The sequence below is a fragment of the Populus trichocarpa genome, chromosome 2 (assembly GCF_000002775.5).
Source record: "Populus trichocarpa isolate Nisqually-1 chromosome 2, P.trichocarpa_v4.1, whole genome shotgun sequence".
Taxonomy (NCBI): Eukaryota; Viridiplantae; Streptophyta; class Magnoliopsida; order Malpighiales; family Salicaceae; genus Populus; species Populus trichocarpa.
The window spans coordinates 5,688,399-5,796,478 of record NC_037286.2 but is presented as its reverse complement, the minus strand read 5'-3'; the positions used below and the strand labels follow the sequence as shown (position 1 = coordinate 5,796,478).

At 33.3% G+C, this 108,080-nt stretch overlaps 12 protein-coding genes and 1 long non-coding RNA gene across 21 annotated transcripts in view; 5 read left to right on the top strand and 8 right to left on the bottom strand.

Annotated features, from left to right (window-relative positions):
* The first annotated feature begins 8,304 nt into the window (after nt 1-8,304).
* Nucleotides 8,305-13,833, top strand: LOC7466457 (aldehyde dehydrogenase family 3 member H1). The gene is made up of 10 exons (XM_002302193.4): nt 8,305-8,667; nt 9,821-9,889; nt 9,988-10,084; nt 10,171-10,377; nt 11,693-11,808; nt 11,950-12,054; nt 12,141-12,313; nt 12,406-12,496; nt 12,957-13,106; nt 13,480-13,833. The coding sequence occupies exons 1-10, from the start codon at nt 8,443-8,445 to the stop codon at nt 13,711-13,713; spliced, it is 1,467 nt and encodes a 488-aa protein (XP_002302229.4). The 5' UTR covers nt 8,305-8,442; the 3' UTR covers nt 13,714-13,833.
* A 236-nt stretch (nt 13,834-14,069) lies between these two features.
* Nucleotides 14,070-16,304, bottom strand: LOC7463148 (mitochondrial protein import protein MAS5). Its single transcript, XM_024594377.2, has 3 exons — nt 15,967-16,304; nt 15,311-15,741; nt 14,070-14,957 (listed from the first exon to the last, which is right to left on the bottom strand). The coding sequence occupies exons 1-3, from the start codon at nt 16,171-16,173 to the stop codon at nt 14,513-14,515; spliced, it is 1,083 nt and encodes a 360-aa protein (XP_024450145.2). The 5' UTR covers nt 16,174-16,304; the 3' UTR covers nt 14,070-14,512.
* Nucleotides 16,305-21,607: 5,303 nt separating this feature from the next.
* LOC7466456 (ubiquitin carboxyl-terminal hydrolase 26) lies at nt 21,608-30,049 on the top strand. 5 transcript variants are annotated; one of them, XM_024595366.2, is made up of 15 exons: nt 21,610-22,142; nt 22,291-22,387; nt 22,472-23,068; nt 23,308-23,563; nt 24,238-24,983; nt 25,222-25,330; nt 25,662-25,840; nt 26,496-26,777; nt 26,851-27,055; nt 27,310-27,381; nt 27,622-27,852; nt 28,109-28,475; nt 28,945-29,086; nt 29,204-29,290; nt 29,393-29,487. In XM_024595366.2, exons 1-12 carry the CDS (start codon nt 22,109-22,111, stop codon nt 28,397-28,399), a joined length of 3,099 nt encoding a protein of 1,032 aa, XP_024451134.1. In that variant the 5' UTR covers nt 21,610-22,108; the 3' UTR covers nt 28,400-28,475; nt 28,945-29,086; nt 29,204-29,290; nt 29,393-29,487. The 5 variants fall into 5 exon arrangements, with proteins under 5 accessions (XP_024451136.1, XP_024451134.1, XP_024451133.1 ...); XM_024595365.2 differs by having other exon boundaries at nt 28,109-28,480; XM_024595364.2 differs by lacking the exon at nt 29,204-29,290 and adding an exon at nt 29,684-30,049 and having other exon boundaries at nt 21,618-22,142; nt 28,109-28,372; nt 29,393-29,579.
* A 972-nt stretch (nt 30,050-31,021) lies between these two features.
* LOC7463147 (guanine nucleotide-binding protein subunit gamma 2) lies at nt 31,022-31,892 on the bottom strand. Its single transcript, XM_002300940.4, has 4 exons — nt 31,576-31,892; nt 31,441-31,493; nt 31,301-31,345; nt 31,022-31,189 (listed from the first exon to the last, which is right to left on the bottom strand). Exons 1-4 carry the CDS (start codon nt 31,741-31,743, stop codon nt 31,114-31,116), a joined length of 342 nt encoding a protein of 113 aa, XP_002300976.1. The 5' UTR covers nt 31,744-31,892; the 3' UTR covers nt 31,022-31,113.
* Nucleotides 31,893-35,328: 3,436 nt separating this feature from the next.
* LOC7466455 (aspartic proteinase Asp1) lies at nt 35,329-38,649 on the top strand. 2 transcript variants are annotated; one of them, XM_006386307.3, is made up of 9 exons: nt 35,329-35,915; nt 36,549-36,666; nt 36,760-36,977; nt 37,178-37,411; nt 37,521-37,659; nt 37,764-37,958; nt 38,054-38,126; nt 38,223-38,310; nt 38,401-38,649. In XM_006386307.3, the coding sequence occupies exons 1-9, from the start codon at nt 35,719-35,721 to the stop codon at nt 38,519-38,521; spliced, it is 1,383 nt and encodes a 460-aa protein (XP_006386369.1). In that variant the 5' UTR covers nt 35,329-35,718; the 3' UTR covers nt 38,522-38,649. The 2 variants fall into 2 exon arrangements, with proteins under 2 accessions (XP_006386369.1, XP_052306309.1); XM_052450349.1 differs by having other exon boundaries at nt 35,850-35,977.
* LOC7463146 (kinesin-like protein KIN-7C, mitochondrial) lies at nt 38,521-50,918 on the bottom strand. 4 transcript variants are annotated; one of them, XR_008058481.1, is made up of 26 exons: nt 50,536-50,916; nt 50,329-50,426; nt 50,044-50,133; nt 49,657-49,709; nt 48,987-49,052; nt 48,852-48,905; nt 48,364-48,423; nt 47,656-47,734; nt 47,311-47,378; nt 47,023-47,085; nt 46,827-46,931; nt 46,259-46,363; nt 45,883-45,990; nt 45,642-45,788; nt 45,019-45,201; nt 44,755-44,925; nt 43,468-43,707; nt 42,627-42,767; nt 42,367-42,492; nt 41,862-41,912; nt 41,709-41,756; nt 41,351-41,629; nt 40,435-41,181; nt 39,886-39,975; nt 39,513-39,585; nt 38,521-38,794 (listed from the first exon to the last, which is right to left on the bottom strand). XR_008058481.1 is itself a non-coding variant. In XM_052450348.1 (25 exons), exons 1-25 carry the CDS (start codon nt 50,790-50,792, stop codon nt 39,568-39,570), a joined length of 3,447 nt encoding a protein of 1,148 aa, XP_052306308.1. In that variant the 5' UTR covers nt 50,793-50,916; the 3' UTR covers nt 39,266-39,567. The 4 variants fall into 4 exon arrangements, 1 of the variants encoding a protein (XP_052306308.1); XR_008058482.1 differs by lacking the exon at nt 38,521-38,794 and adding an exon at nt 40,169-40,349 and having other exon boundaries at nt 39,266-39,585; nt 50,536-50,918; XR_008058483.1 differs by lacking the exon at nt 50,536-50,916 and having other exon boundaries at nt 50,358-50,425.
* A 9,685-nt stretch (nt 50,919-60,603) lies between these two features.
* Nucleotides 60,604-64,211, top strand: LOC7466453 (replication factor C subunit 3). The gene is made up of 9 exons (XM_002302190.4): nt 60,604-60,902; nt 61,154-61,370; nt 61,707-61,786; nt 61,869-62,028; nt 62,585-62,666; nt 63,236-63,365; nt 63,463-63,526; nt 63,602-63,670; nt 63,908-64,211. Exons 1-9 carry the CDS (start codon nt 60,713-60,715, stop codon nt 64,005-64,007), a joined length of 1,092 nt encoding a protein of 363 aa, XP_002302226.3. The 5' UTR covers nt 60,604-60,712; the 3' UTR covers nt 64,008-64,211.
* Nucleotides 64,212-65,535: 1,324 nt separating this feature from the next.
* LOC7466452 (uncharacterized) lies at nt 65,536-68,711 on the bottom strand. The gene is made up of 3 exons (XR_002980013.2): nt 68,491-68,711; nt 67,919-68,248; nt 65,536-67,654 (listed from the first exon to the last, which is right to left on the bottom strand). It is a non-coding gene; the product is annotated as an uncharacterized LOC7466452 (long non-coding RNA).
* A 2,180-nt stretch (nt 68,712-70,891) lies between these two features.
* LOC7466451 (NAC domain-containing protein 2) lies at nt 70,892-72,726 on the bottom strand. Its single transcript, XM_002300936.4, has 3 exons — nt 72,455-72,726; nt 72,087-72,361; nt 70,892-71,652 (listed from the first exon to the last, which is right to left on the bottom strand). Exons 1-3 carry the CDS (start codon nt 72,615-72,617, stop codon nt 71,215-71,217), a joined length of 876 nt encoding a protein of 291 aa, XP_002300972.1. The 5' UTR covers nt 72,618-72,726; the 3' UTR covers nt 70,892-71,214.
* Nucleotides 72,727-88,537: 15,811 nt separating this feature from the next.
* On the bottom strand, nt 88,538-89,914 carry LOC7466450 (E3 ubiquitin ligase BIG BROTHER-related). Its single transcript, XM_002300935.4, has one exon. It carries the CDS (start codon nt 89,240-89,242, stop codon nt 88,610-88,612), a length of 633 nt encoding a protein of 210 aa, XP_002300971.3. The 5' UTR covers nt 89,243-89,914; the 3' UTR covers nt 88,538-88,609.
* Nucleotides 89,915-92,860: 2,946 nt separating this feature from the next.
* On the bottom strand, nt 92,861-96,282 carry LOC7460354 (proteasome subunit beta type-3-A). The gene is made up of 7 exons (XM_002300934.4): nt 96,117-96,282; nt 95,826-96,007; nt 95,378-95,485; nt 95,050-95,139; nt 94,333-94,417; nt 93,661-93,755; nt 92,861-93,510 (listed from the first exon to the last, which is right to left on the bottom strand). The coding sequence occupies exons 1-7, from the start codon at nt 96,120-96,122 to the stop codon at nt 93,462-93,464; spliced, it is 615 nt and encodes a 204-aa protein (XP_002300970.4). The 5' UTR covers nt 96,123-96,282; the 3' UTR covers nt 92,861-93,461.
* Nucleotides 96,283-97,858: 1,576 nt separating this feature from the next.
* Nucleotides 97,859-104,570, top strand: LOC7467866 (beta-galactosidase 16). Its single transcript, XM_002302189.4, has 19 exons — nt 97,859-98,489; nt 99,388-99,483; nt 99,692-99,804; nt 99,927-99,993; nt 100,087-100,179; nt 100,300-100,443; nt 100,559-100,653; nt 101,113-101,218; nt 101,338-101,422; nt 101,498-101,616; nt 101,739-101,903; nt 102,012-102,193; nt 102,305-102,396; nt 102,605-102,714; nt 102,854-102,958; nt 103,252-103,356; nt 103,445-103,590; nt 103,741-104,092; nt 104,249-104,570. Exons 1-19 carry the CDS (start codon nt 98,325-98,327, stop codon nt 104,357-104,359), a joined length of 2,451 nt encoding a protein of 816 aa, XP_002302225.3. The 5' UTR covers nt 97,859-98,324; the 3' UTR covers nt 104,360-104,570.
* A 2,889-nt stretch (nt 104,571-107,459) lies between these two features.
* Nucleotides 107,460-108,080, bottom strand: part of LOC18096180 (uncharacterized) — a 2,782-nt gene continuing 2,161 nt past the window's right edge. Inside the window, exons 2-4 of the mRNA XM_052450346.1 lie at nt 107,991-108,080; nt 107,734-107,897; nt 107,460-107,660 (exon numbers count right to left, since the gene is read on the bottom strand). The exon at nt 107,991-108,080 is cut by the window's right edge and continues 115 nt beyond it. Of these exons, the coding sequence (XP_052306306.1) occupies nt 107,491-107,660; nt 107,734-107,897; nt 107,991-108,080 (424 nt within the window). The 3' untranslated portion in view covers nt 107,460-107,490. The remainder of the gene's footprint in view (nt 107,661-107,733; nt 107,898-107,990) is intronic.

Sequence of the window (108,080 nt, the reverse complement as noted above, 5' to 3'; positions counted from 1 at the left end):
ATTCAAAATTTAACCGATTAAACTACTCTTTATAGCTATTTTATTTTCTATTATCCCACGGAATGTATAGTGCTCGTGTCGGAACATAAAAATACGTGAACTGTGGATCATGAGCAACTTTCACATTAATTGCTTGACATGACATGTTATCTTCATAAAATGATGCTCTCGAGCAATAATGCCAGTGTCCTTCAGGGACATTCGATTGAAAGGCAGGGAGGGGGGTCTGATCAACCCCGTCACGTCTCAATTAAGTATCCGAACACGATGCATTAAATTGACATTTTGATTATCCTACTGCCAGTAGATTGTTACGTGCATTCAGCTCCTCGATACCTCCATGAAAAAGTGGTGGTCGTAAGAGTCCAAATACTCTCGAATGAAATAAATCTTCATTGTATGTCGACGATCGACTTGATTTTCTAAAGGGGCTAGAAACTGACACGTTGAAAGGATTCTGAATGGGAAAGGGATTTTTCTCATAAGAAAAAACAAATTCAGAGGAGTTGGAACTTCTGCCGGTTGCATCTAACCAGAAGAAAAAAAATCCATAGGTGGTGGTCCTCATTTCTTTGATCCGTTGCAGTAGGTGGCTAGCTGCTGTCGAATGACGTTGCAAACTAATCTTTTATAGTTTCTGGATAATCTAGAATCATAGAAGGTTGCTGATTATCATTGTTTATATTCATCTGTTTTCAATCTGTAATACTGTGTCATGTTGATTCCAAAGTATAGAAAATTTCTACTTTCAAGATGCAACTAACTTTTTAAAATATTTTTTATTTAAAAATTAATTAAAATAATATTTTTTAAAATTATTTTTGTCATAAAAAAATATTAATATTAATATAAAATAAAAAAATTTATTTTTTAAAACATAAAAATAAACAAGTTGCAGTGCAACGTTGTAACGTTATGATAACTCCCAAAGTCTAGTATGTTTCCTTCAAGGAGAAAGATTGATTTGCTGTGACCCTGCAACTTGCAGAATCATTGATTAGAGACTGTACGACAAAATTCTCCTGTGTTTATTTGCTTGGGTCTGGAAATATATTTTTGAAAGGTTAACCGAAGTATTTTGTCGGATGCTGAGTTAAAAAAATAAAAATAAAATAGAGGGGGCGTAGCTTTTTTTAAGCTGATTGGGAAATGAAATTTCCTCACTGGAAAAGAGACGAGAAAAAAGGAGGTGAAGAAAAAGAAGTCGTGATCAGCCAGGACTCTGCAAGGCGGCCAGAGCCAGACCCCGTAAATAAAGGATTGGTTTCTTATCTGCTTGATTTTTTTTTGGAATATTCTCCATGCTAAAATAACAGGACAAACGATCCACAACCAAATTTACAGGCCATTGCCTTTTTCTCGATTTACGTAATTGGCTAACAGGACAAACGATCCACAACCAAATTTCACCATGGACCGCTAATCTAAGTTTTTTTTTAAAAAAAAAAATATGATAATGTTTCTTAAAAATTAATTTTAAAAAATATATTTATCTTAAAAAAATATTAAATTAATTTTTTAAATAATTTTAATATACTAATATTAAAAATAAAAATATATATTTTTAAATAAAAACACTTTGTATCGCAGTATCAAACATATAATAAGCATCAAACGTTATTGAATATTTGTTCAAGACTGGCCTAAATGCAGAGCCCTTGCAGCGTAATTAAATTGAAAACAAAAACTTAATATATTAGAAAATAAGACAGAATCTAACCTCCGGGCATGTTTATGATTTTTTTTTTCATGAAACCGACGGCATCCGTTCCCTTTGAAAGGAAAGTTTTGAGATTCAAGAGACCCGAGTGATTCCCGATTCTAATCCACCTCTATTTCTTTGGTTTTCCTTCTTTTTTTTTCAATTGGCTTGATTCAATGCATGTTCTGACTTCTGACGTCCTGGCCAGCTGTTTGTTTCAGAGCGAGCATGTTTGTTATTATGTTTGAAATTTTTTTAATAAATTATTTTTAAAATTATTTTTATTATTTTACAAAATTTATATTTAATATCGGATATTAAAATAATTTAAAAATATTAATAAATAAATAACTGAAAGAAAAAAATTATAAAAACACTTTACAAATACAATAACAAACGGTTCCTAATCGAGATTTTTCCCCTCCTTTTTTTCTCGCGTCACTTTTCCTTATCGCTTTTCCTTATCGAGCCTGTTTGAAAGTGCTTTTCAAAAATATTTTCAAAAAAATTTGAATTTTTTTTTTTACTTTGAAGTAATATATTTTTGATGTTTTCAAATTATTTTAATGTGCTGATCTCAAAAATAATTTTTAAAAAATAAAAAAATATTATTGACACACTTTTCTAAATAAAAAATACTTTGAAAACCAGCTACAACCACACTCCAAAGACCTTCTAAATAACACCCTCAACGGCTTGCCTGGCTACAGTACACTGTGGCGTGCTAAGTAACATCCAAGGTTGTTCTACTTGCCAGGCCAACGTCTCAACAGAAATACCTAACTTCAACACTCCGGACAGGCCATGGTCAGTTCTTTGGTGACCTAAATAACTCAAAAGTTAGACCGAACTGTGTCAAGACGTGACATAATATCTTGGTAGCGTTTGTGAACGCATCCAAATACCATTTAAGACCATTTACATCAAAACGTGACATAATATCTTGGTAGTGTTTTTTCTAATATATAATATTAGCAATCTTTTCAGTAATTATTATATATGAATCTAATATGCATTTTAAAAAAATATGTATGGTCATGAATATTCATTCAAAATAAAATTTATATTTTATATTTTTATTATAGAATCTTTATATATTTTTCTTAGATTATTTTTTTCTTATATAATCTTTATATAATTTTTACTAGATTAATTATTTTTATCCATTACATACAAAATATCAAGATATTATTTCCTATGTTTTTCTATCAAAAATTTCTTTTCATGTCATGATAATTTTTGTAAAAAAAAAACATGTTTTTATTAAAAAAATGCATCAATAAAAAATACAATTTAGACTGAAGGGATAACTTTTTAAAAAATTATTTAATTTTTTGTAAAAAAATATTTTAATTGCCTATACTTTTAATTAATAAAAAACATTAATAAATAATGGCACAGCGGTAATTAGATAATTTAAAATAATAAAATCGGTGGCGGGGGATGATGGCTTGGGTGGCATGCGTATGAATCCTCCATGATAAATGGCGACTGGTGAGATAAGAAGAGACGGCAGTTACTCATGATGAGCCCAGTTCTTTCCGTGAACTCTGACAAAACGGAACCTGCACGTTTGGTGATATAGTGCTTGTAACTTGCATAAGTTTTGCTCTACTCTATTTGGTAGCGTAATCTCTCTGATAGGGCAGTGAGAACCACTCTCCATTGCATGCGAGATTGAATTCAATGGTAGGATTCTTTGAAGCCGGGAAGATCTGATTCGCTGCTAATTTCGTTCTCATGGACGGAAGATGGGAATATCATGTGAAGAATTTAAAAATTGATATTGCAAAGTGATGCCCGTGATTTTCGGTCGGGGGGCTTCTTTATTTCTATCATTAGTAGGTAGATAATAGATTATTGGCTTATTTACGAAAAGTCTTTTTTGGCACGTGAAAATTAATAGAAACTGTGAGTTTTTCATACGTATCAGTATCGCTGTAGATATTACTATAATAAAATTATTATTTTATCCTTCAGTTGAAAAATAGAAAGTCTCGGTGTTGAGGGCAATTTTATCTTTTTTTAATGGTCCACGCCTCCACGGGTAATGAAAAGATTGTTAGAGGATTTATTTGTTTTTTTTTAATATTAAACAATAAAGTAATTTATTTACATCCTAGGTCAAAAAAAAATTGATGAGGAGTTTTTTTGTCTTTTTATTTCTTAGAATATAGTAAAATGATGCCTTTGACCTTATAAAAAAAACAAATAAAAAACAAGACACATATTAAAAAGCATTTTTATTCTTTCACGTAAGTTTTTTATTTTTTTTAATTTTTCATACTCATAAAAGGCATTTTGATATTTTTTTACATTGGATAATTAATGTTCTATTCAAAAAAATTGTTGATGAATACTTACTACACGTTATCGAATGGGTGACATCTATACTGCTTAGGCAGCGTGTGTGACACTGCCTAATGGTAGAAGTTGCTCTTCCACCGTGTCATTGGAAGTATCATTGTATCCTCTTCTCACGGTGTGATACGCGACGACAAATAATGAGCAGTTTGTTGTTTGTGGTTATTTTCTCTATACTTTTTTCTCTCTTACCATAAAATGTATATATTTGTTATTTTTGTTTTTTATATTTCAATTTAAGTTATTATTCTTTTAATTTTTTATTTTACGGGATCAAATATCTTGATTTATATATATTTTTTAATTTTTTTATATAGAAAATTATTGATTTATTTAATTAGATGTTTGCATAAACTTTTTTATTTATATTTTGATTTTTTTAATGTAAAAAACACATGCATATACAATTTTTTTTTAAAAAAAATCACCACCCATTACGGAACATTTATCAAATAGCTAGTGAGTTTATAAATCGGTTAGCTTCACACTTTAAATTACTGGGATTGAAGTTTTTTTAGTGTTCCAGTAAGAAATATTTTGGAAAAAAAAGACTAGTCGAGTTGACTTTTAAAATTGAGATTTAAAATATCTACATTATTGCAATTAGTAATTAAATCCCGCCTATTCAAAAGACCGATGAAGGATCTAACCAAAGTTTAAAACTAAATCAATGTTTTTTTATCACCATCTAGACTATAGATTGATATATAGCTTGTCCAGTCCATGTAAGATTGTTTACATTCAATAATGTCCTCGTGTCGATTTCCCCACACAGGCCACCACTTGTTAAGGTAGCGACAAGCGTTGACCTGGTAACGATAAAACTGCATGTAAATAATAAAATCATCAAATAAAATTCAAACTTCAATATATATAAAATCATAAAAATACTTTATAAATCACATAATAAAAATTCAAAAATTATATTAAAAAATAAAACAAAAACTCGGCAAAAAAAAATAGAAATTTGGATCCCATGAAAAAAATGAAAGAAAAAAAAACTCTCATCCGTTTCTACCTTCAACTACGGTCATTTTCAATTCAGTTGGATTTAAATTGAAAAACATAATCAATTTTGAATGACACTAAATATATAACACAAAAAAAGGCTAAAGCTGAGGGTATGTTCACCGTGCACTTGTACAATTTACTATTTATTGTAATAGTAATCATGTTTGTGTCATTCCAAAAAAAAATGGTTTGATGTTTGGGAAATTTTGGTCTTTTTTGCATTACTCGTTGGTTATTAAATGACTAATAAGGGGTATGCATGTCTTTTTTTATTTTTATTTTCTTAAGCATAGCAAAACAACTTAATTATACTGAGTTAAAAATTTCAAAAATGAAAAAGTGGGATATTTTTATTTTCTTATTTTTTAAAATATAGTAAAATAACACATTTAACTTTATAATAAAAAATCACGCGTTCAAGGGCCTTTTAATCTTTTTACTCTGTTTTTATTATTATTATTATTGAGTTCATTAAGGACAATTTGATTTTGTACTAAGAATTAATTATTATTTAAATGAAAAAAGTTGTGAATCCAATGCCAATGCCAATGCGCGTGGGAGACGAGTGCAACACCTTTTAGTGGTAATAAATGCCTTTTCATCTAGTTTTTAAGAGTGTCACCGCATCCTCTTCTTCTTAGTGTTACGCGTGTTGGTGGTGGTAGAGTTGTTTGTCACCAATGTTTTTTTTCATTTTTTTTTCCACTCTTATCTCTTGAAAATTACAACTTGTTCCTCTTTGTTATTTATATTTCAACTTCAGTTTTTTTTTAGTCTTTATTATTATTATTTATTATTATTTTTCAATTCTAATTTGTCATGTATTATTATTTTTAATTCGGTTCTCATTCTTTTAATTTTTTTATCCCTTTGTTAAATTTATTTTTATTTTCAATTTCACCATAAAAAAATACAGTTGTCTTTTAATTTATTTATATTTTTTATCCTTGTTCTTTTAATTTTTTTTTTATGATTTCATCATTCAACGTTTGATTTGCTAGGGATTATGCTTCACGACATTTCCATGTGTTGATGCTTTCGGTCTAATGATCGAGGTCGCGAGTTTGAAAAGTTAATGGGCATTGACATCCTTTATCTTGACTTGTTTTATCTTATGATTCCATTATTCAATGTTATTTTTAAAAAAATTGGCTTTGTTTTTTTTTATCAGATTATCCCAACTGTATGGCATGGGATGCAAATTTGATAGATTAATCCAAGTTGGTTCGCCTATTGTTGCCGAGGTTACATGTCTATTATGCTATCTTAGGTTGACCCATGTCCATTTGTTTTGTCCGTTTTTTTACCTAATTTTATACTTCTATATTCAATTGGCTGAAAATTGAACAATATCATTTTTCTGTTATTGAAAAGGGTTTTTTTTTCCTAAGTTATCGTGATTGATTTTTTTTTAAATTTTTCTTGTTTATTATCGGTTGTCTTTGTACCGACTAAATTTACTGGATCATATTGGAACATCTTTTATATTGTTTAATTTTAAACCCGAGTGAACTAGTAAGTCGGGTTAATAGGTTTTTTTATATTAATTTTATCATTTTTTATCAATTTTTTTTATAAATGTTTTTAACATTTCAGTTGGGTTTTCTTTAAACTTGACAAGTCAATTGAATCACATTAGAATAACTCTTATATAATTTAATTTTAAATTTAAATTAAACAAAGAGATAAATCAACATTTCAAAATTGATCTGTTGAAACATATTTAATATCACTATCAAATAATTATCTATAATCTAAATATCTTTTATTACATTAAATTTTTACATACAACCCGCAACCAGGCGCAAGAACATAAACTGGTCCTAATTAATCAAACACAAATTCGCAGCACTTCCTTTTCCAATTGGTTGTTGCGCTGCAATCAAACCCAAAACAAAACCCCCAAACAGGACGCGCTCTAAAATTACGTGAAAACATGGCTCGTGTCGATATTTAAAACATTGTACCTAGGTCCCGCGTCTCTCATACTCGTGATAGCAGCACCCTCCTCAACTCTCATTTATACCTCATTTTTGCTGAAAAATATATTTTTTTAAAAATGATTTTTTATAAAAGATAGAGTTCTAGATGCTAGATTGGTCATGAAAAATTAATTAAAAAATAATATTTTAGTTTTTAGCTATACTATAAAAAATTAGCTGAATTTTTTTTTCAAGTTTATCTAACATGTATAAAATATTAGATGTAATTATTAGACAACCTACAATAAAAAAAATAAGATATAAAAAATATAATGATGAAATTTTTTTATTACATTATATATAGTTTATTGTATAAAATGTAACTATACATATAATATAAATATTTTAAATATAATACTATAGATATCTAACCTTGTTAAATATTTTTAAGTAAAGTATATTAATATTTTTAGTTGTATAATGAAAAAATAAGCCGGAAATTTTCTGATATTTGGACATATCAAAGAAAATAAGTTGAAAAATAATACATTTTGAGTTATTTTTTTTTAAACAGTGAAATTTTTTATCAAATATTCTTGGTGTTTGGATAACATTGAAAATATTTTTTTTTCTATAACATCCTAATTTACAATACAATTTATATGACTTAAAATATATAATTATTTATAATATAACATGTTTTGTATTTGGAAGTATTTTCTAGCAATATTATTTAAATTAAAGTATCATAGCACTAATATATGAAATTAATTTACTTCTATATTATTAATTAATATATCATAATATAATATTTCCTATATAAATATATTATAAATATATTATTTTCTAATAATATTTTATTTTAAATATTTTATTAATATATTATTGTTTATATATACATTATAAGAATAGTTAAATATTGTATCATTTCATTTTACTTTTTTATAAAAAGATTTTTTCAATTTAAAACGTATGAAATAGTTTAATATTATGATAGTAGTTGTTTTTTAAAATATTTTTTATTTGAAAATATATCGAATTTTTTTTTATTTTAAATTTATTTTTAATATTAGTACACCAAAATAATTTAAAAATATAAAAATATTAATTTAAAATAATTTTTTAAATTTTTTTAAAAATATTTTTAAACCATAAAAATAATCCGTGAACATATTTATCTCTACAAAGAAATAAATTTCGCTTACAAGTTCTATACAATGTAAACAAAGATAAGAAAGTGATGAAAGTCCCAACAAAAACAAGCACATGACTTCCCTGGACAGTCCCATCAAAAACAAAAATATATAAGGTCCCTCCCTTTCTTTGTCTACTTGAACAATACACTCCAACACACCATCGACACACCAAACTTTCCTTTCACTAACCGCTCCTTTCAAGAAAGGACCAGCAAAGCTCTTTTCTTTGTATCGATCGATTGGTGGAATGGCAACGGAGGAGGAGAAACAGATGGTGTTTGACGTGGAGGCAGCGAACATGTTAACCAAAGAGCTGAGAGACGTTTTTGCTTCTGGCAAAACAAGAAGTTATGAATGGAGAATATCTCAGTTGAAGAGTATGATAAAGATGTGCGATGAACACGAGGAAGACATTGTTGATGCTCTTCATCAAGATCTCTCAAAGCCTAAACTCGAATCCATCGTTTACGAGGTCAGAAAAATTTTAGGCATAGCACGTATTTTTTTTTTAAAAAAAATCCTCATACGTCCTTTTTTTTGGTTATATGATATATGACATTCTTGAACGTGAATGTGACATTTTTTTTATGCCTTGGCAATTTAATTGAATGATTGACGACACAGAATCAGTACCTATCTATTTATTATAATTGAATACCTGTTGGAGTTGAGGAACCAGCAATTTATTTATTTATTGCTGTAGTTACAGGATAGTGAAATCACAACAACAACCTCGTTGCTCTGTCCCTGTGCTTTTAGTTTTTTCTGTCTTTTGTTTGAGTAGAACTAGAAGTTTGTTACGGTTTAAATTCCTTACTTTCTGGCTTTAACTGGATGTGAGTACTTAGGTTTTCGATAGTCAAAGTGAAAGTAGGGTAGGAATGGTCCTGTATTCTCGAGAGAAGCTTTAACGACATCACTTTTTTGTTCCCGAGAAGGTGTAGTCTCTGTCTCAAATATGATATGCAGCTGAATGCAAGGAAAGCTACAGGGCTCGGGCAATTATAAATGGACAGATAGTGTCTATTATACTACTTAATTCTAGGAATACTCAGATGAGAAATTTGAGTCAATTTCCTGACCAGATATTTATTGTATGTGACTCTAATGGTGGAAGTTGGTGCTTTAGATTGTTTTACCCGTTGACACCTTGTTCGGATCAATTTTGTTTACCTGGTACAGAGGCAGTCATATTGTAACTGGAATTTGGGATGGGATTTTGGCACAACTAGGTTTGAATGTACTGATGAAGAAAGAAATATCAGGACAGTATTTCCTAGAAAACTATTTTCTTGGATAAAAATCTCACCAAAAGAAACTGAACCATGACTCCAAAGCACTATCAACTGTATTTCTTACGAGTGTATCCATTGTCTCAGGTATTAGTTACGATATCTTATTAATCTGCTACAGATTAATTGCTAATTTTGGACATCATCTTTTAGCCTGTATGATGTGGGGTGTGCGTGCGTGCGTTTGCAAGCACTTGTATCGTTGTGAATATGAAAAGAGAATAATGGAAACTGCCGCATTTCATATAAATTCAAATAATTTATATTGCATAAAGTTCTATGTGAAGTTTCATGTCAGTTTCCTCCAAAGTTGATTGATGGTATGTTATGCAGATAACTATGCTAAAAAACTCTTGTACATTGGCTATTAAGGAACTGAAACAATGGATGATGCCAGAAAAGGTGGTTGCTCCGTATAACCTTTCCATTATTTGTGGTTTGTTTACAAATTGGTTTTTATGGCAATGATTGAGTGCAATCCATATCATTTTTCATTGCAGGCAAAAACTTCTTTGTTAACCTTTCCTTCATCAGCCGAAATAGTGCCAGAACCACTGGGTGTTGTGTTGATTATTTCAGCATGGAATTACCCTTTCTGTATGTTCATAGAACAAAGTTCTCTATATTTACCTGCATCTGTCGCTTGATACTATGATAATCAAATCTGATCTATCTCTTTCTAGTGTTGTCTCTCGATCCACTTGTTGGAGCTATTGCAGCCGGTAATGCGATGGTTTTAAAACCATCAGAATTTTCTCCAGCTACATCCTCGCTACTTGCAAAACTACTTCCAGAGTATTTGGATATCTCTTCGATAAAGGTTGTCGAGGGGGCTGTTTCTGAAACTTCTGCACTACTGGAGCAAAAGTGGGACAAAATATTTTATACAGGTTCGTGTTCATTCCTCTGTTTCTACATGCATGTGGAGTCTGATTGTTAAATTATTCTACACACAGAAATAAAGGGTGGTAAATCAACACAAAATTGATCATATACTTATTTGTTTTACAATTCTTTGAAGTGATGTAAGCAACATCTTGTTAGATGTTGAACAAGTTGTGGAATTCTTTTCCTAGAGGTGTTTGGAAAGGTTCGAAGCCAGCTCCATAGTTTGAAGTCTTAGAGGTCCTTTCTGCTTTTTATATGATTGACATAGTTGGAAAAGTGTAATTTTATTAAATTGAAAAAAAAAGGGAGCAACTCTCAAGCATATTGAGCATGCACAGTAAATATGTCTTGGAAGGGAGAAAGCGAGGCGTAATAGAGCAGAAAAATCAATTCCACTTTATACTAATCCCAAATACAATGATGTGTAAGAGGTGAAATTTTTTTTATCTGTTTGACAGAGATGTCATTGTGCATTCTATAATCTGTGGTGTTCCTAAATGTCTCATGTCAATCCTCACCATACCACTAAAATTGCTCGTTGTAATCAGTGATGATGTGAAAAGTATAGTATGTTCTTATCATGACCTGAGGGCTGTAGCTTTTGTATTCCTCTAAAATAAGTAATTTTGTCTCTCACATCGTTGTACTCAAGCCTTATAAACTGAATGTTGTTGGAAGGGCTATGTAGAATCCAGACTTTATATATACACTGGTTCCTTTACATGAGGCTGTTTTTTAGAATTTGGGAGTACGTGAGACTTAGTGGTCGTTACTTTTCAGAAGAAAGAAAGATTCTCATGGTCTCGAGGTTTAAATGGGGTACGAAGAGGTTAGAATGTTATCTCTTGGACTCCCTATTATAATGGTAGACCGTGCAGTGCATCTTTTGCCTATGGATGGCAATCATGGCATGTTTTCTATTTAGGTTTCAAAGTGATAAATTGCATTGCTTTGGGATGTTGCTGGTGTGGAGTTATGCTGCTATTGTCTTAGGACAATGCTGCTCAGATTATTCTGCTCTGCTCTCCCAATTTGTGGACTATGATATCCAAATCGTGCTCTTTTGAACTACTGCTATATTTAGTGTTTGTTTCATTTGAAGGCCATGATTTTATGTCTCAAATAATTAGTCTAAAATGAGGAAAACATAAGAAACAATTTAACTGCTGCCCAGTTGACAGAACTTTCAGTTACTCTTTTGGAGAAACCTGCAGGTAAAAGAGGAAACTAGATTGATGCTTCAAGCATTCAAGTTAATTGATGTTTCTTACTTCAACCCCACCTTGAACCCTAGAAGATGTCATCCTTGTTTTACAGGCAATGGAATAGTTGGACGCATCGTGATGGCTGCTGCAGCAAAACACCTGACACCAGTTGTCTTGGAGCTTGGAGGAAAATCTCCGGTTGTTGTTGATTCAGCTATCGATTTACAGGTAAAGAACTCCTCTCATCCCTTTGCATGTGCTGGTAACAGGTTTCATTTTCTCCATGCTTATTGCTACATGCCGTTAGTTATGGCACCATAAATTTCACTTACTGTCATGTTCTGACACAATTCTACCTGTTTCTCCAAGATTGCAACTAGGCGGTTAATTGCAGGCAAGTGGGGGTGTAATAATGGACAAGCTTGCGTATCTCCGGATTACATCATAACAACGAAAGATTGTGCTGACAAACTGGTAATGTTGAGTTCTAGCATTCATTTCCCGTTCCTTGTTTTTCCATTTCTTTTTTCATTCATCCAATAACTCCTTCTGTGGTACAGGTGGACTCTCTGAAAAAAGAACTAGAGACATTTTATGGAAAGAACCCATTGGAATCAAAAGACTTATCTCGAATTGTGAATTCCAAACATTTTTCTCGTTTGACAAAGCTACTGGACGAGGATAAGGTTTCTAGAAAGATTGTCTATGGAGGTGAAAGAGACGAAGCCAACCTGTGAGTATCTGCTTGCCATTTTCTTGGTTCATTAATATTTTATAGCTGGGTGCAATTTGCTTCTCATTGGGAAATTTTATCTTCGATGGCAGGAAAATTTCTCCCACCATACTGGTGGACGTTCCTTGTGACTCTCTGATAATGAAAGAAGAGATTTTCGGTCCCTTGCTTCCCATTCTCATTGTAAGCATCAAGAGATACTCAGCTCATGGCTGTATTATTTGTGTGTACAGTATATGAAGTAGGGACATAAAATTGAATCTAAACTGCATCTATAACATTAAAGGAGGAGTTTCTCTTTATATCGGGCAGAAGTGATAAAACTCTTATTACATCTGCAGAATAATTATCATTAGAAATAGCAATAACATCACAGTTTTCTAGATATGCTCTCTACATGTGTCGGTTGATCAAAATCTGCTAGAAGGAGGTTGTCTTCAACTTTAGTTGAGCAATTTTCCGCTGGAATAAAGCTTTCGTAGATGATAAAAAAGAAAGATTAATCATGACTGTTATCTGGATAGTAATTTTTAGTACAGTAGAAATCTTAATGCAACAGGTTGTCACAGAATTCTTGCTATAAAACGTGGGATGTCAATTATGATTTCTTTCTTTGTTTTTTTTTTTTTTTTGTTTCGAACAGGTTAGCAAAATCGAGGACAGCTTTGATATGATAAATTCGGGAACAAAGCCACTTGCAGCGTATTTATTTACCAATAACAAGAAGCTGAAAGAGCAGTTTGTGATGTCTGTTTCTGCAGGGGGTGTGGTCATAAATGACATTGCTATGCATGTAATTATTCTTCTCTGAACCTCTAGAACCTGTTGCACTAACATGCTTGCATATATAGTACCCAAGTAGTCCCAATTTCTATGGTCATCGCTCAGGTACACTTATAGTTGTGAGGGGGTGGATGGCTGAGTGCCTCTGGCGCTCACTGCACTTATGAATGATTCTGGCACCCTCCCCCTTTCTCACATGAAGTGGGAATTACCATGATAACAGACCATGGACCACAGCTATGTGCGAGAGGGGGACTAAGACTCCTGGATTACTGAATACTTGGTCATTTATCTATCTTTACATATACGCGCTCTTGAAATTGGTGGATTTTTATCCGAATAACCATCCAATATCTGTGCCTAATTTGTTCTTGACGGTGTAGCTTGCAATTCATACCCTTCCATTTGGGGGCGTGGGCGAGAGTGGAACGGGTTCATACCATGGCAAATTTTCCTTCGATGCTTTTAGCCACAAGAAGGCAGTTCTATATCGAAGTTTTATGGGCGATGCAGCTTTGAGATATCCACCGTACACACGGGGAAAGCTAAGATTGATGAAGGCTTTCATGACTAGCAATTTTTGGACCATACTCCGCGCTTTGTTTGGACGGTCTTAAGTTTAAGAAGATGTGGCTGTCTTCGATGCAAGCTCAATCACTGTTATGTATTTTGTTCTTCTTAAATAATGTAATTTGGAACATTGATTAATCAAAAGAATGAAGTGGAGTTCAATGTCACTTGCACCTTTTGATGAATGAAATTTGTGCTCGGATTATGTCCTTGAAGTTTTAATGAGCTAACAACTTTTCAGATTCAAAGGATTCTTATCAGTTCCAAAAAAATAAAAATAAAAAATTCAGAGGATGATTCTCTAAATATTTGTGTCTGCCAAAATACGCTGGAATTTGCCTGCTCTAATCCCATCCCTTTAATTTTCTTTCAAGGTTATTCCAAAGCATGGCACTGAAAAAAATAAATACCAACAATGTTCTATCATTCTCAGCTTACATACGAAATCTGATGTTGAATGCTCATTTTTCTCAAGCCACCAATCCAATATTACTAATCACAGGTTTGAAAGTGAGACCAGCAAATAAAATTTTGCTAGTTGTAGCTGTTGGCCATATAGCCAAATGGCATCTGAAAGCATTGCGAGTTCGATCCTTATGCCAGCAGCTGGGAAAAAGAAATTCACTTGTAAGGGGTCCAATAATATATAAACAAGTACCATGAATCTTCTACTAGTGACAGTTTCCATTGAACTTGCAAACTACTATCACTTGGACCAAATATTTGGTCAATTGCCAGAGAAGAGGTATACCATAGAGATTCTAGGTATATTTTAGGATGATCAACTGGGTTGTAACGGCAAAACAGAGAAAATGGTTTTTGACTCCTATGGAAAACTGAATGGCTTCAAGAAGAATCCTGTAGAATACTAAGAATATCTGACCGCTGTTCATCTGTCAGTTCTGTCGGGAATTCTACTAGGAAAACAACTTTCAAACTTCCTCTCTTTCCTTGCTCTTTTGTGTTTGGCATGCCTTGACCTTCTATGATCCTTTCATAGCCAGGGTAAATGATATCATCGATCAACAAACTCGTTTTCTTACCGCCCAACAAAGGGATTGAGATTTGGCAGCCAGTTAGGGCCTTCACTAGTGGAATTTCTACTCCTATTTCCAGATCTTCTCCTTCCCTTCTAAACAAAGAATGTCGTTTCTCAGCAATCACGAAAATTATATCAGCTGGGCAACTGCCAGGTCTCTCATTTCCCATTCCTTCGAATGTGATCTTCGTTCCCTTTTTCCATCCCGGCTTCACTTTTATTGTTAATATTTCTTCTTCTTGAATTATCTGCCTGCCAGAAACCCAGAACAAGAAAGACGACATTAATACTAGTTAGTGATATTTTGATTTTACTCTATTCCAATCGGACTTTCACATGCCTTACAGAATTCCCTAATAAACGTACAATGTACAATCATTCTGAAAAAAAACTTGCAATTTGAGTCTTACATTTTTTGCGGTCATACAACATCAATTTTTTTCCTTGCTTGTTTTATGGCATTTTAAGATATAGCAGATAAGATATGAAGGGTTGCAATCTTGAAACCTTATCTAATTTTGAACCTATTATTAAGGAGAAGAACAGTAGAAATTCCGGAAAAAAGAAGAAGCAATGAACGATGAACTTAGAACATGCGAACAAACCCTGTGTTTGTAATGACATCTCTTGTTATCTTGATCTTTTTCATGCATCCATAACATAACTCATCAAGCGTGCATTCGAGAGGCCTTTCAATAGCCGGAGGTTTCATCTTTCCCGTTGAGTTTGAAAACATGATGTTGCTGGTGCTATTCCGGCTTGCATTTCTCGAGAGAGATGCAGAGGAGCCATGATGAGAATCGGTACTTCTCCTGCTCATGTTTCTCTTTAGAAAAGGAGGTTTCAGAGAAGGGCTCTTTCGGCTTCCAGTTCTTGACAGAGGAGAAGATATATTAGGAAAACAGCCATCCATGCTTTTATGTTTGAAGAATCCTCTTGGACTCGAAGGATTGTCACCTCGCATATTATCAGCATTGTATCTTAAACTGTGGATTCCATTCATCGTCTTTTCGTCTTCTGTATCGTAACCAAGTTCCTGGAAATCCCACCTACGTAAGTATTTGCAATATTCACGATGGGTGTGGATCTTTCTTGTTTTTAAAGATCAACGTCTTGATGAAATTCTAGGATTTCGAATTCTACATGTAACAATTTTTTTATGCCAGTTTTCTCAAGAGATGATTGAAAAAAAAACTTGTGGAAAATATTATTAGTCTTAAAAACTTGACAGTAACTAATTTATGCATGGAAGTATATCTACCTCAGGACCGTGGCTGATGGCTTCAAATTTTGCTTCTAATTCTTCTTCCCCTGGAGATGTTGGAGATGATTTTCTCTTAAAGCGATGCCATCTGGTGACTATTGATAGACAGGCTTTGCAAAATTCTTTAAAATTGAAAGCTTGCTTTTTCTGCACAGAAATGAGGGCACCTGTTGGTATGCCTAGAATGTCAGGATGATCTACCATGAGAAAGAGAGGGAGAGAAATAGGGAAAGATACAGAAGAGTGGCTAAAAGCACGAGAATGCTTGGCTGCCAAAAGATGGAGCGTTTGTTGAGGCCTTTAATTAGCAGGATCTGTTACAAGAGATTGAGGGCTCCCTCGATCACCTTGACCATTTTTTATTGCTCTGTAACCTTTTTTCCCCCCTTGAGAATTATAAAACCAATTAAAATCTTATTTTCAAAACATAAGAAGTCACTCAAGTACATCGTAATAAAAATTATTTTGATATATTAATATAAAAAATATTTTTAAAAAATAAAAATATTATTTTAATATATTTTTAAATAAAACACATTTTAAAAAATAATTATTACTACACTTTCAACCAACATCTTAATATGTCTCGTAATGTGTCTTTATATGCGTAAAGACGGGTTTGGAATTTTTACATGTGCGATGTTGAATTTTTACATGTGCGATGTTGAATTTTTTTTTGTTTTACTAGTATAATCTTCTAATTTTCCATAGTATAGATGTATTTTTTTCAACGTGTGTGACCATACACGCAATTATTCAAATATCACAACCAATATTAGATGATGATGTTCATTGCAAAAAAAACAAAGGTTAAAAACTTTCTTATTCTAGTAATTCTTTGTGGTGGTTATAAAACTTCCATGAGGTTTATAAAGATGGTGTTTTGATAGCTTTGATTAGGAGGTTTGAGGGATCATTAAAGATGCTGTTTTTATTCCCCTTTCTTTATATAAGATGGAATTTTTAAATATTTTTTATTGTAGGACTTATATTTGTAGAAAAAGAAAGGAATATGTTTTATTTTATGATATGCCTAATAGAAAAATAAGACTAATGAATTCGAAATAAATATCTAAAATCTAGTCAGATTCGGCTATTTTAATACTTGTTGGATAATGAAAATAATATGAATCATATTTGTTGGATAATGAAAATAATATAAATAGTAATTTTAAATTTAGATATTGATATGGATATAAATGATTTAAAAAAACCAATCCATAAAAATATCCATTATTTTTTTTTTCTATAATAGTAAAAAAAACCGATTGACAGTGGTTATGATGAAAACAAAAGAAGATATTTAATTATTCATGAACCATGAGCGATAAGACTTGAATTTCATTATATTATACTAAAAACTAAAAATATTAAAGTTATATGAACAACTGTCGTGGTTTATATAATTTTTTTATTTATTAATGTGGGTGTTCGGATCAATTTGCGCGCACCTCAATTAATCCTACAGGTCCTGAAGTTAACAACCATGTAAGTCTTCAATGATCATCATATTAACAACCATGATTCAAACTTGAAGTCACAGAAAAAATAAAATTTTTTATCCCAAATTTTTTATCACTAGATGATTTATAATTTTTAAATTACTTGGTTAACAACTTTGTGCCTCAGTTGAGTTGGTTCGCGCGTGTTAGGTGATGTCAAGGTTGCAGGTTTTAGACTCTGCACTTTGCAGTGCTTAATTCTAGGGCTGAGCATTTTCGGTCCGGTCCGGTTTTGGACCAAAATAAACAACTAAACCGATTTTTTTTTTTTAGTTTTTGAACCGAACCGAACCGAAAACCGGTTCAAACCGATTAATTTCGGTTCGGTTTGGTTCGGTTTTTCTCCCTTCCAAACCGGTTCAAACAGATTGAAACTGAACAAACACAACGCAAGGGATTGAATCCCCATCGAAAAATCTTGAAACCCTTAAACATATCCTCGAAACTCTCCAACTTAAGGCCTTTTGCGTTCCAAGAAGCCAACAAATCAAACTAACCAAAGAAACTTCGCTTACGAAGAACTCCAGTAGTCCTAATGAAGCCAACTTTAATGAACCGGCAAGATGGAAGATTGGAAAATTAAAAGAGAAGAAGACAAAATCATGGGGGTCAATATTCAGGATGGTTAGAAAACCAGTCCATAAGACCAAGATCTGCTCCACCTTTCAAAACTACAAAGTCATTCCATTCACGAAACAAAGACTACTGGAAGGGCTCAAGTTAAAGTTCAGGGCATGTCCCTAAGATGAGTGGTTGACTTCCTTTATGAAAGGCCTTGATTTTCATTTTAATGTGGCCAGGCAGAAAGAAATGAAGATTTGATAGCATGGAAGATTTGTCATTTGAGAGATAAGAGAAAAAAAAAAAAGCGGCGGCTGAGGGGTGAGAATGTTTTTAGGTTTAGGTTTAGGGTTAGAAGCTATTTATACTTGTTTTTATTTTTTAAGTGCTGGCTTGGTTGAACCGGTTCGGTTCGGTTTAATCGTTTCAGACTTTAGAAATCAAAACCGAACCGAACCGGATTTTTTTTGTGGTTTTCTAATCGGTTAATTCGGTTTTTTTTTTCGGTTTTTTTTCTGATTTTTCTGGTTTTCTCGGTTATTCGGTTTTTTCGTTCACCCCTACTTAATTCTCTTCTAAAACAACAAACAACGGGTCATTCATCTATTTTTTTTTTAAAAATAAGGTGAATAATAGGTCATTTGCCCTCTAATAAAAAAAAAATATCCAGAGCTATCTCTAGCCCACGCGTTCCAGCTATTTGAACAGGATCAGTGTAACTTTTGCAAGGATTGGTTTTTTGGTTTATTTTAATTGTCCTTTTGGTTTGTTTTATTTGCCTCTTTTTTCTCTGAATCTTTTGGTTTTTGTTTTTCTAATTCTATTATTTAATATTAAATTTTTAATTTATTTTATTATTTAATATTTGATTAATTATAAATTAATTTTTTTTAATTTTTATCATGTTATAAAATAAAATCAATTAATTTAACCTAGTATAAGTTTATAAATCAGGTTGCAGGTTTCTTTGGCTTTTTTATTTATTTATTTATTTATTTTATCCTTTAATATTGGATTTTTAGCTAATTTTATTATTTAAAATTAAATTGATTGTGAATCTTTTTTATTATTTTTTATCATATTATAAAATATAAAAAAATAATTCAATCCAGTTAAGTTCGTAACTTAGATTGTGGGTTTTGCAAGTTGACTAAAGAGAACATGACATGTTTCTTTTTATTATTATTATTCAGACCTTTCATGGAGTAAGAGTCATGTCATGGTAACTCTTACGCGATTTAATTTAAAAATTAAATTAAATAAGTAGTTGAGATTTTTCGAACTTTAACTATTATATTGAATTTAATGACAGTAATAAAGAGTTTGTGAGCACAAGTTTTGATGTTATAATTATTGACAACCTAAATGGTGATTTTTTTTATTGGTCCTTTGGGTTTCTTTGAACTCTTTTTTTCTTTTAATTTTCATTACTGAATTTTATTGTTTAATATTTAATTGAGGGTAAATTCATCAAGCCCAAAACAAAAGCTGGCCATTCAAATAAATTAAATAGAAAGCTTGGCCCACTCAAAAAGAAGGTTCCCTGGCCCTCCGACTTGTCTTTTTTCGACATAGAGCTGTTTTTTTGTTTTTTTTTTTTTTTCAAAACTATTTTTTAAAAATATTAATTTTTTTTATTTTATATTTATTTTAAATTTTCATATCGTTTTAATTTTTTAATTTTTTTAAAAACAAATATATATTATTTTAACATTTGTTTAAAAAAAACTTTTAAAAAACAATTATAATATCAAACAGGATCATGATAAACCTTTGCGTATTCATAGACGGGTCATGACACAGATTAAAATGCCGGGAGAAAAAAGAGCAATAGCTAGTATCGTAGAAAAAAAGCCATCATTTCATACAAAAATTAAAATTACAACAGTACCCAGTAAAAAGTTTTAAATTTTATTTTTTAATTAACCTATTTGAATGAACTAGAGTTTAAAATGCCGGGAGAAAAAAGACAAGCCACATGCGTGCGGGCTTGCTCACTTAGCCCATTCCGAAGAGGTATGACCCCCGTAGGCCTCTTGTTTTTATACATTAAAAGGCGGAAAATGCATTATCCACTCTTTAATGTTTTTTTAAAAAACAATGCAAACGACGTGTTGTGTTGTTTATTGGTGTAGAACTTAATGGCCAAAAAGTTACTGAAAATTCATTTCCAAGCTTATTTTCACCAAAAATACCCGGAAAACACATCTTACAGACATTGACAAGCTCAATCATGATCTTGAACAACCTAAAAACGGGTAAAAAACCTTCAAAATCAACTTGAATTGAAATTTTTTTTTTATAAAAAACCTCTCATCCCAGGAAAAGATAAAGAACACATGTGTAAAACTCTTCTCATTTAATAAAATTTATTAACACCAAAATTAATATTTTTCATGATTATAATTAGAGTTAGCCAATATTTTCTCTCTCTTCAACTAAAATCTAGTGACTTTTCCTATCATTCATAAAACTAGAAATTGTAAAATAAATAAAACAAAGTTTTGGGTTAGAAATAAAATTTTCAAAACTAAAGGGGTTGAAAATTTAAAATTTAAAAAGTATAAGGACCAAACTAAACTTTTTGTAACAACTTTGAAATTATCATATATTTTCTTGAATTTTTTTCAATGTAGCATTTTTTCTTTAAATTATGTAATTTCTCAGTAAACCAAAAGCAATTAGATCCTTGGCCTATACTATGCTGCAAGTCAGGTTAATTCTTTTTAAAAGAAAAAAAAATAGTTATTGTTGATTTTTTTTAATATAAAAAAAATTAAACCATGTGAGGAATTACTTGACGTGACATGTTCGACTCAAAATACTAGGATAAAAACATTTTGAATTAATTTAGATCAACTCGGATTAACTTGTAAATTTATGTGTCAGATCATGAGACCATAATAATCCCATGTAACTCGAGTTGAGGAGGGTTAGCCAGCTAAATTTGTAACTTGGCTCATGAAACGAGAATAACTTTATAAAAAGTAAATAAAACAAATAACAAAACTATTAAAATGAATAATATTATACAAAGAAGGGTACAATGTGATATTATTTTTACTATACTATTTTTTTTTTATGCACTCTACCCTTTTACCTCATTTACAGTTAAAACATTTTTAAGAATAGTTGTAATTGATTTTTCACTCTAAAAATATAATTTTTCATTGGTTTTGGTTTAAAACTCAAATTATCTTATTTTTTTTTTATCATTTTATATACGTGTTTTTTTTTATCTTTGGTTTATGAACATTATTAATTAATTCATAAATTCTGACACGTATCACGTGATAACATTAAACAGAAGAGTAGAACTTTAACAGAACATACGGTTCAAGGGTAAAAAATACTTGTTATACTCGTATAAATGAAAAAAAACAGAAAAGAGTGTACAACGTGTCATCAACCCATCTATTCTTTACCTTCAAATAAAAAATAAATCGGAGTCGTCGTTGTTGTGTCAAGTAATTGAAAAGTCGGTGTTTGTCTCTCTTTCCATCCGCACCAGCTTCTCTTTTCGGGTTTCAGGTATAGGCTACACTGTTCATTTCACTCTGATTTTTTTTTTCATTTTCTCTAACGACGAGTACTAATTATCGTTCTTGACGTCCTAATTTCTGTTTACCTTTCATAATTATTAATCCTCGTAGCAATCCCACGTTCTTGATTTTTTTTCTTGATGTTTAGTTGATGAGATATTGCTCGTACTAAGATAATTTTTCTAGGGTTTTTTTACCTCTCCCTCGCATTAACTCTCTTCTTTCTTTCTTTCTTTACGTTCTTGCAGTAATTGTTTCTTGAGATTTCTTACTCGTTCTTAACATGTTGTTTCTTTAATGGAAAAATCAATTTTCTTTTATCTCCATCTCTACTCTCGTATCCCATTTTTAGCGAGAGCTGTAGTTCATCTCAAGAAAATATATTATCTTCCAAAAATAGGTTAGAAATAGGACTGATGCATTGTTATTACTGATGCCTTTTGCTTGCTAGTGGGAATTGTGTGTTGAATTTACGAGTCATATATATACAATGCGTTTAACTATGGTTTTGCTGTCAATGCTATATGCTTGCACATGATATTCTTCGAAAAGGACAATTTTTTTGGAGGTGAAAACTGTATTTTCAGTTTCTTTTCTGATATATTGTATGCTCTTATTTATTTTAACTATTATGTTCTTGATATTTGATGAGTTTTATTTTACTTGTGAAACAATTGATTTTGATTTCAATCAGTGATATTGTTGCCCATTTGCAGAGTACGCTGATGATAAAATGTCTCCACCAGCGACGCGTGGTAAAAATAAAAGGAATAGACAGGGCGACAATGTTAATATCACCTCTGAAATATTAAGGTACTAAGTTTTATTGTTTTTTTTTGGAGATAGTCTGTTTTGTGTGTTGTTTTGTTTTTTTATTTTTATTGCTTATTTGCACAGGAAAATTCATGCAAGTGGTCGAGTAACTGATGGTGATGTAAATCAGCTGTACATGATATGGAAGCCAGTTTGTCAAGGCTGTCGTGTGAATACCAAGGACAACCCCAACTGCTTTTGTGGTTTGATTCCACCACCCAGTGGAAGTCGTAAATCTGGCTTATGGCAGAAAATGCCTGATATTCTTCAAGCACTTGGATCAGACCCAGTCAAAGATCTTCGTAATACGGATGAAACTCCTGCTGGTCTAACAAATCTGGGAGCAACATGCTATGCCAACAGTGTACTCCAGTGTCTGTACATGAATGCCTCATTCCGAGAAATTGTTTTCTCTGTTGAACCAGATTTGTTAAATGAACAGCCTGTGCTAAATCAGTTTGCCCGGCTTTTTGCACAGTTGCATGCTAGTAAAATGGCTGTTATTGATCCAGCTCCATTTATAATGACCTTGGAGTTAGATAATGCAGTTCAGCAGGATGGCCATGAGTTCCTGACCTTGCTTCTTTCACTGCTTGAACGCTGTCTGAACAACTCTAAAATTTCTAAGGTGAAAACAGTTGTTCAAGATCTTTTTCGAGGAAGTGTGTCTCAAGTAACAACGTAAGACAAGAACCAATTTTGATTGTGTTTTCATTTGTTATTGGATTTCTTTTTTTGTTCATCTGGTGCTATGATGATTATCCTTCTATGTTCATGTCAGTTGCATATGCTCTTTTTTGATTGACCTTTACGATTGAGTGGTCATTTCTGAGTTATAGCACCTTAAGTGTCCACCATGCCAAATAGTCATTGATGTAGAATGTTACAGTTTCTTTTTTTGCTTTTTGTTCTGTATGCAGGTGCTCAAATTGTGGAAGAGATTCTGATGCATCTTCCAAAACCGAAGACTTCTACGAGCTGGAGTTGAATGTCAAAGGCTTGAAAAGCTTAGATGAGAGTTTGGATCAGTACCTTAGTGTGGAACAGCTTCATGGAGAGAATCAATACAATTGTGAATTGTGTAAAAGCACTGTAGATGCCACTCACCGCATCAGGCTACGAACACTTCCTGATGTTCTTAATTTTCAGCTTAAGCGTTATGAGTTCCTTCCGAAGGTACTCTGTGATGTGCTTTCAAGAGCTAAATTTCTGTTACCGTTACTTGTGAAATTTTATAACAAATAAGCGCATTTATCTCTCTTCCCATCTCCGAATTTCAGTTAATATATGCTTTTATTTTCACCTTGGTGGTGCCATTACTGGGCAGTAGCCTTTCTTAAATGATGCATTGCAATTGACAAATGATAGCTTATTCTCCGTTCTTATGATGAAGTTGAAGTTCATTACTTGCATATGAGATTTGAAGTAGCTTTATTGAAATGATATATGGGTTTCTTGATGGACAAAAGGCTAATGCATGGCTCGTGGTGAATCCAGAGGAAATTGTTACAAATGGATTTTCTGACAATCATGTGAAATAGGAGTTTGATCACAGGCACGTAAATGGTGACTATCCTAAAACTTGCAGTGATATCAAATTTTTAAGTAGCTGAATGGCACCTGTAGCTCCTTTTGTCATAAATGACGCTGTGTTTTGTGTGGTTTCATGGTCTTTGTTTTTGGCATGAGGGTAGCTTCGTGCTTTAAATTTTTGCTCTTGCTGCTAAAGATTCTTGGTTCTTTTCACACTTCATTGTTTGAGGTTTCTGGAACCAATTACAAGAAAAGAATAGCTCCGGGAACAGGCAATCATGTTCTTAAGCACTTTGTGTATTGATTTTTGTCAGTAGACTACTACAAGGAAGAAAATCACATCTGCATTTGGTTTCCCTGGAGAATTGGACATGGGGCTGAGACTGTCTGAACCTTCTCAGCTGGAATGGATATATGACCTGTCAGCTGTGTTGATTCACAAGGGAACTGCTGTAAATAGTGGCCATTACATTGCTCATATCAAGGATGAGAATACAGGGCAGTGGTGGGTTTTTGATGACGAGCATGTCTCAAATCTAGGTCATCGTCCATTTGGAGAAGGCTCTTCAAGTTCTACTGCTAAAGTTGTTCATAATGACACTGTTTTGCCATCTTGTGCTGGAGCAACACCCGCTGATACCAGCAGAAGTAGTGTAGATGCTGTTCTGCCACAGTCTTTAGAATCTAATGTTGGTAGTCATAAAGAGAGTTTTTCATCTATTGATGCATACAGACTGATGTATAATCTTAAGCGCACTAGAAAGAATGATGATAAAAGAAATCATATTGCAAACATTATTCAATTAGAAGGTCACAAGGGTTTACACAATGGCTTTCATCTTCCACCTCATCTCTCTGAGGATATAAAGGATGTGAATGCAGTATATCTTGCTGTTTGTGAAGAGTACAAATTGAAGAAGGAAAGAGAGGTGCATCATGTAGCAGAACGGAGGCAAGAAGTGCGATCAATTCTTTCAGAAGCTCCTGTCCGGTCGCTTGAAGAACCGTTTTATTGGGTTTCTACAGCCTGGCTTCGCCAGTGGGCGGACAACGTCATTCCAGGGTAAGTGTGTATATGTGGTGCTACATTATGCATGCATAATTGCTGCTTCGAGGCTAAAGTAGTGACAAGGCTTCACCAGGGATTGTTATGATTCATATTTACCAATTTGTCATATGCACCTCAGTCTCTGATTATCTTAATTGTGTATATTTTGTTTTGTTTGTTTACTTTTGTGTTGTCGGCATATAAATTTTTACAACTCCATTAAGGCTTTGCAAACCACTGTATTGTACTGCAGTGCTATAGACAACAAACCTATCCAATGCTCACATGGAGAAGTCCCAGTGTCTAAAGTTGGGTCCATGAAGCGGCTGTCTGTCAAGACTTGGGGAATCTTGTTCTCTAAGGTATCTCTCTTATTTTATTGCTTATGTTAAAATTCCTCATCACACGTTAATATTCTTTCCCTTGTTAATTGTGTTTTCAACACTTGTGTGCCATGCATACAACTGTATTTTTAAGTATGAAGGAGAAGTGTCCTGGCACTTCTAGTTCATTAGCTCAGCAACTTATTTTTCCTCTCCGTCTCTATACCCGCACACACACACACACTTGCACAATGTATCCGTGTTCATGTTTGTCTGCTTTAGGCTTCATCTTTCTTTTCCTATGCATTATTTATTACTAGGTTGTGCAATCATTTTTGTTGCTCTTCTGTTAAATGCCTGAAAACTGCAGTATGATGGAGGGCCAGCACTGAGCAACAGCAACTGCTGCATGACTTGCCTTATTGATAGTGCTCAATCTGTGGTCTCTGCTGATAGCTATAGGGATCAGAGAACATTAATGAGAGATCTTGCAAACGATGTAATTACTAAGAAATGTTCAGATGGAACATATTTTGTGTCTAAGACATGGTATGCTTGGAACCTTTTTGTTCTTTTCACATTTTCTATTTGATTTGTTGCTTCTTTTATTAGTGATTATTAGGTGTGACTTACCAAAAGGCTCTTTTAATTTAAAAATTAACTGATGCCGGGAACATGCTAGTTTTAAGGCCAACATGTATCCAACCCCCTTGAACTATTGGTCAAAATGCCATCAATCTCTGAACAAAAAAATTCCGCCCCTGAACAAATTGTTTGATTTGATTTAGTCCATTTGTTAATTCAAATTAGCAGTGACCAATTATTGTGTGACAAGTGTATATGTTGCTCCACTTCCAAAAGATACATACATCAATTCATGACACATGCCACACAATAATTGGTCACTGCTAATTTGAATTAACAAATGGACTAAATCAAATCAAACAATTCATTTAGGGACCAGTGGCACATAATTTTATGTTCAGGGACTAATGTTACTTTGACCAACAGTTTAGGGGTATGGGTATAATCTAGCCTAATTTTAATAATCTCTCTCTCTCCTGTGCAAGAACTAAACAATCTCTTGTGCTTTTATTGCCAACAACTACTGCATTTCTTCATCCCTTTCGAACTTGACTTAGTCTGCTTGGACTGGTGTTGTTCTGGAAGGTGTCCTGTAATTCTGATCATTTCATGTTTTTAGGCTGCAACAGTGGGTGAGAAGAAAAAATATCGATGCTCCTAGCGAAGCCGATGCAGGACCAACTGCTTCAATTAGGTGTCGACATGGGCAACTGAGGCCTAAGCAAACTGGTGCCAAGCGATTGCTGGTTCCTGAGAAACTTTGGCTCTTTTTGTATAAGGATGCGGTTGCTGTAAAACCTGATGATCCACTGGGATGCACAACTTTTCCTTCAGATTCTGAACTCTGTCCTGAATGCAGCGATGAACTTTCTGAAGTTGCCTGCTTCGAGGATTCTATAAGGTTTCACATATTTTATCAATAACATAGATCTATGCAATCTCCCTCTCTCTTCTTGAATTGTGCCATTCTGCAGGGAGATGAAGCTCAAACATCGCCAAAATCATGAAAGGTTGGCTACTGGAAAGAGTATTCCCCTGTCTTTGAACTGCACGTATTACCTGATGCCTTCTTCATGGCTCACAAAATGGAGAAACTACACGAGTGCAAGTGGCAAGAATACTTCATCAGTGGAACCTGAAGTTCTTGATCCTGTTATTGATGCACTGAAATGTGAACAGGTAAGTTTCCAGTAGCCAAATCATGAAAAGTTGGCTACTGGAAAGAGTATCACTTTTTAAACACAATTTTTTTGGTCAGGGTCAGTATGGTTAAAGTTACTTTATAACTTGTGGAGTGAACAAAGGGTAATTATACCTTTGGAATTAGGATCAGTATGTACATCAGCCTACTCTTTTTCTAGCCTGTTTTTTAACTTAACTTGCAAGGAGACTTATTTGCTGTTCCACTCATGTCCCCCCTCCTTTATTTTCAGCATTCCCGACTCCTAGAAAGGCCTCCTTACCTGATGAACAAACGTGGCATGCTTATACAGAAGAGTTCTTCTGTAAGTATTACAAGTACACAACTCATATTGATCGCGTATGTAGGCCAGTATTTGCAAGAAACTTTTGTGTGCAAATCTTATTGTAGTGATTAAAATGGTGCTGAAAATGAGCCACTTTCTACTTCATTTCAATCTCACTTAAAAACCTAGAAGAAGACAAAATAGAATGACATCACTAGTTTGAGTGCACTAATTTCAGATATTTTCCTCCAACCTCCTTCCCTTGTTTTTTGGTTCTAGACAGATGCTTTAACAATCATTACAGAGAATGACTGGAACAGTTTCTGTGAAGAGTGGGGCGGCAACAAGGAGAAAGGCATAATGGCAATAATTGAGTCCAGCGATGTCACAGAAAGTAATTTGAGTGGGTGCAGAGAAGACGTGTCACTATGTAAAGACCATCCAAGTTCTCAAGATGAAGCAAGTAATGGCCCTGAGATCAGACAGCCTGTAATTAGGACCTCTCCAGAGGTGATAAAAATTCTACCTAATTTTTGTTTTGAACTGTGTTAACCACTGTTCTCTGCTAGCTAGTAAAAGACCTTCAATTTTTCGTCCTTAATTCTTTTTTATTTTTTGGAGGCTTCTGCCTAGTCATAAACTCTTTTCCCTATAATCTGGTTCTAATTTCAGACCCAAGACCTCCCTCTTATCAGGAGGGGAAATGGCCACTGGGATTTGACTTCCCTTGTCTCTAATGCTGATATGGCATTGATGATTCTGCTAGATTTGTGAGGATTGCATTGGTGAACGAAAAAGTCATGAGTTGGCAAAGAAGCTGAATTACTTCAATGAGGACATAAGTGTATCTCTTGTGCGTGGTAAGGAAGCTCCAAGATCGATTTTAGAAGCTTCTTCAGCCACTTCTGAGACAGATCGGCGGGCCTCCAAGCGACCTCGAAAGACCAGCTATGGGACTTCAGTAAATCTAAAAGTTTCTGGTTCCACATCATTATACCGGTTAAAAATGATGATATGGGAATCGCTTGGGGTATGCTACAGTGAGCAGATAACTTGATAAATATTTAGAACTTGATCATCAAAGATATATTGGATGCCATGTTCAGTCGTACATGCATCAAAGATTTTAAGCAGTAAGGTTTGGAATGTTTTCGTAATTTGAACTAATGTTGCTTCCATGGAATTCATAAATGTATTTTAGGAAAGTTTTATTCTTTCAAAAACTGACAAATGAAGTTTTCTTACTCAAAAGAGAAGCTTTGGCATTGGATAAATTTTGAAATATTAGAAGTCAGATATTGGTTGAAATTAGTCTATAGGTTGCATGAAATGACACACATGCCATCCAAAAAATCTGGATAATTGTGATACCTAAATAATTTTGCACGTCTTCATATTGTGATGTCTAGATGAAATGGATATCTTGTATTTGGTTTCTGATCTGCTACCAGTGGTTGTCTTAGACAAATATGTTGTATCCTTTGGCTCTCCAACATTAATCTTTTTATCTTCACTTGATTAACCTCTTTAATGTCATAGCTGTAGAAACGTAGATATAGTGTCTGTGCTTATGTGTATCAGTTAACCTAGGAAATACTGCAGGTGGTTAAGGAGAACCAGATACTTCACAAAGGTTCGGTGATTATTGATCAGGAAAGTGCTACGCTTGCAGACTTGAGTATATTTCCTGGTGACAAGCTATGGGTGCAAGATTCTGAAATCCACGAGCATAGAGATATTGCTGGTAATTTGAGTCGCTATACTATAACTACCTTAAAATCAATGGTTATTTTATTTGAATGATAGTCTCCTCTTATTTAAGGAAAGCTTATTTCCTAACACAACTTGTATGCTTAAGCAGTAATGTCACATATCATATAACAATGGACATGACAATAACAGCCTGAAGTTCAAAATGGTTGACTGATTATGTGGTCTTTATTAACAGGTTTTGTGCTTCAGATTATCAATATGATTATGATATAACATGATTGTCCAGTGTTTTAGATGGGATAGTGTTACGTTTAAATATTTGTTGATATGTTCACAGATGAGATTGCTGACCAGAAAGCAAATGCACAAGATCCCGAGAAAGGGTTTTGGGGAACACTTTTGACTACAACTACTGCATCCCCAGTTGTTTAAGATGCATGCTTTGATAGTTGTCTCCACACATTAAATTCTTTAGGATCAATATTCTGGAAGGAAGACCTGAATGTTTGACTTGCATAGTGGAGGTAAGGCATCGTTTCTAACGTGTGCATGTGCCTCTACTGAATATTATTCCTGTAACCCTGGCTTCTGAATGCTGGCATCTTTATATTTTACCTTTTTTGGTCAGAACTGGTGGCTGGCCTTGGTTGATTTTGGCTCCCAGCATTTTGACGTTGAAGGACTGGTTCAATACATAATTTTAGACTCTCCAAGCACTTTGTAACATTTATACCAAGAGATGAACTGGCCCTTTTTGGCACCGTTGGCTGATGTCTGTGAAGGAAATGAACATAGCGACCTTTTTTATCATTTCCCTCTTGCAGACTGGCTGAACTTGGTGGATTTTGGCAATTGTAGATCCAACGAAACATGCTGTATCTTTTTGTAGTTAGAGATGAATTAAACAACACAGCACCGTTGGCCGACACTTGGAAAGTTGATGTAACTTTTGTTGTAGATCTGCTGTGCAAAATGTCTTGAAAGCTTTGTCCCATGAATGCTGGATTTCAGTCATGTTACGGATGATCTTTCCCAGCCATTGTTCTTTGGTCTAAATGGGAAAACAACATCCCTTTACTGCATCAGATTGCAAACAGTCTGTCAAAACTTGTGAAAAGGCTGGTGTTCATGCTGTCATGCTTGCTCATCGAATGTGGGAGCATTAGGCCATACATTTGATGGACTGAATGCTATATGGCATGTGAACCTACGACAACCCAACTGTGCACGCAGCATCATTGAGCACCTGGACCTCTAGGTAACATGTACCAATTTTCTGCAATCTTGGGTTTGTCTTGGTGAGATGTGCTACGAATTGCAATCCGGTGGCTGTTTTCAGACGGTTAAAGGACGGTAGGTTGAGGAACCAACAAATTCTTCAATGTCTAGGATCGTGTCAGCCTATTTTACTTGTTTATTGTTTTCTGTTGATTGTTCTTCTTTGCCGCCTGATCCTGGAGCCAGATTGTGATAGTGTTTACTTTTTGGGTTTTGACTTTTGAGATGCTTGATGAACCAGAAACCGTTCAAACTCGATTTGGCTTGAGATGGCTTGTTTGGAGCACAGTGATTATTGAAGTGAAAATCTTCTACAAAACATGTCTTGACGTTACTATTTCATAGCTACAGCTAGTATAAATAAGCACAAAAAAAATTTCAAGAGACCATAGAATAAGCCCCAACGACAGACCACAAAAAAATGGGATAAATGAGTGAACTAGACCAGTCCCAAAAGATTTATAATCTAAAAATTGGGGATGATGATGAATGGGTCACTAATTTGCCCTGCTCGGATATACTAAATGCATTTTGCAGGGAGGGAGGTTGACCTGCTATATTCTTTATTTATTGATTTGAAGATCAATAAATGTGGCTGCCGTCTCAACTGCATTGCACAGCCACAGCTTTCATCTTTTTGGGTAAAATTGCTATCCATTTTCTTCAAAATAAAATAGAAAGTTTCACGTTGTTAAACTTTTATGCATTAAACATCATTATTTAGTACACATTAGAAATGATGGGCGTGGTAATTAACACTCATGATGGATAGAAAACTATTTAGATCCACCGTCTTCGCGAGTTCTGGTTTCCTTTGAACCACCGATCCCAGCTAGCGTTTACCGGACCCTGAGTCCTGTAATAAATAAGTAAATAATCAACTATCATCACACCAGCAAATGAACATTGATGATGATAATACACGGAGGCAGCGACAATACTAGTGACAAAATATATATGTTCTTACGACGGAAGTAGCGGGTCAGGAATTGATTCAACACCTGATACGAGTCTGCAGAGCAAGTAATAAAAAATGAATTGAAAAAATTCAAGAATGAGCAAGGGCTTGAGATGGGACATATTTATTTTTCTCTAGCTGTTGCTTACTCTTTGCAAACAATCGATGATTCACCGAATGTATCAAGTTGGTCCAGCTCCTCCTGCAAATTTAGTTATTGCATAATACTCGGAGTATAATTTGTTGCTGTTTGTACTCGAACTGCAGAATACATGAAAGCTAACCTGTATGGAACTGATTTGACTCTGAAGTTGGGTGATTGCAGCTGCCATTCTATGCTTACTGAGGAAACTGTTGGGCCCTGTTCTTGGAAGAAAACTTGGTGTTTCTGCTGCCACTGACTCGTCCCTTTTTGGTTCTTCAAGCGATGACACTGGTTGTCGCTCGTCCATTTCTATTGAATCTGATTCCACGGTTACCAAGACAGCCAGGTGTTTCTGGAAAACAGGGAACGAGAGGAGAAACCAAGAGAGGAGAGAAGTGGAGCAAGTAGTAGGCAGACATGATTAAAGGAGAGTGGACCAAGTATATAGAAAAAACTACACAAGGATAGAAAGTACACTGGCGTTTAATCAAACAATTAAGGGAACTTCTTGCAAATTTTTTATTTCCTTTTTTTTTAATTATTTTTCATATATATATATATATATATATATATATATAAAACATTATTTTAATATATTAAAAAAAACACTTTTAAAATCAGGAAATAGTTGAGTCAAAAAGTTGAATGGAAATCGTGTGACGTAGATACTGAACACTGTTCGCAAACAGATACACAGATCAAATGAAGGCACCGCAGCGACCAGCTCGTGTCATTACTTGTTACTTATTAATGTTAATCATCATTAATTAACTAGTCTCAGTGATATCAGAAAAAAAATTTAATAATCTCTTTACCGATGGTGACGGTCCTCAATTCATCATTTTATTCAACTTTACCAAAACAAATTAGCAGGTGGGAATGAGAACCACTCTTATTTTTTCCATGATACCTCAATAATTTATATGGAATGGAGTGTTTAGAAATATAGTTATGGTATGTTTTTAAAATATTTTTTATTTGAAATATATTAAAATAATATTTTTTATTTTTTAAAAATTATTTTTAATATCAACATAATAATACGAAAATAAAAAAAATATTAATTAAAAAAATTAATTTTTTTCGCTTTTAAAACAAACAGTGCGAAGGATAGAAAAAATCCCGTCTATTCAATTTTGACTGGAGAACAGCTGTTTTTTTTAATTTTTTTCTTTTTAAGGAGAATAACTTGTTTCTGATACATTATATGCAAGAAAATGGCTACGGCCCTTTTCAAATGGGCCTGTACTGGCGTCAGTGTAGCCTTCCGCTTTTTAGGATTCTAGTCTTTTTAAAACCAGTAATGCAGGCTACAGAGAGGAATCGCATTGAATTTTTGAAAAGACGGTGGTGGTGGGCAAAATTAATCGCATTAAAATGTCGGCAAAATTAATCGCATCAAAATATAAGGACTTGGATTGAACTTGTTCGTCATAAATGATATATCTGTCACTCTAGTCCAACACAGGGGCGGAAGGAAGGGGGCAAGCAGGGGCCGGGCCCCCCTAAAATATTCCGCCCTGTAATATTATATATATATATATATATAAAAAGTAATTAAGTGTAGAGGAGGTTTTTTATTCTACAAAGGTGAGTTTTCTTATTGTAATTAAGTGTAATTTTTTAATTTGATTTTTTTAAAATTAATTTACGTAGCACTGATATAAATCCTGTAAATATAAAATCATTACTTTGTGCAATAAATTCTGCAGCCGGTCAAAAACAAAAATATAAATATGAATCATAAGTAAAAATTTTCAACGAAAAGATTAAAGCAGAGCTATCAATTAATTTATTTTCCTTCAAACAAAATAAGGTAACTTAAATTTAAAATCTATTTTTATTTTGTTAACTTTTGAGATGTTTGTTAATAATTTGATGAGGTTTTTTTTTTATAATTCTACCATTTTTGCTTCATTTTTTTCTTATATCTGCTAATTTTACCAATTGTTTTTTAAATTCTTGTTATAGTGTTTTTTTTTTAATTAATTAGATATATTTTATTGGTTTGTTTTGATTATACTTTGATTTTTTTTATGTTCTGTTTTTAGCAGAATCACCAAAATTATCAATTTTTTCTCACGATATATGTTTTGATTTTTGGTTGAACCATGAACAAAATAAGAAGAATTTTATTTTTTTTAAAAAAAATATTGATAACTCGCAACCTAGTGAACCATCTCCAATGTGTAATGTTAAAGTTATGATTGAGCAACTCCAATGTGCCTCAGTTTACAAAGAACCTGCGTTGATTAGTGAGAATAATTCTTTATTATTTTATGCTTTATTTCAAAGTTTATTGAACATAAATAATGCTTCGTTTTAGCTAATATTTCTTATATACTTTGTATGTTTATATTTGAAAGATATAAAGACCAATAATATTAAAGTGATAAATATATTATGAAAATAAAATTAACTTCGTTATTTTGACTCAATTTGGTATTTCTTCAAACATTTTACCTTATACAAACATCATTATATATTTATAGTAAGTTATTTGAATAAAATTAAATTATACAGGTTTTTTTATAATTCATGTACAATAAAGTAAAATAAATATTATATTTTATTATATTAATTATAGCCTTCTCTAACCAATAATTCTAGCTCCGCCCTCCAACACACACATTATTGAATTGAATATTCCAAATTCCAGCAAAAACCATCCAAGGTTAATAATGTCAATACGGGTTTTGATTTTTTACATGGTAAACGAGGTTAGGAGCTATCCCAGCTAGTTCCTGGTGCATAATTAAAAAATAAATAAATAAGTAAAATAAAGCCATGGTCCCTCAAGTTTTGGAAATTGATCATATCAGCCCCTTTCTTCAATTTTGATCACTCTAGATCTTATATTTCAAGTACCTGTTTAGAAATGTGATACATTTCAAAGTTGTTTTTATTTGAAAATATATTAAAATAATTTTTTATTTTTAAAATTTATTTTTAATATCAACACATTAAAACGATTTAAAAATATGAATTCTTTTTTAATTTTAAACAAAAAAATTAAACTTTAAGCAAACACTATTTTGACCATACCAACAAATATCCCAAGTATGGTCACACAAAAAATCAACCATTTGGATTGTTTTACGGGTAATCAAGTGAATCTGAAAACTGAATAAAAGATTAGAAAGAAGAACCACGATTAAAATTAAATTTGTAAAAAAAAAACTAACCTAGAAAACCTTATTCCAAAAACATAAAAATATTCAAACTTTTAGCGCTATTAAACCTATTATAAAAAAAAGGAGAAAAAAAATCAACCAGAAGCGTGTGTGGCACAAAATCAAAGTAGCATGGAATAAATCCATGGGATAACATTAAAAAATGAACGGCTAGGCACTTGATTTTCCCCATTACAACCAAAACAAAGATGTCAAATATAATATCAGAAGAACACCCTTATCCACAAGCAAAGCAAGAAACCCAACTATTTGCGCGTGAAGAAGAACATGTTATCTATTAAATTAAAAATTTGTTTTAAAAATACATTTTTTTATATTTTTCTCCGCTTCAATTATTTTTTTAGTAATTTTACGTTTTGATAGGTTAATATTAAAAAAATTTAAAAAATAAAAAAATTCTTTTAATAAAAAATAGTTGCAGAGACAGCTGAATTTGGACAGACCGAGGGTATCTAAATTAATTTCTTAATGACCCTCTCATTTATTATATTGTCTCCCACACGCTTTTTATCCTCGGAAGAGAGACACTCTTGACTCCATCAACCGACCCACAGTCCTGAGACAATTATGCCCTTTGAAAACAACATTTGAATGAAATCCTCATGGGCAGTCTCGACCTTTCCTGCTTCAAATAACCACGCGTTCTAGACGCTGCTTTGTTCTCTCTCCGTGAAATTTCCTCGTATGAAAAATCCTATACCACCTACGTGTCCCTTTCCCTCTCTCTACTTGTAAAAAATCAAAAGAAAGGAGAAGGAGATTCCAGCTGAAGTTGCTCAGATTCAATATTGTTTATTTCCAGCCCGTATTCCCTGAACCCTATAATATTAGGAAAAAAACCAGAGAGAAAACGCTGCACCCAGTTTTGATTTTTATTTCCTTTTCAACTCTCCCTGTAATACACGTGGAGAGACGCCACATCTATTAAAGCCAAGGCTCATGTCTCCGTTCAGACAAAAAGCCAAGTAGATTTCACATCTTGAGTCTCCAACTTCTTTCTTTCTTTCTTTCTTTTTCCCTTTTCAAGTTAAAAGCCGTAACAACCCCCTTTTTGCTCACAACATAATCGACTGTAAAGACTCGAAAAGATGGAAAAGAAAAGGAAAAGAATCGTATCATTGGTGACGATGACGCTCTTGTTCTTTATAGTAATGGCTGCTAATTTTCGAGGTTGCTTCTCTGCTGCCAGTCAAACACCCATCAAAGGAAAGTCAACCACGCCTGCTAATGATCGAGTTGGCTCCTCTGTTTTCTTTCGTGTCACCGGAAATGTCTATCCTACTGGGTGCGTGTTTTCTTGATTCTTTGCAAAAATGAAATGAAAATATTGGATTCGTGTGTCTCCTGGTACTATCTTTTAATGGTCTGTTTTATTAGAATATTGGATTCATGTACTATCTTTTTTGTTGGTTTGGAGGAGAATTGCTTGGCCATTCATCAACTCTGAATTCCATTGCCTCTTGGATAATTCCATGGTCATTTGTTTTCGTTTTCGTTTATTTATTCCGGGCACCACTGTCTCTGTAACTCTATTTTTATTTGCTTAATTGACTTCTACAACCGGGTCTGGTTCTTTCTCGTCTTTGCGGGGTGTGTTGCTGTTTTTGAACGATTCTTTTGACTTTTCAAATCACATTCTCCCGACTCAATTCCACCGCCTGGATTCTTCTAGGAACAACTGGAACGACCCGTTTGTAGTCCCGCGTAGTTTCTTTAGCATTTCTTGAGATTATCTCTCCTTCTCCAGGGAATGTTGACTTGACCCCTTTCTCATAAATTAATTCTATATCAGGTGTCTTTATTTTTTTGGAAAATAAGTCTATATTAAATTGCTTATAATTGAGATTTCAAGTTTGTAACTTGACTTTTAAAGATTTCTTTGAAGTGCAATAATAACGAATCTTCTTGCAATTTGCAGGCACTACTCTGTGATTCTGAACATAGGCAACCCACCAAAGGCTTTTGACTTGGATATTGATACTGGTAGTGATCTCACCTGGGTCCAATGTGATGCTCCTTGCAAAGGTTGCACTAAGGTAAGCATGTCCTTGTATAGAAGACAAAACCAGTAATGTAACAGAGTCTTGTAATGACCTGGCATTGTGTTTAATATGCATTCTAATGTGCAGCCTCTTGATAAACTTTACAAGCCAAAGAACAATCGTGTGCCTTGTGCAAGTTCCTTGTGCCAGGCCATACAAAACAACAATTGCGACATCCCAACTGAGCAGTGTGACTATGAAGTCGAGTATGCTGATCTTGGTTCATCTCTTGGCGTGCTGCTGTCGGACTACTTTCCGCTACGATTAAACAATGGATCTCTTCTCCAACCTAGAATCGCCTTTGGGTGGGTTTCATGCATTCCATCTCAGTTGACGCACCCTTTAACATTTTTTTCTGTGCATGATGAGCCCACAACTAAGCTTAAAAGAAACTGTACTTTTATTCTGTTAGCTACTGTAAAATCTGGTGGCACATACCAATTTATATGATTTTGGAAAAGCTCGAGCATGGATCACCATCTTGAAATACGTTGCAATCATGCAGGTGTGGATATGATCAAAAATATCTTGGCCCACACTCACCGCCTGACACAGCTGGGATTCTTGGCCTTGGCAGAGGGAAAGCAAGCATTCTTTCGCAGCTACGAACCCTGGGTATCACGCAAAATGTGGTTGGCCACTGTTTCAGTAGGGTAACAGGTGGCTTTTTATTCTTTGGAGATCACCTTTTGCCGCCTTCAGGAATCACTTGGACTCCAATGCTACGCAGTTCCTCAGAGTAGAGTGCTCTAGCTCTGTTTTTTTCCTTCTTTAGACCATTGCTCTCAGCTTTTATTTCGCTCGGTTACTTCAATTAAAATGCACTAATTCTTTTTATTTTCATCCAGCACGCTATACTCGTCAGGACCAGCAGAACTACTTTTTGGTGGAAAGCCCACTGGCATTAAGGGACTACAGCTGATTTTTGACAGCGGGAGCTCCTATACCTACTTCAATGCTCAAGTTTACCAGAGTATACTTAATCTGGTGAGATACGCTTGATTTTTTATATCAGGAAGATAACATTGAATCAGATAAAGAAAAACACAGTAAAATATTTTGTTACACGAATCATTAACTTTCTGTCTCAGGTGAGGAAGGATCTTAGTGGAATGCCATTAAAAGATGCACCGGAGGAGAAGGCACTTGCAGTGTGCTGGAAAACTGCTAAACCGATCAAATCTATTCTTGACATCAAGAGTTTTTTCAAGCCCTTAACCATAAACTTTATAAAAGCAAAGAATGTGCAGCTGCAGTTGGCACCTGAGGACTACCTCATTATCACTGTAAGCACCTCAAAAAACATTTCACAAGTTCCCTGCACTTAGCAACCATACATTTAGACGTCAGCAGGCATATTAATAACCTCTCCTCATTTCAGAAAGATGGGAATGTGTGCTTAGGGATTCTGAACGGCGGTGAGCAAGGCCTGGGAAACCTCAATGTGATAGGAGGTGAGAGATTATTAACAGAACCACGGACCCTATCTAATAAAACCTTTTATATATCCTAATCGTATAAATCTGATTCCTCTGTTCCGTGCCGTCCAGACATTTTTATGCAAGACAGAGTGGTGGTTTATGACAATGAGAGACAGCAGATTGGATGGTTCCCAACAAATTGCAATAGACTTCCCAAGTCCTGATCCATTCTCTAGTAATATCTTCATTTTATATACTTAATCTTGGAACTCTCACCATGATTATCTTCCTCCTGTTTATTTAACAGCGTGGATCGTGAATATAATGAAGGTTTTTCCCAGCCTTATGCGGCCTACTTTGGTATCCTAGAGGAGCATTGTCCTGCAACCTATGCTTCTGAGAAGACCAAACTTTTCACCAAAAAATAGAAGGAAAAAATAACTTGATGTCATTAGACATTATTGATACAGACAACAGAGCTTTTGATATTCAGTGACATTTAGCATAGATGATGTAAATGGGTCTGTCCCACATAAATATAAGAGTTCTTTTTCCATTTCTGCTGCAAGTTAGCTACTGATTAAATACAAAAAAATGTCATCTGCCATCCCCATGACTGTAGCTTCTACAAGGAGTTAACTGTGAGAAGTTGACAAATTGATTTAGTTACTGTTTCGATGACTGTACAAATAAGATTACACCTGCAAAAAACCAACACGAATATGCATGAGTTGAAATTTGAAGGAGCAGAAAATGTGTTTTGGGGTTCATATGGCCACATCAAGAAATGCACATAGACCCGCTGTCTGTATCCCACTTCACCTATTCCGTTTTTATTTACCCCCCAAATTTTCGGGTAGAGGGAAGGGTATAGGTGTGTTAATTGTGCTGCGTGGTGAGGCTGTATCTTTGGGTTTATCTGTAACCTAAATGAGATACGGGATTAGATTATTAGTACATTGGCGTGACCATTATGGCGTGGATGAAGAGTTGCGTTTATATCCCTCTGAAAGCATATAATCTATCAAAGGTTTAATCAATTTTACATGTTCTTGGTTATCACAGGAACTTTATTGATGGTGAATTAAGGAGAAGTCTGATTCAAATAAATGTAAATATCCTGACAGGTGTGGCCGAAAATAACGATGCAACAAGATGCCAATCGCAAAACATCAACACAAATTGTAAATAGAGATCGATAGCCCGAGATTATGGATTTTACAAAATGTTATGTTGCCAAGGGCAGATTATCAAAACCCTAAGCTTGAATCTTCATAAATTTAGGCTGTGCATAAAAAATACCAAAGTATTGTAAATATAGAAATGATTTGATTTTAAATTTACACTGGAACAAGTGGTTAGCTAGAACACGTCAGCAGACACTTCTTAGGAGTAGACGAAATTAGGGTCAGGACTAACCTAGGTCAGCAGCTCTGATGGCAGCAGCATTCCATAAGTTGGATTTAGTATGCTATCAGGCACGATTTGCACACTGCATGGTAAAGCAACTATAAGAGATGATCAATATAATATTTAGTACTCCCGTGAATCCCAAAAATAAGCGCTAGTCAATGTGCTCGGATGCATTGCATAATCAAACTCCAAATACTTAACATGAAAAAATTTATTTTTAATGCAAACACCATCAGGCTCACATTTGCAAGTTAATTAAGCTATTCATTAAAGTTTAGACGAGATACATGTTGAAAGACGAAAATACAAGTCAACAAAGCAGCAAAAGAAAGCACATCCAGTAACCTCATTTAAAAGAGCGAGAATAAAAGAATGTCACCTTTGCATGGCAGATTTTAGTTATGGCTTCGACGTGAAAATTCTGTAGATCTTCAAGAGCTGTGACATCCAGACCATCTATGTCTTCAACCTAATAAAATATTTGAATTGATTAATTGCAGTCAGTAGCTTCGATCTGTCAGTATAAAAATTAATTCTAGAGAGATCATTTGATTTGAGACAAATGCCAGGATTTTGAATATCAAAATCCTATGACATGCTTAATTCTTAAGCAGTTCAACAATGAAATTGGAATCAAAATAAATTGGAATGTTGGACCCCACGATGTTCTAATTGCTAAAATTTATGCCATTGAGCTTGTGATGAACTCTAAACGGAGAACATTTATTGTTTCGGTGATCTAGGGCACTCGATCAAACTGTTGTGTACTCTGATCATCTCTTCACGCATGCACTCTTACACAAACAGTAGCAATTCAGTTAACATCTAGCCAAGTTAGAATACCTGAAAATCATCCAGGCAAAATTTATCCAGGTGCAGTAAAGGGGAATTTGTTATGCAATTTCAATTTGGTCAAGAAAATAAATACCTTCAATCTTGAAATAATGCTTTCTAGCTGTTTGCATTTTCTTCTCTCTTTCTGATAGCTTACTTTCAACTCTTCTAATGTCTTCATCCCATCAATGTTTTCAAAGGTTTCATCTTTGGATATTCTAGAAGAATGACCATTAGATAGCAGAAATCCACTTTTAAGACCTGCTCCAAAAGTGGTAGATGCATAGACCCCTTCAGATGGCATGTCCTCAGCATTAACACCAGACTTTCTCATCTTTGCAACCAGCACCCACATATTGGCAAGCTCGTTTTCCAAATCTTCTTCATGATGTTTTGCTTCATCAAGTTGTTTTCGTAGCTCACCTTCTACCTTGTTTCTCTCAGAAAGTGCCATTTCCAATGAAGCTTCTCTTTGGTATCTTTCATTTAGTTCCTTCTGCAACTCCCCAACCAAAAGACTATCCTCAGTTTTTCTAATGCGTCCGTCAGGTAGAGAACCAATGGAGTTACTTTGTGTAAAATCATATGAAATGGACCTCTGACAACAGTTAGATCTGCATTGTGTCTCTTTTGCAGCAGCCAGATCACCGGACAGCTTCGCATTTTCATAAGACAGCTTGGTTACTTCTTCAGCCAAATTTCGCAGCTCAACTGCAGCAGCAGCCGCCAATTCTTTTGCATACGATGCTTCCTCTGCCAGTTTTTGGCTTTGAATTTCAAGTCCATCCTTTTCTTCAATCAGCTTCACCTTCTCTTGCTTCAGATTCTCTATCTCAGAAGCCTACAAATACATAAACAGAGCCCATCACTCAAACCGTTAGAACCACCAGAGAAAAAATCAGGAAAAGAATAGGCGCCTGTAAATTAGTAGATCCATGAAGATAGCATAAAGACAAAAAAAAATTGAGTACCTAAAAACAAAGTGCCAAAAAATTAAAAGATAAACTAACCTGTATTAGAACTTGAGAATTCAATAAACTAGTGCCATTGCGCTCTTTGGGGTCATCTTGGGAAAATATTTGATTCAAACTCATGACACTTTTTGGTGTGTTTTCATCAGCATAAATTTCTTCAAATGACCAAATCTCGTTCCTCCCTTCTTTGCTCTTTCTGTGTGTGGTAGACTCAGATTCAGCAATTCTCTGTTTGCTGGAGCTTTTTTCTGATAATGAATTTAGCTGTTGCCGCAGCAGAAGAATTGTCTCCTGCATCTCAGTGTTCTCTGATATCTGTTACAGCAACCATGTATCATAAAAAACTTCACATTTTAGAGCAAAGAGAAAGTGATTATACAGCTCTAGCATGTACCTTAATCTGCAGTTGCTCCTGAAGTATCCTATTGTCTGCTGACTTAATCTTGAATACTCATCCCCAAACAAAGAAATCAAGTTAGTAAAAAATCCTGCCATTTGATGCTGAAAAAACTATCCTTGCAGCTAGCCAGTAAGTAGGATAACAAACCTCAAGTTCAAATGTTTTTTCATTGAGCTGAGTAGTGAGCTTGGATAAAGCCTGCAAGACAGAGAAGGAAACAAATTAGAGGCCAAAGGTTACTGAATGTCACTAGTTTGTCCTGTAATGTTAACTTGCCAAAAAAAATACAAAGAATTCTAATTTGTTGAATTCCGACAATTCAAAATAAAAATTATTTCACCACTTCACTTAAATGCAATTCATTATTTGATTTGAAAGATAGCCACACACAACATATAGAGAATTTCAGAATAGTGAACTGGCGCAATCAGGTACCAGTGTCTCAATAGTTGTCCTTTAGAACATCACTTTTATTTCTCACTTCTAGAGCCACCAAAAAAACTTTAATGGGATTCATTTGACTGTATATTTTAAAATAACACTCCTTGGCTCTCTCTCAAATCTGCTCATTTGACTCTGTTAATTTTTGCAGTTCACTATTTTTCCCCGGTTTCTTCAAATCTGCTAAGCCTATCACATCACACAGAGTTACCTTTGGCATTTCAATGCTGGTAGATGTGTTTGACGTCATTTCAACTGATCCAATCATGCGTCGCTCTAGAACATGCATCTGATGCTTCTTTTCACTAATTTCAGCTTTCAACTTTTGCATTTGTTCCTATGTCAAACAATATGGCCATCAAAATAAATCCATAATAAAAACAAATTTTCAGTTCCTTGTCAAGGAAGAGACCTGAGAAATCAAATAGATTGACATCTTATTGAAATCTAATGCACAAGGAGGATCATCACCTTCAGCTGTAAATTTTCAGGGTTGCTAGCTGCTTGCTCTGAAAGTCTCTTCAGAGAGCTAGTACACAATGCCACCTCCCCAGCTAACATTTTCACCTGCTCACGAAGAAGATCCATTTGATCCGTTATTGTGGTACCAGTCTGCATGAAAAGCATTCAAACCATTCCTGTTAACTCATGACCTTTGCTGAAAAGCACACCTTACACTTATTCAAAGGAATTCGACAACTCAACATAACTAAGCAAACTACCTCGAATAAAAAATATGGAAAAATTATACACCTACAACACAAATTACCACCTCCACTATAGTAATCAAGGGATCAATAGACACTTGCTGAGTTGATTACATGATGGATACTGCCAAAATGGAATGCAGTAAATTACAGATGATGCCTATGTCCTACAACCCAAGTTACATCGAGATGACAAACATTTATCTCAAATTTCCCAAACCACTCATGACCCTAATTGTAATGAAGTCATGCATGGCTTTGCTTGCAAACCCCCAACGGGAAGTAGGAAACAGACTTCTTAGAAATAAAACCTTCCTGTACTCCTTGTATTATTTGTGTTCTAAACCACCCTTCTTTCACCACTGAATGGTGCATGATCAAGCAAAAACATGGATATCCCACTATCTATTTAAAGGCAACAGCACACTACAAAACTCACCTAATATATTATCATGAAAGCATAGCAGATATGGTTACTTGTCATAAGCAATAACAGGAAAAATGACTGATTCAGCAGTGTTACACCACAATACACTCATATATGATACTTATGAAAGAGCATGGTAATGTTAAAATATTAAGATAGCAGTTAAAGTTCGTCTCACCGGAGGCAATCGGCGACCTCCAATAGTAGCACTAAACAGGTCACCAGCTTGTGTTCTTTCTGGAAATGAATCAATGATTGTAGTTTCATCTCCCTTCCTACTGATAGATTTTCTCTTTCCATCTTTTATATCATTGAATGTGACCCTATTTTGTGACAATTTGGAACGGGAGGCAGGTGATCCACCAGCAGAGCTCTCACTATCTGTACTAGGTGACGACCCTACTGGATTCTCTGGCTTCTGCAAGGGAAATTATTAAGAAGTTTTATCAAGTTAACTGCAACTAACAGGAGGTTTAGCAGAACAGGTCCAAACATCAATGCAAACAGTACACTCTCTAGAATAATTGAGTAATAAAGTATATAAAGAGCATCATCCTTATTTCGGATATGATCAGTCAAAATTTCTTTTGTTCATAATACAAAGGTCCAAATTCACCTCATAAGTCAAATGAACCGTTCATCCAGTTGTATGATAAAATAACTATTTCCTTTGGACACTGTTTAAAACGCCAAACGAGCTATCTTCCAAACAGAGAGGTAGCTGAGAGGATAAATTGTTGCACTACGAAGATCAAATGGTTCACATTTATTAACCATCGCCACTCAATTTCAAGATATCTGCTGATCTTTCTTAACTGTTTAAAGATCAGCAAACTTTTTCGTAGGTTATCAGAAAGATGTGAAGCGCTTCTGACTACAGCTTTTACAAGCCAATTTAAAGGCTCTTCTAAACATGACATCTTCACTGAAAGAATTAAAAGGGATTGATTCCATAGCCCAGCATCTCTGCAAATGGATGGGCTAAAACATAAAGTACATTTTCCATTTAGCAAAGTGCTGCTCCAATGTATGGCCGTAGCAGCCTTGTAGTTATCAAATTCCAATAGGAAACAGTCATGGCAATATCTCAGCATCCTATCATAGCCCTCGGATGCTTAGATCAATTACATTGCACTATTGGGTGGAGATGCTCATACCATATACAAGAGGCCATACCTTAAATCCATAAAAAAAAACAATGTGGGGATTTCTCTAACAGCATTTAAATGAAAAACAAGAACACACTAGGTGTGACTAGATGTAGCCAATGCATGTAAAATAAAAGTAAGAGGAAAGGAAAAGTAGCTTGAGGAAACTTGAAAGGAGAAACACAGTCGAGTAATAATGTATTGATGAAATTCCATGATTATCTCTCTTTACAACCAGTATAACATCATAACGAACCAGATCCATCTCTAATTAAACATTCATGAAAAGGGTCCTCTTTTAAAGCACAAGAACGTACCTTCAGTTTAAACCAGCCAAGCATCCCCCGCCTCCTGTTTCGTTTAAAATCCTTCACCAACTCATCTAGATTAGTAATCTCATCTCTTCCTTCTACAGAAAGCTCAGAAGCATAGCTTCCAGCATCTTCTTCTGTCATGTATTCCCTTTTCCTATCCGGCAAATATGCCAGCTGAGACAACAATAAAATCAAGAATCCATAAACCATGCCATCTTGATTGAAGATCCAGAAACCGCTTTCTTGCAAAACAAGAAAATAACAAACCTCATCTTCCCCAAATGAATGCCTTCTTATATGATCAGATCTTTCAGGTAGACTTGATTGCATGGAATTTTTTGTGGAAACTAAGATGAGCTTGGTCAATCGCTGAATTCTTCCCATTAAAGCTGCCTTGGCTTGTTCCTCCTCTTCCAATCGTGACTGTAATTTGACCTGACCAGCTTCCAGCTTTGACCACGGGAAATTACACAACAGAACCTTTGAGTATATGAACAGAATTCACATGATAATCTATTATTTAAGTTAAGGAAAACTTGATCACATATTTAGCAACAATAAAAAATGCAGTATCATACACCATGCTACCCTGATCACATATTTAGCTCCATTCTGAGGAGACATTAATTAACATGTTCAAGTTAGAGTAGAAAAACACCAATGTCGCAAATTATCACTCGCAAAATATCTATAACCCCTTAAATTTCTCATCCATGATTTATAAAGAGATGATTACATACACTCTTTATTTAATTATCAAACTTATACAAGACCTCACAAAACGAAATATAGATTCCAAATATGGGGTGGGAGTAACTGTTGTCATCCAGAATATTAGCAACAACTAAAATAAAAAGATTATATAAAGCATAGAAGTCCATTGCAAAAACCTGAAGCTTCAAATTAACAAGATCTTCTTGGGTAGATGCAGCCATATAAGGACTCTCCATCATTCCACGCCTTAATTGATGAAGCTCTTGCTTTAAACAGGAAATTTCCTTCTGGTACTTTTTAATGAGAGATTTCTCATCCATAATCTAAAGAAAGCATTTTAAGAAATGAATGAAAATTATGAAATTGCAGCCTTTTAAGTTAACCAAACTTAGCATGAAAGGGAAGCTAAAAATTCACCTTATTCTGAGAAGCCTTGATTTCCACTTGCTTGCTCCTGTGAGCAAACTTAAGTGTATTGTGTGTCTCTTCACTGTTGCTAGAGGCAGGTGTCACTGTGCATATAAGCTACATGCAAGTTTGAGAAGGAAATTTAGTAAAATGTAATAGTATGCTATTCCAATAACATGGAGGATAGCAACAAAACAGAAAGTGTAACAACAATCCCCTCCACCTGCCCCTCCCCAGACCCACAAATAGACACAAAATATTTAAAAACTTCCTCCTTCGAATAAATATGAATAAACTATTTTACACCAAACAAGTTACATTGCCGCAAGGAAAAGATGTCACTATATGAATGCTAAAAAAATCAGAAGTATTATGCCAAACATACAGAGACACGTCCATGGCCACTGAGAGATGACTGCAATAAACGGGTGAGTTTTGAATCTCGATATGGAACGTGAGTTGCTTTTTCATCTGTTAATTTAGAAATAACCTGCAAGGAGAGGCAGTAATACTGTCAAGTTATATGAATTGACAATTTGGATACAGAAAGACTTAGATAAAGTTGCCTGCTCCCCAGCACTACAACACATTCTACACACCAATAGTCAAGAAACCATGTACTTCATGCCCCCAAACAAGTTTAAAATGCATTGCCAAGGTCATTCAGATTTAGTTGTTTGTTGTCCAAACCTTTTATGGTGCCCAAACTAATTTTGGTATCCATCCATAATTGAATATCACCAGCTCAAAATTAACCTAATCTGGCATTTTCCAGCATTCATTGAAATTTTAACCAGTGAACTAACAAATTAGCATTAACAGTCCAAACTTCTTAGCTAATGGGACGTTGCACTAAACAGAAATGTGAGGCATGTTAGCAGGTTGGAATTGGTTTCAGTATAAATGTCACACTATGAAAATAAGATGTCAAATAGATAAGAGCAACATCTTACTGTGCCAAGAGTAAGCAAGCTTTTGTTTATGTATGAACCCTCTTTTCTCCTTAATCCAGTTGTTTCAGTTTTAGAACTTTCAGATCCTGCAAGATCAATTAAGTTCTGCACGGAATTTAAGTCATGTCGGGTAGCCAGAAGCAGACTGTAATGAACAGAAAAATCATATTCAAATATATCTGACAAAAGAATCTACCAATTGGGACAAAGTCACATCTTCTTCCCCTTGATATTCCCCACATGGACTGCTTTCAATAGTCTGATAGATAATGATACGTTAAGTACCGCAAAATAAAATCTAGAGATAAATAAGGAGCCATCCCATTAAGGTGAAATCAGTCAAACAAACTTTAAATGATAAGGTGATCAGCATGTTTGGCTTTAGAAAGTTCGACTCTAGCTTCAAGCATTATTGAACTGGAAGGAGGGGGGGGGGGGGGTAGAGAATGTAAAACTTCATAAACCGAAAATAGAAAACAGATACCAGGGTGAAAATTGTGTGGCTTCGACTGCTTAGAAGATTGAAATTATTAGAACCCACATGCCTGTGCTCTGCAACAATCAGAAATAGTGTCATTAGAGAGGTGCCTAGCTGCACAACACCATATAGTTGATAAATGTATAGTAACTAGAACAATACTATAGGACAATTCACTGCCCGCACTTCATAGTGTCTAATGTAGGTGAACTAATTAAACAACCATATAAAAATACATTGCCTAAACGAGATCAAAGGAATCACATTGAGTGGAAGTGATCATGTTTGGCAGCTAAATGCGGGTCAGTGAATACTTAGATTTTCCAAACATGCATAACAGAAGTCAAGTACCTTCTCCAGATGCTATCAAGGAAAGAGCATGAGCAGGTGACAAAACAACTTCTACTTTGATTCCCTCGACATATGTTCCCTGATGACATGATAAAATGCACCTTAAAACAAGCTCTCAAATAATGGACAACTCAGGTTCTATGCATTGAAATTTATAAATGGCAGGGGAGTTCAAGTTTAAGTTGCTTTTTGTAATTCTTTTTGTAATTCATCGAAAAAAAGCAAATAAATATTTCAGAAACAAGTTAAAAGGAGGGCCAAATTTTGATTTTATATTGCGAAACACTTCAGCTATTGGCAACGACTTGATCTTGCATCTACAACTGAAAAATGCAATTTCAAAGAAGGTTTTGCTTCCATATCAGTGAATAGAGTTGAGGTGATGGTTCAATTTCATTTGTTGCTGAATCAACAAATAACTTCCAGTAGGATGGATAATGAGACAAGAGATATGCAAGGTACTTTCTTATTCGCATGCATGATACTGACAGCAAATAATAGAATTGAGAATATTGGTGCAATATCAGGCCGGAAGTAAATGGCCAGAGCTACTGCGCTCCAGGCAACCACACCATCACACACTTAGGGTTTTATCAACTTCATCAAAAGCAATCTATTTTAGAAGCATTTCAACAACTTCATATATCCCTCTTGATAAAACAGCAAGTAATCATATGGTGCAAAATTCCCGGACTTAAATGTAACCACCTGAGCATCCTCTCGTATTCTTAGATTCTGCCCCATTGGATTAAGCAAATCATTGATAACCTAGGGAAAGAAAAGGAGAGTCAGCAGGAAACAGAAGATACCAATCATGAAGACGAGCAATTCATTCAAATTACAATTTGGCATTTATTTTGGATAGGAAGGTATATAGTAAAAACAAATAACTAGTTTTAGCAGTGATGCTAATTACATAGGTGAAATCCATAAAGCATGTCTATCACTAAAGCTAGAAGAGCAATTTACAGGCATCTTTGCTTTGCTTCAATCACTAATGATGAATGTTTCTGCCCATTAGTGGACTAGTAGTACAGTCCACTATCAATGCAAACTAGTGAAAGAGAACTTTAATGAAAAATGGATCAATTATAGGTAAAGAGTCATATATGCATGGAGTCAGGAGTTTACTACTAATAACTAGTAAGTCTCAGCGATCCATAAATTTCATGGTGAGTAAAGGGAGATTGACTGACCTCATTGTAAATTTCTAAATATGAAACACGAAGAAGAAATTCTCGCCCAGGTGTCTGAAAATGACAGTGTAAATAGGCTGGTCGCAAAAATATTCATTTCAATCACAACCAACAACAGGCAGAGTAATCCACTACCTCTTGTATAATTCCAAACACATCCTTCACTGCCAACGGAATAATTCCAGGTGACTTTTGCTCTCCCTGCAAAAAGAGAAGGTACAAGATTGCACCACAATAATTAACAAGCATTCAGAACAGGACAGCTGATTGATCAAAACCAGGTTCAGGAAAATGAAAAACCAGTCAATTCTATCCACCAGTTTGTTAGATGGCTTATTTTCTCTCGATGGTTTTGCTAAATAAGATTTCATGTCAAGCATCCTAGTGGAAGAAACATGTTTATGCATCATAATTTGCTAGTCTGAAACCTTCTCTCTTTGTCAAAATACAGAAAGAATTGAGAACAAAGAATAATGCAGTTCACCATCTTTATGAGTATCAATCAAAATGCTAAACAGCTAGTTCCATGTCAGCCTCCCTTGTATAAGGAATGATAGGATGCATTTAATTCACTAGTTCAAAACTCTGTCAGTGTAGTGAAAACCACCAAAAAACAAGTAGAAAGCAATGCAGAAATCAGTTTCCATGGTCCTAATTAGCATCAATTGCGACCATGGCAGCTATCTAACACATCAGCAGGGCCCACAGGCATGACTAGTAGGCCATTGTGAAGTTCCCAGCAAAATGCTAGGGAGGACATGACCGTTACAAATTCTGTGCATGTGATCCCCAGGTAATAGCTTACATGCATTGTATGAGTCTTGCCACTGCTAGTAACACCATATGCAAAAACAGTCCCTGCATAAAAACAGAACATTTCATACATTTAGCAAAAAGTCCTCCCAAATTTGAAACAAGTCCTCCCAAATTTGAAACAAATACTGTTATCACATTACAGACAAGAAATTCAGTCACTGTTAATAGTTATCAAACACAACCACCCCATCAAAGGACGATTATCACACAATCCATACTCTTGCAAATTACAAAACAAATAAAATAGCCAACGTTTGTTGTATTGCCAGTGAGCACCAGTGGAATTTTAGTGGATTGAAAACCAATTCAGTTGGGCTCCATTCAAAAATATTTTTTAGTAAATGAAAAGATTTAGGTTCAGTAAGAAGAAAGTTACCATTAATCCCTTTCATTGCACCACCAACCACATGCTCGGCTGCAATATCATAAACATGGCGCGTTGTGGTTGCCGGACCAAATACTTTATCTGGAATCAGATAGTTAAATAATTAAATACAAACTTCCATTTTTAAAGGCAAACAAACAAATAACATTTTTAGAACTTGTTATTGATTAATTAATTAATTAATCATGAAATTCTCTTCAAACTCGTTAGATTTGTAATTCAAGGGGATTCATTTATTTATATACCAGAAAGTGAAAATTAGAATTTAGAGCTAACCAAAACCATAAGCAATTGAAGGATTGTACTCGTTTCTCACTGTCGAATCTCCATCGGCATACCATGCTATCTCGTCTCCTTTATTAATTTCCCTAGCACTAGTAGAGACACCATCACAGCGTCACTATCAGATAAACAACTGACCAATCACTGCAAGTCAACAGAACAAGAAAAGAACAAGTCAAGTAAACGGTGTTGTTGCAGTACCTGAGAGGGCGGAACCTGACTGTGACAGTCACGTTTTCCTTGCTCCGGCTGGTTTCAGGCTGGTCATGAGGCGTTGGGCTTGGGCCCGAACTAGCTGCAGAGCTTGACAGTCTCGAGGGAGGCCTCGACGAGGTCGTCGAGGAAGGAGTTAACGGCCGTCCGGTGGGCTTCGGAGCCGGAGGCGGAGGTTGCGCCGGTGACTTCCGCGAACGGAACGGCGAGATGGCGGATGACCGTTGGGACCTACTAAATGACATGGAGGAAAGAGAAAGAGAGAGGGAAATGGCAGTAGGGTGTTTTGGAATTTCTGGAGAGAGAATAGAAAAAATAAATAAAAGGAGGTCAAGTAGAGGTCACATGCCGGCCTAGAGTGTTTGTGTTTTTTGTATGTGCCGCCTTTTGGACTTTTTTGGCGCCCATTGTCAACAAAACGAGGGGGCTACTGTACAGCCCAACTTTTTTAAGTTTTCGTACGAATTGTTTGTTTTTGAGGAAAGAGTTTGGGGTGTTGAGTCCAGAAAAGGCAGGTATGGTGTGAGTGCGTGTTTTGATCAAATAGGAATGGCCCTGATTGGATAAATGTCGCTTTGTTTTTACTACCATTACTAATTACTAATCACGTCACAAATAAAATTAGAGAGATACTTAAAACATTATAGCATTTTTATTTTTTTTTTATTTTTTTTTTTTGATTTACGTGGGGTGTCCGGGCCAGCTTACGCGCACCACGACTATTCCCCACGGCCCACTGGACATCCTGCAAGCCTAGGAGCAGGTAAGGCACCGCGGGGGTGACAGGCGTGCACATAGAGGGTCGAACCCGGGACGGGGGCGGAACAAGTCACACGGTTGACCACAGCAGCTAGACCCTCAAGTACACATTATAGCATTTTTATTATAGCGCGCAGTTAACACATAGCACTGTTCACATCATTGTTTATAATCACTTCTTCTTCTTTTTTTTATCTCTATAATTTTTTCCGAAAATTTATTCATTCACAATTTCATTTTCAAAAAGTGTTTTAGCATGTTTTTATGTGTTGAGATTTATGTTAATTTGCATGATCTGTGTATACGAAATGACAAAAAATATTTGAATGTTAAATTAAAAATCAATATTACAAAATAAAATTTTAGATTATTATTAAAAAAATCAAAGAATAAAAACTAAAATTAACAGACAAAAAACAAAATTATTTTTTGTTTTTGCTGTCCGTAATGCATGAGAAACTTTAATTTATTACTTGAAATTTGAATCATGTGTTGTTTTGGTCCTTGTTGTTTTCATAATTATATGCTTAGATCCTAAATTTTTATTTTTTTTATATTTCAGTTCTTAAATGACGAGAGACAAAAAATAAAGTTATAAAAAATAAGAGAAAACATGAAGGTTTCGGCCAAACTACCATAATTTAATCATAAAAAAAATATTGATCTTAATATGAATTGGTTCATCCTAAAAATAAAAAATTTAATAGCGGTGGTCTCCTCTCTAAACATGTCATAAAAAATAATTCAGGACTCATGAAGTCTCTTTTCTTTTTTATTTTAGACTTTTAACTTGACTAAATAGTGTTTGTGAGTTAGAAATGAGTTTTATTGAGGTTGTTTATATGGTGTTTTTAAGTGAAAACAAACTAATTTAAGTTCTGATACTTAAATACCCATATCTTGATTTTTCAGTAATTAAAGATTACCAAAAAATATCAAATTGAATCACGTGTTATATGTTTAAATGGATGGCATGCTGTTCGTTTTATTTGTTTTTTAAAAAAAAATCTATATGCATTTTTTTAAGAAAAAAATTAGCAAAGTCATACATGTCAGGCTTTTTAAGCACACGCCGGGCCCATTAAAGACTAACCTTTTTGTTTTCCTTTCATTTTTTCAATTTATTTTTCTATTAATGTCTTCTCTTGCATTTTTTAATTGTCTAGTTTAACTTTTTTTTAAAAAAAAATAATAATTAATCTTTTAAATTGTTTACATGAATTCTTAATGTATTTAATTGATTATTGTAATTTATCTTTAATTCGCTATAATAATTTTAGATATATCAACTAGGTTTGCATGATTACATTATAGAAATACAAATCACACATACTTAGTAACCCAAATTACCCTTCACGACAAGCGCGCGTATCTTATATAAATGATAACCAGTAAAATATTTACTTGTTTATTTATCTTTTACTTACTTTCAAGAATATTAAATTTCTGCTTTGACATTTAATTAGCATCTATAACTCTTTTTATGATCAAACGACTTATTTAATTTTCAATATATTTTATTAAATGCATGCATTATTTTTTTATTTTTTCAATGAAAAAAACATGATGTTGAAAAACACACCAATAACATGAATACCTTCCTTTTCATTTGTTATAAGTTAACTTTGAATCCTTCTCGTGGCGCAACAAGGGTACACTTAGAGCATGTTTAAGAGTGTGATTGTGATTGTTTTTCAAAGTATTTTTCACTGAAAAATACATCAAAATAATATATTTTTTTATTTTTTAAAAATTATTTTTGATTTCAGCGCATCAAAACGATCAAAAAACACGAAAAAAATATAAATTTAAAAAAAAATTATAATTTTTAAAAACACAGGTTGTACCGTATTCTTATACGAGTCCTTTACTAGTTTGCTTTTGAAATCATAAGTAATTTTTAATGAAGTTCATGTGAAGCTGGTTACACTTAATAATCAAGCTAATCAAGATAAATAATTCGTAAATAATAAATTCATGTACTCTTAAATCTATATATGTGTGTAGCTGTATGCGCGCGTGCGTGTAAAAAACAAATCCATAATATTGCAAGGATTTAACAAGTACATGTCAATAGCAACATTACATGCTTCATCGATCCTATCATTGTCTACATGACAAGATTAATCCCAAAATTTACATGTCATTAACGGTCCTTCATTTCCCAAAACAAAAGATTTACTAAGATTATCCAATACTTCAATGATGTACCACATTACTGGAAGAACATCAAAATTGACAAAATAAGTAATACACAATTACTGGACATATGGCATGGAGTCCTTTTCCCTAACCTTCTTTGATTTTGCCACCACTTCATTTATATAAAATTTGTTAAATAGCAAGAAAACCCTGATTTCTGGTTTTTTTATTTACTAATATAGATGTTCGGACCAGCTTGTATGCACATCGATTAATTCCACGAGCTCTGAAGTTAATGACAATACAAGTCTTCAGTGACCCTGATATCTGTGAAACTCGAACTAGTGACATCTAAGAAACAAACTCAATACCTAACCAGTTAAACTACACCCTTCAAGTTCCTATTCATGTTTTTATTTAGATTCATTAGTGCTACTATTTGATAAAGAAAAAAACTTTTAAACATTTTTGAGATTTCAATCCTAGTTTAGGAACCCCCAATCCCCGAATTCATACACAAAGTCACATCACATGAAAATCCATTAAAGATAACATTCACCAAAAACATCCACAAAATCTATAAACCATAAAATTCTAGAAAACTCAAATAGATAAATAGATTCAAACAAGCAAGAAAGCTAACAAACAAGGAAATAAATTAATTAAAAAAACTTGAAGACCACACCATTAAAAAAAAAAATACACGTATCTCATCTCAATTTCATTCCTTCATAGAGACCTTTAGGACCACACAAATACCCGGTCAGATCAGTTCTAATTCATTTGGTTTTTATCAGTGCGAGGATAAAATTATAGAGAACACAATAAACAAGAACTATACTCGCATCGATTTTTTATGTAGCTGAAAACAATCTTGATAGAGCAACAAGAAGCATTCAATATCTGAAATAAATCATTGAAAGTCATCTAATATTGAAGGAAAGAAAATCAGACGACTATTTTTCTAGCCCATCCAGAAACAGAAAATAAAAAACAAAAAGGAACAAGAGAAGGGGAAGGGGAAGTCAAGCCAAACTAGGAAAGATACTTGCCTAAAAATCATTGTTTCCCTTGATACCCTGTTTGAACACGTTTGATTCTATAAATTTATTTATTTTTACTTAAAATTAATATTTTATATTTTTTTTATTGTTTTGATATATTAATATTAAAAATAATTTTTTTAAAATAAAAAATATTATCTTAATATAAAAAAAATATTTTAAAAACAATCATTATCACACTCACATGCATCCCAAGCTCATTATACCCACCTCTCATTCTGTCTCCACTAATCATTAATAGAACAAATCATCCATGTCTGATAAAAATAAACACAAAATCAGTCAATATCATCTAATAAAAACTAAAAAAATGTAAAAAAAACAAACAAAGAGAGGACGTGTTAATGGCATTGAAAGGAAAGCTGGGAATGAGAGGGAGAGAAAAGAAAGAAACACAAACATCAATCTGTACCAGTCGGTAGGAGGGCGAGAAGCGATAAAAATGAAAAAATACTGTGGCAAAGTAGCCTTACATTGAAAAAAAAAAAAAACAGGGGCCAGGAGCCGTCCTTTACAACAACAGAGAAAACGAACAAGTAGCTAGCAGAAAGTACATGGGAGATGAAGAGAGTCTGGAGAAAAAAACAACACAACAATTGTGCAACAACTGTAAAAAAAAAGAGACCAAGAGTTTAGGATTCTACAGTAATGACACGCATGAGACAGAGAAAATTGACAGGTGCCTGGGAGAAAAAGCAAAGGAATGATAAATTTGTTTTTAAAAAAATGACATTTCTACATCAAATATTCACTGGGGTGGGTCAAAAAACTAGAAAAAAATAATTAAAAAAACTAAACTGTGAAAAAAATTAATTAAACCAATTAAAATTTTAAAAAAATCGATTGGTTCGGTTCCGGTTTTATAAGTCTAAAACCGAAAAAACCGAACCGAACAGAACCCAAACTGAAAAAAACCGAGTCAAACTGAAAAAACCGAGCAAAACGGTTTGAACCGGTTTTTGTCCTGAAAAACTAAACCAAACCGAAACTGGCCAGTTTGAACCGGTTTCGGTTTTTAAAAAAAAAATCAGTTTTATTACTTTTTTTTAATAAAAACAAAACCAAACCGAAAATAATCACCCCTAATATTCACCATGTTTTAGTTCCTTTATTAACATTAATGTACTTGAATTAATAACTTTTTTACAGTGCCAAATGGATGATGGGGCAGAGAGGCCGAGGTTTCACTGCTTTTAGAAACTTTCCAAGAAAGTATTACGTATTTGATTTAGGTGAAATACTGGTTATTTTCTTTTAACCTAGAAAAGAATGTCCATGCCATAAAAATTCTTCTAACTTCGTTATTAAACTTAATCTAGCAATTCAAATTTAAAAATTTTTAACTTGTGTTTTTTAAAACTATCTTTTATTTAATAATATAAATAACTCAGCATTCACAAAATTAAAAATCAATTAAATACCAAGATATCTTGTAAATTACAAACATTGTTTCTTAAATAAAAAATTATTATCATCCTAGAGGCAAATTTAAAATAAAATATTCAAACACAGTCACAATACTTTGTATATAGTTAAAGAAAAATATATTGATAAACATGATAAAAAATATATTAAAAAATGCATTAAAAATATTAAAAACTTAAATTTCATGTTAATTAAATTTTCACAGGTTTTTTTTCATGTCAGCACGTATTAATTAAAAAGGAAAGAGTTAAAATTTCCATGGAAATCTATAGTTTCATTGGCAAAATATGAAAAAATTGAATAATATTTTTTTACTATGTATTTAAATCTAAAATCATAACTTTTTTAAAGAACATAAATAGAAACAAATAAAATAATAAAGGTCAGGCCCCAAGTGGCCCAGCACACGTGGACCTCCCCAAGCACGTAGTCCTCCTAGCACAGGCCTGCACTCCTAATCTTTGTTTATTTATTATTTATTTTTATCCTTTCTTGTTTTTTAGGTAGGTTGTCTGTTGTGACAAAATACTTGTTGTTTGCTTCCTAGAATCAAGACACCAAAAAAGGTAGTTGAAAAATCAGAGGAGATAATATTTTGATAGAAAAATCTATCTACAGCCATTTTTCTATCCGAAAATACTTAAGAAAAAACCTTAAAAACCTATATAAATCCATTTATAAAATCAAGTAACCAAAATCAAATCAAATTAATAAAAACTTTCAGAACTTAAATCCATTATTTTAGACACTGTGAATGACCATAAAAAAACCTTACTTGTCGCGTAGAACCCCCTGATATTAAAATTAATATTTTTTATAGTTGTAATTGGTGTTAATCGACTACTTTCCTTTTCAATTATATTTTTAGGCGAGCTTCTTTTTATTGTTTTAAATTCAGGGACTGTGAAATTAAAAAGATTAGCTTTTATACCAAAATAAAAATTGTTATTAATGTGGAGCTAGTCACGTATTTTCTTTGGACTCTATACTATCGCCCGTATATTTAAATTTTTTGTATTTTTAGCATAATTTCTTCTAATCATGCTATAAAAGGGTTTGATTGAAATGATAAAAAAGTTTTTTTAAAAGTCAGATGATTCAATGTTTATACGAATAAGAAACTGACATGTATATTTTAATTGTTTTGTTAAAAACCAAGATGTTAATGAATGTTTCAATTATTATAAAACACGGGCAAATACTATCATGAATTTTATATATACACACACACATGTATAAATATACAAGTTTATTAAATAATTAAATATTATATTGGATTTTATTTTATACCAGCGGAGAAGAATTGCATCCCTCAGTACAAAGCGAAGACAAAAAAAATTTATTTTCATTTAAAATTTGGAAAAAGCTAAACTTTATGAAAGCTTGTTTAAGAGTATGATAAAAAAAATTTTAAAGGTATTTTTAGTTTAAAAATATATTAAAATAATATTTTTTAATTAACATATTAAAATGATTAAAAACTCTAAAAAAATTAAAAATAAAAAAATATTATTTTTTAAAGTATGGTCGAACTTCACAGTGAAACACTACCTGAAATAAAAGCGAGAAACATCTTCTTTCAAGGTGCGGAAACGGGGATCCCGAGTAATGTGCAATCCTTCTCCGGACTGTGCAGTATTTGGTATATAAAAAAATCACCTTTGAATTTGTATATTTTTTAATAATTATATTTTTAAAAGTGGTGCTGTATTGTTAAATTTAGATTTCCAGTATTTATTATATCTGTATTACTAAAACAACTGTGTTTTCTGTGATTTTTCACATTTCATATAAAAATAATGAAGTAGTTAGCACGACGATTAGAGCCTGATGGTTGTGGGTTTGTTAGTATATTTTCTTTTTTAAAAAAAAAAACAAGGAGAGAAAGAAACAACTTACTATATTTATTTACTATTTGATTTTGATATGATTTTTAAATATTATTGTATTTTTTTTGGATTTCAGTATTTTTTGAATTATTATATATTATGAAAATAATAATACTAGTAATAAATTGCTCATGAAAATTTGATTCAAATCATTTTTTTATTCTTAAAATCTTTGAATAAATTTTGAATATAATTTTATCATACCCATGTTTTTTTTTTAAGTTTTTAATCACATATAAAATATGAATATGCTATTTTGATATTTTTTGTTATCTTGCTTTAATAATTATTTTTTTTTATCAAAAACAATGATTTTAATTAAAAATATTCATTTACTAAAATAAATAAAAAAATACGGTAATAAAAAAAATTATTCTAATAGATTTTTTTAAAAACAACTATATTTTTTGGTTTAATAGTATAATATCAAAAAACCTACACGATACCTAATATTTTTTTATGATTAAAAGACTTCGCAGCGTAGCATTTGCATACAGGCTATTATTTGACTTTTTTTTACGCTGGACAGTGAATAAGAATATTACGCATCAAACTATACTAATCACATCTATCTGCATTGAAAAAAAAAAGCAAAGGAAAAAAAGTATTATCTTGACCCAACAAATTAATATTAGTTTGATAAAAAATAATCACGTGTCATCTTTTCAAATAACGATCTTCATGACTGTATTTTGGAAGAAATCAATACTCCTTGAAGACAGGGCGGAATTAGGAACATTTATTTATTTATTTATTTAGTATTTAAATATAAAATAGTATAATGTTTTTTATTTTAAATAAATAGGCTTTTTAATTATTTTGTTATATTAATTTTGACCTCTCCTATTAAAGCTCCGCCCTTGAAGGCCATAACGAGATGAAATATTCCCCCATTGAAATTTAATGACGTATCTGATGAAGCTTGAAACAATCTTCGCTGAAATTGATATTTCTTTGCTGATGATGTTTGTTTGAATGGGAGTTGTTACTTGCAAAAAAAAAAAAAAAAAACTTTACAATACCAAAATCAATTTAAAATCTTTAGATGACGAGAAGGTAAAGACAGTAAATGAGTAAAATATTTTATCCCTGTCATGTTTTGAGAAAAAGTCTACTTTCTCTTAATAAAACCTGATATTTTATATCTAAAAAACATGAAAAAACCTATATAATACGTCATATTTATTAATTGATTTCCAGTACTGAATTTTTTATATGCACGCAAGATGCAACAGCAATTTTATCATCAAAAGCTCTGGGAAGAAAGATAAGAAGGTTTGATCTAATATTCATGAAACAAACCGACCATAATATGAAGATTTATATTTCTCCATTATTATTTTATTTTATTTTCAGTTATTAAATTTTAATCCCCATAGCTACAAAATTTCACAAATAAGACATGTATCCTGTACTATTTCATGTCTAAGAAAATAATGGCTGAAAAAAAAACGATTTGTGATTATTCTTTAGGACTTCACAACGCAAGCACAATATTATCATAAATTAATTTTAAGAGAATGATTTGATAATCAACGAGCTTTGCTTCCTTTTTAATTTTTTTTAAAAATGTGAGCTTTGCTTCCTTTGTCATGGAATCACCAGACACGTGTAAGCGCATGTGATTTTCCAATTAAACTAAATAAAGGCAATCAGCGTATTTGATACAATTTTTTGATCAGGAAAGAAAAAAGATCTCAACAAAAGAAGTAAAAGCCCAGAACCGTTTCAGCCTGGAAAGCGGCCCTGTCTGTAATCATGTAAGAAAGGGCCCAGTTCCAAGATCCAACCGGGTCCATTTCCGGAAGTCTGGGCTATCCACTGCACTGGCTCAAACTCAAGACACCGGATCAGAATACAAGGATGAAAATGAGTTTCCACAACTCAAATTTTTTAACACGTATACAATACTTGTCGTTATTTATAGGTAAATGTTTTTAGATATTTATAAATTATTCTTTCAATTCTAGATATTAACATGAGTTTATATTATATAACTATTATTTATTATTATTTAATAAAAAATAAAATATATGTGTGTGTATATATGTATATTAAATAATAAAACTATATATATATATATATGCCTGTGTTTTATATCAATATTAAATATGTATATATAATATTGTATTAAAAAAATAATTTAAAATAAACATATCTATATAATATAAATATATATATTTCAAATTAAGTTCACGCATGTTTTGAGTTAAGGTTTAATAATATTTACACCTTACCTTATCTAAAAAATATCAACCAATTTATATTGAATTTAAGGTATGTTTGAGAGTATTTATGTTATTGGGTGTTTTTTATAAGTGTTTTAGACTTAAAAAATCAAATATATTTGAGTGTTTTTAATAATTAATTGTTGATGTTTTTTTTATAATTTTAATATGCTAATATAAAATATATATATTTTAAAAAAATTAATATGCTTTTTAAACAAAAAATTATTTTGAAAATTTTTAACCCAGGCGTTTAAGATCGTAGTAAAAATTATTTTTTATTTAAAAATATATTAAAATATTTTTTTAAATTCATTTACGATATCAATACTTTAAAATAATTAAAATAAAAAACTTAATTAAAAAGTGCTTCTCAATTGTAGCGATAAATACCTTGTGTTTGAGATAATGATGCAATTATTATTTTATAAAAAAATATATTTTTTTATTTTAAATTATTTGTTTTTAAATTATTTTAATATGATAATATTAATTTTTTTTTATATATTTAAAAACAAAATATAACACCTAAAATCTGCCTGGCGCCATCCCTTGCATTTTAACAGAGAAAGTTAAAAAAAGAAGAAGCCTTGCTCCCCCCCCCCCCTAGTAGTCAGTACACAGAGCGAGCGGAAAACCGAGATAGAGAGCAAGCGACATGGCGGAGGCGATCGCACTCATGGACATTGACGAAGAGGAGAACCAGAACCACTTATCGAAACCAAACAAAGGCAAAAAAGTCGTCGTACCCGCCACACCACCCGGCGGTAAAGCTACTCCCTGGGTTGAGAAGTACCGTCCTCAATCACTCGCCGATGTCGCCGCTCACCGTGACATTATCGATACCAGTTACTACCTCCTCTCTCTATCCAGGGTTTCGGTTATTTACACGCGTGCCATTTTTTTAAGCTAATTGGATTCTAAAATCAGGGCTTCAGCTCAAAATTCACTAATTCATAACTCTTCATCTAGGGTTCAGGGTCTAGGGTCAGATTCTGTGTTTTAGCTAATAATTATGAAATTGGTACTGGTGCTAGTGTTGATTTTTATTTTGTAAGATGTTTGTAATAACCTGTGATTTTTCTGTCCTTGTGAATAGTTGATAGGCTGACCAGTGAAAACAGATTACCGCATCTCTTGTTATATGGCCCTCCTGGCACGGGCAAAACGTCAACAATTCTTGCTGTGGCGCGTAAACTTTACGGAGCGCAGTACCACAATATGATTTTGGAGTTGAATGCATCAGATGATAGAGGAATAGACGTTGTGCGGAAGCAAATACAAGATTTCGCTAGCACTCAGAGCTTCTCTTTTGGGTAGTATTTGACTAAATGCACATGATTATGTGCTTTTTATATTTCCAGCCTCTTTTTGTCATTGCTATGTTACTCTATATGCTTGCAATTGTGTGCTTGGTGTTTTAGCGTGGCTGCAATCATTGAAGTAGGTTTTGAGTGGTTGGTGAGCTTTGATTTAGCTGTGGATTTGCCTTAGTAGGGGAGGGGTTTTGAGCTTGCAAGAGGGATACTGTGTTGTTTATAAGCATTTTTTCTTTTTGTAACTCAAAATTTGCAAGGTAGATCAGCTTGAAAAGCATGGCTCAATGACAACTTATTATTGGAGCTGATCACTAAAGAATTTTATGTTTGCAGCGCAAAGGCATCTGTAAAGTTGGTTTTACTTGATGAAGCAGATGCAATGACAAAGGATGCACAATTTGCCTTGCGTAGAGGTATGAGTTGATCGTGCACTCCATTCTTTCCCAGATTTAAGTTAATTTCCTTCCACTGACTTTTTTATCCTTTTTTGTGTAGTGATTGAGAAATATACGAAGAACACCAGGTTTGCACTTATCTGCAATCATGTGAACAAGATTATACCAGCACTACAGTCTCGATGTACTCGATTTCGATTTGCTCCTCTTGATCCAATGCATGTTGGTGAACGACTTAAACATGTCATAGAGGCTGAAGGGTGAGCATGATATTCCTTGTTCTCACGGATATCTGTTTCTATTGCTTCATTTTTTGTTCCCATTTTGTAGGTTGTAACCTAGATTTATTTTAGATTCTCACTTCTGTATTGTTATTTTCTTACTAGCACTTCTCACCATTTTTAGACAAAGCTCTTACTTAGTCTGTAAATCATTTCAGACAGGGGCTTGTATCTTACTTTTCCTTACAGTTGAACATATATAGCTTCTTCAAGCTTGAAATTATACTTGGACTTTAAAATGAAAACAAATGAAAAATTTGAAGGCTTGCTTGTGTGAAGGCAAAAACTGGGGTTGCCTTTTTGAGTCGTCTGCCCTGATTTTAGGGGTCAATGAATGATATGGTAAGTGTTTTATGTTCACAGAGGAAACAAGAACTCTAGCTGGCTTGTGAGAACTGCTTTCTCTTCATGTTTTTTTTTTTTTACTTTGTACTCTGAAATTCGAAGGAAACTGGGAATGAATAATAGGTTTTTGACTCATGCAATGCATTAGACTTAATGCAGCAGTACATTTAACGAAATGCTCCTGGATCAGGCTTGATGTACCAGAGAGTGGCCTAGAGGCGCTTAAATGTCTTAGCAATGGTGACATGAGAAAGGCTTTGAATATACTGCAGGTACTAAAATTACTTATTCTTTTTATCCCTTCATGTCTCTGCATCAGTGTGTCTGCATGGTTAGGTGATGGTGTGGCTATGTTTTTACATTTCTGATACATGGATCAGAGAATTCAGAACATTCTTCTTTTGATGTTACAGTTTTAAGAAGTGCTGGCTATTCCCAGTTTACTGTGGACATGGGACTAATGTGGCAAATGATCGTCAGTTTGTTTTATATATATGTTATCTGCAATTGTATTATCCTTTAATTGAACCTGACCATTGAGATTTTTCATTATTACTGTCGAGTTTTTTTCTAGAATATCGTAGAAATGCATAATATGAACACATGGATGCTTTATTTGCTCTGAGTGTGTGCGTGCATGCTTTACTGTAATTATGCAGGAAAAGAAATTCAACCCATAAGGCAAAGGGAAAGCTGAAAGCCTTTTATAATCCTTACCAAGGCCAAGGGCTGGGGCCCAGTCCTTCTGGCATGCCTCTGTTTGGCCCCAAATTTCTGTTGATTGTTTTGTGTTAACGAATCCAAAATGAAATTCTTGATGTTTTTTTCCTGATGCATGCAGTCGACTCACATGGCTTCTCAACAAATTACAGAAGAAACTGTTTACCTGTGCACTGGAAACCCATTGCCCCAAGATGTGCAGCAAATAACCCACTGGCTTCTGAATGAATCTTTTGCAGAGAGCTATAAACGTATGTATAATTTCCGTTTATGATTTGATTGTTTGTTGTAATTTGCAAATTATGATTGATTTTCAATTTTTCATTTTTCTGTACTTATGCTCCACAGGAATTTCTGAAATTAAGACAAGGAAAGGTTTGGCCTTGGTTGATATTGTAAGAGAAGTGACCATGTAAGTGCTATGCATAATTTAGGTACCACTCTGATTATTATTGGTCGATGTCATCTCACTGTATTATGCCAGCAGGTTTGTTTTCAAGATTAAGATGCAATCAGATATCCGAGTGCCATTGATCAATGATTTGGCTGATATAGAGTATGTACACAATTTTCTCACTTATTCCATTGCGTTTTTTCTTTTATATGTGGATTGATGCATGGCTTGGTATCCTTGTTTTGTAGCAAGGGTGAGCGCCACATTGTGCATTAAACCATTGCAGGCTGACATGCATATGCATTCACATCGGGAAGCTGAACACACATTTTACCCCATTAAAAAAAACAAATGAACAGTTATATTTTTGCTTTAATCTCTATTCCTATAATCTTGCAGATACAGGTTGAGCTTTGGGTGCAATGATAAGCTACAACTTGGATCACTTATTGCTTCCTTTACTAGGGCTCGATCTGCATTGGTTGCAGCCGCAAATTAGTTTGATGCTACTTTTGTTTGCCCTATGGTATTTCTTCTGAATTCCGCTCCGAGACATTGAATCCTTGCTTATGCAGTCCTCAAGTTATGGATATGTAAGATGTAAAGTTTGGAGGTACTAGCAAGTTAAAGTGCCTGCGTCTTTGCAGCTTAGCTTGTTTGATTGTCATATTTTTTAGTTGATGGCCACATCTTTTTTATTGCCTTTGAATGTCTGCCACAGTTCCAGTGTTCCCCATCATCTGTTGAGTGCCTTTTTCTTCTCTCACCATAAAGAGCATAAAACGAGAAACAGGATGTGAAAGCACAAGGAGGATAATCAAGCTAAGATGCTGTGGACATTCCGCTGCATGAAAATTCTTGGACGAAACTGACAAAGGATGACGCATGTGGTACTGCCCGTTCAAAGGGCAGATAGTCTTGGAGATTAGCTTCTGGTATGCTGCAAACTCTTAACTGATCTCTTAAAAAACTCACTCGGATTAATAATTATAAAATAACAATATCAGAATTTACTAGACCTCCTTTCCAAATTAACATTTCGGCTTCCTCTCTCTTTCCCTTTATCCCGTTTGATTTTCTGACCTCGTTCTGGACCATGACGTTAGAGAAAATGTGTATAATGTTTAGAATTCTTTTTCTTAAATCTATAAGTTTCTACATGAAAGTAAAATTAGTAGGCGCTGTTAGGGACCGGCATGGTTCAAGACATGGACTGTCAACTTTTCTTTTTCCTCAAATGGCGACACTGATATACCGTGGCCACAAGGTCCGCTACCAAATCGAAGCTTTACTTTTCACTCCCCTCATCTGTGAAGACGCAGAGACTTTTTTAAGCCTTCCTTCCTGCATATTTTTTCGAAGTCTTGATACAGCCGGATGTTTAGAGTTTATCATGGCTGTTAGGTGATTGATAGGAATGACAATTGTAACAGACTAGGTGGAAGCACAAAAATATTTTTAAAAAAATTAAAATATTTTTATTTATTTTAAATTAATAATTTTTTTAATATTTTTAAATTATGTGCTGATCTTAGAAATAATTTTTAAAATATAAAAAAATATTATTTTAATATATTTCTGAAAATCACTTTAAAAAAATATTATTTTTCATTTGCCGGCTTTTGCTTCTATGAAAGTAAAGGGTGAAGTCTATAAATATTAAATTATTAAAATAAAGCTTACTCTGAAGGGATACTCATTGTACATTTATATTTCACTACTCACTATTAAATTAATAATTTTGGTGTTGAGTGTTTTTATGTTTTTTAAGGCACATTTATCATTATCACATTGATGGGGGGTAAAATTGTAATTTTCATTTTAAAAAACAATAAAATTATTAATTTATCTTTAAAAACAAAATTTTTAAAACTTATGTTTAGAAACTTTTTAGTTTTTTAACCTTTTTTTTAGAACAATAAAATAACTTAATTGCTCTTCAAAACAAAATTTTTAAAACTTGCATCCATAAGCTTTTTTATTTTTTCAATTTTTTTTAATTATTATTATCAAGTTAGTCATAGTAATTTGATTTTTTAATAAATATAAAATATTATTAAAATAAAAAATAGTTGTAGCATGCAAATGATATGGGAGGCGCTGCGGTATTTATCGGTGACCAAAAAAGCCTTTTCATCTTGTCGCTAGAATCGTTGTGATATCTTCGCCCGTTATGGCAGAACAGATTGTTGCCGGCTCCAGCATTTTCAACACAGGCACGGATGTCTTCACTATGACAGCACAGATTCCAGAGAATATGTGCTGCACCCTCCCTTGCCTTCTGGGACCCTGTCTCTAACATCTGCACAAGATGAGGAATCCCACCACCAGCAATGATAGCCCACTTACTGTCATCAACCTGATCAGTTAGGATTACCAGAAAATAAACACCATATTCTTGATGCCGCTCACTGGATAATCCCAGTAATGATATTAGCAACTGAATCCTTCTCTCTTGCCAAAGGCATCGCAGATGCCTACCCTGTCACAGCATAGGCTGGTCAAAGTAAGTATTAGACACTCCTGTGGATCCCCAGCAGCCATTGTTATGAGCCCAACAAGGACCTTCTTTGCTTCTGCATGATCAAGACATCTTGAGAGGTAGATATTGCCACACAGGCTTGCCATGGCCTCAAGGACACGTTCCTGAACCAGCTTATTAATGCGGCTCCAGAAGCTTTACTAGTATATCCTCTATCTTGGTTGCATCAAAACTTTCCTCATCAGCACCAGCATTTTGCTCAAAGACCATCAAAGCATCGGTAATTGATCCGGTGATATCAGCAAATGGCGCAGCAAGAAGAGGAGGCTGTGATAGTTCTCCAAGATATAATATCAAGGCAGATATCCCGCCACAGATATTTGCTAGAGCTCATGTCGCAAGCCCCTGCAGAGCCTGGCCAAACTCCCCTTGCATGCACTCTTTAGAAGGAGCAACTATTGCCCCAATGAGAATGGTAACACCACCAGCATCTACAATAGCTTTCTTGGCCTTTGTTGAGTTTGAGGAAAGAGCTTCCAAAGCATCAGCAGCACTAGCACGAACAGAAATATCACTATTCTGATCCACAAGTTGAAGCAAAGCTTGCACAGCTCCAGAATCAATTACTTTTGGTATACTATCACCAAATGCCAACATTAGAAGGGCCAATAGAGAAGCTGCATTGGACTGGGCAGCAGCATTGTCAGAAGAGAGAAGACCCACGGGGATATCCACTCCTCCAGCCTCAATCGTTGCTCTCCAATAATTATCCTTGTCCCTGCAAAGATTTCTCAGTGCCCCAGTAACAAACCCTTGAACCACTTTGTCCTGCTTGTTCTTTGGATTAAGCTGTTCCCATAAGGTCGGTGTCACACCTTCTGGGCAAATCTTGATACCGACTTGATCATCAGAGACCGGCCAGAGGAAACTTCATATATAGCTTCTGCTGCAGCCTTCCTAGCCTCAATTGATTTAGACTTCAGAAGTGAAAGTAAAGGTGGTATGCACCCACCAAGAAGTACCTTCACTTGTAAACCGTCATCTTTGCACAAAGCACTGAGAGTCGCAGCAACATTAACTTTTGCTTCAGAAGTACCACTCCTGAGAATGGGTATGAATAATGGCATTGCTTGGGCATGAGAACCAATGACTGTCCTTGTCTCCTTTCTTGCTTTGGCAAGACGAAGGAGACAAGCTGCTACAAGTTCCTTTTCAGGTGGTGAAGTTATCCTGGAATGCAGCTTTTCAATGAAGCGAGCAACTGCAGCAATCGTATCTTCCACCTGATTCCCTACATGTAATCAGCCAATCCATTAGCTCATAATTAATTAGAATTTAATTCTCAAGAACTACAGGTTAGAGCAGTTAACACAATGATATATTCTTTAAATTAGATTGTTTTGAACTTCATTTCACTTACCTTTCTTTTTGGCTCAGTAGTAACACAGTTATGGCAGTGTGTTTCTCATAGCAGGAAGGGAATAAAAAGTTAACCCGAGACTAAAATATTAGCAGAGTGGTGTAGAGTTTATGAGCTAACTTAACTTGAGAGAAGGATACTAACTTAGTCTCAGAAGTAGATGAGGATGTATATTCTTCTGGTTTGGAGGAGGGAAACTTTAACATTTGCACCAGCACGTCACTTCAGCTTTCTTCTAGGCCACCTGCAATAAGTGGAACCAGTGTCTCAACTAATAAACTTCTGCAAATTCATTTATAATAGGCACACCGACCACTAACTCCTTTGAGCTAAAATCCCCAAATTTATAACAAGAAAACAACCCCAATTCTGAAGATCACCCAGAGTAAATACCCACTACGCAAAATAAATAAATAATAATAACAACCAAAATTTCTCAAGAAAATCACAAAATCCCAATTAGACTCGTTCCCATAGTTCATTTTTTAACTAGAAAACCAATACCTACCATTATTTTCCAACTTCTACAAATTTATGCATCCTCAGCTCTCCAATAACTACACCGGTAAAATTATGTGCACAAATACACTCATGAATGACAATAAATCTTCCATGAAAAAACACTTGGAATTGACAAACCACAATCAAAATGCTTGAAATCAAACACAACAGCTCGCCTCGCTCGCCACGCCAACAACGCAGATGCCAGAGTCACTCCCTCACTCACTTCTTACTATCCAAAAACAAGCCTTCTTGCCCCGATCATCACAATCCAATCCGAAATCTTGAATTATACGCATCAATGCAAGCTCCTTGGGTTACAGTACGAGCTAATTCTCTGTACAGATGTCACGTCTCAATTTCATTAAAAAAAATATTAATCATGATAGTAGAGATAGAGAAACGGTGTACGGAGATCGGATCGGAAGTTCATGTCACAGAATCGAGGGCAAGAGAAACGTCATTATCACGTCTCTCATCACTCGCTATATATAATTATTATTTTAGTATCTACGAAATTGTATCAATATATAAACAACTGCAAATTGGTACCAGAAAAAAAAAAACACGGTACGGTACCTGGAAGGTTGAAAGTGTGAGGGAAGAAGAAACCGTCAACGGAAGTCAAGAGAGAGGAGTCAGGGTCTTCTCGTTTCCTTTTCTTTTCTCTCAGCAGAGAAGGTGTCTTTCTGTTTTTCCTAATTTTGGGATTTCTGTTGGATTTTAAACTTAACCGTTACTGACAGACAGATAACTTTTAGCGCTCTGATTGGTTGTCCATGCTCTTAACCCAGTTTGTGTGTCATGTGACTATGTGAGGTTGTTTATGGATTGAAAAATAAAAAATTGTTAGAACATAGGTGACATGTTCCTGTTTTTATTTTAAAATTATAAAAATTCATTTTAAAAAAATCATTTTGGAATATATTAAAAAAGTTGTTAACCTGAAATGAAATGGTTTGAGAGAAAAAAAGTTATTTTTTTAGTATTCTCGTAATGATTTGGGATGTAATTTATTTTAATTATCAAAACTTAAACAGATTGTTAATGAATAAAAAATTAATTTTAAAGAATCGTTGTTTTTTCCACTTAAAAATTCCTTGACTTTATTCTACTAAAAAAAAGAGAGTAGTATTCTCATGAATAAATAGACCTGATCTATTAGGGATGGAATTTATTTTAATTATCATGATTTAATCAGATCATGAGTGAATAAAAATTTAATTTCAAAAAATTATTGTTTTCTACTTAAAGAATCCTTGATTCTTTTAGATTTAATTCTTGAATTATGATGGTTAATCAAATGTTGATAATGGTAAAAATTAGTTTTTATTAATTTCTTTACATTTTATTTTTTATCTTCTTTTTACATTTGTTTTTTTTTAAAAGTAAATAAAAGAGATTAATTAATAGGATACTTGTTATCAATGACAATAACATTAGATAAATCGGAAATTTATTTCATTTAAGAGCTCTCCAAGCTTTATTGAAGCAGCAATGCCCTTTTTTAAGTAGATGCGCTGTGAAATTCTTGAGGGGTGGTTATGGTTTCAAGATCTTTCTATCGTGAGCGCATCAACATTTCTTCGGACTAGAATATTGACTTTTCTCTTCCGTGATTGTTATGATTTGTTGTTGTACGAAGCACATTGGCGCAGCAGCACAGGGAGATGACAAAGAGTGCATTTATACTGGGATAGCATTCCGAATCAAATCCACGGACAAAATGAGATTATTAGAACTGAAGAAGACAACGATCATCCTGGGCCTATTTCACCAGCAAATCTTATTGTTGACAATCCACTCCTCCTCCTCTCGTCTTGTGTTTATGGAGATAAAATCAGTTCTACCTGCCCCTATGCTCTCGGAATTGTTCAAGAAGGTATTGGCATCCTGAAATCGAGCCAATATCTTAATTTCTCAGCTCTTTGGAGGCCACTTAAAAGAGCAGTATAGCTAAATCTGAGAGTGTTTAACTATTTAAATTTTGAATTTGTTTTTTAATGGTCATAAGTTTAAGTATTTTTAGGGTCATTAGAGGTTTATATGGTTATTAACTTTAAAACTTATAAAATTAATTGAGATTTATATAAACTGGTCTGGATACTGATATTAATTGAAAAAAAAGAAAAAAGAAAAAAAAAAGGAGCAGTATAGCTGTTGGGCTCGAGCAAATACAGTGAGGTACGAGGGTATAGTCATATAAAATCGGCCCATGAGACGCACAATCCGTCCGTCAACCAGTACAGCTGTCCCAACACCGAAGACCCTCCATTTCTCCATCCCACCATCGACTTTACAGTCGGTCACATGATGGATAATGACAACCACCTTTTAGTTCCGTATTTATGTGAATTATAAAAGAACTACCCGAAAATACATGATAATTTATTCTTAGGAGAGATTGCGTCCACCAAATAATTCATTACCCGCATATTTTTTGAACTTTTAGTTTTTGTAGCTCGAATTTGTTAAACAAAAGGAAATCTTGGTAAAAATGAAAAACAGTATAGAACTTCTACGAGGCAAAAGAGGTTGTATTTTTAAAAAAGTAAAATTATAAATTTTGCCCAAATAATCGATAGTAATTTCTCCCCGCGAGCCGCCCATGTGGGCGGCTCTCGCGTTCCACGCTTTAACAACGGGATGATATAGTACAGTCTAGTAGTCGACTGCCCCTTGAAAAAAAATCTCTGCGTTCATCTAGGAAAGGTACCCTTTTTTTCCCACCACACGCACACATACACAATGGGATCGTTTTTCCAGCACTCACATCCAATGGTTAAGTGGGTACCAAACGTCAACAACTATGAATTATCCAATATGAATAATCGATTGACAAAGCACACGATTTTTTAATGGTTTTGAACCGGTAAAACTCAAAGTGCAAAAGTAAAAGTGTCCAAATGCCTCGAAATACGTGACTGAACTGAGTCTAATTGCTTCATAAATAGCTATTAAAGGCTATTCTCACAAAAACAAAAAACACAAATTGGACATATATTCATATTAATTTTAATTAAACTACAATAAGTTTCCAGAAAGGCAAGTCTGCTATTCCAAAATATGAATCCAATTATAACCGCAACGACTACAGCAACAGCAACAAGGAAACTACCATAAATCTACACATGCTACTGCCCTATACACACCCCCAAAATCTAAATCCATCAGGGACCGTCTGATCACCCCTACTTACTCCAATTACTACATAACACTAGCACTCGCACACGCACACTCACAGACTTCAGTCTCGTGTTACCGTGCGATTTGCCCTTGACACAATCAATTCCCATTCTGACTTCAAAACGGCTTCTGCAGGTGCATAAATATATCCTGAAGCGGCGACATCTGATTATCCCCCTGCAACTGAGACGCAAATGGAATATCCATTGTGGCATCCAGGTAATTGTAAGGATTATCGAGGGCATTTACGTTTCCCCATTCCTTCCACCTAGGCTCACTCTGCACCTCGCACGTGAATTCCGGCGACACCACATGCTCCGAGCAGCTCGAATCCGTGTGCATCCTCGGCACGGAGTCTGACGTGTCAAAGTACATGTAATCATTCACCGTTCCTGTCGCCGAGGACGGAGCTTGTGGTGGCGGCAGCAAAACAACCTGCTTCTTCTCATCCTCCTCAATCTCCGTCGGATTCGCTTTCTTGACGCTAAGATGCTGTTCTTGCTTCTCAACTGTACCTTTCTTGTTGTATATGCGACAGAGTACCCAATCATCCAGCTGCAAACAATCAAGATTGTTATTATAGTTAAATGATAATCCAAGTCGGAGCAAAAAGAAGTATTTTCCAGAGATAAGGAATATTTTTCTTAACTGGAAAGAAATAAAAACGATGGCTTCAACTTGCTAGAGTGACAGCTAGCAACAATCACGGTCAGTCACTGTTGACACTTGTTTTTTTAACTTCAGTCAATTAGATTTAAAAACACAATTTTTGCGATTTTGATGAGATTAATCACGTCTACTTGATTTTAGGGATTAATCAGCATCATTCGAAAAGTATGTGATTAGGTTAATAATTGTTTTAAATCCAACTATCGTAATGAAAAGGCCAAAAAAGTCATTTCAACCTCGACGTCCATATTTGGAAGCATCTTCAACCATTAATAAATATCTAAACTATCCCTACGGATGGCCGAGATGACAGACCGTACCCTTAAGCTGTTCTTCTTGCGAGCCGAGCGATCCACGTCGGCTAGACGATACTCGTGCATAATCCAGTTCGTTTTCTCTCCCTTAGGAGCTTTCCCCGCGTAAAATACCAAAGCTTTCTTGATTCCAACTGTCTTCGGCTGCCCAATCGGCTTGTCGGCTCCCGTGGCTTTCCAGTAGCCCCTCCCTGCAGCACGATTCGGTCTCGATCCGTTAGGGTACTTCCTGTCTCTCGGGGTAAAAAAGTACCATTCCTTTTCTCCATACAAGGCTATACCTGTAATTTGACAAAACAGTTAATAAAACAAGAAAATGAAAACTAGTTTTTTGAGAAATTAGGAAATAGAAAGAAAAATTAAACCAAAATTACCGGGGAGATCCCATGGGTCAAACTTGTAGAGATCAATTTCAGCAATAATAGGCACAGCAATGGGCTGCGATGAGCATTTACGGCAGAGATAGTGCAGAACGAGCTCCTCATCCGTTGGATGGAACCTGAAACCTGGTGGTAACTCTAATGTTGCCGCCGTCATTTTTTGGCTGACCTTTTTGCCCTTCCTTCTCTATTATACTTGGTCGCTCTTCTTGTCTGCTGTAGATGGTCTAATGCTGTGACGGCGCTTGAAACTTCAAAATTCGAGGGAGAAGCATGAATTTATAGGAGAAATTGAGGGGCACGTGGCAGGGATGATTTCTAGAATACACGTGAGTGATCAGTTTTTTCTTTATTTTCCACTCTGGCGTGAGACGTGGCAGGTAACGAAGTGGGGATGCGTGCGTGTCAATGGCTCACAGAGGATGGGTGATTTGGTCACTGCTTACGACACTTGTTTTGGACTGTGGTGTTAGTGTAGACTGTAGCTATCTATACACCCAGTCGTCCGAGCGAAAAAAAAAATAAAAAAAATCTTGGTCTCTGGGATCTATCTTATTGGGACCGGCCGGGTTTTTATAAATCTCTTGCTTCTTAGCGCTCTCATGGATAGGGAGCCGACAGTTGAACGGTAGGTGAGTGTACACGTCAGAGAGGGGAAGAGCCACGTGCGAGTGCGAGTGCGAGCATGCTAGGACGGGTGATTTTGGCAATGAGAAAAGAGTGAGCTAAGGAAAGGGATAATGATTCAGTGTGTTTGGTGACCATGAACGTGCATGAATGAGTGCGAACAAAATTAAAATTGTTGATAAATAAGGGGGATTTGGTGCATCCTGATATGGTAGAAAAACACGGGAGAGATTCATGGTATTGACTTGTCAATTTAATTGATGTCCTTGCGAAACATGACGATAATCGTTGGAGATTCATTGCTTCTTGTAAAATTTATTGCGTTTTTGGCTAAATCATAAGCAAAGGATAAATATGTGTTTTCAATCTCCGGGAAGATCACCCACCTGATTTCAAGTTCAGGCACTGGGCACGGGCTTGAAAAGGAAGATCGACAGCACGAACTTGACCGGTGGATTTGGGTGGACTCTCAGAGGATTGCTCTATTTATGGATATTTATGGATCTTTAAGATTATGTTTTTTGTTCTTGTTATATAAGACTATGTACTTCTCTATGGCTGGGAAGAAATAAAACGAAAACGAAGAGGAGAACCTGTAGCATAAATAACGAGCGATTAAATTGAACCATTAGATTAATTATTCGATCGAGTAATCAATTTTGTTCTCTGGATATGTATGAAATAATTTACCCTACTATACTAAACAATTTGGGAAACTTTATGGAGATTTATCAATTCAGTTTTTTTTTAAATTTTTTCCTTTCCGCCCTCAATTTAATTCTTGGATTTTTTTAACAGTCATTCAGGTTATTTTTAGATCATTCAAGTTGATTAGATTACATTCAGACAACTTCCTTATAGTTTAATTTTAAAATTGGACCAGACAAGGAGTCAAGTTGAAATGTTTTTTTTATACCAGTTTCATCAATTTTCTTCTCAATTTCAGGCTTAAACTTTTTTTTTTTTTTCAGTTGACCATGTTGTCTTTGAACCAACTAGGTTGATTGGGTGACATTGAGACAACTTTCACATGATTTAATTTTAAATCCGAGTCATGCAAGAAGTTGTGTCTCAAGTTTTTTTTCTTTTCAATTTCATCATTTATTTTTATCAGTTGAGCGAGTTAAATTTTTTTAGTGATCAAGTCAACTGGATCACGTCAGGATAACTCCAATATGATTTAATTTTAAACTTGGGCTGAACAAGGACTCAAATTAAGGAGTTTTAAGGTTGACCTGCTAAACCAAAATTAATAACAATGCCAAATAGTTATTTACAACCTATATATTATTTATTATATTCCAACTTTTTTTTATCCGACTCATAATGTAATAGGACCATGTAAATTAGTTAAAAGTGAAATAGCATGGTAAACTATCTTGTTATTTGATAATGTTATCGCAACAAATTATTATTACGTGTCAACTTAAACTAAAATTCTTTTGAACAATTTATCATAATTATTTTTTATATTTAAAATAAATAAATTTTTCTATATGCTAGTTTTAAAATTTAAAGTCACAAAGTTAAAATATAACACATTTTTATTTTAAATTCACGAATTTGTTGATGAATGAATTTATTTCTGTGATGAGTTGTGTACGGAGATACTACGTGGTTTGGAGCAACGATCTTGATTGCAATGTTCATTGAACAAAAAAGTAAATAATCATTTACCTCCTAATAATGTTCCAACAAATCCAATTAGTAGTTTAGAAACAAAGTTTTTGTCTTGGATAATCGATTAATCTATTAATTTTAGCAATCTGATCAATTCTCCTTAGCCAAAATGACTGATGGTTAATGCTTGGTGTCTAAAAAGCCAAGATGATCTTATTTGATACTTGCAAAATAGTAGCTGATACTTGCAAAAGATCTTATTTGATAGATTTGGGTACTCTTTGATGTTTAAATAAATATCTTTTTTAAAGAAAAAAACAATGATATCTTAGAAAGAGACTCTAAAAAATAAACATGTAGTAAAAAATAGAAATTATGAACCTTTTTAATTGAAAGATTCATAAGGTATTTATAACCCCTGGGTCATTTTCTTTTATGGAGAGAAAGAGATGAAATGTCATCTTGCCATGATAACATTATCGAGGGAAAATATTCTTTACACATTTATTAAAGAGGAATAAATATCCCTTACACGTCATTAATAAATGATAAATATCCCCTATATATCATTAACGAGGGATAAGTGGTAGGTCTTTTTAAAGATTTTTATACACCCAGGGGTTTAGAGAGATGAATATCCATTACATTCAAATCTTACATGAAAGATTACAAGGAAAAACAAGAAGATTCATTTTGAATTTACAACCTCTTTTTGTATGTACGTGTTAGGGTATATCTTTCTTCTCCAAGGATTTGTAAGGGAAGTTTTTAGTTACTATTAGTTGGGTCTAGGTCAGTTGTACCCTAATAGGTGAATATAACTTTATCCGTCTTTGATAAGTTTCTTGAGCGTATCAAGATCGAGCCTACAATTAATGTCTTTAGAACTTGTTACCATCTGGTCGCCAGCACCATTGGTGGCAATGACTTATGTTGGTTTTTCACCTTCGCCAACAGACCCATTAGAGCCATGAATGGAAACCTATAAAAAGCCTGCTCATGTCAAGAAATGGATGGGGGTGGCTGATAATAAGGTGTGATGGGCCAGTCAGCTCTATAGGTGGGATGCAATAGATTTGATGTTGTTCACACTATTAGCGGGTACCTCCCCTTGATGTTAATAATAGTTGCCAAAAAGACTTCATAGGTTTTACGGTTTGAACCGACACTCCATTTGCACCTATGGAAAACTTTTAAGAGAAATCATATTTTGACTTAAAGTAACAAAAAAAATATGCGTAGCCTTCTGATTTTCTTACAAACAGTGCACATCCAATATTCATAGTATATCATGTATCCCAAGTTGATTGGAAAATTCTTGATTATTAAAGTAGTCTCTCCAGCTGATGAACTTTATGGGTACCATTAACAAGATCATAAAAATAAACATCATCATCCTGATGGAGTGATGTTGTAGCTCTGCGAAGCTTTTATTAACTAGTATACAAGTGCTTAAAAGGAATACAAGTTTAACATAGATGCCACTAAAAACCATGATAAAGGCTGGTTCCTGGTTATTATTGCTTTGATGGAGTAATTGTGTAACAGTCATAGAGAGGTCCGTGACACATCCAATTCCAAATGTGTTTTGATTATTTGCCATTAATAATGATAATGGATGTCAAAAACCAATTCAAGAAGAATAATTTATGGTTTTTTTTAATTATTTCCAACATAAGACGTCATAGATGATGTCCTAAAAAACCCAAGTAGCCTAGAAGCAAGACTTATATAATGAATAATTAGTTAATCTCTTGGTTCTAACAATCTGATTCACTTTTCCTAGCTAAGATAGCTGATGCCTAGTGCTTGGTGTCTGATAAACCAGGATGACTAGTGGCTGTTACTTGCACGAAGTCCCTTTTGATGGACTTAAAGACTATATGATGGTTAAGAAATTTTTTTTTTTGAGAGAAAAGACAATGATATCTTAGAGAGAGACTTTGAAAAATAAACATGCAATAAAAAATAGAGATTGTGAACTTCTTTTCATTGAAGGATTCATAGGGTCTTTTATAACTCACAAATCTTGTCTTTTATAGAGAGGATATATGAACTGAAGTGTCATCTTGTCCTGTTGACATTAATGAGGGCCTGATACATTCATTAAAAATGAACAAATATCTCTTACAAATTATTAACGAGGGATAAATATTCATTATACTTCATTAACGAGGGATAAATGATAGGTTCTTTTGAAGACTTTTGTATACCTAGAGGTGTAGAGAGATGAGTATCCTTGACCTTAACATTCTATGTTAATGATTACGAGGAAAAATAAGCTGAGTCTTGTGGTTCAATACGAAACTTAAAAAGATTATTAGTTCTATATTCATTTGGGCTTGACAAGATGTTGGGTTATTACCTTGTCTTTAACCTTTTGACATGGATTTTAAGCTAAAAAAAATGTATAAAACACGTTGGTAACATGAAAAGAAAAGGAAAAGGAAAAGGTGAAGAAAAGCTAGCTAATTACAACTCTACAAGGCGGCCGATGGCAACAAACGCATAGTAACACGAACCACATAAAAACTTGGCCTTTTTTTATTTAGTTGAAATGAATCATAAACAACTTTCTGGTAGGTATCTCAATCTTGACATGTAAATCGTCCATGTGGATGGAGATAAAGCAAGAAGCTACTCGGCAATCACCGAACCCGCCAAATCATCCCTCCTTCCACGCTCACCTTTTCTCATTGTTCTATCAAATTTTCTTCTTCTGCGTCAAAATACGAACCATGAAAGTTCCAAAACTATACACTTTATTAGTTCCCTACGTGGACATATGAAATTCAACTTTCGGTGGCCGTTAAGGCTATCAATGTGTCGCAGCTACAGACAAAGAATTCTATTCCAATGAAATCGCGACACGCAGTTGTTCGAGGACTTTCTCGTCATTGAAATGGGACCCCTAATACTGTACTCTACTTCCTCATGATACGTGCGGTGCGTGATCTTATTGTATGACACGTGTAGAAAAGAGCAACTAGTGACCCACCGTAGGCGCAATGAGTGACCTAACAAAAGGTCCTTTACGGTGAAAGTGTCCGTTCTTTCATGACTTGGCAATGTGTCATTGGTTGGAAGATGAAGATGCGCATAGTTATGCTGATGACAATCCTAATCAATTCAATGAAATGAATACCGACCACCATAAAGGGACCTAAACGGATAAACGATCCTACGAGTGAGTGAATCACATAGGTTTTGAGGATTTATGGGTTAGCTATCGGTGGAAAACGCAAATGTTTCTTAGCAATTTGCTTGTTTGATAAAAAAAAATAGTTTTATTTGGAAAATAATTTTTATGGAAAGTACATCTTGTAAAGGTTTTTTTTTTTTTTTTTTTTTTTTGCGTTTGGTAATATTATAAAAATAAATTAAAAAATACTTTTTAATGTTTGACTATAAACAAAATAATATATTTTAATTTTTAATATTTTTCAAGTTTATCTAATAAAATAACTAATATACAACAATAAATATTAAATATAATTATTTGACCATTTATAATATAAAAAGAATAAGACGTAAAAAGTGATTAAAACAATGAATAGTCAATGCTTAAACGACTAGGATCAATTATTTATTAGATCTTGTGATCAGGAAGAGAAAGAGAAAGGTGACCGGTCAAAGACAATTAGATATGCTAATTCAATTTTTTTTTTTTTTAGTTTAACTTGGGTGTCCGGGCCAGCTTGCGCGCACCTCGACTAATCCTACGGGCCCTGAGGTTAACGACCATATAAACCTCTAGTGGCCATCATATGAGCAACCACAAGACTCGAACCTGAGACCACAGAGGAAGCAAACCTCTTGATCCCAAGTTCTTACTACTGGGCCACCACCTAGATGGTTATGCTAATTCAACTTTAATACTTGAAATGAATGCAGAGCAAACCGTATTTTATAAAATTTTAATTTTTTTTATAAAAAAATAATTTTTTTATATGTTTTGAATTTTTTCAATACACTGATTTTAAAAATAAAAAAAATATTATTTTAATATATTTTAACGCCAGAAATATTTTAAAAAACAACTGTAATCACTCTCTCAATCAATACGGTGTAATTACTCCAACGCCAATAGTATGGGAAGTAATCAATAGTTGCCTGAAAGTTCTCTTCCCCTGAAATACTTATTTGCAAATTAAATCAAGTTTTCTCAACTTATCTGCTTTTCCTTCCGTTTCCAATTGTTTAAAAAACGAAAGGAACAAAAATTATTAAAAGTCAAATGATCATATTAGCGAAAGGACTGAGTTATAAATTAATTTTAAAACATAAAGATTAATTATATGGTTGTTGAATTCACAAGGATTATCCAATTAGTTTCACAAGGACTAGGTTAAAATTAACTCGACTTAATTATTTCTACCATTTCTATTTTTTTTATTAATTAATTCGTTCTGCATATCTTCAGTATTTTTCAAATGTCGCTTCGTACTTATAAGTTTGCTAAAGGAAAAATGTACTCTTTATTTAATCTTATAAAGCAGTTCATCTAGATAAATCTTCTCCTTAAAATTTCCCATTTTACGAACTCACATGTGTTATTTTTTTTTTGTTTAACGTGGGTGTCCGGGCCAGCTTGCGCGTATCTCGACTAATCTCACGGGCCCTAAAGTTAACGACCATGTAAACCTCCAGTGGCCATCATATAAGCAACCACAGGACTCGAACTCACATGTGTTATTACTATCATCACATATAACCTAACCACTTCAATGACCACTTTTCCTTCTTGGAGTTGGTATTTCCCCCCCTCTTGTGAAGCGAAGAGAGGACACAATAGGTTTGATTAAGGTGGTATTTGGCGAGGTTCACTAACAAAATTTTTAAATTTAAAGATAAATATTTTATTGGTATTTATAATTTTAGTTTGTTAGTATAAATTTTACTGATCGGTTCATAAATGAAAATACTTTGTTGAAAAAACTATCATCGGTGATTTATGATTTGTCGGTAAGTTCGTTGCTAATAAAATTACTGATGAATTTACTTATGAAAAGACCACGTCAAAAAAAGAAATTTACCCGCTTCAGTTCGTCATATTTTCATCAGCGAATATAACTTATCACTGACATAAACACCATCAGTATTTTTCTCGGTGAATTTGATATATAATCAACAAATTAAAGAACCGTATGCAATTCAGTCGGTGATTAAACAATAGTAGTGACATCTCTAGTAATTCTTTTTTTTTTATTTTCTAGAATATACCGACAAGCTTAGTCCATTGTTAACATTGTAATTAATTATTTAACTATATATATTTTAAAAAATCTATTAAACAAAAGTAAAAAATAATTAAAATAAATATAAAATTAAAATATTTATAAAAAATTTATAAATTTATAAATTCAAATACAATTAATTTAGAATAGAGGCGTTGGAGGAGGAGGAGGATGGTCTTTGCTTGGACCGTGGGGTCAATAAGGGAGAGCACATGCACCACCCACATGTGATTTTAGTTCCATGTACAATTGACGAAGGTCAGCCGCCTCAGTAATGAATCATTCTATCTGAGTAGCAAGATGGGCTGTCCGAGCTTCAACTTGTTGGTTTAAAATCGCCTCAAACTCATGAATGAAATCTGTAATAAAATAAAAAAAATATTAATATTAATAAACTAATCGAATTAATATAATAAAAAATATTTAAGTTAATACTAATCTTAAACCTTCCGAACCACGCATCAATCATGAATTGTCATTCATGATTTTTGAAAACCTGACCCCATTGAAACAAAAGAACTTCCATCGAGGATTTTATCATCGATGTTGTGGTTTGGACAACCTTAATATTTGTAAATATGAATTTATATTCGTTAATTAAAATTAATTTTTAAAAATTATTAACATGTCGATGTGAAGGAAAAACAAATTTATATTGAAAAATCGTTCTTCCACTGAACCTTATACTTCTTAATAAATAAATCCCATTGTGAAAGGAATATTCCTCGACATGGTAGTTTCACACTCGACAAGGATACATTGAGAGTGGCTAGCTATTTGTGTCTCAAGTATTTAGTCTTGATCAACATCTAATGACTCATATAATTAAATAAAATTAGATTATTAGATTTAGATGAATCTATAATTCGAATTGCAGATTTTTCTAACTTTTTTTTTTTAATATAGAAATTGTGTGTGAACAATGTTTTTATATTTATTTGTTTTTTTTTTTTAGTTTTATTTGTTTTGATACTGCACATGGTGTATCACCGACACCAATCTAGCATAATATATATCACATCTTTCGCATCTTTCGCATCTGCATTTTTTCCTTTTTTGAAAAACAAGCGTTCGGATATCCCGGCTTTTGCTCTCACGTACGAATGATGAAGCTATATATGACACGAGATGAAAGAAATTTACTTATTTCCTGCGCTCATTTCTTCAACTTACCTAGTCTACGCAGACAATTCCAAAGACTGGATGATTGATTCTGATTTCACCTGGGGAAGGTCGAAACACTTTTTCATTACCAATCTCCGGCAGCCGACATGCATCGAACATGGACATTATAGTCTGAAATCAAAGAGTTTAATGAGACCATGAACAATATCCAACAACGAACGATTATGATAGCACTTAAATTCAGCGGCTAGCTAACATAGAGAAAAGTTGCTCGTCAACTTCATAACTAGTGGAGTATCTGACATTAAACTGCGATCCAATGAGCTAGACGAGATCATGGATATAATCAAATAAATTAATGCTTGAACTATAAGATCCAAAACCACGTCAATGAAGGTGGGTGTGTCCTGGAAGAATGTGGATTGCAAACATCACATCATCTCAAAACTTGATCAACAAGATTCGTTGTGGGCTGGCGTGACCTTGTTTTTATCATTTTCTTACGGTGCATTTTGTCCAGGTTAAATGAACAATTCTCTGTTTTTTTCCTGTCATTAATTTTGATGTTACCGGCCCTCACCAGAAAAAAACATTGCTAGGTTAGCTACCTCTTCTTTTCACCGCTGGAGTATATTGAACAAAAAAAAAAAAAAAATATATATATATATATATATATATATATATGCTTTAAATATTGCTGATCTCAACTTGCTAGATAGATCAAGTTATATAATCCACTCGTTTTTTAAGTGCGATAATTTTCATTATCACATGAAGTGCGATATTTTTGCACCGTATGTATTTGTAAGGTTTAGATTGGGGGCAGAAGAATCTTTCCTCAAACCCAATGCTTGCTTGTGGTTCAAAAGAAAATAAAAAAGCTTTAGGTATTCCATATATGACTTTAAATTATCATAAATTATATTTATTTCTTACTACGTAAAAAAAACATTTTAACCTTTTTCTTTACAAAAAAATGGGTTCCCGAAGATCGTTTTTACAGTCACCGCACTGCTGAAATACCACTTCAAGGTTTGAAGTTGACGACAAATACCCAATATAAACCGTAGGAATTCTTCCAGTTGTCTTGTTTACTCGTCTTCAATGGCCTTTTCTTTTCTGTCATTATTCGAATGGATCGAATTCTCTTGATGGGATACCATTTTTGGATTTTATGGGAGAGTTAAAGTTAGATCCACGGTCTGGATCAATTGTTCATGACAATTAGTGCAGACAGCTTGGGAATCGTGATTGGTACTTTGATCGGGGCGGCCAACTAGATTACGATATTATGTTTTTTCTGTAAATATTTTAAAAAAAAATTATTTATTTTTATTTTAAATTAATATATTTTAATATTTTTAAATTATTTTGATGTTCCGATGTGAAAAATAATTTTTTAAAAATATTATTTTATTATATTTAAAAAAAACACTTTAAAAAATAATTATTATTATACAGGCTATAATTTTTTTTAATGAATTTGCATGTTTTTTAATTTATTATAAATAATTGAAAACATTAACTATCAGTGATTTTTATTTTAGTATTTAGTTTTTACTCTTTTTTATATAATTCAATGATAAATGAAATCTAAGAAATAAAACAGCTGTTTAAACACCTGCTAGACTTTTTTCTTTATTAAATTGTTGTTTTGTGCGCCATTCTCATTTTTTTCAAAAAATAAATTAGGTACCTAATTAAGATTTAATGCTGCATGCAACACTCTTTCAAAGGACGACACCTATTTTTTGAAAAGTTTAACTTGTCCAGTACCCAAAAAAAAAAGGAAAACCTTAACTTGTCTCTTGCCCCATTCAAGGAACAACAATTCTTTCCACACCGGTCAATTGTTAGAATTAAAAGTATTTGAAATTATGGTAATAATTATTTTTTAAAATATTATATTTTAAAAATATATTAAAATAATATTTCTTTTAAAAAAAATATTTTAAATATTAGTATCTAAATGATATGAAAACATAAAAATAATAATTAATTTGAAGTAAAGAAAAAAATAAAAAAATTTAATTTTTTTAAAAAACAATTTTGAAACACAAAAACAAATATGCCTCAACTTGCTGTATGTTAAAGAACCATCTCAACCCAATAGTTTAAGCTGTTAGGTGAGGTTTCAAGATATGATTTATATTATTTTCTAATACACCCTCTCAAGTGAAAGTTTTTTGGGCTTGAAACTTGTACAGACTCACATTATCTTGTGCTTAATTTTTATCAAATAAATAGAGATGATGAGATTCAAACTCGTAATCATTGATTATCAACGCTCTAATACCATGTCAAAAAATTATCTCAACCCAATAGTTTAAACTATTAGATGAGGTCATAAGATATAATTTATATTATTCTCTAATACTGTATTGATAATTTATCTAAGCAGTCATCCCTTACAAGTGAAAATTATTCTTAATTTCTTTTTTATCATAAAAAATCAAATGATGTATACTTCTCCACTGCATACGGTTTAAGTTTGGGCCAAAATAACTCTTTCGTCAATCCGAATTCCCTTGCATGGTGATGCTGTGAGGGTGTGTTTGGTATACTGAACATAACTGCAAGGATGTGATTAAATTGTACTGTAGAATGATAGGATATAAGTGGCTATCAGGTTCCTTGTTTAGCGCTGTTCACATTCAAAATAAACGTTCATAAATTAATTATGAATAATTGGGAAAATTTGCAGGATTTGATTTTTTAGATACCAAATCCAGACATTCGAGGGAACATCAGCGGTCAAATTTAGAGAAAAGAAAAGCCAAATTACGCAAATTTTGAAAAGGTTGCCGTGGACTTTATGGATGCAGATTCAAGAAGCAACGGGATCGGGAAAAAATAATTTATTTTCCTTTGGGAAATATATTCTTCTACTAAAAATTTTATTCATGTTTGGTGTTTTTCATGTCTGGTCTGGTTCTTTTCTATATGTTTACTTAGTATATAATAAAGTCTATTTTTCTCTAATTAAGCTTACATTTTCACAAACTCTTTCCATTCTCTATGATTTTTATAATTAACTTTATTTATCCCTTTTCTTAGTGTACCATTAATTTTTTCTATCTAAAAACCTTAATTAATCTCTTAATTAGTGATCTATATTGATCCATTGATTTTTTTAAAAATCTTAATCACTTAGTGATCTATTTTAATACATGGGTTTTTTTTTTTGAATCCTAGTATTTTAGTGATCTCTTTTAATCCATCGGGTTTTCTTATAATTATAATTACTTAATGATCGCTTTAGATCCACTTAATTATCCTTACTTTGACTATATTTTTGTGCATCATACACTCAGTTTTATCGTGAGATAGTTATTGTCTCTACAACATATCTATCTAAAAATATTTTGGAAAAATATTTTGTTTTGCGTTTGACAAATGTCGAATAGGACATAGCTATAAGGACATTAATACCCTTATGGTTTTTCATATATATAATATATAAAAGGAACAATCTAATTCTTTATTTATTATGTTCAAGAAATAACTAAGTTATTATTTTAATGTGAATAATAAATAAAATTAAAAAATTACTGTAAATATCACTGCTACTATTTACTTACCGATATAATAACAGATGGTCAATTTGATGGTTATATGTCAAATTAATCGATAAAAATACCGACGGACAAAAAAAAAAAATCACCAATGAAATGCATAAGGTTTTTTGTCGGTGATATGTTATATTCATCGATGGAAATACCGATAGAAAGAAGCGGGTAATTTATTTTTTGCGCGCTTTGTCCATCAGGAAATCCATCTGTAAAATTATTATTAACGAACTTACCGACAGACCACAAATTACCAACTGAAGTTTTTCTGATTGATTGTTTTTATACGGGAACCGTTTGTAAAATTTAAAAATTTCTTTAGTAAATTTAAAAATTCTAGTAGTGGATTACACGTACCATTATAATATATTACATCCTACTAAATATGTCGCAACATTCATGCTTGATCATCCATGAAGTATTGGTGTTGGCAATTCATGCATGCTAGACAGCTCTTCCCAAGTCTTTCGGTTGTTTTGTTTTATGCATATATAACAAGCGAGCGTGATCTTCTTCTTTTTTTTTTTTTTTTGACGGGATATATATCATTTTTATATGGTATAGACGAGTTGAAAAGATATCTACAGTGTATATCAATTTGTTTTTGGCAATAGCGCAGACAGCTTGGGATCAAAAATTTGATATAGCACATGGTCATGTGTATATTTATTATAAAAGGGTATCCAATACCCATCGAGATTTTGAAGGTTACAACTTTGCATTAGAGCTGGACAGGACTGTGGGGAATTAGTTTACAGTCGTATTAATTTGCTGGTTTATACGTCATTCTGGTTTTCTAAAAAATACACCAGGAATTGCTAAGAATTGATTGTGCAGGAGAGTACTAATGGCCACGCTGTTTCTATTTTGCTATTGGTTAACTTGTTTATTTAGGTTTTTTGGTTTCATTTTACTAAAGAAAAGCTGATAAAATATAGTATTTGTTTTCATGAATGAAGGGATATTATTTTTTAATTGTCAAACTCTTATCTATAGATAGCAAGTATATATTGATCACTTGAGGTTTATATAATTATTAATTTTAGAGTTCGTGAAATTAGTCAAGTTGTGTGGCATACCCACATTAATATATATATATATATATAAACTCGACTTACTTAAATCCGCTTGTAAGAGTAGGATCATAAATCCAATATTTTTGAACCCAAAATTTGACATTATTCGAATTAAATTTTTTTAGGTTGGATAATCGACTTGATTCATGGATGAAGCGCTCTATTGAAATATAAGTTTACAGAACCAGTTAATGATGTAATAAATAGAAAACGTCACTTGAAGTCTCTTAATCTTTTCCTCCCTATTAAAATAAAAAAGCATAAATTATCCTTCTTTTTTTCACTCTTCATTAAGGTTTGTATTCTCCTATGCTATTTTTCTTTGCTTCATTGTTCTGTTCTGTATGGATAGGTGATTTGCCTGAAGGCGGGTGGTTTTTTTTAATACAATTGTTTTCCAACTTTTAAGGAAAATGTTATATCAAAGTACTCTCGTCCTATCCCTTCTTACGAGATAAGTTTTACATAAAAAAGACAATACACAAATAATGTTTTTGCTTAGCGTAAGGAAATCCCGTCCAACTCAGCTTAAATCGCCATGTCTGTACCTGGATTTAAGGAGAGAGGGTACTGGTAAGAAGAGAAAGTGAATCTTAATTATTAATCAACTGAGAAAATTAAATGGAATGCAAATTCCTATAGTTTTGCTTTGTTTTTCAGACTTGGATCTTCCCCATTCTAAAACTTTATTGTCGTTATATGGTCGACATCGTCTCCATGCCGCATGCTCTATTACAGGACATGAAAGTTCTGCTCCCCTCGCATGCTTATTTTGTTGTGCTGATAGCATTTTGTTTTGTAGGTGTGTGAAAGTGATGTTTACGGCCCAAAATAACTTGTTTTTTCCGGCCATGTTGAAGGAGGGTTGGGACACATCACACACTACAGTAAAGGGTGTACGTTTAAATCTGTTGTTTTTGAATTTTTTTTATTAAAAAAATAATGTTTTTTTATTTTTATTTTTGATGTTCTGTGTTAAAAAAATCTGAAAAAATTATTTTAATATATTTTTTAAAAGAAAAACTATTTTAAAGAGCAAATGGAGTGTATTACTAATAGCAGACTTCAAATGGGTCCAGATATTTCAACCCCAGAAAATCAATAGCTTCTCTGTTTTGATTTTTTAATGTCGAGTAAAGATAAAATCAATGATATTTTCTTTGCTGACAAGCATAATTATCCGTTCGCATTTCTTTTTTTTAATTTTATATCATTTTCTTTAATTATTCAATAGGTTACTGTTGTCTTCTTAACAATAAATCAGGATTTCCTCTATTTTATTAGCCTGAACGGGACTCGCTGGTTACCGTTTGCATGAGCCGATTTATCGCTACGGTAAGCTGGTCGGAGTGATGCACCGCTCGGGGTAACAAAATTACTTGTACTAGTTAACTACCAATTCATATCCGGTTAAAAGAGTACAAGCCATAAAAAAATCAATATAAAATTCAAACAAGCACACTGATATTTTCAGTTAGTTTCTAAGAATTTTCAAAATTTTGTTTTAATGCTTTCATTTTATTTTTATATTACAAATTAATCCCTATAAGAAAAGTCTTTGGTCCTTATAAACTTTTAATTACAATTTAGTCTATCATTAAAAAAAGCTTTTCAATTAAGTTTTTGGATGTCAAATTGTAAAAGTTATCAAAATTAGTCAAACATTTGAATGGACTGATAGGTGAGTTGAGAAAAGATTAAGTGGGTGAGGGTACTTATTCATGGATAAGGGGCAAAACATGACTCATACCGACATAAATAATATTATAAATTAAAACTATAGTTCATTAAAATAGATTGATTTTTTTTTAATCTGATCATTTTGACATTGATTTTAAAAAAAATTAAACTTGATAGTTTGTTTTGGTTTAACTTGATATGCAATTTATGCAGAGTTAAATAATATCATCAGTGGATTAGCGCTTCATTTTGTAAATTTTTATTTATTTTGTTGTTTTTCAAAATATTAGAAATAAAAGGAATACAATTGAAGATTAGAGAAAAAAATGAAACCTTTTTTAGAAGATTAGAAGGAATCATGCATTGAATATGAAGGGAGGATATATAAAGAAAAAATAAAGGAGAAGAATGACTCGCCAAAACCTGATGAATAGTTTATGGATATATAAATTTCTTACCTGATGGATAATGAATAGGGAATGAATATAAAAAAATCCAACTCACGGGCACCCATTGCTACCCTTACTTAATGATATTGTCAAAGAGTTTCCCACAACTTGAACATTCTATGTTTATATTAAAAAAAGTCGCTTATTATTTTTAAAAGAAATAACAAAGTTTAAATAACATTTTATTATATTTTTTTAGTTGGATATGATTTTTATTATATCAACATGGTATATTATAAATTTAAAATTGTTATTTTCTTAAAAAAAACAAAGAATATTCTCAGAAATTTTATTATATCAACATGTATGATATCGTGAAAAGAAACAAAAGAATGAAAGAATAATGACAATTGATATTAAAATAAAGTATTAGAATTCAGTATCAACCAGGATTTAAGTTCATAAAAATTTAGAGTTTGGAGGAGTTCTAATATTATTAGAATTTTGCAATACTATATCAATATTTATTAAAGTTTTATTATTGTTAGGAATTAGTTAGTTAATTAGTTTTATTCTTTGTCAGATAAGGATAAACTTTAGTTAGATAAAGATAAAAATCTTAATCAAAGTAATTAGTAATTGTAAGATTATATAGCCACCCTAAACATCAGAATACATGAGTTTTGTTCAAAAATTTATTCTAAACCTTATCATACCTTTAATTCTTGATTTACAATTATTTCAATCGAGTACATGAACGCAAATGTTACAATCAAATTAATCTTGAATCTTGGGAATTTTACAACGCATATCAAATGGATAATAACTAAACACTCTTATAAGGCGATGATACTTCGGTGGTACAAATGGGGCAAATCTTGTTGATTTGAAGCCAGTTGGCTATGCATTCAGGATGATAAGGATGATCACAAGAAAGAGCTACCAATGATTCATCTTCTTCATATTCCATTTGACAAATCACACACCGATCAGTCCCAGTTTTGCTTGCTAAAGACTCGTACTTACATGGACGCAAGCACGTAGAGATTTCATTTCTTGACAGTCCCCTCTTCTCTTGCCCTACAAACTCTCCCAGCGCAATCAAGTCTTCGTAAGATAGCTCGTCTGGGTCAACCTCATCCTCTTCCATATCTTCATCGCTGTTACTATCCTCTCCTTCCTGCAGAAATTCCATTTCAGATTCGAATTCATGGCTCTGAAAGAACTCATAGTCATTGTCATCAGCACCGCTTTCAGAACTTGAAGCTTCATCACTTTCTTCCTCGTTACTATCGCTTTCGATGCTTGTGAGGATTGTGAAAGCCCTTTCTTGTTCCTGCAAAACCATTGCTATTGCAAAATCTGAATGAACCTGTTCGAGTTGGGTATAACAGACCCTACTCGATGCCTGTTTTCTCTCTTCATCCTCCACCGGCTCTTTTCTCCCATCATTGTCCATCGAATAAGACTACTGATAATATCTTGAAATAGTTGCAGTCAAGGACAGAAATATCGATTTTGCTAAGGATAAATGACATATATAGATCAGGGGTAGGAATTATTTAGATGGTTTCTTTAGACAAAAGGGAACTTCCATGCAAAGCAATGGAAAACCATTCCTCGTGTGTTAGATATAAAATTCCAGATTCCTGGAAGCTAGCTCAAAGTTCAGACACTAAAGTTTGTACCATTCTTTCTTCTCAAATTTACACACAGGCAGCTTTGTGCTTTCTTTAGGGAGGAGGAAGCCTTCGTGCGTGCATGAAGCAATTGAAGACCATTTCCCGTAAGTTATACGATATCTTATTCCAAAGTTCAACCGGCTAAGCATTGTAGAGACGTTGCTGTATGTATCGGCAATCTCCCAATTCTAAGCAGCTGTATGTATCCAGTATTTGAAACTCGTATAGATGCCAAAACCACCGTCTTACAAGCAAAACCAAATGAATCCTTCCCTTGTTGTGGCAGCCAATCAAAGATTAGATGCCAAAACTGCACCGTCTTACAAACAATAATTCTTAATCAAGCAAAACGGGATAAATTTATCCACCAGACTCTAATTCAGAATATCTAGATCCATTATCCGCCTCTCCCTCTGGATGGAAGGCTTTCTCCTCCCAACAAATACCCACATGGTACTTGACCTAACTTGGTTTTTTATTTTTTATTTTTAAATCAATTTTTTTAAAAAAATAAAAATCTAAGTTTAAAAAATAAACTATATTTATATGAAACTCACATCCAGTCAATATCGCTCTGGATCTTAAGCCTAAGCGTGGTTCGTGATGGATCTCAATCCTATGGAATAGGTATTAAGATAATTAATATTGATGAAACATATTAGAAAGAAGAAGACTTGTTCAGAAGAGCTACATAATAAAATAAATAAATTGGAAGAAATGTTTTTCTTTGTTTAGCTAATCACAAAAATCGTTCAAAAAAAGATGCAGTTGGGGTAGTTTGTAGTGATGTGGAATTTCATATCAATTTAACATACTTCAAGCGGATATATATATTCATGCAAAATGAGGTTTTTTTTTTTTTTTTTTTAAATCTAGACAAAGTCTTCCTTGTACAAATATCCTCTCAACAAACACACAAAACATAAATTGTACTCTATGCATACATATCAAACATGTAAGGAATTTTTCATTTAAAATTAACAAATTTTATCTAATTTAATAAAATTTGATAGTATTTATCTGCATGAATCTATCTAAAATTTTATCCTTTAATATACATAATTGACTTAACAAACACAACACATATTCATGGATGTCATAATAGTTAACAAATACTTGTATTTATAACTGTCACAGCATCTCACAATCACATATATATGAGTTTTTATAATAATCAATATTTTTACACATTAAGGTTGTCATAACAACCTATATTTTTAATATTTTAATTAATTTAAACTGGCTTAATAGGCCGTGTTTTTTTACAACTTTTTGGTTATATTGAGCTGATGGGTTGGTTTATCTAGATTATAAAGGTATTTTTAAATAAAAATAGGTTGAAAATAGTTTTATCCAATCCTGGTTTTTGACTACTCTCCAGTGAAAAACATGTCACTAGCCTTTTTAGAAAAGCTAAAAAAAAGGGGCGGACAACCCACCTCTCTCTCTCTCTCTCTATATATATATATATATATATATATATATATAAAAGCTAGGCGTGTGGGCCTGGCTTGTGAGGCTTGACCTACCAACCAACAAGCATTAACTCTTTTATATTAGTCAAATAAATGCGTTTATCTAGGCTCCTTCACCTATCATGTTTTGTCATTTGTTATTTTTGTTTTTTTCTTCTTGGATTTTGGTTTAGATTCATTAAAAGCATCCATTCAAAATGAATTTGAGTTTTTTTTATTTAATTCCATTCAATTTTTTTTTTGTTTTACTTAGATCATAGCTTTTGTTATTATATTACCAGAGTGCTTCTTCTTTTTTTACAATCTGTCATGAAGTTTTTTTTTTTAAAAAAACAAAAATAAGATTTAAAAAAGGTTTTTTGGGTTAATAAAACCAAATCTTGATTTTTCGACTAGTCTTCACAAATATATGTTTTTTTTCATGAATTGGTATTTAGTTTATGATAACAACTCTTTAATATTTGTGAAGGCATATGATCCTCAATTTTTTTTTATTAAACATGTGCATCAGATTTTGCCTCCGCAATTAAAATCTTTTCTATGTTAGAAAATATATTAACAACACTAAAATAATTTTTTTTCTTAAATTATATAAAAAATTGGTCACAGAGTCATATCTAATGGCTAAAAGGTTGGTTCGCTTATGCCAACGTGCTATTTTTGGGTCTCTATTTAAACATGGATTTGTTTCAAAACACCCGCCCGCACGCGCGCACAAGATGCCATGGCCTTAAAAGAACATCCAGCTGAGACATGATCAACATGACCAATGAGCAAATATCAATCCATGAGTCACCCTAATTTTTTTTTATTATTATTATTAACGACATCCCTAATTCTTATTAAGGATGTCAATGGGTTAGGTTGGATTGGATTAGGATTTTTTTTATGTATTGATATCTGGTTAGGTATATTCATAATTATTACTCGTATTGCATCCACATCTAATTTAGTTGAGTCGAGTGAAAACCCACTAATACTTAATCCAATTATTTTTAATTTTTTGAAAAATTATTAATTTATTTTTTTAGCACTCCACAAAATCACATCATAATAAATTTGTCCAAAAATTCTCACTAGTATCCGGTCAATAATTTTATTTTTCTAAATTACATTTAAAATTAATGTTATAAGTTATTTAGCAACATAAAATTATGTCATTAAAACTATAATGATCCATATTGAATAGTAAATCATTCATAATTATTACGATTGTGCATACAAATCAATCAAGACATCTTATGTTTAGAAATCAAATATATATTGTTTAATCATGCACTTATTATTTGTTAAATAATTTTATATTATATATACTTTTTTTAAAAAAAATACATCAACTATCTAACTTACATTGTATACTATTTGATACTTGATATAGAAATATTAGATACAAATACTAAAGGAAACTAATATACTAATTTTATATGTTCTTCGTTAATTATTATTATCATTACATATTCATGATTATAAATTAAACTTAAATTATAAAAGATGGAAATTTAGATTGATTTTTACAAAGATTAATATATATATATATATATATATATATATATATATATATATATATTAAAAATAAGAATTTTTATGATTCATTATGTAAAATTTAATTAATAAGTGAAGATTACAAGATTAAATTTGTTTTATAAATTTATAATAATTATATGTATTAATAAAAAAATAGTTAAAATACCAAAGCAAGTGTAATTTGAGTAAATCCATCACCCACACCCAACGGAATCAATTTTTTATCCAATTTACTTTGACCCAATCCAGATAAAAACTTTATCAAGCTTAGAAGGTGTCTGGCATGCAATTCAACCGTATTTAAAAAAAAAATTAATTACAAATTATTTTGATATATTTATATCAAAAATATTATTTTAATATATTTCTTAAAAAAAAACTTTTAAAATCAATATCTAACACAATCTCAAATAATAACATTCAATACTCAATAGTCTACACAGATCCTATGAAATTATCATAACAGATTGGCAATCCACGGACTCAGATGATCACGCGTGAGAACCTAGTTAAATTGCAAAAATTGCCACAAGACCGTTACTGTCACAATGATTACTTACAAGTTGCACCACATCCTCCGGTTTGCCAACATGTGAATTTTGGATTCCCGGCTTCTGCTTACAAGTGCAAAACAGAAAAGGCCTTCACGAGTATTCAGACAATCATTCAGCCAAAATAGCTGCCATGCACGCTCACCTCTAGGCTTTCAGACTCATGGAAATAACCGATCATTGAATGGTAAGTCCACCTAACATAACAATAATTAGCATATCAATCTTAGAAGTAAAGGCCGCATTCAAAACAACATCATTTCTTGGCAATGAAGTTAAACTTTGTTAATGCACTTCGAAATTTTATCCAAATCACATAATTTAACCGTTGCTGCAAGATAATAGCTTTTCATTAACAAAGAAACCAGAATGTTTCCGTTCAGACTCCAAGTATATGGTCTGGCAAGAAAGATCTGGTGCCCTATTGGACATGAGGGGGGCTGCTGTCAATCCATCCTTCCCTTTAGGATTTTCTCTTTAATATCATCAGGGGTCCTGAAGCATAAACATAAAATTTGTTAAGACTCGCGACAATTGAAAGACTCAATGCCAGAAAGCTATATCCAATACTACACTATCATAAAGATGTACAATTTGATAAACTATTTGAATATGCATCGAAAGAGAAATTAATGGAAGGCCTACACAATATAGATGTGTCCTCCCCAACCACTCAAGCAGTCCCGATCTACTGATGCTAGCAACGCTTGGGATACAACTTCAAATAATTCATCAGGTTCCTGACCAGAGAACATAACAAACAGTTAATAAATATTTTCATGATAGGGTAGAAAGAAGAGGCTTTCATTCAGCAATCATAAAAGCAATGCCCAACCACATCACTGATTGCTTGTTTGAGGTAACCAGCTTGGGAACTTAATGATAGATGTCCATTAGAGTCACAAACCAGATCTAAGTATTATACCAGTAGCTTCTTTTGCAAAAGAGACATAACAAATCTCATGCATTAGACTGGCAATTGATGCAATTAATGACAACTACACAGTTTATGTTTGTAAACTTTTCTTTTATTAGACCACAAGATACCATGGTTAAAACTTGGCTTGTAACGAAATTAAACTTGAGAATTATGCTACAGCCCAGTGCTTATACACTCACCAAGAAAAAAAGACATTGTACATAGATAATGAATCATGGTTTACACTTAAGTAGGATTATATTTTTAACTGGCAAGTATATCAATTTGTTGCTGATATTGTCTTGCACAAACAGCAGAATGATATGCCATGGGTGTCAAGTCACAAAATCCATACTCTTTAGATCAGCTTCAAATCATAAGTAGCTAAATTAACGAACCATGTCAGGCTTGAAAAATGCTTCGCAGGCACCATAAAGGGACTCAGAGGCTGAGCCAGCAACAACAAAATCTTTTGCAAGTTCCCTGCATTTGGGAAAGAATGAAAATATTACAACTAAAATAAGGATAGCACCACATCAAGAAGATAAGTTTATTTAAGGGTAACTGCACTTTGGTTTATTTCACAAGGCTATTGCTTATATGCGAAACACCGCACCTAATGATGTCAATAAGATAGGTAGTGTAATTAATGGCATGTACCTAGACAGCATTCACATTATTTCAATAATCAAAGTGAACAACTTTGAAAACAAAGTCCAAGAACATCCATAACCGAGATTTTCAAGACAAGTTACAGGTTTTGTCCAATGTACATGAAATAACCTAAAAGTCAATGGTTCAACAAGAAGCTAGAGAGACAAGCAAATATATGAGAAAACATCAATTATTTTTTTGATCTTGAAATAGAGTTTCCAACATGTCAAGAAATAGAGTTTCCAACATGTCAAGAAGTAATTACACGATACCACTCGAAATAAACAGGAGAAATTAGAGAAAAATTAAATAGTGCTCTCCATGTTTTTCCAATCCACAAATAAAAAGATAAAAGATCTGCTACCTTCACTATGGGTCATAGCAATTTCCAGTTGCTGACAGACCATACAAGCGCTTCTAAAGCTTGAAAAGATAGAAAATATGAAAGAAGTATAACATACTTGGCCCCAATGAAATCCATTGTGCAAATGAATGGCTTGTCATCATCATCCAATCCAGCAATAACAGGTTGGCAGAAATACGGACCGAACCTGAGAGAGTATTAATTGCATTTCATTTTCATGTACATATCAATATAGTGCTCTATCGACATATCGACATAGAACCTCAGACTGCTACAGACATATCGATCTTTCTGCTAGTTGTGATGCCTGAACATCACAAAGCATTCTTGATATGCGACCAAAGATACTATTGTTACTTATTACACCAACGAAACTTCATTCTTCCTAAATAAAATCAAATTAACACAGCATAAACTGAACAAACCTTTTCTCATAAAGTACAGCAGAAACAAGGTTAGCAAAAGTCTCAGGCTTCATGTCCCTTTCTTCTCGCAGCTGATACAATTTGTGACGGAAAACAAGCCTCTGATACCTACACATTATTACAACCACACCCACAAACCCAAGAATCAATCCAACCTCCAAATCGCCACACAATAATCACAAAAAAACCCATGACTTGAAGCATGAAGCATAATTAATCTTTTTGTTCACTCTCAATCCTTTTCTTTTTTCTTTAATGCGGTGAATTATAAAGCCTAGCCTAGTCTACGGAAATCTCTACAATTCGAAAACCTTACCGTATATCACAAAGTTTGAAAATTTATGCAAAAATAACAAAACTCCAAAAAAACGCCAAGAAAAAAATTTAAAAATATATATGGAAAAAATTTTAAATAATAGAAGATAATTGGTGCGTGAGTGAGATATACAGAGTTTGGGCGTCAGTGCCAAGGCCAGAGAGACCGACAAAGAGCTTATCGTGGATTTTGTAGATTCGCTGGAAATCAGTAGCGACTGTTTGAAGGTTTACTCCAAGTCGTCGGTCGCTAGCTATAGCGAAGCAGTTCTTGCCTACCATAGCTACTATGGCACTTCCATTGTACTCGAATATCTGCCAACCAAACAAAATTAAGAGAGAGAAAATGTAACAGCATGCAGAAATTAGGGTTTTACAGACAAGAAACAGTAGGAGATTTATGGAAGAACGGAAAACAACGTACCGACATCGGAAAACTGAGGATTGGAGGGGAGAGTGGAGAGGAGGAGGAGAGAATGAAAGAGTATTTAGGAGATCTTTGGGTTTTTCTTTTACTGTTTCTGTAGAGGAAGTTCCATGTAGAATAGAATGCTGGCTGGCTTGGGGAAGAGGCAAGAAGTTAAGATGGACTAGGCCCGATAGGCCTAATTAGTAAACCCAATCTTGGAATTTTTTCTTCTTCTTCTGCAAGCAATTGAACCTTGTCTCCCAGGACAGGACAGCCCGCAATACAAACTTGAAGATGATATATATAAAAAAATATAATGAGTTATAAAATAATTTATTAATATTTTATTTTTAAAAAGATTTATTAATAAAAATGGAATTAAATTTAATAGATAAAAAAATTGAAGGAAGATAAAATTTAAATTTAAAAAAACATATTATTTTAAACAAAACAAATAAAAAAAAATATAAATCAAATTTGAAGGAAAAACAAATTAAAGAGCTATTTTGAAATAAAAAAAATAAATCACTATCACCAAACCGGTCATCGGTACGTCACATGCTTCGCCTAGAGAGGGAGGGGTTGCTGAAACAATTCTAAACACGTCAAGAAAGATCGCCTTCAGACACCATGCATGGTCTCACTTGCCACCTAAACGTGGTGTCATGTCTGATGTGCTAGCGCGTCCAATGCATACGCCAATCAATTTTTATTTTTAAGTTATACTTTATATTTATTGAATATTAAAATGTCCTTCAGATAACTTGATTATTACTAAAAAAAACAATTTGAAAATACAAAAATACCTTGAACCCTAGTTTAACAAATCCTGATTTTAAAGATAATTTAGTTATTTTATTTTATTTTGTTAAATATTATTACTAAAATACAATTAAAAAAATCTCATTTTTCTTTGTTCGCTGTTGGATTTTTTTTTTATTGATGGTCAATGTAAAGAATTTTATATAACTTAAGTTATAATAATTGATTATTCATAGCATAGAAAAGAGAAAATCATATATGATACCACTAAAAAGTGATATGAATTCTCCTATTAATATTTTTTTATTATTATTTTTCTATTTCTCTTTTTTCTTTGTGTTTATATATCATATTTTTTTTTTCTTTGTTTTAATTTATCTTCTATTGTGTAAACATTCATTATCGTGTGAATATATTAAATTTCTCTTACAACAAAGAATATTTCAATAAATTTGGCATCTTTTCAATGTATTTCTAAGAGCATATTCTTAAAAAATCTCATACATGAACTAAAAGAGGATGTGGATTTGTTTTTTTTTTTTCTTGAGATTTATTATAAGTTGTGTTGTGACAAATTTAACTTCTAGAGTTTCAGGAGCACCTGAGAAACCCTAGCAAAAAATGGCAAAGATATATATCTGTGAAATAATGCGAGGCAAGTACTTGACATCAAATTTTGCTGGCATCAAATGTTGCATTATTAATGAAAAATAATATGCTCTTTTTCTATGAAAATATCATGTACATAAAAGTCGGGAGACATGTCAGGTACATGAGCAAAGTTTTTTTTTTTTTCCCCCGAGAGATACAGGGCAGTTGAGGCACGCATATCTCCTGAAAAGTGATCCTGTGTGTTTTGTATGGAGAAATAGTTACAACTCACAGTATAATTTTCTTTTTCTCTAGTTATTTTGAAACAAATTAATTCTCCCCCGCTATTAAAAAGAAAAAATTAATTTAATTACATGCCAGTGTATTAATAATAATGCACCTCTCTTGATTTCAAAACAGCAGTATATAATAATAATAATAATATTAAATCCATGAAAATGATTCAAAATCCCCGAAGATTGCTATTTCCTTAAATAATATACCTATTTTCCATATGGTCCAAAAGGAAGAAACTGGATTCGGTAAGATTCCTCGGTTGTCAACTCATTTTCTATACATCTCCACAGAAAAGTGTTAGGAAGCCTACCGAGTGGTATTTTCATTTTCATAGAGATAAAGAGAGAAAATCAAGGCAGATTGATGGATCAAGGATAGAGGTTTTTTTGAAAAAAGAAGTTTGTTTTAGAGAGGCACGTAAAAGCTGTCGCCCCTGTATACTCAAAGAGAAAAGATCAGTCCCAGTGCCGTAAATTTCAACCATTTTTTTATTCCGGTGAATATATACCGGATCGACGATAGAGTTGCTTGAGATTTCTCTGGTCGCTGAGGAGTAGGGTTGGGCATATAGAGATGAGTTGGATGCTATGGTGGAGCTTATCGCTATCTGCAAGTGCAATAGTCATTATGGCTCATGGAGGCAGCAACGTAACGTACGATTCAAGATCTTTGGTCATCAATGGGAAACACAAAATCATTTTTTCTGGTTCGATTCACTATCCTCGTAGCACTCCTCAGGTACTTTTGTATCCTTCTCTTCTATGCATCTCTTGTTTTAATCTGTTGATAATTTTTGTTGTGGAGGATGATGTTACAGAATCTTGGCCTTTCGATCAAACACAATCTTAATTAATTTAAAAGAATATGTTAATTGCTGTTCAAGAAACCTTGTTGGTCTGAGGCTTTCAATTTCTAGCGTGAATGGTTTTTTACCGAACAACCACTGCTGTTTTTCTTGCTAGACCTCCTTTGAATTCAATCCGAAGACTGGAGGATCAGCAATTTCTTTTTTAATTATGTTTTTTATATAATGTTTTGATTATTGTTACTTTTTTAATTATGTTTTTTATAATATTTGTGTGTTTTTGAGAAAATAATTCATTCCTTAAGAAATCTATTTAGTTTTATTTAAATTAATTTATTAAAAAAAACTGATTTAGATTATATATTCAATGATAATTCAATTTAAATGCGCCGCCTTCAACATAATTAAAAAATTTCATGAGATACAATATTTATTTTCCTTAATGCGCCGAGTTTGTTTTATTACTTTTCCACATTCTTCCCTCTTTCATGGATACTCACTCTAATAGTTTCGCGGTCAACTCGTGGACCAAAATCTCTTGAACCAATCCCCTAATTACACATTCCATAAATATAACAAATGGAGATTTGTCACGGTCAAACAATAGTAGTTAAAATTCCAACATGAACGTCTGACTTACAGATGGCGCTCATCTGTTGGATTGCGAACAACAGTCATATCCACGTAGACGACGAGTCTTACATGTTGGATCGTTAAGAGCACGACCTCACGTCCGAATTACAACGACATGTCACATGTCGTGGAAAAATGAATTTCTCATAAACGATCTGTAGTCTACGTTAGTAATGTTATGATGACGTGGATTTGCAGATGTGGCCATATTTAATTTCCAAGGCCAGAGCAGGAGGTTTAGATGCCATCGACACTTACGTGTTTTGGAATCTCCACGAACCCCAACAAGGACAGGTGACCATCGATTAATTTCTCAACATGAACCAAAGTCATAGCGTGGCTGTATTGTTTAAAAAATTATTTTAAAAAAATTAATTATTTTGTATTTATTTTAATTGTTTTGATATAGTAATATTAAAAATAAATTTTAAAAAATAATAAAAATACCGCAGTATCATCTAAATTGTTTGTACTGATACCAACATTCGCGGTGCCAATGCAGTATGATTTTAGTGGAAGAAAGGATTTGGTGAGGTTCATTAAAGAAGTTCATGCGCAGGGACTCTATGTTTGTCTTAGGATCGGACCCTTCATCGAGAGTGAATGGACTTATGGGTAAGAAAATTTAGGAAAAATTATTAGATATATTAAAAATTGTATTTCTCCCTTGTATATAAATACAGTATTCATCGTAGAGGCAAAGAGTGTTTACCTGATGAATATTTATTTCTTTGCAGAGGTTTGCCATTTTGGCTGCATGATGTACCAGGAATCGTTTTTCGTTCTGACAACAAGCCATTCAAGGTATTATAAAAGCACTACTAATTATTTATCAATCAGTGATTGATGACTAAAAGAATAAAATTATTGAGCTCATTTCCATTTGTTAACTGGCAGTATCATATGGAAAGGTATGCGAAGATGATAGTAAAAATGTTGAAAGCAGAGAAGTTGTATGCTTCACAAGGAGGGCCAATTATACTCTCACAGGTTTCCAGTTCATGAATTTATGCAGTTTTTCTTCTTCTTATTTCCATGTTGCTTCTTATTTCCATGTTGCAACATCTCTGCAATCCCATTTTAATGATATTTAGAGTTGTAAACATGTAGATTGAAAATGAATATGGAAATGTAGAAGCAGCATTCCATGAGAAAGGGCCACCTTATGTTAAGTGGGCAGCGAAGATGGCTGTGGGGCTACATACTGGTGTTCCCTGGGTAATGTGCAAGCAAGATGATGCTCCTGACCCGGTGGTCAGTCTCCTTTTTTCCTACAGCAGATTTAATAATCCTTCAAAAATTCAGATTTCAATATATATTTGAAATTCCTCTGGCTTGGTGAAATAATGAACTGATATTGCATTTGCAGATAAATGCATGCAATGGGTTGCGATGTGGAGAAACATTTTCAGGACCAAATTCACCAAGGAAGCCTGCAATATGGACAGAGAACTGGACAAGTGTGTATGTGTCAATCAAATCCTCTGTGCTCATTATAAAACCACCACTTTGAATTTGGATTTATCTTGGAATATAATTTCCTGATTCAAATACAAAAAATGGAAGGCATAGAAGATCCCCTTTTTGTTAAATTCTCTGCCAGTTCTTAAAAGCAAGTCATTCAAATTTACTTCTTTTTGGCATCCAGACACCCTTTTGAAACTTGCTTGGAACAGGAGAGATAGTGTCTATCAGAGTTAAGATTTCTTGTAAATTAAGAACTTGTTTGTTTTTGCATTTCAAAAATGCTTCTGAAAAAATTATATTCCAATGCTGACATCTTTTCAATGCAGACTGATTCCCTTGCTATACTTCTGGCTTTTATGCTAATTACAACGTAAAAGAACATGTCTGTTTGATAATCGATTTTAAAGGGTTGTTAAATAGCTTGCTTCCACCTAATGACTCTGTTATCTCATGAAGCTATCAAACATATGGTAAAGAAACTAGATCGAGATCTGCTGAAGACATAGCATTTCATGCTGCACTATTCATTGCGAAGGGAGGAAGCTTTGTGAATTATTACATGGTTTGCTTCTCATTCTCATGACCATCCTGCTCTATTTATCAATGTTTCTGAATGTCAATAAGTCAAATGAAAATATCATTCAACATACATGGTTTCTTAAAATCATTCCTTTATTCTAGTATCATGGAGGAACCAATTTCGGAAGAACAGCTGCTGAGTATGTACCCACAAGTTATTATGATCAAGCCCCTCTTGATGAGTATGGTAAGTTCTGCTTTAATATCAAGTACCTGTTTTATCTTATCAAAGACAAATTTGACTTACTGAGTGGGTGCATAGGTTTGTTGAGGCAACCAAAGCATGGTCATCTGAAGGAATTACACGCTGCAATAAAGCTATGCAGGAAGCCTCTACTTTCCAGAAAATGGATAAATTTCTCTCTGGGCCAACTGCAAGAAGTAAGAACTCGGTATAATAGCTTGTAGCGATTATAATTTCCTATTTTCCTCAGAATGCATTTTTTCCAGTTATCTTAATCTTGCAAAGTGAAAAATGTATATCACGATTGCGTTGATTGAAGGCCTTTGCATTCGAAAGAAATTCAGACGAATGCGCTGCATTTCTCGTGAACCATGATGGGAGAAGCAATGCCACGGTCCATTTCAAAGGGTCATCGTATAAATTACCTCCGAAGTCAATTAGCATCCTACCACACTGCAAAACCGTTGCCTTCAACACTGCGCAAGTATGGTTCAGTCCCAAGTACTAATTTTTACCACTCGCATACGATATTCCTGCCGAAAACAAGAAATCATGCGTTTCTTCTCCATTTTTAATTTTCTGTTTTGGACAGGTAAGCACACAATATGGTACAAGATTGGCCACAAGAAGGCACAAATTTGATTCAATTGAACAATGGAAAGAATATAAAGAATATATTCCCAGTTTTGATAAAAGTTCTTTGAGAGCAAACACGCTACTAGAGCACATGAATACAACCAAAGATTCATCCGATTATCTTTGGTACACTTTCAGGTAAACAAAGATGATGATAAGATCAACTAGACCTGAAATCTGGTTATATATGCCTGAACCACGTTTTCATGCGCACTGATATGCACTGCATTCTATGATGTTTTTATGCAGGTTTCACCAAAATTCCTCTAATGCTCATTCTGTACTTACGGTGAACTCCCTTGGACACAATTTACATGCATTTGTCAATGGAGAATTTATAGGTACGTGATCACATCCATTCTATTTATTTTTTGAAGTATCTCATATGCGAACCCAAATATTTTGCCACAGATTTTTCTTAAAATACAATCATTTTAAAGCACAGAATTTTCACACAGACCATGACAGCTTGAATTTCCTGGGATTTTAAGAACTTTCTCTCTGATAATCAAACTTCCCAAACATAATGTTATAGATCTTGTTTTCTAGGATCTGCCCATGGAAGTCATGACAATAAAAGTTTCACCCTGCAGAGGAGTCTTCCTCTAAAACGTGGAACCAATTATGTTTCCTTACTCAGTGTGATGACTGGATTGCCGGTACTTCTCTATCTTAGTTTTTCTTCATAAACTTGCAGTCTTGAACTGTTGTTGTGGTCCACCTGACTGTGATAGAATGTTTCATTGCATCGACAAAATCCCAATGTTAATTCACTTTTATTTGTGCATTGGCCTTAAGGATGCGGGGGCATATCTCGAACGAAGAGTTGCTGGACTACGTCGTGTGACCATTCAGCGCCAACACGAACTTCATGATTTTACTACTTATCTATGGGGATACAAGGTACGTAATTGTCTTCTAGCAAATAAGTTGATCCCAATCTTTATGAGCTTAGTCATATTTTCAACATTTATGATATTGCTGTATCCCCTTCATTTTCTGAGATACACATTTCCTCTCATTAGTGAAATTGGCTTGCCATCATTTTTTATCAAAACCATTTTCACCTTTTCTCATGAAAATCCCTTCCTTTTCTATGGTTTCTTATCCTTGGCTGGTCCATATTTTTCACATTATCGATTATTCCAAGTAATTCCTGTACAAAGTCAAACTGATACAAGTATAATTTTCCCAAGGTTGGGTTGTCAGGTGAGAATATCCAACTTCATAGAAACAACGCAAGCGTTAAAGCTTACTGGAGTCGGTATGCAAGCTCATCTCGGCCACTCACATGGTACAAGGTACATTAATTTGCTCAATGATAATTCTTAATTGAATCAGATTTATGTTTAGTCCTTATCAACCTCCTAATTTATTGCAAACTTGCAGAGTATTTTTGATGCACCTGCAGGAAATGATCCTGTTGCATTGAACCTTGCATCCATGGGCAAGGGTGAAGCTTGGGTTAACGGCCGAAGCATTGGCAGATACTGGGTCTCATTTCTTGACTCTGATGGGAATCCCTATCAGACATGGTAAGCTTTAGAAATAATATTTGTTTTTAGTGAATGCAAATATTAACGTAATTGTTCTTTTATTTCTCTCATAACACGATCAGAATTATTTATGTAGCAGTTAGATTGTAATCTTTGCTTACAATATGGTCAACCTTTTTTTCCTTCAAGGAACCATATACCTCGATCTTTCCTCAAACCTTCAGGGAACCTATTAGTTATACTGGAAGAAGAAAGGGGAAACCCTCTCGGAATTTCCTTAGGCACTATGTCAATTACGAAAGTATGTGGTCATGTGTCCATTTCACATCCACCGCCAGTGATCTCATGGCAAGGAGAAAACCAGATTAACGGGACCAGAAAAAGGAAATATGGTAGGAGGCCTAAAGTGCAGCTTCGTTGTCCACGAGGAAGGAAGATTTCAAGCGTTCTATTCTCGAGCTTTGGAACTCCTTCTGGTGATTGTGAAACTTATGCCATTGGAAGTTGCCATGCATCTAATTCTCGAGCCACTGTAGAGAAGGTGAGATCTCTATTCCTTTCTCTAATTAATGGTTGTCGAAGAATATTAAAATGTAAGTATATATTGTTAATCAGACTTCCTCCAATTCTCTCCAATCTCACTAGTTATTATTATCTATGATGAAGTATAATCTTTTCGATTTCCTATGTTTTGCAGGCTTGTCTTGGTAAGGAAAGATGTTCCATTCCTGTGTCAAGCAAAAACTTCAAAGGTGATCCATGTCCAGGCATTGCAAAATCTTTGTTGGTTGATGCTAAGTGCGCTTAAGGGACACTTTAGTGTCACCTCTGTTACAGCTCCTCTGAGGAAATCCACAGGTTATTCAATCTACTGTTAAGAGTGTAATTTTCAGTGGTTTAGAATGAATAACTTGATAATTTCACCGTCAAAATTTAATTGTATAAACTTTGCTTGTATTCGTAAGATAAAGTCTTAAATCATAAATAGAGAAGAAAATCGGGAGACAGGTTGTTAAGGAGATGTCAAAGAGATTGTAAAACAAAACTCAAGCCATCATCCCAAATTTATAGTAAAGTTTAAGATAACCTCATACAAAAAAAATTAAATAAAACAATGAAAATCAACTCTCAAGCAAACTAAATAATTAAAAGCAATACTAAAAAAATCAATTAAATTTTTTTAAAAAAAAAATATGAGTCAACCCAAGTTAATCTGACTAACTCTCGACCCAGGATATTAAATCAAGTTAGCCACATAAAAAGAAAAGCAACAAAAATTACGAAGTTGGAGACTCAATAACCTAATATTAAAGAATAAAATAAAAAAAAATTATGAAAAAAAAACATAAAAGTCAAATCGGGCTAATCTTTGAAATCCGTAACCTAAGTTATGGAACCGAGTTATCCCATTGAAGGCAAACCCAAAACAATCACGAAGAAAAATTCTCAATCATCCAAAATAAAAAAAAAACAAAATAAAAAACAAATAGTAATAAAAAAATAAGGATAAGAAATTATATAAAAATTAAATGAAATAAAACAATAAAGGACAAAATTGAAAAATAAATAAATCAAGAAAATGGTAGAAACAATAGCAATCAAAAGAATTAGGATCAAATATATTAGATGAAAAAAATTAGAAGATGAAATTAAAAAAATCTAATTTTATAAATTATTTCAAATAAAACAAATTATAATTAAAAAAACAGAGCCAAAGTTAAAGGAAAAAATTTTTGAAGGACTGCTTGAAAACATTAGAGGGGCAAGCACGAATCAAAAAGGAAGAAAATAAAAAAGAAAAAAGCAAAAAATATTATTGACAACAAACTAAATGCTTGTTAGCCACACATGCCACCTAGATATAAAGGGGAAGTCAAGATAATTTGAACATCACCCTAGAAGCCATCATAATACACATCATAGGCCGTTTGAATAGTGTGGGCATCTCCCATTTTCTAGCATGCGATGCACGTGTCAACCATTTTTTTTTAAAATAATATTTTATATATTAAAGTATTTGCTCCTCTTTCAACTTGATTATAATTAAAAAACAACTTGAAAATACAAAAACACTCTACACACCATCGTAATAATTTTTTTATTATTATAAAAGTAACTCTATCATTTCATTGTACTTCAAAAAAGAGAGGAAATGATGAAGAAGCTCTCAGATGTCAATTTAATAATTTTTTTTTGTAGATATTACTATGCTAAAGTGAAAAGATCAATTTATCCACATCAATTTAGTAATGACCATTGAATCACATGAAAAAAATATTATTACCCCATCAATAAGGCTATTAGTTTTAGTGAGAATAGCAAAAACATAAAATATTATTATTTTAATTCATTTTGTTTCTTGATTTATAGTGAATCACATACCTCTTTTTATTTTTTTTAAAAGGTATCTTCATGCAAAACTCAGTAAAAAAAGACGTTATTGGGATCATTAATAAGAAGATTTTATTACATTGATCAAATCAATAAAATCAATAACAAGATTATCTAGAAAGTTTTAAAATATACGAATAACTAGTGAAATCTTATAAATTACACTTTGAAGAAAAAAGGAAACAAAAACAATGAGAAATAAAATACAATACATGACTCAGCAAAAGTAAGAAGAATATATATTCACCTGTGATTTATTTTCTTCTTCTTGAGCCTTAAAAAATAATTATTAATTACTCTTTAAATACCATAAAATTTCTCTTCAGATTGTCTCGTAAGACTATCTCATATGACTTTTAAGTCTCAAAATTCAGCAATGGTTGTATATACCTCAATAAAGAGATGGTTCAATAATAAGCTATATATTTAGTCCGCCTTGTAAAAGTATTTAAGTCATTTCGATTATTGTTTTGAGATAGAAAAAAATTGAAATATTGAAGTTAAAAAAGAATATTCAATTTAAAAAGTGCACGTAAAATAGGAAAAGGAAAACTCAAAATGGACGTGGGCTGTGAATCATGATTGTTGATGGATAACACGGATAAAATTAAATTAAATTCGAAACAAACAGTTTGATTTTGCATTAAACTACTAATCAACTAATATATTTCCAAAGAAGGAAACGCGTGGAACTCGAAGCCCTCAACATTCCCCAGATAATCACCTGATGACGACACGAGATCCACCATTTTAGTGATCCTCGCGATGTTATTATTCGAAGAGCATAAAAATTGAATCAAGCCCTCAAGCGGATCCTGCCTCAAAACCCTAGCTCATTTCAAATGCTGTGACAATTCGGAGAAACGCGAATCAGAGGAGGAGAATCCGTGCCACATTTCGGTTAGTGAGATGTTGATTTTGAGGAAATCGAGGAGAGCTGATTTGGCTGCGGATTGGGAGGGGGGATGGTAGATTTGGTAATACACGTCGCCGTTTTGGTGGTGTTTGAGGGGGGTTAAGTGAGGACCGAGAGGTGCATGTGTATTGGAGAGGACCGGTTTGTTTCAAACGGAAGGTTTGGCCTGTAGGGCATAGTTATCAGACCCGACCCGGTAGTTGACCCGGTAAAATGACTGGGTCACGGGTCTTGTGGGTTGACCCGGGTCAACCCGGGTCAACCCGGGTTTACAACAAAAACACACATTAATATGATTTTTTTAACATAAAATATCACATTAACATATGTACTAGCATAATTAATTAGCATTAATAGATTAGACAATGCATTTATCTTCAAATAAACAAACATTTAACATAATAAAAATAAGGTGGCAACATTCAACTCTAGTTTGCATTATAATCCATAAATCAACATTTTAACTCCATTTTGCATTAGAATCCATAAATCAACATCTTCAGCTGCATAAAGAAAACAAAAGATTTTAAAATATGTTGAACACTTAACACTAATATAATTAAAAAAAAAAGAAAAAAATGGTAAAGTACAAGACCTCTTTGGAATAATCATATTTTTTCTACACAATATCTTTACTTTGGTTGAATATAGGCATTGACTTCTTCAGTGTCCATAGGAGCAAAATTTGAATCAAATACCAATGGAATTGAGCCAACCTCATTAATGTCTATTGAAACATCATCATGCTCTTGTGTATCTTCATCATCACAGTCATCTTCAATCTCATTTATATTTATCAAATCTACAATTGAAACATACTTAATCAATAAACATGATAATCATGACACAAAGTGAAAGATCAAATCTTCCATTACCTTCATTTAAAGTATCTTGAATAGTCATGTTTGATAAATCACGACGAAAGATCTCTACTTCTTCAGTTGTTAAAGATGATGGATCATCTTCTACTATCCAATTTTCAGTGTCAGAAAATGCCTCAAAATTAATTGGATCATAATTCCGTCCTTTCCAATAATTTCTACAAAATCAAAGTTAAAGTACACAATATAAGTATCAATGATGCTATGTAATAATATAAATAACTTTTGAAGAATTAGAGAAAAGAAAATACTTTTGTTTTAATCTCAGATTATAGTGGACATAAACTAGGTCATTAAGTCTGTGATGCTCCAATCGATTTCTCTTCTTAGAGTGGATATGC

What these genes read in the sequence shown, in the direction of transcription:
- LOC7466451 (XM_002300936.4), bottom strand. Translation starts at nt 72,617, where the DNA reads ATGACGGCGGCAACATTAGAGTTACCACCAGGTTTCAGGTTCCATCCA. An exon ending in TGACCCATGGGATCTCCCCG is followed by an intron (nt 72,362 to 72,454) that starts GTAATTTTGGTT and finishes GTCAAATTACAG; the next exon opens with GTATAGCCTTGTATGGAGAA. An exon ending in GCAAGAAGAACAGCTTAAGG is followed by an intron (nt 71,653 to 72,086) that starts GTACGGTCTGTC and finishes GATTGTTTGCAG; the next exon opens with CTGGATGATTGGGTACTCTG.
- LOC7463147 (XM_002300940.4), bottom strand. Translation starts at nt 31,743, where the DNA reads ATGGACGAGCGACAACCAGTGTCATCGCTTGAAGAACCAAAAAGGGAC. An exon ending in GTCAAATCAGTTCCATACAG is followed by an intron (nt 31,494 to 31,575) that starts GTTAGCTTTCAT and finishes CTAAATTTGCAG; the next exon opens with GAGGAGCTGGACCAACTTGA. An exon ending in CCTGACCCGCTACTTCCGTC is followed by an intron (nt 31,190 to 31,300) that starts GTAAGAACATAT and finishes TATTTATTACAG; the next exon opens with GACTCAGGGTCCGGTAAACG.
- LOC7463148 (XM_024594377.2), bottom strand. Translation starts at nt 16,173, where the DNA reads ATGGTAGATCATCCTGACATTCTAGGCATACCAACAGGTGCCCTCATT. An exon ending in CCATCAGCCACGGTCCTGAG is followed by an intron (nt 15,742 to 15,966) that starts GTAGATATACTT and finishes TGGGATTTCCAG; the next exon opens with GAACTTGGTTACGATACAGA. An exon ending in GATGTCATTACAAACACAGG is followed by an intron (nt 14,958 to 15,310) that starts GTTTGTTCGCAT and finishes GGTTTCTGGCAG; the next exon opens with GCAGATAATTCAAGAAGAAG.
- LOC7466450 (XM_002300935.4), bottom strand. Translation starts at nt 89,242, where the DNA reads ATGGACAATGATGGGAGAAAAGAGCCGGTGGAGGATGAAGAGAGAAAA.
- LOC7466457 (XM_002302193.4), top strand. Translation starts at nt 8,443, where the DNA reads ATGGCAACGGAGGAGGAGAAACAGATGGTGTTTGACGTGGAGGCAGCG. An exon ending in AGCATGGAATTACCCTTTCT is followed by an intron (nt 10,085 to 10,170) that starts GTATGTTCATAG and finishes ATCTCTTTCTAG; the next exon opens with TGTTGTCTCTCGATCCACTT. An exon ending in TAAATGACATTGCTATGCAT is followed by an intron (nt 13,107 to 13,479) that starts GTAATTATTCTT and finishes TTGACGGTGTAG; the next exon opens with CTTGCAATTCATACCCTTCC.
- LOC7466456 (XM_024595364.2), top strand. Translation starts at nt 22,109, where the DNA reads ATGATATTCTTCGAAAAGGACAATTTTTTTGGAG. An exon ending in GTTATGAGTTCCTTCCGAAG is followed by an intron (nt 23,564 to 24,237) that starts GTACTCTGTGAT and finishes TTTTGTCAGTAG; the next exon opens with ACTACTACAAGGAAGAAAAT. An exon ending in TGCTTCGAGGATTCTATAAG is followed by an intron (nt 26,778 to 26,850) that starts GTTTCACATATT and finishes GCCATTCTGCAG; the next exon opens with GGAGATGAAGCTCAAACATC.
- LOC7467866 (XM_002302189.4), top strand. Translation starts at nt 98,325, where the DNA reads ATGAGTTGGATGCTATGGTGGAGCTTATCGCTATCTGCAAGTGCAATA. An exon ending in CTCTGGGCCAACTGCAAGAA is followed by an intron (nt 101,617 to 101,738) that starts GTAAGAACTCGG and finishes CGTTGATTGAAG; the next exon opens with GCCTTTGCATTCGAAAGAAA. An exon ending in GGCCACTCACATGGTACAAG is followed by an intron (nt 103,357 to 103,444) that starts GTACATTAATTT and finishes GCAAACTTGCAG; the next exon opens with AGTATTTTTGATGCACCTGC.
- LOC7460354 (XM_002300934.4), bottom strand. An exon ending in GGCACTGACGCCCAAACTCT is followed by an intron (nt 95,486 to 95,825) that starts GTATATCTCACT and finishes AATAATGTGTAG; the next exon opens with GTATCAGAGGCTTGTTTTCC. An exon ending in ATGGATTTCATTGGGGCCAA is followed by an intron (nt 94,418 to 95,049) that starts GTATGTTATACT and finishes TCCCAAATGCAG; the next exon opens with GGAACTTGCAAAAGATTTTG.
- LOC7466455 (XM_006386307.3), top strand. Translation starts at nt 35,719, where the DNA reads ATGGAAAAGAAAAGGAAAAGAATCGTATCATTGGTGACGATGACGCTC. An exon ending in GGAAATGTCTATCCTACTGG is followed by an intron (nt 35,916 to 36,548) that starts GTGCGTGTTTTC and finishes TGCAATTTGCAG; the next exon opens with GCACTACTCTGTGATTCTGA. An exon ending in ATGCTACGCAGTTCCTCAGA is followed by an intron (nt 37,412 to 37,520) that starts GTAGAGTGCTCT and finishes ATTTTCATCCAG; the next exon opens with CACGCTATACTCGTCAGGAC.
- LOC7463146 (XM_052450348.1), bottom strand. Translation starts at nt 50,792, where the DNA reads ATGTCATTTAGTAGGTCCCAACGGTCATCCGCCATCTCGCCGTTCCGT. An exon ending in GTCAGGTTCCGCCCTCTCAG is followed by an intron (nt 50,427 to 50,535) that starts GTACTGCAACAA and finishes TGTCTCTACTAG; the next exon opens with TGCTAGGGAAATTAATAAAG. An exon ending in CCAGCATTGAAATGCCAAAG is followed by an intron (nt 41,913 to 42,366) that starts GTAACTCTGTGT and finishes TCTGTCTTGCAG; the next exon opens with GCTTTATCCAAGCTCACTAC.
- LOC7466453 (XM_002302190.4), top strand. Translation starts at nt 60,713, where the DNA reads ATGGCGGAGGCGATCGCACTCATGGACATTGACGAAGAGGAGAACCAG. An exon ending in ACAATTTGCCTTGCGTAGAG is followed by an intron (nt 61,787 to 61,868) that starts GTATGAGTTGAT and finishes TTTTTTGTGTAG; the next exon opens with TGATTGAGAAATATACGAAG. An exon ending in AGGCTTTGAATATACTGCAG is followed by an intron (nt 62,667 to 63,235) that starts GTACTAAAATTA and finishes TGATGCATGCAG; the next exon opens with TCGACTCACATGGCTTCTCA.